The sequence below is a fragment of the Vidua macroura genome, chromosome 2, assembly GCF_024509145.1.
Source record: "Vidua macroura isolate BioBank_ID:100142 chromosome 2, ASM2450914v1, whole genome shotgun sequence".
In the NCBI taxonomy this organism is placed as follows: Eukaryota; Metazoa; Chordata; class Aves; order Passeriformes; family Viduidae; genus Vidua; species Vidua macroura.
In genome coordinates, this window is record NC_071572.1 from 31,299,494 (window position 1) to 31,419,786 (window position 120,293).

The 120,293-nt window shown below is 39.3% G+C and overlaps 1 protein-coding gene across 4 annotated transcripts; it reads left to right on the forward strand.

Moving 5' to 3' along the window:
* Positions 1-1,321: 1,321 nt before the first annotated feature.
* On the forward strand, positions 1,322-110,232 carry INPP4A (inositol polyphosphate-4-phosphatase type I A). Of its 4 annotated transcripts, none has more exons than XM_053969744.1 (28): positions 1,322-1,389; positions 41,303-41,347; positions 47,370-47,516; positions 62,742-62,804; positions 65,148-65,363; positions 66,178-66,222; positions 67,688-67,806; positions 67,935-68,051; positions 69,057-69,136; positions 69,452-69,605; positions 70,487-70,577; positions 71,253-71,400; positions 74,244-74,374; positions 74,735-74,839; positions 75,632-75,740; positions 77,368-77,385; positions 79,851-80,034; positions 81,536-81,754; positions 82,892-83,162; positions 85,923-85,955; positions 88,585-88,757; positions 90,539-90,662; positions 91,523-91,649; positions 92,020-92,160; positions 93,493-93,590; positions 96,739-96,851; positions 97,204-97,358; positions 107,199-110,232. In XM_053969744.1, exons 5-28 carry the CDS (start codon positions 65,258-65,260, stop codon positions 107,329-107,331), a joined length of 2,994 nt encoding a protein of 997 aa, XP_053825719.1. In that variant the 5' UTR covers positions 1,322-1,389; positions 41,303-41,347; positions 47,370-47,516; positions 62,742-62,804; positions 65,148-65,257; the 3' UTR covers positions 107,332-110,232. The 4 variants fall into 4 exon arrangements, with proteins under 4 accessions (XP_053825719.1, XP_053825721.1, XP_053825720.1 ...); XM_053969746.1 differs by having other exon boundaries at positions 69,494-69,605; positions 82,892-83,030; XM_053969745.1 differs by lacking the exon at positions 77,368-77,385 and having other exon boundaries at positions 69,494-69,605.
* The last annotated feature ends 10,061 nt before the right edge of the window (positions 110,233-120,293 follow it).

Here is a 120,293-nt window from a genome sequence, read left to right on the forward strand (position 1 = left end):
AAATTACGCATGTTTGACTATGCATTGAAAACACCTCTATAAGTTCTGTGTGATTTTGAAGCACAGAGTCCTTAATGGAATTTCACCAACAACATGCAAAAAGAAAAATGAAAAATTCGAGCTGCCTCTCCTGGCATCTCTATCCCAATTCAGATTATACTGGGGACTTCAGCTGGCAGCTTCCAGCATGGAGGAACTGCAACAGGCAAATTAAAATTCTTACACTAGAGGGGTGTTGGGACTGACTCAGCTGGTTCTTGGCAGCAGTCCTCTGCAGGTCATGCCCAGTTGGCTGGAGGCATCCAGACGAGTGTGTCTGTGTCTCACTGATTCCCCACTTCAGAGTCTTTTCTCCATGCTGGAGCCCCTCACCTCCCTCTTGGGAGTTCCCACAAGGTAACTTGTTAGTAACCTGTGTTCTCCTTGGCTTTTGTGCACCATGTAAAAATTACAGAATGAGCCAGAGCTGGACTGTGACCTCTTCCTACATTCTTTCAAATGACTCTTAACATTGCTTGAGCATGATAAATCCCTCATTGATAGCAGCAGGGTACAGAAATCGGTTAAGAAATGGAGCTCAGCCTCCAGCTACACAGCAATTTCACCACTTGCATGTGAGTGAGACAGCTATCAAACAACTTCAAGTGTGGAGGATGGATGGACGGACAGATGGATGGACGGATGGAGGAAACATGCTAAAATGTATTTGTGTGAGCAGCAAGACTAGGGAAGTAATTCTCCCCTTGTACTCCACATAGGTGAGGCCACACCTTGAGTGCTGTGTCCAGTTTTGGGCCCCTGAATTCAAGAAAACCAATGGGGTGCTGGAGCATGTCCAGAGAAGGGCAATGGAGCTGGAGAAGGGTCTGGAGCACAAGTCCTATGAGGAGTAGTTCAGGGAGCTGGAGCTGTTTAGCCTGGAGAAAAGGGGACTCAGGGGGGACTTTAGTGCTCTCTACAACCACATGAAAGGAGGCTGTAGCTGCGTGGGGGTCTGCCTCTACCCCCAGCCAACCAGCGACAGGAGAAAAGGACGTAGTGATAATCTGGGCTAGGGGAAATTTAGTTTGGACATTAGGAAGAATTTCTTCTACCTCCGATGCTTAACTGCAGATGAAGAGAATCCTAGTTTCTATATTCTTGAATCCTCCGGAGCCGGAGATGATACCCTGGCTCGGGCGACCGGCGGGGGCAGCCCGAAGCGGTCCCGTCCCAGCGCCGGCGGACGGGCGGGCGATGCCGGCCCGGCTGAGGCCGCAGGGGGCCGGGCCAGGGCAGGGGCGGGGCCGCCGCTCCCGGCGCCGTCAGAGCGGGCGGGCGCCGGAGCCGCTGGGGGCGCGGGGCCGGTGGCTGCCGCGGGGCGGTGCCCGGCGAGCCGCGGCTGCGGAGGTGAGCGATGGGCGCCGGCCGGGCGGCCGGGGAGCGGGGGGCAGCGGCAGAAGGTGCGGGGCGGGCGCCGAGCGCGGCGGGGTCGCGCGGCTGCGGCGGGAGGCGGCTCCGCGCCGGGCGCGCACGGCCGAGCCCCCATCTTGGGGAGGCCCTGCCCGCCCGGTTCGGTCGCCGGCGCTGTCACCGGCAGCGCTGCCGGCTCTGCCCGTGCGCGCTCGGCGCTCGCTGTGGCTCGTCCCGAGCCGTGCCGGGCTGCGGCGGTGCGCGTAAACAGCGTGCAAGGAAGGTACAGCGCGTAAACAGCCGCCTCCGGGGGGGACGCGGGAGCGAGACAGCGAACACAGGGATGATGTTTAACCTCCCCTAATTTATTACAGGCCCGGGGTTCATGATTCCTTTCCCATGTTGAGAAGCCTTAAAAGGAAGCAGACTGAGTGTTTAGTTTGGTGCATATTTCAGATTTTTGCCCGTTTATTGAGCTGGAATATGGTGGAAATGCCTTTGCAGTACTGATGCACCATCATCCGTCTTATGTGGGTTTGGCCAGCAGCGTTGGAGTAGGGTTAAGAATGAACTTGAAGCTTTATCCCAGTGACATACATTTCCCCCATACCATGAGTAAAGTCAAAATATGCTGATCAGAGCCCAGCTTGGATTGCAGAGACACTAGAAGGGCTTTTACCTGGGTAATCCAGCATGGTGTTGACAGAAGCTCTCCATCCGCAGGCCGATATCATCCTTCTGCAGAAGCCTCTGCTGTTGAGCTTGTCTAGGCTGGCAGTAGAGACCCAGCTGGGAGGATCTTGCTGGGTTACTTCTTAAGCAACAGAGGCAGAGACTCATTTTTGTCTCTGCCCTCAAACTCTAGAAAACCCTCTTGTGCTGAAAACAAGATTACTTTGCAGTTTCCCACTGCAGAACAACTGTTTGCTAATGCTTTTCACAAAAGCTCTTAATTAAAAACTTATTAAATTTTTCTTCCTGCTTCTCAAGATCTTAATTCAGTGGACTGCCTTGCTTCTAGGAACTCAGAGAACGCAGTATCTTGCCAATTTTTTCACAAGTATCTCTGACTCTATATGCAAATGTTAGGTGGGAGCAAATGGCGGGGGGTGCATATGTATTTTTGGCAGGAACTTGACATTCAGTGTTCTTAAATTTAGAAGTTCTGGCACTTTCAAACCTTGAGGTGGATGCGACCTCTTTTACTCACTGTTCCCTGCTGCAGTACTAAGTTGATAGCAAATCATTATTTCAGGGCTGTTTTCAAGTATCTGTATCTAGGCTGTATGTATTTTGCTAGATACATGACAACTTTGCCTCTGATTTAATTTATTTTTAATAAGCTAATTTTAACTTAATCTATAGTGGGTGGTAGCTTGCAGGGAGCCATGGAGAAACAAAGAACCCTGCCAAAGTGTGGCAAAAGAACCATGTGATCTTCAGAGGGTGTTGGGCTCCCTTACTGAAGACAGTGATGACACCTCTGCAGAAACGTGCTTATTTTACATCTGTCTAATTTGCTGTCAGTTGAGACTGAAGGCTGTACCCCTTTTCAGGTAGAAGAATTTTCAGTCTTAAGGTCTCAGATATATTGAGGGTTGGATGTCATTAATAATTTCTTAGACCTGTTCAAGTCCAGTCTTGATTGTACAGATGCTGCATTAAATGGAGGCTCTCTATGTGAACTGACTGATAGGAGAACTGACTGCTTTGTTTCCTATATGTTCTGGTTCCTTAGTCTCTGTATTATTTTACTAGAATTAGGAAGGAAAATGAGAAGGCCAAGGATCCCCTTTCGGTTCTTGTTTCCTTGTTAAGATTTAATTCATTCTTCTGGGCTGTGCTCTGCTACAGCAAATTTTAATTGCCCGATTGCTAATGTGTAAGATGCACCGTTAGAATATAATACCTTTAGGACCCTCTTTGTAGATATTTCTGTTGGAAAAACTATGAAGGGCAATTGCCTTGCTTGGAGATGAAGTTTGAAACCTCTACTTGTTGTATTTGAAGAGAGATGGGAGATCAAATAATACAGGCAGCACATCTCAGAGCTCTTACACATTCTTTGCTTCTGCTTGCCACTTCCCTTCCTGTTTCTTGTCTGATAAAGTGAATTTCCTCTCCATTGTTGGATTATCTACCTAAATCTCAAACAGACATCCTTTGCAGAAACATTGTTGGAAAATGTTGTTGATCTTGAAAGAAGAAAGCTTTAGGGTGTATCTTCTTCATGCACATCTGTCAGACAGATGGGCATAGCCTCAAAAGTATTTAAATCACACCTATTGCTGCTTTATCTAATACAATAATCTCTTTCCTACAGATGAAGTTGATTCTTCTGGCTCTCAGATAGAAGGAGGCATTTCCCTTTTCTGCTTCACAGGCACCTCCTGCTACCACTGCCTTCCTTCCTTTGCTTCCCGTGTTCTGTTCTCTGTAGTGCTTTGCTTACTGTGGGAAGTTTCACCATGGACTGGCAGCACGTGAGGCAAAACCAAGTGACAATTAAGACAGCAGGTTGACAATGAAGAGCAAATCAAGTGAAGTACAGAAAATGACAGAAACATTGTAAATTCAGGATGTGACTGAGAGGAGGTCGTGTGTCTTGACTGCACAGGGGAGTGATAGGGTCATAGTCTTTGTGGTTTGTGTTGTACACGGTAAGGGAGTGTACAGGAGATAAGGCAAGCACTCCAGGCTTTCCTGGCAATTACTGCTCTGTTTTCCCTGTACCATAAACGGGTTAATGAAGTTGCATGAGCCAACACAGGTGGACATTGTGCTTCTGTCAGCCCATTGATCCAGCTGCTTCTGTCTCTCACAGAGGAAAGGCAGGTGCCAGTACTACAGAAGCATGTTAGCACTTCCTGAAAACAGCGTTTGAAGCTTTCAGTTAAGTATATTCACTCATCAAGAGGGCTGTTTCTGGACTTCCACTGAGTGTGAAATTCTTGAATTTATTATGATTTTACCAAATATGCAATAAATAGTGAATTGGGAAATTGAAGTACCAAGGTACACCCTAACTTAGTTAAAACCATCTTGATTATATATAAGAGAGTAATGTAGTTTTTCCCTGAATTTCCAGGCAAGTTGAGATCTTGACCTTAGGCAAGGGAGACTTTCTGTCCAGCTTGTAGTATGTGACCAAGGATTTCTCTGCAACAGAGGTTTGTAAATATGCATCAGTATTCACTGAAAGTACTCATTATGTACAGCAGTGAGATACTGCTAAGACCTTGTATGAAACCAGCAGGATATTTTCAAAAAGACATCGACATTCTTGAGCTGTTACGTTTAGACCTGGCCCACTGGTGCCCTTCGATGTTCTTGTATATCTCACGAATGCCTGCATCTTGTTTGTGCATCTGCTGCTGTGGTGTGCTGACAGAGAAGCCTGTTGTGTGTAAGTTGCTTCTCTCTAAATACAGCTGTGTTCTTCCAGTTGTTCAGAAAGAGCAGATCTTGTGTAGGAGGTAACCAAGTGAGGTGAAAGGGAATAGCATAGGAGAAAAGGAGTGTGGATATAGAGGAGGGGGATGTGAAGAGAAATGAGTGTAGAGGATAAGACAGTACAGGAAGGAGGACAGATAGTGATAGGAAAAATTCATCTGGTATGTTTCTTATCAAGGTTTTGTAGCATTTTCCAGTGGAGCACTTTGGAGCTGTAATTTCTGAAAAAAATCTGGAAGTATCCCAAACCTATAGCTCTAGCTGGGGTGTGCTTGGGAGGGATGCAAAAGCAGGGGCTGGGCTTTATAGCTGGGCTTCCATGGCAAATGCATGCCAAATCTGAGCATATGGGAAGCAGGTGGGGCTGTGTCACTCTGAGTGAGAACCTGCAGACAGAAGCCTGCTACAAGGCTTGTGTGCTGCGAACTTCCATTGCTAGGTAAGATGTTTTAGAGCTGTTGGGGTCATTAGCTTTCACAAGCACGGGTATTTTAGTCTTCCTTAACAAAATTATATGTGTTACCATGCATCTAAACTTTTAGAAGAATAATTATTCTTCCCACAGGATGACTAATTATAGGAAGTGTGTACGTACACATGTTGCAAATCTTTGGAAACAGCACACTTCAATTCCTTGGGGCACTTTATAGTTAAGGTACCTTACTGCAATGTTGCAAACTGTGCAGAATCCTGCAACTATAACCAGTTCCTGTGAATGCCTCTGCACATGCTCAGTTCCCACCTTTTATGCAAGGCTAAGAAGCCCAGATTAACTCTGTCCTTGAAAAACTGTTTTTACCTGGCTCTACCCTGTTGTGTCACCGAGTTTTCTCTAACTTCCTTCTAGCAAAATGAAATGTGATTAGAAAGAATTTGATACCTGGATTTTCTCCTTGCCATGAGTAGAACAAGTCTCTAAGGTGGAAATTACAGCTAGGAGTGGAGACACAGAGATTTGCTGAGACTTTGTTCTTCCACTCATTCTCTGTTGTTAAATCTATTGTGTTGAAATGCAGTGCTGGGTTTACAGCTAAGGTTAGGTATTGGATCTTTATAATTCCTGTTTGTGTTTGCTTCAAGTCTTAACCCTTGGCAGTGTGAAGCTTGGATTCAGACTTAAGAAGAATTTTTAAACAATTGTCCAGTCTTCAAGAGTTATAATAAGACTTCAGAATGAAATGGCTTTGTATCAGATATTTTAAAAATAGAATCTCTTCTGTTATTTTTCCAGCTCTTTCTCTACATTTTCTCTGTGGTGACCAATGTTAAGAGAATATTTTTTTTCATAGTTTGCTAAGCCTCTAATTTTTCACAGTGTTCTTTCAAAAACCAAACTGGGGAGTGGGGGTGGTGTTTGTGTTGCGCTGAATAGAGTAGGTATTGGTCTCTAAAAATGTCTAAAGATTTAAATTTTTTTTAGTTTTACCCCTTACCCACCTACATTTTGTCTTGCCAGTAACAAGTCTTTCAGTCATGTACCTACTTTTTACATTCATTAGGCTGGAAACTACTGCCTCCCACAGCAGGACAGGTGGAACGAAATGTGTCCCTACGCTTCAGCAGCTTTAGTGCAAAGTTCAGTGGCTTAATTTAAACTGTTGGCTTGACATTTCTGAAGAGTGTTCACTAGATCTGGTCCATTGACTTTGCTTGGGAGGCTGTAAACTTGAACAGCAGGGTGGTAGTATCTTCAGTCACCAGAGCTACTTGCCGAACTCTTAGTGCCATTTTTCTGTTATAGTTTTTACCATAAAATGCTAAGTACTAGTGCACTGTTAATTCTGCTAACAGTTCTGTAAATATTAAAACTTACTGTACATTGCATAATTTCTTTTTTAAAAGATTCTCACATGTTGTCTTGTAGAAGATGCTACACATAAAATGTAAAATCTGGGATAAGTCTTCCTGTCCAAGTCCAGAAGTCTATAGAACATTTTTCAGCATTTCCATTTTTGAGAATGGACATTATCTGCACAAGGGAATTTTCTCATGGCTGTCTTATCCCTTCCAGGTTTTATGTGTCACTTTTTAAAGTTCAAAATTGTACGGTATCACACAGACAGTTACAGCAACAATTAATATGATAACAGTAGATGATAATTTCAGTATAAAAGCCTTATATATATATATATATATATATATATATATATGCATGTTTAAAAGTTGATGTCACAGCTAGAGCTGGAAGCTTTTGGCCTGTGACACTTAACTCTCTGTGGACTCACAAACTTGCTTTGTTGTCCAGTCGCATATTTCTATGAACATGGATGAACATGGTCCTTGAGGTTTTCCAGTGATCATAACTTCTACTCCCAAAGTGTGGGTGGGCCACCCATCATTATTTCTGAGACTGGGAGAGGTGTTTGGTTCCCTGCCAAATGGAAAGCAATGCTGCTCCATATAAACGTGACAGTTCAGAGGCATGAATACAACATTTTAAACTGCAAATGACCCACACTGCTGTCAAAATAGCTGTCTTAAAAGAGCAATCTGTGTAGCCACAGTTTGGCCTCGTGGCTTCCAATTATGCTAAATCTTTAGTTAGATTATCTACTTTTCTCTTGATGTATTTAGTGCACAGGAGGGGTCTAATCTGGGGATGAACTGTTCAGTGACTATCAGTGAGTGTAACAGCTTTGTTTGTTGCAGAAATTGGAAGTAGTACAGCCATCAAAGCAGGAGATTAAAGGAAGAGGAGGACAAAATTGTTTTTTTAATTGAGAGCTGCATCCTTCCAGAGCCTGTGACCCAACCCTACCACTCCTCAGAGTTTCTGTATGGTGCAAGGCAAGTCTTTGAAAATTTTCCTTTTGCCATTGGTCAGTACAATATTTCTCAGATTTTATGTGCCTGATTTAAGATCTGGTTTCAGTTTCATAGAACATCTAAGCCCTCCCATCTATTACTACATATATTATGTGCATCCACTGTTGAATCATGGGTGTCTTGAATTGGACACCCAAGCTAGTTGATACTTTGTTCTTTCTGCAGAAGCTGGCTGGTTCTCCCTTGAAATCTGTGTCCAGTATCTCTCCCATTCCCAGAGATGGTTCCCAGCCTCCTTGCACTAGTTTAGACTGCTCCCTTTGGTTTTCCTCCTTATGCTACTTGTCCCATCTCTTTGGTCTGCCCATTTTTGGCAATTTCCCAGCTCTTTATTGTAAAGATTCCTCTCAGCCAAGTTGTTTCTGACCTTATTTCTGGCTCCCAACATCAGTCCTGGTCTTCTGACTACTTACCCGTATTGCTCTTCAGGTACTTTTTCTGCTCCAAAAATGGCCTTTGGTATGACCATTTTTACTTGTGTTTTTGAATTTGATATTTCCTTCTTAGCCCTGAAGACTTGTTGTAGAAATACAGGTTCTGTTGGCCAAGTTCAATATTTAGCCAAACTGCTGAATGATAATTATAAGGAACTGTCATCTGAACCTCTTGGGGTGCCTGTAAGGCAGTGCATGTGCAGCTATGATACCTGTGGAAATCAAGAGTGCTCATTCTTTTGGCATCTTTGGAGATTTTAGTTGTGAATTAACCTCTACTGGATCTGTGTTTACTGTGACTTTTTAAAGGATTTCAGTAGAAAGGAAAGACTTAGAGTTGGTTGTTTTTGGGTTTTTTCATATTATGCAAAATGTTTTTTCTTTAGACCTTACTCTTGGTAGCAACTGAACTATTTGAGCTGAAACTGATGAATTTGCTCTTTAAAAACCAGTCTGAGACAAACACTCAGCATGAAAAATTCCTGGGCACACACTGTGGAAAAATGTAAGCAAGCAAAAAGAATAGTCTTTTAAGAAGTGGTGTTGAGCAGGTGTAGTTACAGGCACAGATGCTACTGGTCCCACCTTCTGATTGCTCCTCTTGTGCTGAACAATTAGAAAGTGCTTTACAAACTGTTCATTCACTTCATGGGAGCCTGTGTATCGCAGCTGTTGTTCAGTGGCATGGCAGTGTAATGTTTGACATGCAATTGCATATAAGAGGTTTTTAAAATAGTGTGGGACTAGTGATGGCATTTAAGTGACTTGACCATTAGAAAAATAGGGGAAATCTTGTGTTAAGGAGGAACTGCTTTCACTGTAAACAAAGATTTTCCTTCTCTTCCCCTTTAGGTAACAATAGTGGAAATATTGAAGTGCACCTTTGCTTTGATGTCTAGCAAAACCCTTTCTCTTCCCAAGCAATGTACCTTTTCTCAAACAACCACGAGGAAACATTTGTTGAGCAATAACCCAAAATGTATGGTTGCTGCCATCCAAGTTGTCAGTATTACTTAGAGTGTTTTATTTCAAGTAATAGACAGACTTCATCTTACAAAGTTTGTAAGACTTGAGAAAACTACATATGCTCTGATTGAATCTTTTCTACAAGATGTTTCTTTTGGCAAGAACAGATTACCCAAGAATACGTGTTCCTGTTGGTTTGACCCAGTCTATATTTTAGTGAAATTACCCTTTCCAAGCAGTATCAGTAAGAACTGTATTTCTGCTAGAAATACTAGTGTCTGTGGTAGCAGTGCTAGAGACACAGACATCCAGCATGAGCTATGGATTTACAGCTTCACTTGATCTAGAGATAGATATGGAAAAAAGCCTTGTCAATTCTATATCAAGTTCTCACTTTGTTATTGCTGTGTCATGGTGTTTTGAAATGTTCTGTACTTAATATATGAATGGCAAATTACAGTTCTGTGTTCCCAAGAGGCTTTCAAGCTGGAAGCAAGCAATCTTTTATGACCAGAAGATTGGATACTCTATAAAAAGAAAACACAGCAAAGTACAGTCAGTCAAGAGGAGAATGGAATAGCAGGACTTCAGGTGACACACAGCATGCTATTTTACTATTTTTAATGGAGAGCTCCACTTGGCATGCCTTTTGTAATTCCACTATTCCTGGAGCTGTAGGCTTTGTGGTTTTCTCAACCATAATCCTAAGGGTAAGCCTAACCCTAAGTGGAGCTGTAAATGCAGCCTTTTTGCTGAGGCTAAGGTTCCCAGCACATGGCTAGTGCCAAGGAAAATGGTGTAGATGGAGCCATGTTGTGGCAGTGCCGTGCTTGGTCTGATACTTCCCATCTGAGACCTGCTGCTGAGATTTATATATTAGAGCTTGTGAACAGTTGGTATAATTAAAACTGTGAGATCTGAGGATTGGAGAAACCAAGAAGTGCTAAAAATCCATCTATTTTTCTGGCCTTTTTTGTTTGGTTGGTTTTTTTTAGCATCCAGTTAGAGACCCCTTGAAGATACCTTCCTCTAGGGAGGGTAATGTTGTATGGCTCTGGAAGGAGGAGAGCTTCAATTTACCTAAAATGTTGCAAGAGCTTGGGAATAAAGAAAAGAAAATATAAGTGTTACTGCTGTAAGTAGAAGTAAAAAGTGTTACTTCTATAAGTAGAAGGAAAAGCAGATTTTTCAATGACCCTTTTTTCGTCATTGCTACAGTTATGATTCCACATTAGGATTAGACTAGAATTTGGATCAGTTGAAACAGGGAAGCTGTGAAGGTGGCAAGACATATATACCTGAACAGAAAGGGTACTTACAGAGCACAAGTTGAGGGGCATGGTCTGCCTGTGAAAGTTTGGCAGGATTATATATGAATTCTAGGCACACAGACTTTAAAAGACCTCTACGTTAGTTTATGGATAATATAGGGAAAATATATTTTATCTATAATTTTGATGATATTGCTGGGAAGGAGGTAATGGAAGACAGTCTAGAATTGTGATTGAAGATCAGGAGAACATAAAGAACTGCAAGACGAAAGACTTGAAAAAGAAAAAAAAAAAAAAAAAAAAAAAAAAAAAAAAAAAAAATCACCAAAACAACCCTCTAAAGATATTTTAAAAAGAAAGGGAGAAGAACTATGAACTCTGAGAGAATTTTGGTACTAGTGAATTACCAGAATTAGCAGTCAGAAAGTGAAAGTATGCAGAAGTTTAGAAGTTGGGAGATTGGCATTTCTCAGAAAGAAAATGGAAGGAGAAGCAGCCCTCTGCACAATAAATTTTAAAAATACTGAAATAATGCTTTAAAGGAATACCTTCAAGGTACTGTGCAAATTAGAAAGTCCGGTACAGAGGCTGTGTAGAATTTTTAAGTGATAAGAATTTGCTCTACTTTCAAAACCAGCATGCTAAAGCATAAAAGGAAGAAAGAAAACTTAGAAGTGAAGCATGAGCTTCCCATGCTGACTACTATAGATACCTAAATCAAAGAAAACCATTGATTTTAGCTGATGCTTATAAAAATAATATTTCAGCTTACATGGTTATCCAAAAATATTCTCAGCTACTTTGATTTTAGTGACGATGATTACTAATATGAAAACTTCTTTAATGGCTACCCTGTGGGTTGAAAGAACTATGCAAATGTAATTAATTTCCAGAGGGGAAGAAAGATGACTTAAAAATAAAACTATGGTTGATAGTTGACTATGTCTTCAACAAGACATTGACATCAAGGAAATTATTTGTTATATTGTCAGTAACTCTGCATTCTGTATCTCCGTATCTCATCTTTGCTGTTTCCATCAGCTGCAAGATACATGCCACTTTCTACTCTTTTGGTCTAAATGAACAGCTTTTTGCTTCTGACAGGGTGCTTTGTAAGGCTGTTTGTCAAGGTGAAACACTTGTGGCTGGAAGTTTGTGTTGAAGCTGGAAGTTTCATGCATTACTAAAACGTTGGCTTGTAATCCTTCCTGTCAGGTAGCTCTGAGAACTGTGGCATATGGAATATGAAGGAGGTTTTTGTTTCCTACTGAACCAAAGTTGAGTAACATCCCACAGGAAATAAACAATTCTACCCTCCTGGAGGCTGGGCAGAATGAGAGGTGGTTCTAGTCAGCCTCTGTCTCCGAAGAGCTGCTTGCTGACCTTCCCAAAGGCTAAGCCTTCCCAAGCTGGCAAATGGAAGTCAGTCCCCTTCCCCATCCCATCACCTGCCTCCTTGTTTGCCTTTGAACAGCTCTTGTACTCTTTTGCAAGGTTAATGGGTGTGTGTGTGTAGGAAGGGTTTGGTTAACAGTGTTTAAATGCATTGTGCAGGTGGGTAACTTAGAGAAAAGCTTTTTTTTTTTTTTAGTTTGCTTTGTTTAGTGGAGGTACTTTCTAAAAGAGTCTAAAACAATCTGAGGTTGTTTGCTGATGAGAGTGGAATGATAAAACAGTGCAGGATATATTTATGCTCTCTTGTTGTGCTGTGTGTGGCTGGAAGTAATCTGGGTGTAGACCTGGTTTTCTCCTAAATGATGTATTGAACATGGCTGAGAGCAGGCACTGTGAGTAAGGTAATGGGGGGGTAGGTTGAAAGGAAGGTTGAAAAGGAAGATGAAGCTACATGTTTCCTTGTTATCATTGCAGAGTTTTGTTGGGTTGTTTTACATGTTTTGGGAATTAATTTGAATATTCTTCAATAAGATTTAGTCAAGTTTTCTGGGAGAAAAAGCAACTGCACTTCTATGTGTGTATAGAATGTGCTTATATTTACCAATATACCAGCACAGTTGATAACTCTCGTCTTTTCTGGCACCCCAGCTAAAGCCATTTTCCATGTTACCTTTTAGGCATGTTCTGCTCTTTTCTATCTGATTTTTACACAAAGAAGCTTTACCATATGCTGTTTAGACCTGTTACTCTGTGTCTGTGTGGTTGAAATGCTAAAAAAAGTCCCTTCCCAGAGACCTCCTGTCACATTCACGTTTGAAAGTGATATTTTTGTACCGATGAGTGTGTATGACATTGCATTTATCAGATACTGAATTCCTCTTCAACACTCAGCATTGGGTGGTAGCAGGGGTGGAAATGAAGGCAGAGTTTAGGCTCAAGAAGGGTGTTCCTGGCAGTAATGATCAGTGTGGAAATCCTTGAAATGACAGACATAATGAGTAAACGTGTCAAGATGAGTAGTCAGGAAGCAGTCTTCTCTCTGAACAGGAGGGGCATTAAGCTGGAGTGGGAGCTCTGTGATGTCCCCATGAAGATGATTTTTACTGGAAAACATGGTGGTGGGTGATGAGATGGACATGCAACACATTGGAAGGCTTTGGAAATAAAATACTGTCATTTGTTTGCACTGTCAGGCTAACTAGCCTATTGTTCCTCTGGAAAGGATTTGCTAACAACTGTGTGAAAATCTTACAAATGAAGGCATAGCCCCATGTAGCAGCAGTAGCCTATCTGTTGGAGCTGGAACTTCTCTTTTATAACTGCTTGAATCTGAAATCTCTTGCTGTTTGACTTCCAGGCTTTAACTGAATTTCCATATTCTGAGCACTGGATGTTGACTTTCAGATGGAAGTGGAGACAAGTTCTCTCATAAAGAGTCACAGAAAATCTGCTGCTGTCTGCACCTTCACTTTGCTGATAACACAGCTTTTAATATCATGCTCCTAATTAACTTGATACCCTGCTTCCATTTCTTGGTGCCAGAAGAATGCCTGAAGCAAAGTGGATTTGTTCCTGTCATTGGAGAACTGATTTCAGGCAAAGTTAAAAGGAGAGAGGAGGGGTGGGGGAGAAACATTGTTGCAGTTTGATAACATACTTAAATAATTATTGTAAGAAGGTGTTCTGTATCAAAATCAGTTGTCTTCTATATTTTTATAGAAGTCTTAGTTTTAATTTGTTGTTAATGTAAAATGCAACACTTGAGATTTGAGATGGCATTGCACAGTGTCTGTTTTTAATGCTGGAGTTTTATCCTCTCAGGAACACAGTATTTGCTTAATCATACCCTCTTGGATCCTATCTTCTTCTTTTCCCACCCATAGTTTGAATGGCTGACTGAGTATCTGTTCTTTAGATGCATCAGCATGAAATTTTGCAGATAACCACCTGTCTTAATACATGTGAAGCTGTGATCACAGTTTTCTAAACAGTGCCCGAGATGCTGAATTATTGGCAGTATTGCCAAATCACTTTAATTAGTCTTGACTGAAAAAAAAAAAAGATGGCATAAATCCCACTTTACTAATGTGCTTCTGAGAGTCATTAGCAGTGGTTATCTAGATGTGATTGCAAAAGATAATTTTTACCAACACAAATGGGCCAGGGCAGGGCATGAAGGGAACTGCTGTGGTGTAGCTTAGGTAGAATAATTTTTATGTTTTTGGACATGTAGGAGAAGAAACTTCTCATGTATTTTGTTCCCCATAGTACTTTGTAGCTGGGATCTGGACTACCATGCTATGATATCTACTAATCAGACATGACAGTAATGTCTGTTGTATATGATGATTACTGCTGCATAAAGTAAACATACATCTTGTACTCTGACTTTGTGAAAGTTCTGTATTTCTGCGTGTTTTTGTTTTGGTGTTCTGTAAAACTCTTGGTTTTGTTTCAGAAGCTGAATTTGCTCAGATCTTTCTTTTCCCTAGACAGTTCTAAATGTAGTTAAATGTATTGCACTGTATGATGTGATTTTTCTTTTCTTTCTTTCAACCATAATCCCCTTTTAAGTAAAGAAAACAAATCCCACAAAACTAATTTCATATTTTTGGATTCCCACATCTATTTATGGCTACTTGCATCGTGGGGGAAAAATGCAACACGACTCACAGGAGGGTGACATAGAAGGCTAAATGTGGCTGTTGACTGCCAGTCCTTTTAGAATATCCCAAGAAACAGTATAAGCAAAAACCTCACAAATAGCTCTTCGGTTTTTGGGGTGGTTTAATTTATATTTTGCTACAAGTCATCACCTGGTTTAGAATCTTCAGGCTTTGCTTCCCTTTGTTGTCGCTGGTTACTCACTGGTAGAAGGGGTGAGAGTAGCCATGGGTGGACTGAACCCGGAGAGATGTGAAGTGCAATGCTGTTGCTGGTTATTGCAATCAATAATGATGTTGCTTTGGAAAAAAGTATGTGTTCTTTCCCAGGTAGGGTGAATATGGGCTTTGAGATGGAGAATTTTCTTAATGCTTGAAAAATTAAAATCAATGCTTACTTATTGCTCAAGGAAAACAAAGTCTAAAAACATAAACACCTCATGATGGTAAATTATTTTGCTGGACAGAGTTGTTGCTACCCTTGAAATTGGCTTTTAATTTCAGAGAAATACAATACAATTGGTAGCTGTCTCTTATTGTAAGAGCTGTGTGTTATTCAGGAGCTCTCTGAAAACAATGCAAAGGCAAATGAAAATATTGTGGGTTTTTTTTTGTTTTTGACATATTGGCCATTTTCCTCTTTCAGTTTGACCTAATAATAACAGATTTGCTTAAGATAAAATTATTTGAACATACTTTTTCTTTTTTTTTGGCTATGGGCCAAAAAAAAGAGAGAGAGATAATTGAGACATCTGTAGATGGTTTTCTGCTCAGAAGAAGGTGTTTGTCCACATATCTGTAGGTGAGAAATATCTGCAAAAATGTAAACTTACATATGCATGTCAGTTCCATATACACAGGAACTCTTAAATTTGTCTGTACAGGGTGTGTTTTCAGGTAACTACGGTCAACAGAAACTTTTGTAGGTAACGGAAGATAAGATGAAAAGATGTAATATTTTTCTGAGGTTTGGGGATTTTTTTCCCTTAAAAAAAAAAAAATTCAAGTTCTGTTCTTTTGCAGGAGAATAAATAGATTGCCGTGTGCAAATGGAGTTCATGATGATAAGTATGCTGAGAATGAAGACTACACGAACACATAATCTTTGCTTATGATACCTGCCAGGACTCCAGCTGAGGAGGTCTTTGTTCTTGGCACTTGGTGTCATTAAAAACTGTGAAAGCCAGACACTAAATTGATCAGAACAGACCTTTTACATTCTGGCTATTTTCCTCTCTTTATGGTCTGACTTGTCTCTTCCTCTAACATCCGTGGGTGTTGGATCAAACCTTTACTTCTGTGGAAGTCATGCAGAATCATAGAAAGAAAAAGAAAATGTCTGTACATTTTTGTAGCAGGAGAAATAGGACAAGTTGACATGAGGAAAGGTAAGGTAGTAAGCAATATACAGAAAACAGAAATACTACTAGAACTAGTAGCTCTAATAGCATCTAATAGTTTTAGATAAAAAAAGTAACTCCTTTTAAATTAATGGTGTCATGTTCTGGTTCATCAACAAATTGTGAAAGGTTTAGCTCTTACAGGTGTGAGTTCAGGTGGCTGTTTCTTCTTTGGGGAACAGAAAAGCACAGCTTTAACTGTTGTCTCCTTTCTACTTTGCAAACCTCTGGAACTGAGAAATGACTAATTATTGTAATTAAACATATTTTAAGCAAAGTTAAGAGTTTTCTAGGTAACTGTTGGAAATGAACTGAAACAGGATATGCTTGTTTGCATCAGCTCTGGTGTTTTTGTCAAGGGTTTTGTAAGTGCACTTACATTGTCTGGGCTTCAGCCCAGTTGTCTGCATGCTGAGAGACATGAGCCTGCTGTTGGAAGCAGAATGGGAGTGAAGGGCTGGCTCAGATTGTTTTTCCAATGGGTTTTACTGGTGTAACTAACACCAGTCTAGGTTGAACTGACTTGCTGGGGTCTCTACAGGTAGGCATGTTAGAATGTCTTCTAGCAAAGAGGTGAAAAATTATATGATCTATTAGTTCATTCTGCTGAAGGGTTATGGGGATAACAGTTGTGAGCCAGAGGCAAGATGAAGTATAAATCACCAAAAGATTTCATTTGAGACTTGGAGACTGCTATTTGAAGGCAACAGATTTAGTCAGAGGAACCTGAGGTCTCTGCAAAGTTAAATACTTCTGTTTTCTTAGTGCTTTTAATTGTAGCACTAGAATACTTAAAGTGGTTTTCTGTATTGAGCAAGAAAACAGTTGCTAAGAAGGGTTTCACAAGTAGTTTACATATTAGAGTAGATGTTTTGCTGTCACTTTTGCTTATACCTATCAAAACCCCCCAGAAACATGGATCACAGATGTGTTAGGTTTTGCTGATCTCTCCTTTGGATGTGCTTATGTCCTCACAGATTCCCTGACTTTTTTTTTATTCACAGCCAGATGGATTACTTCAGTCTTACGTGAAGTGAAGCAATTCAGAATTACATATAGTTATTGATCAGTGCTTCCTAGCAGTTTTATTTCTAAAGGGGACACGTTTGCACAAGACATCTGAGACACTCATGACTGATAATGTTTTGGCTTTCTGCTCTTCCTGTGCTCAGAGGCACAAAACTCACGCCTTGGGAAACTGACTTCTTCCTGTTGTCACCCAGTCCTACATATTGAAAACAGCTTGAAGTCGAGCCTTGGTGTCTTTCTTGTGCTGAGTAAGTTGTACTGGCATTGGTGAAGTTACTTGCAGAACAGGAAGTTAGTTATCTGATGAGTCGGTGTTTTAAATAACTTCTGTTAAAGAAATTACCTATAACCATAGGGAAAACTGCTTTGTCCTTGAGCATTTTTAAAATACAAATTGAAAGGAGTTACTAGAGGGAGAAGGGGAGGTGGCTTTGCTGCTTTGCTTGTGGATGTATGGCTACAGAGGCATAGGGCAGGCATAATTGAGTAGAAAGTACCCTGTAATGTAGCAATGGACAGAAGATGCCTTTGTCTTTTTAGAGGAAAGTCTCACATTGCTGCTGTTATTTTGAGAGAAAAGTACTGTCCATATGGAGGGAACCAACTTACTTTTTTTTTCTTTTGTGCCGACATGCATCCTTCTTTTTGCTACTTGAACCTGATCTAACTATTTCTGCAGTATTCCAGTCCAAGCAACTGTAATTGGGTGCAGCTACCTTGCTGCCAGTGGTCAAAACTCAATATGCAAGCTAGTTGTAAACATTGATGAGGTTTCAAATAGCCCTGAGGTGGAAGTCCTTCTAATAGTGTTCTTGCACTTGAACTTTTGTGGTTCAGGTTTTTAAAGTTCCCTCTGCTAAAACACAAAAGAGTAAAGATTTGCAGTGATGGCCACTTAATTTTAAGAGTCAGATTTGAGACTTTTGCCTAGTCTTGCAATGTTAGCAATTGGACATTTGAGGAAAACATTGAATATCACAGAGTTTATAATTCCTGATACACTATATACATCCATAGGTGCTTTAAAACTTCTGACTCTGCCCCAGCCTTAGGGCAACTTTATAACAGAAGGTGTATCTTGTCTACGTTATGCTTCTCGCAGTAGTTTAATCCTAAGGTGTTTTTCTGCCTTTCTTTTCTTTGCAAAAGATGCCTTTCCTTGTTTTAATCTTCAGTCTCTCCATGCAGCATTGAGCCAGATGTGCAGTAAGATGGGTAGGCCTGTACCTCTGTACTGTCCTCTTAAAGTATTTGCTGAACTTATCCTAAAGAGATTCAGGTTTTATTATCTATGTAGCTTCATGTTCTAAGTGACATTTTTTGAGAAATATATTAAAGGATTTCTTGTTAATACAAGAGTTACTTCTTTTATGTTGTTTAGATACAACAGTTACAAGAGTTACAAATTTTATGTTGCTTAAAAGAATGCCAGGACAAAACTGTTCCTACTTTAAAAATTGCCCCTGTCTATAGGGATATTTTTCAAGCAGATAATTTGCTCTGAGTGATTTTGTGGCAGCACTGTTTTAATAATTTGAAGGGTAACAAAGCAGATAGACTTGAGGAAATAGAGCAAAATTACTACAAAAACTAGCTGACTAATTTTGTGTTTTCACCTGCAAAGAAAGGTAAGTGCTTGATTATAATGTATGTGTTGTTCAATAGTATAAGTGTTGTTCAATTAGCCCCAAGTGTACAAGTTTCATCCTTTAGTACCCATGACGATTGTATGGTACAAAAATAGATTATATTGTGTTTGTTCAAACAGGCAATGGGATAAAAAAATACCTAGGAGATGGAAATCTTTTTGATGTTTAATTGGGTAATCTCTGTCTAAAATAAGACCTACCAGCCTAATTACTTATATGAAAAATTATTTTGGTTTTTTTTGTTTGTTTGGTTTTTTTTCTTTCTTTCTTATTAGAATTGTTAGCTCTCAGACTTGAAAGACTGAGGACAGAGAAAAAAGACTAACAGTAATTTCCTGAATTGTCTCATTTTTATGCTTGCAGATGATAGTAGGAGCACTCTGGGACTTGATAATAGTTTAGAGATTAGCTTGGAGACGTGCTGCTCTGCACCAGCTGCTCTTAGTTGCTCTCCCAAACTGAATACTCAGGATGCTATACCCCCCATGTCTTGCTGGGATTAATTTTATGCTATTTTGAAAAACTAGGGTTGGTCTGCTTTGGAACACAAATTGGGGTTTGTTGAGTGTTATGTGAGCTAAAGACAGTAATTCATTCTGCTAGTGCTGTTATTCTCCACCGTGCTGCATTTAAGCCAGGTTTGTCCTGTAGTTCAGCTGTTAATGTCTTTAGTTTCTAGAAACTAGGCTGAGACTGGAGTACCATAGTACTGCCTATATTACTGTGTATCTACCTTTTTCACACCTTCCTTCAGCGTTCTTTGTACTTAGAGAAAACTGATGAGTAGCAGAGGTAATGATGAAAACTGATGAGAGCTCTTTTTGGAGGAAAAAAGATGAGCAGCCCCCACAACTTCCAAGAGGTAAAAAAGCAATCCTGTTAGTTACCCTTTCCTCCTGTGTTTGACATCCAGCTCTTCAAGAAGACCCTGCACTAACCAGCTGCTCAAAGTACAAAAACTAGTGTGTTGACTTAAAGAGGACAATAAAAGGTAACTGCTACAGGCAGCTTTGTTATAGATTTCAGAGTGTTGATAACAGAGTATCATAAAAAGGTTAAACTTGCAGTACCATTTTTTCCTTTTTCTATGTGGCTTCTGCAGTATTAGAGGCCACACCTGCCACAGTACCTTTCCAGGCCTGAAGTCCACACAGTAGAATATCATGTGGAGGCTCTGCACAGCAGTTCTTCTAGAGTTACTGATATTTTTCTTCTTGTTGGCTTTTTTGTTGGTACCACACAGTTCTGAAAAATGGCACCAGTGCCAATCTGGAAAGCAACACTTGGAGAAAGCTGTGCTGATAATAAAGGAGTATTTCTGTCATGAGCCAAAAGACCAGGAGTTCCAGGGATGGGTGGTCCAAAACACCATCCAAGCTCAGCCTGTTATGTGGTTTATGTAACTGTGCTCCAGCACGCTCAGAAATCCTGGGGGACTTGCATAACTCCATATTGCAGCTTCAGGAGCCAGACCTTTGAGGATTGCTTAATGCCCAGCCAGGAGTTTCTGATTGAAGCACTGCAAACTTGCATGGTATTGCTTTCCCTTTATTCAGTATTATTGCCTTTATTGCATTAAAGAGGCTAAGCAGACCTTAAATACTTCATGTGAAGTGGCACTGCTTTGATGTAAGAACTTGTTGCCTCATGGTAAATGGTTAGTCCCCTTGAACAAGGAAGGGAGTTGCTTTTGAAACCTCTGACTAAATAAAACTTTATTGGTTTGGTGTCTCACTTGGTTTCCTGACAGTCAGACTCAAACTTTCAGGGAGTGTTATGTTCATCTGAAAATGTAATTGGACCTTTTTCCAGACTGAAGCCTACCGAGCTCTTCATGGTGAGAAGTTCTCTACAGCTTCTATACAGCTGTGTCAGTAGAAGAGGCCTTGATGCTGTCAAGGAGCATACTTAACTACAGCAAAGTTTTATGTACAGCCTTAAAACTCTTCTGCCTAAACTTGTTCTGTTCTAAACAGAACAAGAGACAGACCTGAAAAAGTTTGGGTCTTTTTCCACAGAGAATTAGCAAACATTTTTTTTGTTGCCAAATAAGACTTCCGTGAAGCTTTCCTGATGATCTTTTCCCAGGTCCTTTTGTCTCCTCTCTCTCCCTTTACTGTCATAGCTTCCCCAAGCAGCTCTCTTTATTCTGAGCAGCCTGTCAGTCAGTTTACTCTTGCCTGGGGAAATGTGTGCCTGTCTCTGCCTGAGTTCCTCCTGTCCTGAATCCACCTCTTTGCATCTTTCTCCATCAGAGTTAACTGTGCTGTTTTTCCTGCCCTCTTTCACTTTCCCCTAAGATGACTTGCTGTGCACTTTTGCCATCATTTCTCCATTTCCTGCTCTCTAAACCAGTTTGGCCAATTAATGAGCCACCACAGTGCTATTGACTTCTCTCCTTTCAAGACCATATGCTAAAGAACTGCTGTCAAATTGGTGTGTATCCTGTTGATGGTAACATTGATCTTTGCCTTGCTGAGAGTCTTGATTCCCCTGCTCTGATTTCCTCGGTTTCTTATATTATCTTGTACAAAATCTCATCAGAGATTCTTCCCAACTATGTTCTATTTTGAGCTCTGATTCTACTGGATAGCTATTTGACTTAATTCCCTGCAGCATTTCTGTAGATCTTGTGGGGAATTTATTTGTTGGTAGGCCTGATTGGGATGTATTAGCACCAGCAGACTTCGTTCCCTCTGTGGTTTTAGAGGGAAGCAATTGCCTTTGTAAGGAAGCGGTGATTCCTGACAGAATCTGAGTTAGCAGCATAGCTCCTGCCTAGCTTAGGTGCTCTGAATTGCACTCTGCCTGTCTTCTTGCTGAGAAAGTAGAGAATACAGTGATTTTCTGACTCTCCTGGACATTCTTGTTAATGTAGTCTATTCATCCTCCACATTGCATATAAGGGGTAGCATGAATTGTAATTTTCAACCTATTGAGGTGATGAAAGGCAGTGCAGAATTTTAAAGCATGACTTTTTAGCTTCTGTGCTGAAATATTCCTTTATTCCTGTTTAGCAGGCTGCATCTGTAGGAGGAGTAAATAGGAGGAATAAATAGATTTGTTTCTTTAATGAAGTATTTTGAGTTCCCACTTTTTCTTTTCCTTTTTTTTTTTCCTTAATGGGACATTTTTGAATGAAAAACTTTAACTATTTCATCTTTTTAGTATCTGAATTACAGGAGTTTGCACATTGGAGTAATAGACCTGAAAAGGCTTCTCTTAAAAGAAAACAAACTAAAAGATCAGAAGTAAGATACCAAAAATATATTGCTTTCCTGTGTGGATTTCTTTTCTATGCAAGTAAAAAATTATTATTTCCTTTTCACTTTCTTATATTGGTGCTGATTGCTACCAGTTTCATGCTGGTTGCTTCAGTTTTTCTCTTGGGGGGAGAGAGCAGGTTGAAGAAATATGCTCTATTTTTGTAGAAGAAAAAGACTTGTGTTGACTACCTATTATAGTCTATAAAAATAAATGTTTAGCTTATTTATATGAAACTGACAAAGCGTCAAGTTCTTTTGAAATAGTGTTTAGCCAGTATTTGTGTGGTTTCAGTCTATTATATGGATTCCTAAAACAGGCAGATTATTTAGAAACTCTGCCCAAAACATGTGCTGCTTAAATCTTACCCTATTTTAGACCCACTGTAAAAAGAAAAGAGACACCCATACTTTTGAAACTGGTTTAATGTGAGGATAGCTTTTACTTGTCTTTCATTTTAGTGTTTCTGTTTCCTTTTCCATCTTAACTAGAGCTGTAACATCGAATTACTGCCTGTGTATTTTAAGAGTCCTTCCGCAGTTGTGGGTGGGGATCAGGTAGTTTCTATGCTCTGTGTTCTTCCCTTTGCTCAGCTTGCTGTCTCTGTTTACTGTTCATATAATCAGCAAATGTTAATGTACTGTAGTCTGTTTCAGAAGGCCTTGCATGAAGGGTTATTAGAATTGTTTTTCCCAAGAGAAATTAACAGAGAATTAATGCTATTTTGGAATATAGCAATTGATGAAGAGTTTTCACACTACCTGTCTTTGTGGCTCTTGCTGACTTGTACTGGTGGTTTTGTGTTTATAGCCAGGTTTTTTCTGTTAGTCTTCTTTGTCTCTAAAATGATTTAATGAGTTTTTGAAATCCTCAACTTGCAAAAGTGAATGTAGTTTGGAACGCACCTTTCTAGGAATGTGACTGTCATTTATTAAATAGTTCTTTGAAGTGTTCTGCATTGACTAGAGTCAACTTCACAAGATTTGGATGGGAGATAAATGGATATCTTCCTTCCAAAACTAAGCATTATCCCAGAATTACTTAGTAATACCCTAAAGAATGCTTGTCCAATATTAAATGCACTAATTAGAGCTTAAGATTCAGTTGCAAAATGATTCTTTGCAAAATGTCAGACAAGTAATGAATAAAATCATTACCAGCTCAGTGAGGTGGGCCCTAGAAACTTGTGCCTCTGAGCCTCAGACTCAATCTGCTTCATTCTTCCATTTGAAAAAAACCAAAACAAGAAGACACAGCCATCCAGTCCCACACCTTGTCCCCCAGAAAAACCTAAAATGAGCTGGGGGAAGGAAAACCAGCCTTCCTCTGGTTTGAGTTAAAAGCTGTGAGGTAATCTAGAGAACAAGTAATGAGAATAATGTGACCTCATCTGCAGGTGCATGCTTTTTCTGTATCCTCTGTTGTCTCAGATGCAAAATGCATGCCAACAGACCTGTCCTTTTCACCAAACGAATCTCTGTGTGAAGGAAACCTTGGTTCTGTGGCCCAGCCAGGCTGGAAAAGGACAGCTGCAGCTCCCAGGGGTGCAGAGTGGTAGGATCTGTGGGCTGTGACCATCATCAGGCAGGTGCAGGAGTAGCCATCAATTCCAAGGAGCTGAAGTATGCCACAGAATTAGAAGAAGGTGGAAATGGGCGCGAGCAGGTTGATAGAAAATATGTGTTTTATTGTCTTTGTAATACAAAGAGATGATGCCAGTAATCTTACCAGTGCAGTTTAACTATAAGCAAGAGGTTGTATGTTAAAATAAAATTCAAGGATTTGGTCTTTTCCCAAAACACTGTATGATGCAAACATTTGTATTCTCTGGTCTCACTTTAGTCACCAAGCCATCCCATGCTAGAGACCTTTTACTCTACTAGAAAGTGAAAATATTTTAAACATATAGCAATATATTAATGCATGCTTATGGATTATACATGAACAAGTGAAACTCATTGAAAAGAAAAGCAGAAACCCACACAGAGCACAGCACCTGCTCTTCCAACAGATACATGGAAAAAGATGTCATAACTGGTGGGTCTCTTTGGGACCTGTATTTTTATGTACCTGTCAGAAAAGAAAATGGTTCATTTAATAAGGAGATTCTGAATTGATTCTTTTTAAAGTCATTATTACTTGCCTACTTTTATCATCTCTGTAGGTTTGCTGGTTTGGAATTGACTGTTCTTAGAATAAGACATGTAGTCTTTGACATAAAGATTTTTTGAAATCCCATTAGGAACACCGCAGTGCCACTTTTAGTGAGCTTTTTCTGTGACCTAATTTTAGGAAAAATCCCAAATTATCTCAAATCAATTAAGTTCTGAATGTCAAAATTTAAATTAATCATGAAAGAAACATTTCCATTATCAACACTTTTAATAAGCTTTTCCACCTTGGGCTCCCCGCTGGATGCACAACTCAACATGTACAGTACCTTAGTCTTTGAGTGGTCCCATTGATTATTTGGTGGCATTAATCTGGAGAATAATTTCCTGTGTAACACAAATACATAATGACTTCAAAGTTGTGAGCTTGCAGATAACTCTTTATGATTGTATTGTTTTCTAATATTTCTAATAATTTCTTCTTTTGAAAGGAGAAATAAGGAATTTTGAGAAGAAAGAAAAATGGTTTAACCCCGTGGCCTTTAATTTAATCTTTTTTTTACTGATCAACTTACATTTGAGGACCCTCTTAGCATTTTGTGAAGTGCTGTATTACACTGTACTAAGAGCAGGAGTTTTTTTTGGTTTTGTTTTTTTTTCCACAATGGAGGCAAGGAATGACAAAAATAGGAATAAGAGAATGAGGCCTGTAAGCATGCCTAGATAGGCAGTTACTTTTCTTGGCCTTACTAATTAGGAACCTATCGAAAGATGATTTCCCTGCTGAAAATAGGGGCTGGTTTACTTGAAAAAGACTACAGATGAGTTGGGAAGACATCACAAAGCATTAGAAATCTGTTGTGCAACCACAGAAATCTCACATTAGAGCTACTCTGTGCAATGAGGAGTAAATTTTATAACAAATACTGCAGGAATAGTAATAAAAAATGTCCAGATTTGCATTCAGTCTTCCAGGGTTTTGATTTGTTTTCCCCAGTGCAGCAGATGGTACTGGGAAAGCAGTAAGTCTTTGCATCCACTTTCTCCAGCACTGACGATTGTTCTTTCTGAGGCATTTGAAGAATCTACCGTCACAGGTCACCAGCATAAAATCTGCAAGTCCTGCATTGTGGAGAAAACAAGAAAAACTTCAGTTTGAAAATGTTTGGAGTATATTGAATGAGCAAAATGAGTGGATTTAGAGAATGTCCATCAGAGTATAGAATTTTGTTAGACAAGGTGAAGAACTGTGATGTTTTAAGTCAGACAGGCTTGCCTCAAAATAAGTTTATGCCTGGGTTTGTTTGGATGTCTCTTTTCTTAGGATTCACAGGTCAATATTCAATTGAAGTGATTGTATGAGTGCAGAAAATGAGCATGCTGGTTTGCAACAGAGGGGTAGTTGTGCTTTATATAGAAAAATAAAGATTGTTTGGAATAAGAAATTTGTGGCTGTATTGATAGAACAAATTTTAATGTTCTTGGAAGCCTGGGGAGGCTGGGTGTGTTCTGACATACTTTCTCTGTTATCCAGACTGAATTTATGGCACGTATAGAAGATTTGAGATTATGGATTCTTCTGCACTTCCCTTATGCTGGGATTTTTTTAGGAAAAAACTGAGTTCTGAATATCAGGGGAATGAGAGTGGGCACACAGTAATTGCAAATGGGGCATTTCTTGATTATCAGGTTTAATGTGTCATTAGGGTCTTGCTGACCTTTTCTGTCGATGCAAAACATGAGCAGATGTTAGCATTTGAGAGAAAAAGAGAGCAGAAGTGGATAGATGTGAGCAGGCCGGCTGCCAAAAGATCAGCTGACACTGCTGACATCAAGAGCAATCTGGAGAGTCCTCCTTACCCAAGCAAGCCTTAGCAATGTATCATTGTCTGTATATGCAGGAGCCACAGCAGTGTCTGTAAACCAGTCTCTCATCTGGTCAGTACATCTTTGTTGCTATGAGATATATTGTCCTTGTCTTGTTTTGGCTGATTTCTCTGATCTTAGTCTCTGCACTTTGTTGTTTCATCTGGTGAGAAAAGACAATTAAGAGGAAATGGGCATTTAGGTTGTCTTTTGCATTTTCACTGGATTTGCAGAAGTACTTCCCTCCGAGATCTGCATGCAGTGTTACTGACAGCTTGTAACTTTGTTGTCTCTTCCTATTGTAGTCTATGTAGCTTTGGATTGTTAGGGAGTAATAAAAAATATATTTTACGTGGGTCACAGCTATAGCAGTAGCTTGAGGAGGTGGTCTCAGTGAAGAGATGTACTTGTGTGGAGAAAATGATTTCCCACAGCCTCTTGTGGGTTGCTTTGCTAACTGCTTTTTAGAGAGGACTGCATGATGCTACTGAGTGGTGGATGATGTAGTGAAGGTAAAAAGTTCAACTGCTACAGTGTGTCCTGTTATTTATCTTCAGAAACCTTGAGATAATTGTGGTAAGTGCATCATCCTCTTCCCTGCCCCCCGTACCCAATCACTAAAGATCTGCTTTCATGTGTGGCTTCCTCTGTTCATTGTCTGTGCAGGGTAAAGATTCTGGTTCTGACACTTTTCCCAGCAGGAATTTTAATTTTCCTGAGAAGCAAACAGTGCTTTTGTCATGGCATATCAAAATACCCATGAAAGGTAATTAGATGGAAGAAAGGAACCTGCTAGTGAGATGCATCGAAAGGGAAGTCTGATAGTCTAATGAGCAAGACACTCAGATCTAGTTTCTGCATTTTTCTTTTCTATGGACATGTGTCAAGTCAGTTAGCTGGTTTGTAAGATAATGCAAAAAATATTTCTCTTTCCAACTTTTTGCCTGTATGAATTTTCAAAATACATGCTCTTTTTGCAGTGGGTGTCTTCTACTGTGTGTGTGCATGATGCTCACTTCCATGTATGGCTGCTCACTGGTACTTTGGAAAGTATTTTAATGCCCATATCAATGATAAAATGAGTGTAAGCCTGTTCAGAAAATTAGCTCTGCTTTTCCTCTTGAAAATGTGTGTCAGTGCTCCTCAAAAATTAGTGTCTCTGAACTCTTAACCTTTACACAGGGCTCAGAAAAACAAGATTACAAAACATTAGGATGCAGCAGAGAGTGTAGCTGTTGGAAAGATGACTGGAAAGCTGGGAGGGTGAGGGTGGAAGGAGGCACTGTGGATATTGGCAGTGGTCCTCAATCTGCTTCGGTTGCCCTACTGCATCAGGAGCCAGGTCTGTCCTTGAAGAAAATGAATGCTTTTTTTGTTTTGTTTTGGTTTGGTTTTTTCCCATTCCCTCTTCACCTCCAGACAGTATAACCTGAGAAGTATAAGGCTCAGAAAGAGGATTAGAGGTTCGTGTTCTCGGTAAGGACAATCTGAACTTTCATGAGAAAGCAAGTTAATAAGAAATCTGACAATCTGGAATAGGCTGTGGGAAACCATTTCCACCATCACTGGCTTAATGATGACTTTTAAAATAATTCCAAACAAATTCCTAGAGACAGGGAGGTGATAAGGAAGAACAAGATTCTTGAGCCTGGTACCATGTTGAATAGGTATTATAGAAAAGCCTTTGCTTGCTTGTTACCTAAAGGTGAAGAAGGAAAAAAACATTATATGTAGACTGTAAAGAATATATAATAGTCTACACTGCCTCTTAATGCAGAATCTCTTGTAGCAGTGTTTAGTTCAGGATGCTGTACTAAATTTCTGGTCAAGATTTCATCCACATCTGTGTACAACCACAGGGTAACAACTGGGGTAAGAAGCTTCAGGTTTTCCCACTTTTCAATCCCTGACCAAACCCCTTTCTACTGCAGAAGGTCCAGCAAAAAAAGACTGATTAATTAAACAACAGGAAACTGCTGCCTACAGCAGCTAAATCACGTCTGATTTGTAGGTGAGGTCATTTGCAGCTGAGGCAAGTACATGCATTTTATACAGTGGATGCTCACTCTTGGTGTGCTTTATCTCTTTGAGGCCTTTAACAGCTCTTTCCTTTGCGTCAGCTTTGATCCAAATCTTCGCTCTTAGCTGGACAGCAGCACAAAATTGAATGTAGATATACAATTTCATGACATATATTTTAAAGGAGACAAAACCCACAACTCCCTACCTCCCAAGAGAAAACAAATTACCATCCTCCAAATCCCCAGACATGTGAAGTATCATGCAGTTTTGTCTTCTTCTCTGCCTGTGTCATAGATACCATGTTAGTTTTCCTGATTAAAATCCCAGGGATCTTGGTTTGTTTTTTTGCTGCTGCTGTTGTGTTTTTTGTGGTTTTTTTTTTTCCTTGATATGCTGTGGTTCTTAGCATTCTCTTGCCTATTCAAGCATTTAAAACATGAAAATAAAGCCTTGGAAGCTTAACAGGAGCTGTCAGTAAATTGCGGGAAAGGATGGGATTCAACAGAAGATTTTCCAAGTGATTGAATACTAATGGTTTTAGGGGAAAGAATTTAATTCAGTGTATTTTCATAGATACCAGCTATTCTATATCCCCCTTGTTTATGCTGTCTCCATGACCATGCTTCAAGAATTGTTTTGCTCAGCTTGATTCCTTCTCATCTCTTGATCCCTGCCAAGGCAGTGTTCTTGGCTGCTTTGAGATACATGGAGTAAACATTTGCCGTCAGTAGTACAAAGTTTGTTCACCAGTTTTAACAGCCAGATACAGTCCTGAAGACTGCTGCACACATACTTGGTTTGAATGGGCCTTTCATTTTACTGGGCTTTGAAAAAGAAGGAATTCTTTAAGATGACAAAATACACAGACCCATGAAAGTCATGCTTTGATATTAGCCTTTCCATTAGAAATCTCAACACAAATCTGTTTAGCTGGGTGATAGCCAACTGGACATTTGCTAAGTATGAGGAAAAATGTTCAGCTGTAAATGCTTTGACATAAACCAAGTGTTTTTTCCCCAGACTATCTGGGATGTTTATATGAGTGGCTGTTTAGCAGGTCTATGCATTTTAATGGCATTATTCCTTCAACCAGCATCTTTTTTTGGCAATACTTGCTTGATTCATCCCACTATAACGTTTTTCCATGTACTTAACCTGATGGCTTAGTACTAGATGGCTTCATCTCTCTTGAAGGCTGAATCTGTTAAATACTGCAACTGCTTAGTACAATGTGCCTTTCAGAAATAAATGGGATCAGTACAGCAATGCATATGAAGTGTCCAACATTAAGTGCCTAACTTTGGCTTCATGGTGCCTGTTCTTGCTTGTTCATGGTGGGGAGTCTGGCAGGCCTGGGAAATAAATATGTGTTCAAAATGCTTCTTTGACTAGGTTATCAGTGCCTGGTGAGATTGATACCTGTGGGGGTGGCTGCCAGAACTCAACCCTGCTAGAACTCAACCCTAAACCCAAATGCACTGTTCCAGTTTATAATGCAGCTATTCTCTTTACCTATAAGCTCTTTTCCCTGCTAAACTGGTGTCAGGCACACAGCATTTCTGTTCATGTGCATCCCTTCTTACAGTCCTTCCTGTGGCTCTCTCATCTCACTGCATTTGAGACCAAATTTGCCATGCCCAGAGTACTTAATGAAATCAGACACTTTGCTCTGAAGTTGTCATGAAGAAATGGATATTGCCCAGACTCGGTACTTTCATTTTACAGTCTTTCCTGGGTTTTTTGAGTTCTGCCCCTATTCTTGACGAGATATGTGAGCCCATATGTATCTTGTACTAGTGCATCACCTGCCATGCCATGGTATTGACTTGGTCTGCTGAGCAAGCTTTTGCATTCCCAATAAATATATTTGCAGTGAAGAAGCAGAATTGCTATTCTGGGGGGAAAAACCCAAACCCTTAAACAAACAAACAAACTGAAACTGCTCAACTCTCCAAGATTATGCAGAGGATAAAATCCAACTTCTGCTGCAAGAACAAGCTGGGGCAGTCTGCAGGCACACACAGAGACACAAGCAGGCAGTTAGTGCCTGTGTGACCGGGAGCTGGAGTGAGAGGAAGCCTTGAAACTTAAACTCCTCCTGCAGCTCTGCATCTGCTCTGAGTCACTGGTATGACTCACACTGACAGTGTTCACGTTAGCTAGCGTTCAGATGGAGCAGCTCTGGCAACAGAAGAAGCAGGTTTTATTACTGATTACCTGCTGCAGCAGACAGTTGCACCAAGATTCATTTTTACGAGCACAGATGAAACAGAGGAGGCTCTACTGAGCATCACCATAATTATTAGTATTGCTTTCTTAAGGTAAGAATGCCTGTTTATTTAAATATGTACCAAAGGGAATTTGGAGCTTGTGAAGTCTGAATTACTGTTGCTGTTATTCTCAGAGGATGCTGATCTTTGGAGCTGCGTTACTGCAAAGCTTTATCTGGACTGTTTGCTGTGCCATATGGAGAATCATATGGCTAATGGGCAGTGCGTGTCCTAGGAAACAAAATAACTACTTTCTCATTCATTGATGTTATGTAAGGCATGGCAGCCATGTTAAGGACAGAAGACCTCTTTTGAAGAAACAGTGCTGCTAGACAGTAGGGCAAGGAAAACAAGTTGTTTTTAAGCAGGTCTCTGTTCTTTGGAGAGTGCTGCAGTTCTCTAGTTCTTGCTTATTGAATTTCTGTGTCAATAGAATAAAAAATGCAGTTGCATTAGAAGTAGCAAAATAATTGTTTACCTTTAGAGCCACTGTGTTGTTTTGCCTTCAGCATTCAGGCTGGGACTGTGCATGTGATCCATGCAGTGCCTGGATGTAAACAGTTTCTTCAAATACTGTAAGTGGTACTTCAAGATACTGGGGTGATTTTCATCGTGCCACTAAAAGCACGTATGTCATGTTCTGACAATTAGTAATATGCAAAAAATGGGATATATTCCAGTTAGTGTTGACATATGCAGAGTAGGCATAACATTTGTTTGTAGTGGCTTTACTGCTATTTTATTCACTTTAGTGCTATAATTTTAATGTAGGTTAGACTGGTATCATTTATTATGCTCATGTAGAATCCTCTGAGTCTTGAGCATTTGCTATATTCCCCACAAGAGATTTTGTAGGCTAGGGATTCTGGTTTTGAACTGCAGTAGTGGATTTATCTTAATTTTTTTTTATTTTCTCCTCTTTTTTTTTTCCCCCATTTATTTTGTGTTTGCAAAGCAGTATCCTTTTAAAGTACAGTGAGGTTGGCAGGTGCTTTCAGTAATAAGGGAGCCAGATCACTTGTGTTTGTTTTCAGAATGAGGGAATGAGGGTATTTTCAAAACCTGATCATTTCCTAGATTGCTTTCAGGTACCTGAAATTACCACTCATTTCCATGTAGAATTTACATAAAAGTAACGACTGTCATCTTCTCTGTAAGCAATACAGTGCCGTAGTAACAGCATTTAAAAATGACAGCATACTTTAGGTTCTTCTTCTGTTTGCTAGTTTATAGCATTTACTGATGTACAGTGTTCTCATTGCTATGAATTAACCAGATGTAGTGTTACTCTAGCTTTTAAAATAGATTAGTTTTCTTAATAAAATGGAAAGTACGGTCTGTTAGTGCATTTGTAGTATCTTTATACTTCTGGTGACATCCAACTTGGAGAACTACAGTGTGAGAGGAGCATTTAAAACAATGTCACGGATGCCCAACTCCCAGAGGAAAAATTTTGTTGACTAATTTTAATGACTTGTGTTTATGATATTAAATATTTCTCATGTTACAGCAATATAAATGCAAACTAGCTTAAACAGTGTTAGGGTTGGTTTTGAGACTGTTCAGTAACAAAGTTCTGGCACATGACAGACTCCTTCTCCTCCCAGATCTAAACAAGTAGAAATAAAACATTCTTTACAGTCTGAATTCTTCCACTGATTTGTATCTTAATTACTATTATTTAAGATTGTGTCAGAACTGTGCTTAAACAATTGCCTTTAAGTATGCATTTATTTAAGATTGTGTCAGAACTGTGCTTAAACAATTGCCTTTAAGTATGCATTTAGGTACATTATATCTGTGTTAAGTGCAAAGGAACCAGCTGCATTTGATCCTTCTATGGAGGGATTTTGCAGTTAGTATAACAGGGCTTGTCAAAGTCTGCTGTCTAGGCACCATGAAAGCTGGGTTTTGTTACCTTAAGATAGCTTTGTATTAGGCTGCAGAGGTAACAAGTGGCAGAGGCTATTTGGATTATTTCACTGGTACTTTTGGCAGGACTTGAGTTGTGAGAGTTCATTATATCCTTGGCCTTTCTTTTCTGTAAACCCAAACAGAAGATCCCAGCTCTCTGTTCTCCCCTCCTGTTCCTAACAGACAGGATGTCACAGCTGTTTTTCTCATCTCTGCATTACTACAGAGCCATGCTTTGTTATTTTTGCCTTCTCTAAAGCTTTTGTGAGCTTCCTGCTGAAATTTAATCCCCCTTTTTGATTCTCACTTCAGCTGCTCAGGTGTGGATTCTCTCCCCTTGGTAGGTTTTCCACCTAGGAAAGCCTTGAATGCCACAAAGCTCATGTAGTTCAGCACTTCCCTTTTGCTCCTTGTGCTACTTGTGTTCAAACAACAGGTGGGGTGTTAGGGCTGTCCTTCATTTGTTTCTTCCTTTGTAAAACCTTCTGCTTTTTTTTGGTGGCTTCTTTTGTGGCCATGTTCTAACTGTGTTACTCTGAGCCCTTTGTCAGCCTTCCTGGCAGCTGCTGGATTAACTCTGATCTCTTACGTGTTCTGCTCTCTCAGTCCTTGAGCAGAAGTTTCAAAACAGACAGTGGCATCATCCTTGGGCATGTTGTTCTACCTCTCCCTGTCATGACAGAGGGAAATGGCTGCAGGAAACAGAGCTGTTGCTGTGGGTAGTACATAGAGAAATTAGGACCCTGGAGAAAATAAAGCATTTCTCCAAAATTCTTTAGTGAGAGGAAGCACTTACTCTCCTATTTTACACAAAAGCTGCATTAGCAATGATTTATAACTAGCCTTGACTGATGAAGAACTTAGGAGAAATCCAATCCTGTCATTGCAATTAATTTAATTTATGTGAGTCATCTTTAATATGAGTGATATTTTTTTTTTATTGTATTACAGTTTTAGCTAATAATCAACCCAAACTCGACCACTGCTATATCAGAAGCTGAATTTTACACAGAGTTAAAGATAGCTCATGCACTGAATAAGGATTTATATTTTTTACCCAGAAAAAATTGGAAAAGTGACTATATTTTCTATGGTGATATGCTGTTTGACATTAGACTTCCTGAGAAAGGACTCTGCAGTATATGAAAAAGCAGCTTCTTGGTGTTTGTGTAGTACATCCTTGTCGGAAAACAGCACAGCATTTCTGTTTTCAAATAGGAATTTGAAATGGAGGGAGGGAAAAAATTGTATGAGTTGGGTTTTTTTTACAAGTTTTTGTTTCTTATTTTTTCACATTTGAAATAAGCCCATGTAAACTGGAGTTGTATTGAAATAAAATCCTTGCATGTGAGCAGTATGAATAGCACCATTTGCAGTACTGGACCATCTTGTTTGCTGGAGAACTTCTCATTTTATTTGTGTAACTTTTAGAGATGACAATTTTTACATGAGTGATTTTTGGGGTCTTGTATAAGTGTAAGCGTCTAGAGAGCATCTCCTTGGCCCCTTTGGCTGTTTTCTGGAGATGTCTTCTTATGGGGATTAGATTTGTTGCCTGGTTTTAAAGAGGAGGGGGAAAGAGTTGTTAAATCTTTGTAGTGTGTCCTGAAAAGCTCTTCACTTAATCCTGGAGCAGTTCAAGCAGGGGAATGCAGAGGGAGGTGGTGAACACCTCCTGGTTGCCCTGGAAGGCTTGAACTGTTAGAGGGGCTCCCACCTCATTGTGTTGCACCAGCTTTTGCATCAGGCAGAAAAAGTCAGTCTCATTTTTTGTCTATTTAAACCTTTGTGTATTTTGAAGCTTGTGCTGGTTTAAATAAAGAGTGAATGGTACAGCCTATACTCTGAGGATAACAATGATGGTCCTTTCATTTGCCTTCAGGGTTGGGGTTTTCACTTGACTTCATGACTATAGTCCACCTGTCGTGCTCCGGAGTCAGAGCCAGTGTAAGGATGAGGATAGTTCATTTTGCTCTGGTTAAATGAGGTTATGGCCTGGATTATGGTGGGATGTTATTTCTGTGCAGAATTGTCCTTGTATTTTATAGGGATGCAGAAATCTGGGATTAGCTCAGTTTTCATTTCAAATTGATGCTTTGCCTTTAAAGCAGCAGAGTACCTCTCACTCGTCTGTGTGAGCTTAAATAAACAGCACCTAATTGGTAGGCTTGATGTCTCACATAACTGTGAATTGACCTTCTATGTTCAGGTGAAACACAGTTTAAAGGGAGTGGGTTCATGATCCTTAATTCAAATTTTCTTTTTAGATAAATACTTGATAGTGTCAGCCGACAAAGCAACTACAGACAGAAGTAACAGAGCATGGAGGTTATTTGGACAGCAAGTCTGCTGTTAAAAAAAAATAAAGACAGCACTGCAATATTCTGGATTAGCCTAAGTGCCAATAACTCCATCCAGTTTCCTGTGTGTGATAGGTGAATGTATTATAAGTCACAGATTCCCGAAATACAAACTATAGAAGATTTTAAAATACTGCTATAAAAGATTTCTTCAGTCTCTTTTCAGAAATAGACACAAGGATCTGACTTTACAGGATAAGATTAATTTTTTTTCCAGGCGTCAGTGTTATTTCTGTCAAGCAGTTGGAAGGGCTTCTCCTGAGGATATATGGAGCAAAATGGTGAAATATTGATTTGTATAATGCACATACGAGGACATGAAATAAATAATGCCATGTTGACAGGGTCCTCTATTGTTTCAGGAAAACTTGGAAGAAGAGCTCTTTTGAGCTCTGTATGATACGTGGATTTGTATGAAAAGGATTGTGTCACAAGTATTGCTATCATTAAATATTTGCATCATGACTCTAAATACTTGACATAAAAATGCGTGCAACTGAGCTGGCTAGAGTGAGCTCTTTCTGTCATAAACATTCTCTCAAATGTGGGTGTCTGGGAAAAGTTACTCAAATTATTCTCTGTTTCTGAGAGAAATAGATGTCTTTCAATTGTGTTTTGGTAAACAGGAGGTAGTGAGTAATAGGAAGAATGTGGCCTTTGTGGTTTTGCCTGCATAAGGAAGATTTCTCATCATTGTCCCATAGCTTTGTAGATTCTGATGAGAACATGATATTATAATGCTGACACTTCTACAGAAAACTGATTTTACACAGGAAAGTTGCTTGGAAAAGTGACTACTCTTTTGCTGGTGCATAGTAAGAAAGGCAGATTTTGCTGGCATGTAGTAAGAGAGACAGAGTGCATGGGCATAGTGGAAAGAGATGAGCACCTTCAGGGTACAGAGAGCAGTGAGTGGGGGCCTGTTTGGGCACATGGAAGGATAAACCTCCATTTGCACAGAGGGAGTGTGAGGGAAACAGCTCCTTTTATGTGTGGAAGTGAGGCAAGGCTGCCAGTGTCTATGTGTGTGTGTGATCTGAGGAAGAGAGGGCTTTGGCTTCATGGACTTCAACATGGGCTTCAGACCCATGTTGTCTCCATTCTGACTTCCTTGTAAGTGCTTTGCCTTTGTTGGGGGGGATGCAAATATTTCCTAATAACTCAAGAAGGAGTGCATGTTATTTTCTGTGTTTGTTAGTGGGATTTGTATTTCAGATACCTAAACATCACCATAGTCTTTAATTTCGTGGAAAATCAAAATTTCACAAGGGGCCATCAGTAAGATTTTATTGTGGGCTAGAGAAAATTTGGCATAGGTAAGAAGTGTCTCTTTAAAAACCAGGAGTGTCTTTAAATAGCAATTTTATGTAAAATTTAGCAGAAAGACAAATGGAGGACAGAACACTTACCAGAGAAGATCTGCTTAGCTGGTGGTATATTTATGATAAGTAGGAGACAAGAACTCTCATAATTTGACTCAATTTGTATGAAGATTTGATCCCCCTTCCAGTCATGAGCAAGGTATCCAGGATAAATGAGAAGAGCTTTTTCTTCCTAGCATAGTGCTTTATTGTCACTAGCAGCATTTGCAGACATCTAAAAGATTGTTAAGAAGGTATGTGTCAAATAGGCATTTGGGAGGACTGTGGTAACTGATGAAGGGAGAATGTTACAGTGTGAAGCATATATTTTTTGAAAGTATGACATTTTTCCCAGCTTCCCTAGAACTTGCATTTTTTCCCCTGTTCCTTTGTGATTTACGTTTCTGGAAAACAGCCTTCACAGTAAACATGACTATTTACATGAAAAGTAATAATGCAGCCTAGATTTTTCCATATTGTACTGTATGTTTCATGGCTGGAGTACCCAATATGCCCATTTACATGAGCTTTCAAGCTGCATTTGGGGGCTCATAAAATGAACATTACAAGGTCAGTGCAGTAAGGAAAACCCATCTTAATGTCTCAGCATCTTGGGAATTTGTGTAAAACTGAACATCTTCAGAAAATTATCGATTACACTGCATGAAGATAATTTCTGGCCATTGTTCCTTGGATGTTTAGTTTTACAGTGAAATATTATCTAGCTTGAAAACATTGCCTCCCATGATAAAAAAAGGGAGAGGCATTATGGGCACTTGGTAGCTAAGTAAAATGTGTCTTACTGTGACAATGATAGAATAGATGGAAGAAGAGAATAAGAATTTTAGATCCTGGACACCATTCATTTACTATCAACACTATTACAAAATTGTTCACAGTTGGTGCACAGTGGTCCTGAGTGTCACCTCATCTTTTTGCATAAACACACAGCAGATGGTTGGGTCAGTAATGCTTGTGAAATCAAACCATGTCTTCTCTTTAGTATGTAAAATAGAATATGAAATAGAGGATCTACTTGTGCAAACCCCTTTGACCTTGAGACTGTCTTTTGTAATCTTCTCTTCCTGGCTTCCCATTTTGTGGAACTGCACTCTTCATCTAGACTGACTTTGTGGAGGTGTGGATTTCACAGTGTTGAGGAATGGACCTAATGTTGGGTCATGCTCTGGGTTCTGACTCTTTGTGTTCAACCTGGGGAGGTATTGCTGTGTTCTATGATTTTCTTTTCATAAAAATCAGGTGCAGAGCAAAAGTAAATTGTACCTGTGTTTCTGCCTGACAAGAAGTTGTGATTCCAGAAAAACAGCCTAGCAAAGTGATAGAGTTGCAGACATGTGTTTTATTTCTTCACAACAAGGAGCTAAGAATAGATAAAATTTTAATGTTGTGTACATAATATGCACAGTACAGGTTGCATACATAATGCAAACGAAGCTGAAATAATTTTGGGGAAGTGACATGAAGACAAGGCACGTTTACTCTTTTTCTGGAGGGTATATTTTGGTATAATGGTGATAGCATCTTGTGTAAGTACTCCAAAAAGAGGTGCCATATTGATCACAATAATGATTTGCTCAGAATGAAGTGAATTTATCTTCTTTATGTTGTTCTGTTCTCTGTAAACTGGTATTTCAAAATGGGGAATGAAGAAAGAGTCCAAGAAATAATGTATTGCAAGAGTTGCAAGAGAGGTTAGACAATGCAGTATTTTATTTGCCCCAAAGCAAAGGAGATCAGACAGCACAGCAGGACACAGAGTATTTTCTACCTTTTATCTGCTAACATGCTGCCTGTGTTTGTAGGTTGATTATTGGAAACTTGAGCCTCTAAAATATGTTTACAGGAAATATCTTCTGAGCTGCACTGGGTCTAACAACTTGCTTTGAATAAGCATTAGTTTGCAGCTCTGCTGTCATGTGGTTCATCCTCAGCTTCTTGTCCACTGCAGAGGTTCTTGCTCCTCAAATTTGCCAGTATTATCAGCAAACAGTCCTTCCCCATCCTGAGCTTATTAGAGAGCTCTGGTTTTGCATTGTACCTTTTGCAAAGTGTTCTGTTTTGCTCTTTTTTTCCTGTCCAGGTATTCTGGAGAGACGTTGGGTGGGGTGGTGGAGTTGTTGGGTTTTTTTGTTTGTTTGTTTTTGTTTGCTTTTAATGTGGTGTGTTTGGATTTTTTTTAAGATGTTTAGGTTATACTAACATGTGCCATTTTGCTGACAGACAGAAGGAGGGGAAAAGTGAGGAGGGGAAAAGCAATGGGAGACAGTAGTTTAGATAGGCACAGCTCTTGAGGGAATAGCACATCTGTTGGACTGAACCTGGACAAAAGCTATCAAGGCTAACCTCCAGTCAAAGCAGCTCTGTTCTTCCCTAATTAACTAATAGACAAAATCATACCTGGTGTCATGGGTTGCAGGGTACCCTTCAGAGGTGTTGACACCACATTGAATTGCAAAGGAAAAGTTGTGCCTTCCTTCCTGGAATGATTTAGCTGCTATCCAGTGAGTCAGAAAGAAGGAAGAAGGGAACATGAAGGAGAAAGTGAGGGATTTCCACTGAGAGAGTGTATACTCCCTGTTATTTTTATGTTTGGTTTTTCTCACACTGATGTTTTTCTGCAGAAAATACTGTCACACACTTCACTTTCTGCAGTACTTTGGAATAATGGTGTGGCAGATTTAATGGAGAAATTAGGTTCTCCTTACTTTATGTAGTAACCCTGGATGCAAGTATAAGTGATTGGGGAGAGAAAAAGCCTCACTATATATAAATTCTGTACAGTGAAGGATCTGAATGGCTTTTAAAATCTGGCAGCAAGCTCTAAGGTATGAACTGCCATCATCAGTCTATTGCAAAACAATTTCTGAATTAAGTTTTAATTAGGTTTTAATTAAGCAAAGCCATGCTGCAGTCTTTAATAGAATAGAATATTTTTGTTTGTTTGTTTGTTTGTTTGTTTGTTTTTTTCTGTAAGGAAGCTGTCTTAATGCAAAAGGCCAGAGAAAGAAGGCAGAACATGTAAAGAAGATGGTCCTTTGGTGCAGTCTACAGTAGTACATTACCACACTGCTATGGTTTTACTGCTATTACAGGGCAATATAATTTAAAAAAAAAAGGTGGCTTGAATTGGTGCCCAGTTAGAACTGTTCATCTGCAAATGCCACTGGCATCTCAGAATGTAATACCTGGGCATATGCTGCTGGTCTTTGGTTTAGTTGTTGTAGCTAAAGCTGCACTTCGACAGTTCTTAATCAGGTACCAAAGTACAACAGAACTGGAGTGCGGTTAAAAACTGTGGTTGTGCCAAAGAGGAGGACTTAAAGACAGCCTCTAGAAATGTAGCTGAAAACCCAAAATTGCTTTTGTGTAGAGCAGGGGGTGTAGAGCAGGAGGGCATCTGCAGGAGGTCAGAAGTTGCAGAGAGATTGGTATGGGTAGGTCTTGCCTTCTCTGCAGAAGTTGAAATGTTTTTTAAAAAAATCTCACTGATGGGCTGATTTTAAAACACATCACCAATCTCAGTGTTGCTTTGCAAGGTGGGTGTGACTTGCTGAAGGTAGTGAACAAGTTAGGAATATGACTTGGCAGCAAAGAAGCTCGATGTAGTTACTAGGTCGCATTGTCTCTATTTTACAGATATGTGAGCTAAGCCACAAAGTTGTAAAGGATTTGCCTGTCTCTGTAGAACTAATATGTTTTTTGTCACAGTGTTGTAAATAGAATTTTTAAATTCCTTTATCATCTCTGCCATTTTAGTTTCTTGCTTTAAATTAAATAAATAATAACTGACCAGGTTTAAGTTTAATTAGATGTCCTGAAGGTGAGTGGTATTACAGTATATTACAGGATATTAATGTAGTAGGTCCACAGTATCAGTCCTTGATCTTGTGACAGTGACTGGCAATGACTTGCCTTGACAGTAGCCTTCATGGTATCTAGGAGCTTTCACAGCACTTGCCCTGCTTTTAGAGTGGAAAATGAAAAAAATAACCATACCAAATAAATACGGTTGAAGTTATAAAGAATATTAAATTGGAACTTTGGAACTGAATTTGCCGATATAAAAATGATTTTAAATAGTATATTACTTTTTTTTCTGGTAACTTGCATATCACACTTACCCTGAAAAGAGCTCCATATAATGTTAATATCTCCTCATGGAGGACAAAAAGCCAGGGTTAATTAAATGCTTTGTAACTTCTCATCTGAACTGACAGTCATAGATGTGAACCTCGAGGTTGTTCTGCCTTCACCTTGGACAATGAAAAGAGAACAAAACCTAAGTTGCTTTGCAGGCCACTTCTATGAAGAGGTATAATTTTGCAAGAAATTTTAGATTCTTTGCTTATGAGTCCATGAAAGCACAGGGCTGCATGCAGTTTCCTGAGTTGTTAAATCTGGTTTTAACATTGGTGTGGCATTCCTATTATGTGGAAAACAAGGTTACCCTTGGCTAAACAGTCTTTCTTCGTTGCTATTATTCAGCTTATATTTGTTACTTTGCTAACATTCTGTTTATCTTAACACTTTTTTCACCTCAGTGGTGAAGGCCCTTGTCATGTATCTCTGAAGGGCAAATTGTAACTCATCTCAGCTTCCACTTTGCTGAGTTTAACAGCGTCTTTGCAGACTTTCCTTGTCTGCACAAGCCTTTCTCTACATGTTGCAGACTGAGCTGGATGATGTTCAGCATATTGTAGCAAGTGTTCCTGACTTCGTTTCATTGCTGCTTCTTGTAGCAACAGGAGCACACTGGCTGGTATACCCCAGTGAAGTACCTCCCTTTTTGTGGCTGTGTTATCTGACTCCAAGGACTTCTTTCTTGTTTTTTTTTTTTTCAACTGATAAGCTCCCAATTGGTAGCAGGAGTTCTTGTTAGTCTGTAGTGTGCTGTTTTATCTTAGTACTTTATAACTTCTTTCTTTTACTTCAGTTCTGGTTCTCCTTTCTTAGTTTTGCTATAAGCTGATGAATTGCATCTTCATTACTGCATCACGCATTTGAACACTGCTTTATGTATGAATCTTTCCTGAATTTAATGTTTTGAGAAGTGCTTTTCTTATGACTACATTTTTCTGTGAATTAAGGATTTACCTTTCTTAATCTAACTGTGTATATATATATATATATATATATAGTTGCTCCTTGTGTACATTTTAATAGAGAAGCATTTTCTCCACATAGGAAGCTGTTGACTTGCCACTGTTTTGTGGTACCACCCTCAAAGATTTCTAACATGGTCTGTTGAAGCAAAATGGTAGATATTTCAAGTTACAAATTATACTGGAAGGCATACTACTTGATAAGTTCTTGTTTTGACCTTAAGATAAAAAGTTTGATCCATAGAGTTATTTCCTACCTCCCAGTTATACAGACTTTGCTCTCTGAGTGTCAATAAAGAGATGAAGGTGTGAAACTGAATGAATGATTTTGTTTCAAATGATAGAGAAGCTATGTTATAAAATGTTAACACTCAGCATTTTTCACATGTTTTTAGTTGGGTTTAGTTCCTGTAATCATTACTTACTGCCCTGCTCCCCCCCCACCCACCAAAAAAAAAAAAAAAGCCATACTACTAGCTTGTTTATATGGATTGATTCAGTCAGAAATAATCTGTGCTTTTTGTGTCTTTCAGAACTGGATACACATGCTGAATTTCATTTGTGAAAGGTGGAGTAAGGTAAGATAATTTTAGTGATTACTACTGTAATGTGTGATGATCTGTTGACACTGAAGGCAAGGGTTGAAAGATTCATCATAAATTAAGAGGCAGAGAAATCTAAATGGAACTTTCAGCCTTGGAAATAATGAAGCACTGACAAGATCCAAGATTCTAGTACCAGTGGCATGCTTTTACCCTATGGTCTGTAGTGTGAGTAGTTCATTATGTTGGCCAGGGGTTTTCTCTTCTTATTTGGATGCATTGCCCACAGAAGGTGAGGAAGTTCAATAGCTAGTGACAGTATGATATGTTTGTATTTGGACAAATTATGTATTTCTGGAAGTCTGTGAGAGTTAAAGTACAGCCTATGCTGAAAGGCCAATGTTTTTTGCCTGTTTCTACCATAGGAACAACCAGTCTTTCTTTACTTTTTCTCCTTAAACATCCAGAGATGTTGATGAAGAAGGCAGGTCTGCCTGTCATTGAGCATTGCTGTAGCATAGGGCAGTATCCTTCAGGATGGGAAGTGAACCCTGCTGGGCTCTTCACAAAACATTTGTCAAGTATTTACTTCTCCACAGTGAAAGAGCTGCTTTATGTCTTGTGGTGTGGCAGGGTGCAGAGGCTGATGGTCACATTACTAGGCCCTGAGAGAGAAATCTCTGTCCTGGTGGGGCTCCTGTTAGCAGACGGGAGAAGACTCTTGGCCACTGGTTTCCAAGCAAAGTTCAGTCACAGGACTCCTCTTGCTTCCTGTGTGCAGAGCAGCTGTGTTTTGAGCTAAGCCGCTGCTTCTGGTATTCTAGAGAGTAAGAGAAGTTGGGCCACATATGCTGATGAGATGAGGGGATGTGGCCTGAACTGCAAGGCAGTATAAAGCAGTCTAATAAAATGAGTCTTCTGGTAGAGGCAGGAAGTTTTGCTGGTGTGGGAGTAGGAAGTAGTGAGAGGTGTAACAGGATGCTCTTGGTCAAATGTGATGCTTATGGTTGCATGCAGAAATTGAGGGTGGACCTCAGTATCCTTGTCCCTGATGCAGTGCCCATAGTGCCCTTTTACAGAGTTCAGCAAATAATTAATGGTGGAGTAGAGTCAATGGTGAACAGTATTGACTTCTCAGAGATGTTATTCCCCTGCTTCTGCTAAGGGAGATCAGTTTGTAAGGTCAAGCAGACAAAGTCATCAGATGCACTTTCTCCTGCAGCATTGCTTTTCTTGTGTTAAATGTGTGTCTTAATGCAGACTGAGAATCAATTACTGAAAAGTCTAGAGAAGTGTGCTGCCATAAATGTGCCTACATCTGAAATTAAAGCAAATGGTCGATACCATGGACTCAGTTATTTAATTGGGGCAGAATGGAATAGAGTGCACAACAGGATGCTCTAGGGGCTTATGTATAATTTTTTTCTTTTGACCATCTTGAACTGCTCAGTGAAGAACAACTTGGGAAGCAGGCATGCACTTACAGATCTTTCTCCATGCCAAGAAGGCCGGGATAAAGTTGCCAGCAGCTAATTAGCATTGCCAGATCCTGCAGCTATATTGTGACTTAAAAGGAATTGCAGTAATACTAGTCATTCATACCATCTTTCTTTCTTTTATTAATCATTGTCTGCATTGGAAAAGAAATGCCTGAGGCCATCCTTCATCTCTATCCAATGCAGTTCTGTTTCTTGCTGAAGAAATTAAAAAAGAATTGTCATTCTATCCCAAGACATCTATGACTTCTCCCCTGTGGGGTCTGTCTCCACACTTGCAAAGAAATCCATAATAATAGAGCTAAAAGCCAGCATTTGGGGCTCCTCTATAGGGACAGCATATCATCCTAATTAAGTGTTTCTCAAATACAGCCCTGGCTGTGCAACCCACTCCATTTTTTGTCAGATTGCACTACCTGCTTGAAACTTTGTGTTAGAGTAGATTGGGAGAGAAGATAGGAGAGAAGGAAAAGAGAATGCCACCACTTCTGTTTGCCTGTTTGCTTGGTACTTTGGTAAATACTTTTTTTCCACTGATGTAGTGGCTTCTTTATTAGGAGTCAAACTCTATGTTGCATAGGTAAAGCTCCACATAGTTTTTTTTTTTTTATTACAGTTTCTTAATTGTGTATAAAACAGGTTATGGCATTCTTTTTTAGTAAAAGTCACAGCTTTCTCTTCAGTCAGTTCTCTGGGTGACATCTCTAGAAAATGTGCCCTGCTGAAGTCTATACTGGTGTAGATGATGAGTGGGCAAACAGCACAGGTGACTGACCAAGGAGAGGTGATCATTAATATAAGCACAGCAATTATGGTTATTGTTGTTAGCTTTTACTATAAATTTACTATCTGCTTTTACACTTCGGGGGCTTTTTAGCAAAACCACCAGCATTTGCTAGTTTGTTCCTTTTTCCAGTTTGTTCCTTTTCTTGCCAGTTTGTAAAGTATAAATGCAGAGCAGGCCATGTGTGACTGCGTGGCTGTGTTAAACGTGCAGTGATCTTGTTTCTTAGAGCATAATGATCATCATCCTCTTGTTAATGCTAGATTGATTCATGCCCCATGCCAATGTTGCATGAATGATTGCAATAACTACACGTGCAGTCATTGCATAATGTGTGGCACTTGGCCTTTCTGTAATATTCTGTATTCCATTAGAGGGTTTTCTGACTGCTGGCTTTAGTATACGGAGCTAACCATGGCTTTTAGCAGTGAAGAGAGAGATGAAGAACTGAGTTTGAATAATACGTTACATGAAGCCGTAATGGTATTGAAATAGAGCCTGAATCCAGGGAGAGGGAAAGAAAGAAGGGTAAGAGGACATAATGTCACATAGCTAATGAGAACAGCTGAAGAGGGCACACAGGGAGAAGGTAGAGGCAGAATTTCAAATGTTTAAAGTGTCTGGAAACGAGAACGATCTGTGGGCTATTACTTTGGTTCTTTCTTATGACTGCTGTCTATTTTTACAAATATTTTGTCTATATTATGTTCTGTGCAAGCACAAAAATCAAGCTTTTTCTGGAATTAAATGCTACTCTTACATCAAGCCCTTTAAAGTCTTTGGAACTTAATCCAGTCCAAGCTTGCATTCAATTCAATAACATTAATTTTACTCCTGTGTTTGCATTTTAATTATAAAGCTGTTACAATGTTTAAATTACAAAATGTCCAGTACCTAATTGTTAATAATCTCAGTGTTATCCTTGGGAGATACATAGATGAACTACCACAGAATAATAATTAGGGTCTCAGCAATAATTGTTTCACTAAAACATACTAAGATAATTAACACTTAATCTGAACCATCTAAACCAACCTTCAAAACCTGCTGCCTACCACGCTACTTTCATTCTTGGAAACTCTGCATATGGATAATTTCCTACTTCCATTAGTTTTTTCCTTTTAGCTGGGAAGATAGAAAGTGACTATGTGGGTCATCAGGTACTGACTTCCCCACATCGAAAGGTCTGGACTGTGCAGTACAAAACACTTGTGGACACTCTGTATGGTCTCCATATGTATGGCCTGCAATAGCTTGAAGCACTGCAATAAAAGACAAAAAATCTGCAGTTTGCTTCAGACTGAGGCATTGCTAGCATGCTACTCTCTGAAGAATAAATAGCAGAATAGACTCATAGTTATTTTTAGCTTTAGTGTAGGATTTTTCATAACCTTGGGGGGGCAGGGAAAATTTTCAAATTCATATCTTTAATCAGTAGTCAGACATCTCAATAAAAGTCCTCTGTAGACACTGAGGATCTGCAGCCCTTGGTGAAGTCAGGAGCAATTGTCAGTGATCTGGGGTCTCCCAAAAAGTCAGGTCAGTCTTAAAATCTACACCAGGAGAAATCCTAACTTTTCTGCTTGCTACAGTGGAACTGAAGCTTATAGTTATGCGTCTGCTCATGTGCTGCCCCTAAGCTGAATCGCCTTGCTGAACTAGAATTTATTTGATCATAGAATTTCCTGAGTTGGAAGGAACCCATGAGGATCATCAAGTCCAACTCTTGATCCTGCATAGGACAGCCCCAAGAATCCCACCTTGTGCCTGAGGGTGTTGTCCAAGTGCTTCTTGAGCTCTGTCAGGCTTGGTGCTGTAACCACACTGGGGAGCTGTTCCAGTGCCTGACCACCTGGGTGAAGAACCTTTTCCTAGTATCTAACCTAACCTTACCAACACAGCTTCATGCCATTCCCTTGGAATTCTGTCACTGGTCACCAAAGAGTGCCTGCCCTCCCACTTCTACCCCTCCTATTGGATGCCCCATAGCTATTAATTTAGCACAATTAGATATTTTTAGCCATGATATTCAGAAGAAATCTTAGCTGCTTGCCTGTTTTGACTATTGTGTGACATAGTTTGTGGAGGCAGCTACAAACCTACTTCTAAAGCACCAAGATGCACAACTCACACTTTTGCTGTTTGAAGAATGAATCAGTAAGCGAGTATATTAAAATTAAGGCCAAATTTGTCTGAAGGAGGCAACATATACAAATATTACCTTTTAACAAGATGATTACTGCAGCTCAAGGCAGAGAATTGCAAATGTGGGTCAGAAAAAGAGTTTAAAATTGCAAACTAAGGAAATATTTTGTTCTTTTATGGAGGTTTTTTTTGCATTTTTATGTCAAGCCAGTAGAGATACCAAAATGGAAGAAGAAGAAAAACAAATAAACAAAAAAATCTCACAGCATGTTAACAGTTTTCTTGTAATGATTAGTGTATTTATTATTTTAAAAAGCTTTTGAATATTATCAAGAAAATCATCATGCCTTAAAACAGAAACTTTTCCAGATGTTGCATGCTTGAGTGACCCAAGTAACTGAAAAGCCTACATGAACATATTCAACAGTTTGTGGATATAAGAAATTGTAATGAATAATGAGAATTTAAGGTACTGTGTGACTCCAAGAGGCTTGTGTAACAGAATAATTTGTAACACAAACATTTCAGATTTGCACTGGGATTTCCGATAGAATCATTAAGACTGGAAAAGACCCCCAAGATAGTCCAACACATAAAAAGTTATACAAGGGCTTTAACTATATCCTGTTTTTTGTGGTCTCAGGAGGTTTCAGGAAGTCTTGGGTGTTTTACTCATGATTTTACATTTCTGAGGTGAAGCATCCAGTTTTTGCATCTCTCATATTTTAAAATCAATCAGACTTTGGTTGTCAGAATGGCTTTTTAAGTTGCTCCATTGGGAGTTTCCAATTTGTGAATTCTTCAAGGTACTTTTTATATGTGTGATTGAAATATAGATCCTTTGCTAAGATTTTTTTGAGGATTGTTATTACTCATACTATTGAATTTTACATATATAGAAAATATGATCTAGGCAACTTCAGGCTTGTTAATTTGACCCTAATAGCCTTAGAATTTTTTTAAAAGAATAAATAATTAAAGACATGGGAATTGAGTGGAGGGAGGATGAAACACAATCTATTTTTCTAAGATAGGTCATGTCAAACTGGCCTAGTATCTTTTTTTAATAAGAAAGTAGGTTTTCTAGAAATATAAATGGGCTAGATCTGGTCTCTCTGGATTCTACTGAGCCATTTAACATGGTATTGCATCGAAAATACTGTTCAAGGTGGAGGAAGATTTGGTTAGTAAGAGCTGTAAATGCATACAAAAGAACTGACACAGGAGAGACAGAAGGAGGTAGATATATATGACAAATTATTCTCTGGGAGTTGGCTTGTTTAGTTTTCTTGAGGCTTTTTTGTTTGGTTGGTTTTGTTTTTTTCTGGAGTTGATATTGTTGGCATGCTGTACTGAAAGCAGGCTGTTGAAATTTGCGGACTGGAGGAAGATGTTAATTTCTAGTGCACAGTTGGACTGACCATGCAATTAATTGGACAACTAGATAATACTAAAGGGATGGAATTCAACCCAGCAACGTGTCAGGCCACACATTGTCATGAATTCTCTTACCCAGTTTAACCTTGGTGTCAAAATTAGCAGTATGACAGTCTGAGCTCTTATGTAATCAGTGGAAAGAGGCAGATTTTTAATTAGGCACCCAACTCCTGCTTTCTGTCTTGACTGTTAACAGAGCCTGGGCACCTGACTCTGGCATCAGTGCTGAATGCCTGAAACTGGATGGTGCTACAGCCTCAGCTTAGGAAGTAATGCAACAACTTTTCCTATGAAGAGAGAGTTCAGCAATGGAAGATTTTGAAGGAGAAAGGCCTATATGAGGGTAAGTGAGTTTAAGTTTGTGTTTAGTCTGTCAGTTTGACACCATCATGAAAATGATGTATGGGGTACAGGCAAGTGTCAAAAAGAGGTATTTCCAGTTGAGGGAGGGAATCTCAGCTGGGTACATCTGGGCTGGGACCTGATACAGCATAAGTGTGCAACACCTCTTGCAGTGTCTGAGAGACCTCACTTCAGTATGTGATAGAGGCAGAGAAAACTGAAAGAAAGTGAATTTAGATGAGATATGAAGAAGTAATTTTTTATGGTGTGAGTGGCGAGACATTGGAACAGGTTGCCCAAAGAAGCTGTGGATGCCCCATCCCTGGGAGTGTTCAAAGCCAGATTGGATGAGGCTCTGAACAACCTGGTCTAGTAGGAAGTGTCCCTGCCCATGGCAGGTCTAGCTGGTCTTCAAGGTCTGTTCCAACCCAAACCACTCTTGGAAAAACTACAGGGATGATCAAAGTGCTTATGTTACAAGATGAGTCTGAGACAGCTGTGTTGGGTATGTCAGGAAGACTGGTAAAATGGGAAATGTAATTGCCGCAGCTCTGCTGCTGGAGTTACGGGGAGCCTTGAAATGTGACTGATATCAGCTAGGTTATAGCCAGCAAGCAGGATGTCTGCAGACCATCAGGGGACTAATGCAGGTTGATGTGCAACATTATGGTATTGTAGGAAGATTATGATGCCAAACCAGAAGTGTCTACTGGGTGATTTAGAGGTGATGTGAACTGAATATATGGCATCTCTTACTAATTGAGTTAGTCTGTTCACCTAGCATATGGATAAAGTATTTAACCAACATAGAATGCATAGTGATAATTGCATAATACATTACAGTAGTCAGTAGGACAATGCTTTATGTACAGTTAGGGGCAAGCTTAAAGATTTATAAAGGTCAGTGATTGCTTGGATTCTTAGGCTGTTAGGCAGCTTGTGCTTTTTGATAACTCCTACAGAGTGTGATGCTTACTGTCTGCTGTATTGCCCTGCAGTTCCCCTGCACAGCACATGGGAAGCTGTGTGATAAATCATGATTTCAGTGAATTTGTAGGGCTGGACAAAGGCGTGTTAAATTTAGCCTGTGACAAATATACATTTAGAAGCTGACTGCTGATAGCAAACTCATGACCACTGAGAGAAAAGCTTGCTCTGAAGAGAAAACTGTGGTTGTAAATCCCTGATGTGCCTGTAATGACAAGTGATGGGTGCAGCACTTACAGTCAGTGACAGCCCTTGTCCCAGAAACCTCCTTAGTTTGACAAACACTGAAACTTAAAATTGTGTGTTAGTGAAGAGCTGTCCTTTCCCTGGATGCTGGTTTGTCCCAACACTGGGCTCAAAAAGGAGTTGAATCTTTTGAGCAAGGGTGAGTAACGTACTTTTTGTTCTGTTGCAAATCCTGGGTTGCTCTAATTGGCTTTGTCAGCTATTAAGAGATTGATATGGTTGCTCTTTACCAGAAATCTTCATAAAATAACAGGAGGAAAATACCACAGCAGTAGACATTTTTAATGTACTTCTGGTAGCACTAAGTTTAGTTCTCTAGTTATTTGTTCATTAATAAGGGCTCAGCCTGAGATTCTGAGGTTTTTAAGTGCTGAGAAGAATATCAGGAGAGAATAGTATGCTTCTTTTTTTTTTTTTTTTTTTTCCTTCTGCTTTGTAATTAATTATTGTATAATGGTACTATGTTCTTATTGTTCTGTGGTAAAAACAATTGTATGATGATCTCATAGTCCTTACTTGGAAAGTTGCCACAGTGAAGAAATACTCTGTTTATGCACTGGATTGTCAGTAGTTTGGAAGGGGGTTGTTCTGTTGGAAACAGAATGCTTTGAATGACAGTGCAAGAGGATGGATGACAAGGAGGGGAGGATTGAGAAGATAAGTGTGAAAATGTGTCAGGGCTCTTTCAGGTTTATTTTTTATTAGAGTCATGGTCAACTAACTTAGATTTAGAATCTGTCCCAGTTTATATGTGGCTTTTTTTTCCCCTGTATTCTAGGTTTTATTTAGCTCCAAGTCATGTTTTTCTGGCTAGTAAACTGGGGGTTTATTTTGAAAATCAGTCTAAGCCTCTTCCTGAGAGACAACACTTGGAGCATCTCAGGCCTGCATGGCTGTCACTTAAAAAGATGCCCAGAAAAACTGGAAGAACATCACTTCCAGAAGATGTTTCTAGAAAAGAAAAGATTATAAGGTCTGAGGGAACCCACCTCTAAATTTCAGGAAAAAGTTATCTCATAGTCATATTGGGGAAGAAGAAGAAACAAAAGAATTTCCAGCAAATCCAGATTCTTTGTGTGTGGGAATGGGCAGTGAGGAGGACGATGGTGGATCAAATAAGCACCATCTACTGCTGTAGATCATTACTAAACATGAGATGCTGGAATGCAAATTTAATCTTGTTTCATAGTCTCTTAAAATAGCTGTTTTAAAGTTAGAGAAAATGACCTTTTGAAGATTCCTATCCTTCCCTACTCAATTCTATCATCTAGTTGCCTCTTTTGCTTAACTTCAGTTCAGTTCATGAAGTGAATCCCATCCAAAGACTGTACCCCTTGCTTAACCTTTTCATAGCATGGTGTTTAATCTAGGTAAACACTGTCCTTGTTCTTTGTTCACACAGATTCTTAAACAGTAATAAAAACCTAAATATTTTTCTACAACAAAACCATGTGAACCAGTGAACTGTGTCTCTGCTGAGCTGTGCACAGTACAAGAGAGAAGGTTGTTCCAACTTATTTGGGTATTCTCTCATGATATTTTTAATAGTATGTTTGCTGTTAGGATAGAATATATGCTATAAAAACTAAAAATAAATTTTGCTAAGGTATTTTGGGTGTTTGTAGTCAAACATGATAGAGATAATTTATTCCTGAAATGTGTTTATGTTGATTTTGTTTTGAAACAAGAATATATACCTTGCGGAATATTTATGTTCAAGATTATTCTGTAATTTTCATATTTAGAACCCCCTACATTTAATGCAGTTCCTGCTAAATTTTAACTCCAGAAATATCTAGAATGTGAAGATAAAATAATCAGAAAGATTATTTTTTAATTATTTATTTTAATAATAATAATATCTTTTCTCCATTTTAAGATGAGCAAAGCAAGAGTTTTAAAAGTGCTGCTCGGCTATTAACACTGAGCTATTTTTACTGGGACTTTTGAACATTAATCTGGTGTTTCTAAGTGGAGGCATTTTTCACTTGTGGTTGTGCATGTTCATTTTGGAGACTTTCCTTCAGTCAAATCTACTGTGTTCTGAGACAAGGTGGTTTTTGGAATTGTCCCAGGCAGCTGCCAAATACTGTCAAAAATTCAAAGTGGAGGTGTAGAGAAAAACAGTGATGTGGAGGAAACTCCAGTTGTATATAGGTTTGGTTTAGTGTCCTGGAAGCATCTTGGGATAGTGGGATTGATGGGCCAAGAAACTTCACATAGAATTGTAATTATTTATCAACATGGTGATTATGACTTTTCTGTAGTTACTGAAAAAAAAAAAAAAAGAAAGCCATCACTGCTCTATTTTGCTATTGTTTTGTAGTTCATAGACTGAAAAAATATGAACTAGGTAAAAATAGAAATTAGAGTTTAAGGGTATTTTACATATTTTTAACAATAAGTTAATACAAAGTTTTCAAAGTCAGCAATGACGCACTGTCAAACAGATGAGCTCTTTGTTCATCCTTGCTAGTTCAAGGATGAGTTCTTTAACTGTGTACTTAAATGACTGTTGAAGATAAATTCTGAAAGAAGGTATTTTGTGAATATTTAAGACATGTGGCACATGTCAATAGTTTGAACGTAGCATTTAGTTTCTTTGAATTACTTTATAATAATGAAAAATGTTAATAATTTCCTGATATTTCTCCATGAATCAACTTTGAAAAACATATACTAGCAGAAGAAAAGCTTTTTCTATTTTGGGTTCAAAGTAGGACAAATCAGCATTGTTTTGTGTGGTGCCTGTTGGTGCATCCTAAACAATGGGTTATATGTGTTAACCCATTTGCTTTCATGGGTTAAGTAATAGTTATCAAGTCAACTCAGCCACACAGGGTCTTTTTTTTCTTTGAGAAGGAAGGCTAGGAAATAAATGCTTTAAGATAGTATTTGATATGGAGGGAGGAAAAAATTGAAAGAAAAAGGTTTTGAGGTCTGTTTTTTTAAGGAAGCTCTGCTGGGAGCAAAAGTCAAGCTGAGGGGCAGTAGTTATGGGTACGAAGGAAAAAACAGATGCCCAGAGCGCTGGGAATAAGTGGCTTCAGTTGGTTGTGTTTTGCTATGTGTTTGTTGGTATTTATTCTACTTTAGGAGTTGGAGAAATGCACTTGGTTGTACTCCAGCTTGTCTGTAATTGAGAGTTTGGATGTCTTGCTGTGCAGTGAAGGTAAGAGGCAAATGCAGACAAAAAATGTCTCATGATTTTAGTTCAAGTCTTAAAGCAGCTTGTAACTGTCCCAGGACAGCTCCAGTCATCTGGTGCCACTTTTGTGGGTCTTGTTTAAAAACTGTGCTTCTTCCCCTTCCCCAGGAGCACCAATGAGTACCAATGAGTACTTGGCATCCATTACAAAACATCTTTCATTAGACTAGACTAAATCAGTTTGCTAAATAGGAGCCTCACAGAATAGGAAAGATCTCTTCTATGTCCAGCTGCATCGATCGCTAGAGAGATGACACTGGCATATTGTAACTTAAATGTTTTGGCTTTGAAGTCATTTAGCACAAAAGGAGTAAGATAGCTCTTGTCCAGGGGTCAGTTTCCATATTACTGATCAAAAAGGAAAATCTGAACACAAGAACTGAAAGGATTTTAGTTTGTAAAAGTGCCTGGAAAACAGGGCAATTACCACATAGTCACTGGTTTCCTAGAACTGAGGAGGCATTCACAGTATATTTTGCCCTGTTGAGTCCTGTATTCTGAGTTGTGATCTTGGCACATTAAGGAGTCCTTATATAATATTAGAGAATGCATTAGGAAAATCCATTTGGGTAAGTGTTTCTAAATTCTATTCTTACTTATGCAGGATGGGCCTGGGACTGTAACTAGGGAGAAAAATTGAATATGTTTGAACTCTAATTATTTGGATGCTGCTGTTGTCCACTCCCAGGCGATCTAATTTTATCTGCAGTTGTAAAAGGCAGATATAGCTGCAGTTTCATGACATATGCTTTTATGCAAATGTTAATAAATATGTTAACTTTTGCATCTTCTACCTGACTGTACAGTCACACTTCTATACCTTCTCACCCCCTCTGGATCTCTGAAAACACTCATCCATTTGCAAGACTGTAATTTATGGTACCAGTAATTTAATTAGCTAAATATTTTATGGGGCTTAGGTCATATAATAACTTGTAGAGTATAAATGAAAGACTGAGGACATTTTTTGGTGACTTTTGAAGACTTTATTGTGAACTGAAGCTGCATACCTGATGTTCTCTAGCAGTTAGATAATTTCATAGCCAAAATAAGGATGCAATTTAGTAGCTCATTGTCTGTAGAGTGCTCCTTAAACATCTTGTCTGTATTACCGCAGAGCCATCCCTCTTAAGGTACTTAGCCACAGAGATATTCAGAATGGAAGAATTAACAAAGTTCTTGTTGGATGCACACTAATAACACTTTTTCTGCATCATCCTTTAGTAGCTGGGTTTTCACAGGGCTATGACACTGTTGTTGCTTCAGTATTAAAAGGTCAAGGCTATTCTCCATCATTTCAACCAGTGGTTCCTGACTTCTTCCAAATAGGAAATGCCAGACTGATTTTTTTTTCTTACTCACTTTGTTTTGGATTAGCAAATGTGCTAATTATTTGTAACTGTATACTTTATGAAGAACTATTTGCCCTGTAGGGTTTCAGTTACACTCTGTTTTTGTTTTCTTTGTTTAAAAAAGATGGCATTCTTGAAAAAAGATTGCTTTCTTTTTTTCTTTTTTAATTGCATAAAGAAAGTTATTAATAGACTTTCCCTTTTCAGAACTGGAAAATACCCAGAAAGACATTTGCTCACACTTTCCAAATACATATTTGCTTCTAAATTGAGACCAAACATGGAAAAATTTAGAATGTTAGGTGAATATTTTGTATAGTTCTGAGCAGATGGAAACAGCTGTTTAGTTCTTAGAATGTTTAAGTTGATGGTTTTAAATAGTCCATGAACTATGCAAATAAAATTGGTGGGAAGTGACTGAGGAATACAACCCACAATCAGTAGCTCTAAATTAGCGTGTTCTTCCACTGGAAAATTTTCAGGGCGTTTTCAAATCAGAAAAGATTGAAAGCTATTGATAACTGAGTTTAATAATGTCTCATTTAGTTTTGTCATGCAGCTCTAGCTTATTTCACTTCTAAAAGTTAAAAAGTTGAGTTTTGTGACATTTGCTTTTTTAAAAAATTATTTGACAAATATGTATAACAGTGATGTCCATGATTCACAGTGATATCTCTGTGTGCAGACAATCATATTATGTTTTCAGTGGAAGTAGATATATTGTGCTTGTAATGTGGAAATCATCCAAATGATGACAAACTGTCTTGACTAGCCTCTTATGGCTAGCTCTCATTCTTGCATCTTTAGTCTATAAAATCTCTGTCAGTGAACTCTGTAGAGCAGAGGGGAGATCTGCAGGATCTGAAAAGGCTGGAAACAGTAAAATTAGTGCTCCTAACTGTTGAATAAATTATCTCATGAAGCATGGGACCACAGCATCTCCTGGTACATGTAAAGAGTGAAGAATGGCACAAAATTCCACATACATGTTGTTACACTCACAATCTTTTTATATAAGTGCAAAGATGAAACTCATGTTATATTTAAAGACAAGTAGTTGTTATTATAATTAAAACTCATTACAGCCTGATCCAGGAATCATTAATTGGCTGGATCCAATAATTACTGGAAAATAAATAATGCTTCTGTATAGGGCAAAGTCTCAATAAGTAACTGTACAGTTCAATTCATTGAACACATAAAGTGTCTACCTCTATCATGCTGTAATGCTCACCTTTTGTCTCCCCCTTTGGACTGTAAGGTGGCTTCATTCTGGTCATGGGTATGTGGAGGCATTTCAGCGGTTGTCAGCATCCAAAGGACTTCGGATACTGAAGGATCTGAATATCTGAGGAATATGATGCTCATGTTGGTAGTTTCTTCTTCTCCATTCCAGGATCCACTTAGGGTCATTTTTATATTTGCTGACAAGCTTTTAAACTTGGCTCTTTTTTCATTGGTCTGCAGCTCTGAGTTACATCCAGATTTACTGTATGTGATAACATACATACAACTGATCACTCTAGAACTAATTTTGTCCAGCCTTAAGTCTGCTGTTCTTTAAGTGACCATGGGTGAGCTATAGCTACAGTCCACGTGCCAGCTCTGTGTCCACTTTTTATCCCATGCTTCTACTCCATCCTATGTCTCCAAGTCTGAAGGCCTCTGCTGTCATGCCAGGCCTTTATTTTTCTACACTAAATCATTGTGTTGAGTTGTAAAATTATAATAGTACCATGCAAATATAAACAAAAATTAAAACAAATCAGCCGCAGACATTTGTGCAGTTGGAAAAAAAATGTTGTCACAGCTGAACCAAATTTAATTGCAGGCTAAAACAAAGTTGCAGGCAGGTCAATAGAAATTCAAACAAAGCATGTCTGAAAAACCTAAATGCTCAATTTTTGCAAGCCCTGCAAGCCCTGCACTAGTCACTGGTGATGGCAGTGTGGTGTCTACAGGGCTACAGGGTAACAGCTGCAAGGGCCAGTGATGGACACTGGTAAAGACCTTAAATACGATGTCTGGGTGTGATGCCCAGCTCAGAAGTTCTCAGGGTGCTTGTCAGCTGAATATGGGAGTACAAACATGGAGATGCCGCACAGAATACCAATGCTGCTCATTATACTGTTTTTCTCAGTCTCTAGCATTGCCTGCTCTCAGAGAAGACTTCAGGCTTGATTAAGCTTTTGTTCTGACCCAGTCTTTATGACCCAGCTTTTGGTCCCACCCTTTGGCCAGAAGGTACTGCCTCTCCAGCAGAAACAGTGGGTGTAGGAACATGTGCCCACTCTGTGATGCAATTCAGTAGCTTAGTTTAACCTGTTGCTGAAAGTGGCTTTGAGGTGATGGACTGTAAATGCAGTGTGGCTGAAATGTAGCTACCTGCTCTCATCTGGGCCTGAAGATCAAGATAGGTAGCTATGGGCAAAATGATCATTTCTGCTGCCTTGCTGTGGAGGTTTGACTGCTGAGGTAGGCAGCATGCTTAAGAATTTCTGATAAAGTGTGGTGGGAGGCAACAGAAGTTAGCAAAAGTTGGCGTCACTGTGGCTTGCCTTAACATGCAAAAATTGGGAGCCAAATAGTCATGAGAATGAGTTAGTCATGAACTTAAGAAAGGAAAGTAATTTGGGATACATCATTCACATTTTTAGGCTTTTTTTGTATTCATGCAAAATTTACTTCTAAAAAAAGTGAAATTCAGGTAAACTTGGCCTGTAGTAACATACCAGTTTTAGAAGTCATGTAAGTGCTTGGAGAATTGACAAAACTCTGACATTTAAGTTCATATTTTTGAGCACTGAGTGCTGCAAGGTAGCATTAATATACACCCTTTGTCTTTGCATGCCATTTATAACTTTTTTTGTGATTGTTGCTATCATCTCTACAGAAGTCGTTATTTTTTAAAATTAATTTTTGAAGGCCACTAAACTGTGTCAGTACTGAAGATTGATCAGTATTAGCTGCTGAAAACAAACCAGTAGATGGTGGTTACAGTTACTTGAAAATTGTTTTTAAAAGCCCTGTACTCCAGAAATCCATGGCCATACCCTATAGGAGTCTTAATATTCTTTGAATTCTTGGAAATTTGGACTGAATTGTTTATTACATCTGATCTGTTAGTAGCTGAAAGAAAAGAATGTTATCGTGGAATAAAGTGTTGCACAACACATACTGCAGCTACACTTGTTACTTTCTCTGTCTGAATGGAGCATTCTAACCTGTAATATGCTGGCATGAGGAGACATGAACCTTTGAAATAAGTACCTGCAACATTTTTATTTATCCTCAGCTGTTTGCTCCTCTTACACATGAAAACCGTCAGAGCAGCTGAAATACCTTCTGTTATTCTTACCAAACTTTACTTTTTGTTGTTTCTGTCTCAGAGATAACATCATAATATCTACTACATGACATTTATTTTCTCTAATAGCTTTTTTGCTCAATTACACCTCAACAAAGAACATAGTATTTTGGTAAGGCTGATAGTCAAAACTGGGGAAACTCACAGGAATTTTCACAAATAAGGAACAATTGTTTAAATATGGTATTCTAATAGAAAGCTATTGATCTTAGATACTGATTTGTAATGAAACTCACAGAAATATGTCAGTGACATTTGGTCTGGTTTCCTCTTATGACACTTCAGAGACAGTCAAGCCACTTACCTATTTTCTTTGTACCTCGTGTTCTTTATTTATTCCAGGTTTGTGCTACTGATTTGGGCTTTTTTAATTTAGCAGCCAAATACCAGCCAGTTTCAATATATTCCAAATATAATTCCAGTATATTTTAAAGTGATTGATGATCATCAGTTCATATCACGATTCCTACATGATTGGGTTTCATTTGCTCTGCTACAAGTTAATCACAGAATCGCAGAGTGGGTCAGGTTGGAAGGGACCACAGTGGGACATCTGGTCCAACCTCCTGCTCAAGCAGGGTCATCCCAGAGCACTTGGCAAAGAATTGTGTCCAGACAGTTCTTGAATATCCCCAATGAGGGAGACTCCACACCCTCTCTGGACAATCTGTTCCAGTGCTCAGTCACCTGCACAGTAAATAAGTTCTTCCTCATTTTCAGATGGACTTTCCTAGGCATCAGTTTCTACCCATTGTGTCTTGTATTGCTTGGCACCAACAAGAAGGCCCTGGCTCCATCCTCTTCACACCCTTCCTTCAGATATTTGTGTACACTGATGAGGTCCCTCTCAGTCTCTTCTCAAGGCTGAACAGGCCCAGCCTTCTCAGCCTTCCCTCATAAGAGAGATGCTCCAGTCTCTTAATCATGTTTATTGCCCTCCCTAGGCTTGCTCCACGAGCTCCATGTCTCTCTGGCACTGAGGAGCCCAGAACTGGGCACAGCACTCCAGATGTGACCTCGCCAGGGCTGAACAGAGCGGCAGGATCACCTCCCTCGACCTGCTGCCAGTGCTCTTCCTGATGGTCCCCAGGACACCATTGACCTTCTTGGCCCCAAAAGCACACTGCTTTCTCCTGGACAGCTTGTTGTCCACCAGGACCCCCTGGTCCTTCCCTGCAGAGCTGCTTTCCAGCAGGTCAGCCCCCAACCTGTGCTAGTGCCCAGGTTTGTTCCTCACAAAGGGCAGGATTCTACATTTGCTTTCATTGAATTTCAAATGGTTCTTCTCTGCCCATCCCTCCAACCTGTCGAGGTCTTTCCAAAGGGCTGCGCAGCACTCTGTGGTATCAGCCACTTCTCCCAGTTTTGTGTCACTAGAACTTGCTGAGGAGGCATCTGCCCCTTCATCCAAGTCCTTGATGACTAAGTTACACAGTAGTGGGCCCAGAATTGAACCTTGGGGGACACCACTAGTGACAAGCCTCCTGTAACTTGTCAAGGAAACTATTTTGAGAAATTGGCAGGAGACCAAAGCAGCACACCCCCTCCTTTGTATGTTACAGGGTGATCTTACTGTTTACCCACAGGGTAGTGCTGGCATTCGAAAGGATTCCTTTCACTGGGACAGCTGTTCCACTGAGGCGTTGAAATGGGAACAGTGGTGGGAAGCATAGACTGTTGTTGGCCTCTGAGGAGTCAGAGGCTTATGCTTCCAAACTGCCAGCATCCCACCACTTGTTCACATGACTCCAGAAAGAAATGCAGGGAAGAGCCATGCAGTCAGGATCTTGGCCTGCAGCAACCCTCTCTCCCATTGATTTAAAAAGGTCAGTGTAAGCATACAAACAATTTTATTTTCCGGGAAGAAGAAATGAAAGCAGCACAAAGAAATCAGATACTGGAACAACAGAAAAAAAAATATTTTAAAAGATCTCTAGTATTGTGACCATTAGGCATAAGCGTAGGCATGTACTCTGTAAAAAGAAAAAAAGTTACATGATCAGAAATACATGAACAAAACACAGTTCAGGAGTACAAAAGTGTTGATGGAGAAATATGCACCAGGAGATTTGCATCAGTAGCATAAGACCGCAGTTTTGCTATGCTGCCTAAATCTTAGTAATAAACTTTGTGGAATATTACTCCTACACTAACATTTATTTTTAATTTTCTAAATACTTGACACTGTTTCAAATCCTGAGTCAATTAGTTATATCTTATTTAAAACACATATGTTAGAGAAAGAATTTGTGCATTGCTGGTTTGTCTTTAGGTGCTGTTGTGTATTTTTCATTTATATAAACATTTAAAATAGTAAGTGTAAGAATGACAGTGAGTCAGAACAATGCCGTGTGGAAATGAAGAGCGCTTGAGAGATTTTTTTGCTGTGCCTGTGCCCTAATGGGCCATTCCTTCCATGTGGGAAAATGTAGTGTCAGGAAAATAGAGTTTCCACTGTGACTCTGAGGTGCAGTCCTGTTGCCCAGGTGAAGCTCAGTGATTTCAGAGCAGGATGTCACATCCCATCACACACACACAGGACAGTGCTATCAGTGCACTGGGATTCCTGGGTTGTTTTGCCCAGTATACAATAACTTTGATTAGTGCTAGTGATTACTACACTCTGCAGAGTGGATGAATATTATAGGCAGGTAGATCAGATAGTTCCCTAGACATTTTGTTGTAATCCAAACTTGACCAAAACTTTTTATTACAGATCTTGTTTCAGTGCTTTTGTCCCTCTGTCTTTTCTGTGGTCCCCTTCTCATTGCCTGCATGAAGGAGGATATGTTAATGCCATTGATCTGTAAACAACAGCAGTATGAAATCTTTAGCAAATGTTATGTGTGTCTGGTTCATCTCCATTTCATGTCATAAAGTGTTGGGGTTTGGATTTGTTTGTGGTTTTTGTTTTGTTGGGATGTTTTGGTTTGGTTTTTCTGGGTTTTGTTTGTTTGTTTGAGGTTTTTGGGGTTGTTATTTGGTTTTGGGGTTTTTTTCCTTCTTTTTGTTTTGGGGGGGTGCTTGGGGTTTTTTGTGGGCTTGTTTGGTTGGTTGGTTTATTTTGTTTCATTGGGTTTTTTCCCTGCCTCACTCTTTATTGCAGCAAGAGGAGCTCAGAGAGGGAGTTTATTTTTTCCAGCTAGAGCAGTGTGTTTCAGCATTGTTAGCTTCATGGTTATGATGAAAGATTGCTCTAGGAGAGGCAGGTGTTGGGAGGGTGTTGAAAGGACCATCAAACTCAAGAGAAGTGTATCCAGTCCAGACTCCTCAACAGAAAATATTCTGTTCTCATGGGCTTCTCCATGTCTGTGTAGGCAGTGTGAGAACCCCAGGTCATGAGGAGAGAACTCATCACATGCACAGGAAACTTTACCACAAAGTGCCTAGCACATTTCTTGTGAAGAGAGTAAAGGTTAATTTGGGACAAAGACCACTTGTAAGCTGTTTCAGTTTCTGCTGGTAAAGTGATGGAGGAGGCTGAGAGGATTGGACTTCAAACTTCCCTGTAGCAAAACTTAGCATTTTCCATGGCATTGGACTATGTTCAGCTTGATAAAAACTGCTCTGCAAAGTGAAACAGAGCTCTGCTTTTTCCTTTTTAGCTAACGGACGTGTGTGTTACAAATGCTCACTTCCACCTCTGGATGTGTGTATTTTTGTGCTCCTAGAAGCACTAAAGGAATAAAAGTAATGTAATGACAAGTGAAATTAAAACAGTATCTCATTAAGAAGAATGCTGATTGTATTTCTGTTGTGAATATAGACAGTTTTAATTTGCACAGAGAACTAAATTACCTAAATTGCAATTTCCTGTTAAAAGTACTCAAATATATTAAAGAGGTAAAACTGGGGTTTTAGATTATTTGAGTTTATAGTGGGGAAGTTCATAGTGGGGAAGGATCAAGAATAAATTTTGTGACTTACAAACTTATCTGTAACTAAGTGGGATCTGTGGACAGGAAAGCAAAAAGAAAACAAGTCACTTGCTGGTGCTGAAATGCCCTTTTATCTAAATACCACTGAAAGGTTGCATTCAGGGATTTCTACATTGCACAAATACATTTGTTACATCTTGCGTTAGATGATTTCATTTTCTTGTGGAAGACTTTTCCCTGTTCTCACTCAGAATCCTCAGGGGAGCTTTAGAGAGTGACAAGAAGATTCTTCAGGCCAAACTTAATATTTTTGTCTTTGTTAATCAAGGTTCTGGAAGAAGGGGACATTTAACCAGGTTATGAGGGGAACCTCTTAAGAAGCAGACTGAACGGGGAGATACAGCCTCTTTGTGGAGCTGACAAATTGACACCTGCTGATGATGTCTGTGGGAAAATAATCTCAGTGGGAGGCAAAGGTTCAAATTGGATGCTGGCATCACTTGCATTCATTTGCCCTCCCAAGGCCTAGATCATGGAATGAATGGACTGAAACTGTTGTTAGCCTAGGGATCTGCAGTAGACATAGTCTGTGTTGCTGCCTCTGTGAGTTTGGAAGGATCTGACTCAAGGTGACATAAATATTCACATAACTGAAGGGAGGCTTGTTCAGAGGCCTTTTCTGAACTGTGGATGTGGCCTTTACTGATACTGGAGGTCAACAACAGCCTCTCATGTTTCTGTTGAAAACTGGGCTTGCAGCAAAGCTTCATGGAGTGCAAAGCTGCACAACTTGCCAACATCCACTGTCTGCTGTCTTAGTAAGAGCAAAGCCAAAGGCTATGTATAGATAAATCATGCCATCTTCAGGAGAGGTTGCCTCAACATGAATTACATCAGCCTTGGCATTGCTGTCTGCTTGAGTGGTACCAGTCTTTGGAGAATACCCATTTAAGGATAGATACCATCTAAGGAAACTATGTGATCTCTTAATGCTACCTTTAATTTGTTAAGAATGCTACTTCCTTTGATTCTTATCAGAAACACGATCGTAAAGTTGTAATTGTTGAAACAATTGTCATTCAGGAGAGGATCAGAGCACCTGTTGTTTGGCTATGCATTGAGTAAAGGGAACTCATCCCTGCCTGAGCTAGCACAACTGTAGGAGGGATCCAGTTTGCCCAGCTGCAGCATCAGGACTAAGTGAGTCATCTAAATAATTTTTATAATTAGAGGGAGGTATCTCCAGGAAGTGACTCATCCCACCTGCCTTGGAAAATAGTGACTTGTTCTCTGGAAGTGCCTGTGTCTCACCACTGGCTGCACAGAGAACCTGAGTGGTGAGTTGAGATCAGACACCTGCCTCCTATGTTCTTTAGGTGAGATAATATCTTTCTGTAAGTGATAAGAGCTCATGTTAAATTCTTAAGCAGTCTTGGGTAATTGGTAGGGCTGGTGATTAAAGCAAGAAACTGAGACTGGAATTCCCAATTTCTTTTACTGCAATATGGTATAAATGGGGGGTCTTAAAAGACATAGTCTTTTAATGTAAATGTACTTGAATAAGATAGTGGCATTATCAAATATAAACCTTCATTTAACCTGTGGTAAGCTTAAAAATAATTTGCTTTTACTGTATGCTCATTGCCAGCTGTTTGTAGAAGCCTCCATCACAGAGTATTTTCACCCAATGGAGTAAGAGACCTACATCCTGATCTTTTGAACTTCCGTGTTTTGACACAGGATCTTCTCTCATGACAGTAACAGTTATAACTCTTCCAAACAACGTTTTGAAAGTTTAGCTGTAGAAAAGCAAACATAGTAACAAACACTGTCTTAAACTCAACATATGATATACGTTCCTTTTTCATAAGAGCATCAAGCCTTTTAGTAAACATGTTTATGTATGTTTCTTACAGCAGTTCTACCCAAATGCAGAACTGAAGTCAGTCCTTTTCAGCATAAGTTTATTTCTTTGTGCTCCTACTCTGACTGGGTATTGCCATCACTAATGATTGGTGAGGTCCAGTAGAAGATCAGTTTTTCTGTTTTCAGTAAACTTTATTGTGAGCACTGGTAATCAGAAGTTACATGTACAGTTAATCCGAGAATGGTACCTGCCCACTGGTTGTGACTTATGCAGTACAAAAAGACTGTGGATTTATGATGATTATTTTGTTAATTTTTTTAGATGTGGATTTAACTGATATTATGATATACGAAATCCCTCCCCACATAAGGAAAAGAGCCCTCTGTAAGTATGATCCTTGTAAGTAATGTAAAGATGTATCATTAGATGATAAATTAATATTGCAATTTAAAGGACTAGTTGAGGTCTTTGAGAGCCTTGGAAAATTACTACACTCAGTAATTTTTAAATAGAAATAGCTTTGAAACAAATTAGATACCTGACTCTCTTTTAACTTATCAAGGATTGATCCTTTGTAAGGATGTCAGGTATTGCAGAGATTTTAGCTGAAAAGCAGCCAGGCTCTTGAACCTAATTGCTGTCTGACCTGTACCTTTGTGAACATGTTAGTTATTCTATAATATGCTATTTGTAGATTTTGGGGAAGGGCCTATGGCATCCTGTCTAAATCTCTGCAAGTACATTTTGTGGGTCTTTTCATTAGGCACTTAGGTTTAATAGACTTACAGACTGTTAAACAACACTTTATATAAAGAACAAACCAAGGAAAGCCTATGGCTGAAAGAAGGGGAAAATATAAGAGAGTGGAAAGCCTTGGAAACTGTTAAAGAATTTTGATGAAAGTTTTATTTGAATAAATACTAGGACATTCAGTACTATTTGAGAGAGGTTGGTTATTCACTAGCCACTTAAACATTAATAAATACAATTAAGCTTTTTTACTGTGTGTGATCAAACCTTGGAACAACCAGGTTGGCTAAAGAGGTGCATTCTTGTCCAAAACTAACTGGACACAGTCCTGAGAAGCTTCCTTTGAGCAAGGGGGTTGGATTAGATAAACTCCAGAATTTATCTAACCTCAACTATTCAATGTAATTGAAAATCTGCCTGCTTTAATATTTGGCTATCAGAAATTATATATATATAGGCACAGTGCTGTTTTGTATGCTGTCACTGAGTTTCAGAGCTTTGGGGATAGGGTGTTCAGAGATCTCAATTTCTTCTCCTTCCATTCAAGAATTTTTTTTTTCCTATTTGGAATTGACTTATGACGTATTATATAAACCTGACTTGAATCAAATTCTTAGTTCTGAGTGGTAACAGACTGGCTTATTTTGTAGGCAAAGTCCAAATTCCTTCCTCCCTAGAATGAGCTCCTCATTTAAAGTCTGGTTTCTATGCTGATGTAGATGGCCAGGGCTGTGTTCAGTTCAGTTGTCTTACATGCTTACATGCATTTGAATTTTTGATGTCCAGTGAAGCAGTGGTAGTTAAGAAGCTTGAGTATCCTGTGGAGAGAAGAAGATTCTTTTGAAAACTATCAGAGAGATATGCTGACTAATTAAATTCAGAGACTTAAGTTAAGCAGGTTGAATGTTCTTTTGGAGGCCTTCTGACAGATTTAGAGTGGTGTTTTAGAACAAAATGGAAGCTACGTGCTTTATTTAATTAAAATACATCTTGCTCATTGTTAGGTCCATCAACCTAAAAGGAAAAGAAATATTCTCCCATTTTGCAGTGTGGTTCAAATGTTTTGTAGAATGAATGAGAGACTGCTGGGAAGGTATTAGTTACTCTATTAGTACTTTTCAGGTTTATCTCATTTTACTCCTCACTTGCTAAATTAATGGAGTTTGTCATAAGAGTGTGAAACAAATACAAAAGTTCCATAACTGCAGCGCTAGCACGGTTGATTGAAGGAATATTCACATTTAAAATTATAACCAATTTTTCTGTAGGCTTTCTTTCCTACTGTAATTTTTCACTTCATAGGCATTGTGAGGGGAAGAACTGTCATGGATGTCTGTAGTTCAAAAAAGTGTAGAGTGGAGGAAAAGTACAGATGCTGCCATCTGCCACATCAGCAAGCATCCTCCCTTTCTGCTTTTTCTTTCCACCACCATCCCAGAATTTCAACCTCTCTCTGGCCCAGTATTTATAGTTTTCATTATCCCTTTCTCATTGCAGTAGAGCCTAGAACAACACAGTGTGCTGACACTGACAACGTTTCCTGCCCTTTTGTTCTGCGCTCCACCAACCTGTTGTCCCTTTGTCCTTATCCCTAGCGATTCCTCTGCAGACAGAGGCCCCATCTGACAAATTTACTTGTGCTCCCCAGGGATTAGAAACCACGAAACTTCATTAAGGATGGTTTAATAACTTAGACAAAGGAGAAGAGCAGCTGGTCTGTTAACTTGTCTCTCTCAAACCCCATTCTCTGACAGAAAAGCTTTCTTGCATGTGGTCCAGTTTTCAACAATTTGCTGTAAAATGCTGCAGATGTAGAGTTCATCCAAATGGGATTACTATGCATTGGATCTGCCTTGAACATTTTATTTGAATGACCTGAGATGATTTTATGGCAGTAGGTTTGCTGCTGTTGAAAATAACAGTAGCTGATAGTGGCCTAAAATGTTGGCGTATGTTTTTGCTTTCTCTGTTGCTTAGCATGGTAATGTTAGAGGAATAGCAGCTGGAGACAACCTGCTGCACTCTGCTACTCTGTGAGACAACCATCAGTAAAGCCAAGCAGCAAAAGAAGGGCTCTTCATGAGAAAATGACAGCAAGAGAACACAGCCCCCGCCATGGTGCCAAATCCCGCACTGTGCAGAGGGCCTCCACCATTGATGTCACCTCTGACATGGTTGGCCTTTCTCTAACAGGTTTGTACCTTCCTGTCAGCTACTGCTCTGTTGCTGCTCCTTCCACAATCTGCCTTGTACTAATGTTGGTTTTTTTCTTTTAATTGCTGGAAGATTTAAATCTGTCTGGTTATCTGGAGGTGATGAGATAAAGGAATTATGCTAAAAAATTCTAAAAAGCTTGAATTTGCTGCTTTTAAAATAGAAAAAAACATTGAAATCAGAGGGGGATTTTAAAAAATTAAGTTACATTTTGTGTAGTTATGTTTGTCACTCAAAAATAAGCAATGGGGAGAAAATAACAAAATAATGTCATGGTCTAAGAAGAGTCTTGGCAACACCCTTGTTTGACATAAAATTTTCAAGAGAGTTCAGGAAGCTGAGGCTTGTCTCCCTTATCTTTTATGGTTATTAAATTAGGGTTCTAACCCTCAGAGGTTTGCTTTCACTAGTGACTGGGACAGGTACTTTTAAATGTCCTATTAACTACCACAGATTTAATAATTTGGAGTTAATAGTGGCTCAGGCTTTAATCCTGTTGTTTTCTATTGATATTAAGCATTTGCTATTCCCATATTGCATATAATCTCATATAGCTTTATATATTTTAATATGTTTTATAAACTGAGATCATCCCAGATTTTCCAAATAATTATTAGATACCAAGGATTACCAGATAAGTGTTTTAGATATCTGTCATGACTCACTGAATTAAAGAAAAGTATTTTTTGTATAAAATGTAATTTCTTTCTTTATGTGATTGCAACTTCAGGAAAGAATTCACATAGCAGTGATGTGAATTGGCTAATCTTGTGTTAATTTTTCTGTTTTACAGGAAACATTCAGGATCCAGATGAGCCGATTTTAGAGTTCAGTTTAGGTAGGCTTAGTGATTTTTATGCTAGTTTTGATAATGCATGCTGTTGAATATGTGTGGGGTTTTGTATGTGTTGATTTTGAAGTGTATATCATATAGTAAGGTTTGCAACTTTGCTCTGCTTTTTATGGAGATGTGGTACAGTTTTCATGCTGCCTGTTCAGTATCTTTTCATAAGCAGCCAGCAGCTTCATTTTGTGAAGTTTCTAAAAGACTGTAACTAAAACATCGATCTTAAAAAATTTAGAATTTTACTATGTGAATATTTTTATTATTATTAAATGTTTACTTCTTTTATGTGAAGATGCAGTGAAACTGCCTTCACTGTCAGTTAATCAGCAGTTCAGGTCTTCAAGCAAACTGAAGATTTGCTGGAAACACCATTTTAGGGCAGAATGTTCTCTAAGAATTGCAAATTACATATAACTTCCTTCCTGGGGTCTTTGCTGTCTAGTGATAATGCGAGATGCAGAAGTGACTTGAATTGTGAGATGGTTGAATTTGGACAAGAAGCTTGTGCATTGACTCACCTCACTTGAAGAATAAGTGAAAAATATTTTCTTCATGAAAATTCAGTCCACATTTTCAACTGCAGGATTTTTTCTTGGCTTAATAGTGGACTCATATTTGGAAGGTTCTGCTCTTAACAGTGTGCTAATGAAAAATTACAAAATTTTCTCAGTTGTGTGTAATTGTGTTATGAATAATAATCTTAACCAGCATTCTCAGAACTGAATGGGATATTTCAATTATTTTCAGATAAATTAAAAATACCTAGAATTACAAAGCTGTTTAGCTAAATTTCAGAATTAACTTCCTGCATGTAGCTGAAGCTGAGTTGGACCACACCGTAGCTACTTGTATCTACTTGTATAGAATTTGGCTCTGCAGTTTAGTGTAATTGTGTAGAGTCACTCGCTGAAATTTTTGGAAGTTTTTTCCTACTTGCCATAGTCCTTTCCCAGCAGTTAAACTCACAGTAGCATTTTAGAGGAAATAAATTGCTGTCATCTTACAATTACAAGCTGGTTTTCCTCAGTAGTGCTGCTTGATCAATGTTCAGGTGCTTCTGTTGGTTGTCCCTGGGCAAATGCCATTTGATAATGGGCTTAATGGAGCGTGACTTCAAATCAAATGCAGCCATGGTCATGAGATTCCCAGGGGAAAACTCGTGCATGTGGGCTGTTAGGATGAGCTTGCCAAGGGGTGGACAGGCATGTATTAGAAGAGAAAAAGTTCAAATCGCAGCTCTAGAGCTTGGAGCCAGACTGAGCTGATTGCATGTTTACTGTTTGCGTGCACAAAGGTGGGTGATGTCTGCTTTTATAGTGTGGTGATAGAATGAATATTAAGCCCTTTGTGGTTTGATTGGTCAGGGTATATAACGTGGTTTTATAAAAATGTAGAGTCTTACAGCAATATGAAAAGATCCTGAATCTAAATTTCTGTATCTGTTGCATACTTAAAGCTTGCAGTGAGCTGCTAACTCCATCGCTAGATCGAAAACCAAATAGTTTTGTAGCAGTGAGTGTAACTACGCCTCCTCAGGCATTCTGGACGAAGCATGCACAGACAGAAATTATTGAGGTGAGTGCTGAGGTTTAGATTTAAAATCAAAATATTCTAGATTTAAAATCAAAGCTAACACAGGAATCATTTCTTCCCTAACAAATATCACCTTACATTAACTTTTGGCTTTTTGTTTATGATTACAGGGAACAAGTAATCCTATCTTTTTAAGCAGCATTGCCTTTTTCCAAGACTCTCTTATCAATCAAATGACACAAATCAAACTCTCCGTGTATGATGTTAAAGACAGATCTCAGGGAACAGTAAGTTTTCTTTATTCTGTTGCCTGCCCAGTCAGTGTGAAGCAAGGAAATGAGAGGCAAAGAGATAAAATTAGTAACTTCTGTGGAAGAAAACAAAGGGATAGCAGCACTGATCATACAGAAAGCAAGATGGGTCGGGAAAGGAGAAACAAATGAGATTGGCTTGGCAGAGTGTGAAACATTGCTGGTTTTCTCAAATAAGGCTTGTCTGTAGCAAGTTTGGAAACCATGGATTTAAATAAAAAAGGTCCTGTCACTTGTGCTCTTACATTGTGGGCATCTTTAGCAAACTAGATAATGAATAGGATCCAACATCCCTAATCGAGTCTTCTAGCCTGTGCCAAAATGCCAGAATGAAACTGTCCTTTGGAACAGAGCACCTGAATTCTGGGAATCACCCTGTCCTAATACATTAGATTTTGTTCAGGGGTAAGGTTTGTTCCTTTACTGAAAAAAACTTTAAGTGTCAGTGCTCCCATGTTGCTACTTGGATTTGTGGGCAATACAGGCCATTTATTCTCAAACTGCTGTTCAGAGTACTGGTTCTGGCCCCATGTGTCTGCTCTTCCATGGCTTCCTCAGGGGCAGCAGAGCTGTCCCTCTCTGTTCAGTGCTTCATGGGGAAGCTCTAGGGAAAAAATTAATACCTCCAGAGGAAGCAAATTCTTCAGGAGGAGACAAATTTGGGTCAAGAATGCATCCTGAGCTCTCCCTGTTCAGTCATTGCTTTCAATGTTCCTGTATTGCTTGGCCTAAGCTCATATGTATTAGGTGCCTCCTTAAGACATAAAAATGCATATTATCCTCCAGTAGAAGCAAAACTTGTATAAATTATCAAATATATTAAATTTTAAGATATTTTAATTAGTTATATGTGGCATATTTAGTTATGGTTTTGCTCTTGGACTTCTATGCATAATAATAGTATTTTGCACTTCACTGCTGTGGTCAAAGCCTTTGCTCACTGTAAAGGTAAATAAAATTCTGGAACTTATCTTCTTTCAGATGTATTTGTTGGGTTCTGGGACGTTCACTGTAAAGGATCTTCTTCAGGAGAAGTACCACAGGTTGCACATAACACTAAGGTTTGTAATATTTTCCTTCTTTTAAGTGTTAATTCTTCAAAATATGCTTAAGATGAGGTGAAAACCTGTTATGTCATGACTAAATTGAAATGGACTTAATTAAACTCCCTTGTTTTGATATCAAGTATATATAAAGTACTACCTAGGCTGCCTTCAATTCCGTACAGCATCCTTGCAGAATAAGGGGAATGTTCTCCTGTTGGAATAACCCATTATAAAATTATTCCAAATGAAGTTGAAAAGCTTCCTGTTTAAAATGTTCTTTAAGTTTGAAGATTAATAGCCTTTTATAAGTGTTTCCTTGTTGATGAACAGGTCCTCCTCCAAAAAAATCTCAACGCAGAGTATTTGTTGCAGGTCGGCTGAAAGTGACCGTGTTGGTAACATCACAGTTATTGGATGGCAGATGGAGGAAAAATCTGACCAAAGGCCTCCAGTGACAAGGTCACCTGATACAATTAATGGAAGGGTGAGTATGAGCATTGGACCAAATTCAGAAGAATGCAGATTTATTACCAGCATTGAAATAAGCTAGATTGACATCTGCCATCAACTTTCCTGTCCATCTTGATATTTAGTAGTGCTTTACATTTTCAAAATACTGTAAGGAGCAGCCTAATGGTGATGAAGCCATTTTGAGTTTTGCAGAGCTCTTGGTGCTCACATGTGGGGTTAAAAGTATTGGGAAAAAAATTTAATTTAAAATAATTAAGCATGAGTATCAAATACTCATGTTGTTCATTGGAAGAGGCTTCTGGTACTGTTCATTGGTGCACTTGGTGCATGGATAACCAGTTTCAAAGACATGTGGTATTTTATTTCACATTGTGGATTGGAAGGTACCATTAAGCAAAACTGTAATGAGGATGCTAGGGAATTCCCAGAATTGTTTGAGAGCAGATGTTTGCAGCACTTTCTCAGCCTAGACATATTTAATTCTGTAAAGCTTGTGCTTTGAGTATCTTGGTGATCATTGCACTCTTGCATATGTATTATATTCACAGTGTGCATTAGAATCCCTTTTTATCCTCCAGATCTGTTCATGCCTATTCATACAGTATCTGTAAGGACTCTGGAGCTGTGCTAGCATGAATAATAGAAAGGCTGGATGAAAATTTTTGTGGCATTTTGAACTGTACAGTAGAAGTAAATAGGAATGCTTAGGATTTATTATTCCAGCCTGTGATATTTTTTATCCACAGTAAAAATATTTGAAATACTTATTTAAAGCATGTGTGGAGTTGAATATTTCTTTGAAATCTTTCTGATAGGTCATCACTGCATATTGTTTGGGCACTGAGGTTTCATTCTTTACTATTTCTGATTTTTCTTGGTTTTGTTTTTGTTCAGACTGTGTTGCCAGTTGATGAAAGTTTAACAGAATCCTTAGGAATCAGATCCAAATATGCTTCATTGAGGAAGGATGCACTACTGAAATCTGGTAAGCTGCCCTGGGCTGTAACAAGTAAGCTTTAGGTATCAATAGAAGTTAATCTCTCCCTGTGTGCCTGTGGCCCCAGGGCATTTCAGCAGATGTTTCATTTGAATAGGAACAGGCTGCTGATTGAGCAGTCCTTTGGGGGTCATACCAGAATAAATAATTTTATCATATGCACTATTCTGTATTGTAAAAACAGCAGAAGCAAACTCTTGCCATTAGATTGACTGTCATATAACATTTTCCATGCAATTTCATAGTCTATTCCTAAACAATTGTTGCAGGGTGAGGAGAGGGACAGAGGAAAGCAAGTTGCTTTAAAAAAAGAATCTTGCAGAAGGGTTAGTTTTCCAGCAAATGATTGCATGAGAAGAAAATGCATAGTACATAGACAAAAAAATAAAAGCATTTAAAAAGGTGAATATGTATTTCATTTAATTTCTTCAGCAGTGTAGTAAGTCATTTGGAGTGGAGGCTTTTCCTGCAAACGCTTGAAGAATGGCCATTGCAGAATGACCATGCTTGCAAAAGGTAGACTGGTGCCTGGTTAAACCAGATCTTTACAGCAGGGTGTTTCAGCATGTTAGTGAACTGAAGCCATTTATTTTAAGAAAGAAGAGACTTTGTATACTTTTAAGTCAAACCCTAGGCTTAAATAATATGGTTTTAATTCTTTAGTGTTTGGTGGTGCCATTTGCCGAATGTATCGCTTCCCAACCACTGATGGAAACCACTTGAGAATCTTGGAGCAGATGGCAGAGAGCATCCTGTCACTGCACATCCCTAGACAATTTGTGAAACTGCTTCTAGAGGAAGATGCAGCAAGGTGAGTTTTGGGATGGTTTACATGTGCAGTAATACAGCAGTGATGTGGCTGTTACTGAGTTACAAAGGCATAAATATATCTGGGTTAATGCACTGACTACTCAGTGAGATAAGAAATGGCTTTGAGAGTCAGAAGAATAGTTTTGAATGGAAAGTAAAACAGAATAAAAGCAAGTAACAGGAAATGCTGTGGTACAGTAATGACATTGCCTCATTTTAGGAGGTGGAAGGGAGAAGGAAATCTGTTAAGCATTTTGTAGGTTTAGTCTGAATTTGCTTCTTTTTGAAGAAATTAACTCTCTTCCAGGCAACATACTCCTTTATGAATGTTTCTTCCCTACATTTGTAGGCTGTGTGTTTTATGTATTCTTTATAAAGGCCAAGATTGGAATGTTGAAGAATCTTAGCTGTGTTTTTGAGTATTGGGTTTTTATTTTGAATGTGTTTGAATCCAATCCTATAGGCCTTAACTAAGTCTGACCTTAATTAAAACTAACTAGTGCTCTTGTTATTGTATATTAGGACATTTCAGTGCCTTTGGGATATTGTGAAATAAAATCATGGGGTAATCTATTCATTGTAGGTATTTTCATATTTTGAAAATGACAAACTCTCACAGGAAGATGGCAGAGACTTTTTGTAATGCCTGGGAAAACTGAGTTTCTGAACTTCACATTGATTCTTTTTTCTGATGTAATGTTTTTACCGATGTGTGCTTAGATTCTAGAAATTGAATGCTGTACCTTGTTCAGCTGTCCTGCTACAACCTTGGTGGAGCAGGCTGGGGATATGCCATTGCACATTTAGTCATAGGTTATTTGTTTTTTATTTTGTATCTTTGTTTCTCTACAGCTTTCCTCATAGTAGGTTTGAAAGCACCTATTCATTATGAGGTACAACCATAATAATAAAGAGTTGGGAAGCTTATCCATAAGGTGCCATGTATGATGGATATAGGTTAAGGACTTGAAGATAAGGAGAATTTAGGGTGAATGAGCAAAAAGATGTGTCTTTCTGTAAGACAGTAGACAGTGAAGTTTGAGGCCTTGACCATGAAATGTGACTGTTCAGAGGCTCTTGGTAAAATCATGCAGAGATCAGTGGATGCCTATTGTAAACAGGTACAGGTTGATAACAGCCCAGGTGATTGTTAATATGACCTTGTGTATATCCACTGGGTGGTGTGGCTCAAAGGTAAATAGGCCTTTATGTAATTACTGAGAAAGGCTCCCTTGTCTCTGTTCAGTTGAGGTGACCCTCAATAATGTGCACAATCACATTTTGTATTCATAGAGTCACTCAGATTTGACCAAACACGTTGTTCTCCATTCTCAGTGCTGCAGCCCAGAGGAATGGGAGACAGCTACACAAGCACAGCTGTTTTTGTCTTCACATCCTGATGACTTTTAAAATGTCCTTGTATAATCACAACTGCTGTCTCTTAGATAAAACTCTTCTGGGCCAGAGCCCTTTGAAAGGAAACATCTCCTGAGGGGTGTGATATTTTGACTGCCTCATTATATATGGCATCCATATTCCTTGCTGTCTTGGCTCTATGGGACAAACAAGTAAACTTGGAGTGGTAAGCTGTGAATTTACTTCAGGAAGACCAGGGCTCATTTGCATGGCTGGTTTTGAGCAGGGAGTTTGATGAGGTAATCATAATAACATCTTACACAGAAAACAAGTTTTATGATGAAACTGGAAGTGTCTTTATCTAGGGCACTGATAAATATACTTTACACTGCCTGTTGGCAAATCAATCTGATGTTTTTCTTGGAAATTTAGCTCTTTTTGATAATATCCTAAATAGTGTGGTGTGGAGTTTCTCTGTGAAATGCTGTCTTAAAATACACACAGACAATTGGTTAAAACTATGGAATTAGAGGTATTGAGATAACTGCAAAAAGAACTGCTGGATCCTTTTGACAGATGGTTGTTCTACCTTTTCTGGGGTAATATACTGTTGAATTGTGTCTGGTGTTGACTTGTTTATCTTTTCCCCTTCTTCCTTTATTCCAAATAATACACTAGTCCAAGAAGAGAGTAATACAAACGTGACATGAAATACACTGAGTATTTTCTCAGCAGTGCTGCTGGGGAACAGTATGCAACAAAGGATTGCCATGTGTGACTGGAAACCTGGCAGTCGGGGTACAAGGGGTTTTCCTGCTTATATCTGTGGATGTCCAGTCCTCCTTTATTCTACCCTGAGTGCCCAAAATCCTGGACCTCAGATGAAGGTTTTGTTGGCTCATCTTCAGTCTCTCCAAACCCTTAATGCTTACACTTCTCAGGCTTTCCCTGGCCTTGCAAACTGTTGTGTACCTACCTTACCAGTGAATATACTCCTTGTACCTAACATCAGATAGGTGCTCATATCCCACCTAACCTCTGTCAGAGGTTTTAATTAGTTTAAGAGCCACCACGGTTCAGTAAAATGTCCTTAAAAAGTCCTCATTTTCCCAAGTCACCTGACAAGATGACAGTTCCCATCATTTACCAATCCTCATATAGTTGGAGAGCTCCTGCAGAAAGGTGGGAAGCTCTGCTTATGACCAACACCTGAGGCTCCTGGAGGGAGTATAGTGTATTCTGCCTGTGAGGAAGCAATCTACCTCAGAGTAGTGCTCAACCTTTGCTCTGGGATGTGCTTGGGATGTGTGTTTGGAAGCTTTTCCAGCCTGGTGAGTAGCTCAGACACAGTAAATTGAGAGTGTGTCAGCTGATGATGGTGCTCTGTTGATACGATGTGAAAGTCATTCTTGGTCAAGTGGACTATGGACATAAACACCTCTCTTCCCCTCACCCCCTCTCCCTCCCCACTGTCTTTTTTTTCCCCAGGGTTTGTGAACTAGAAGAATTGGGAGAACTGTCTCCTTGTTGGGAAAGCCTTCGTCGACAAATAGTTACACAGTACCAAACAATTATTTTAACTTACCAGGAAAATCTGACTGACCTGCACCAGTATAAAGGTGATTTTTTTTGTTTATGAAAACGTGATTCTTCTCTACCAGGATTGTTAGTGCTTCTCTGAAACTGGGAACCTAGTATGTTTTATGATGAGTAAACAATGCTATTCTATTTTTTTTATTAATAATTATTGTGAGTTTGCTGATTACCTGGGAATATTTGTCTTCTGTTCATTCTCTTATCTTACTCTGAAAGTAGAGGACAAGGTGTGAACAATAACAAAAAAAAATGGTTTGTTTTTTCTTTTTAATTTTCTCTGCTTTGCTTTCAGCACATAGCAAATGATGAATGAAGCTTCTTGAATGTTTAGCATAGGCACAAGAAGAAGGGTTCTATACTTACTTTTGTCTTGCATTTCTCAGGTCCTTCATTTAAAGCCAGTAGCTTGAAAGCTGATAAAAAACTGGAGTTTGTTCCTACAAATTTACATATACAGAGGATGAGAGTCCAGGATGATGGAGGATCAGGTATTAGTTTCTCTTTCTTCACTTGTCTTGTTACTTTTCTCTCCACTATTTTTTATTTCTGTCATCAACCATACAGCCAAGTTTCTACAAACTGCTGTAGTAGTGCTACTTGGCATTTTTGTAGCACCTTCTATTCTCAGATTCCAAATCTCTTTACAAAAGAAGAGGCAGAAGTATAATTATTGCTGTTCTACAGGTGGCAAAACTAGGTTCTGCAGTTAACTGAACTCTAGGTGGCACAAGTTAGCCTTTGCACTAGGGTTGGGTTAAGCTGCTGTGTCCCTTCCAGACATTCTGAATTGCACTAGAATAAAAAAGGTTCTGACTGTTGTTTCTTGTTAAGCTTGTGTGCTTTTTCTCCAGAATCAACATGTATGGTTATGCAAAATCACATTTTTTCACATCAAGCTTGTTTCATCATAAATAACCTGGGCTTTCCCTTCTTTTAACAGTAATTCCCTGTGACCATGGACACACACTTGTCTCACGTGTCCATGTGAGGGATTCCAGTAATGGCAAGCTTTGTATACAGACCAGTGTTCAATACTTCTTTTTCACTGTCAGTCTTCTAGATTAAGAAACAAAGGACCTGCATTCATGTATGGGTCTTCCACCTGAAAAAGTGTGTGATGGATTTCCAGGGCCTCTAGAACAACTCAGTTTTCCATGTCTTTCAAACCATGGCAAAATTTTCCAGAAATTACTTTCAGAAAAGTTTCTGAACTTACACAATTGTTTGTCTACATTAAAGATGACAGGTTTTCATTTGTAAGTCCTTTTTGTCCATCCCAGATCAGAACTACGACATAGTCACCATAGGAGCACCAGCAGCTCATTGTCAAGGCTTTAAATCAGGTGGCTTGCGGAAAAAGCTACATAAATTTGAAGAGGCAAAGAAACAGTAAGTAGAAATACTATTGTGTCAGCTATTATTGTGCCTTTTCCTCCTGGTCCATGCTCAGTTATTTGGAAAATCATTCCATTCTATTTTTATTTCATTCAATAGTACTACTATACAATATTTTGTATTGAAGATTTTTCTGTGGGTTTTTTTTTCCCAAAGAAGGAGAGGGAAAACAGTTTCCTCCTTATTTTACTGTATTTATTTGTTTACTGATAGGCTCTTTCTAACAGTCTTTTTATGAAAACTTTAATTTTTCTGAATACTTGTTGATTGGTTTAATTTAGCTATTTTAGGTGTTGGGTTTGGGTTCTGCCTAATTGTGGGTCAGAACATTTGCTGAACATCCTCAGCTGCACTACATCATGCTTCAACCCATTATTTTCAGAGACTTTCACCCCTCTCATAGCTTCCAGGTCCTGTTGCTGAGCTCTCTTTAGTAGGAACCTGCTGTGCCTGATTCGTAAATTCCTTGCTGGCAAAATGAGTTTAGTTCTGAAACTATTGGTGGAGGCCTTCCTGCATTGCCTAAGGTTTATGCACAGATTGGGCTTCTGAATTTGGCCTCTGCCCTACAGGCAGGATACATGACCTCCATGATCCTGTCTGCAGGGACTGCCAAGTGACCTCTGTAGAAGTGTGGATGTATGAACTGTAGGAATTGCAGAAGCTGGCAAGGTCACATTTGCTAACATGGCACCCACTCCAGCTCCCAGAGAAGGGAGAGTGCTGCAGAGTCTGCATTGCTTCTGCTACTGTATGGAACATTTAAGACACAAAAGCAGCACAACAAGGAGTTGTAGTCAAGAGAAAAGGAGACCTTGATAATGCCCTTCCAAATAAAGGATTAGTAGGATTTAGAGCTGATAGGACGAGGGAATGACATGGGAATCAACTGCAGAATTAATTTTGGCAGTAGAGAAATGAATAGCAGCATCTTGTGAACGTCAGTCAGATATGTACTGATAAAAAGATTGGTGCAAAAACATCTAGTGTAATTATTCAGGCTGACAGAGTGCACTAGGAGAGGACTAGAGGAAACTGTAAACTTGGGAACACTGGTATGCCAGGCTCACCCTTTCTATTCTTTTGATACCACTATTGCTCTTTGAAATAACCTCCTTCTGTCAGTCTAGCCACTGAAGTGGGTCTTGCTCCTGCAATAGCTGATTTCCCATGTGGATTTGTTCTTTTTCCCCTCACCCAATAATTAAGTTGATTGGAGAGTTTAATTTCTATCCAGTACTTTTCCTCTAAGCTTTTCAGAACTGTTCCTTCTGGGTCCATTAAAACTGCAGGTTCAACATTTGAAGAGCAACTTTCATTTTAAGTACATCTATGTTATCAAAAAAGCCAGTATAGTAGAACTGAGATTCATCTCCTCAGTTTCATTGTTATATTCAGTTCCTTCTTTCATTGGCATAACTGTGCTTGGTGCATTCATAGCATTTCCCCAGATAACTCATGGTCATCTGGCAATCTGTGGTTTTTGCTTACAACTTCACATACCCACCTTATTGAAAAAATGACTCAAATAAGTTATTTCCCCAATCATACTTTGTTTTGTTTCTGCTTTTGGTATTTGCTAACAATCTGCTAATTTTATTTTGGTTTTTTGTTTTTGTAGCAGTTATGAGGAGTGTTGGTGAGTTTTCCGTTTCTGAGAGTTCTATTGAGGGTTTCTGTTCTCTGGGTTGTTTTATTTTCCTTTTGTTTGGCAAAGATCTGGTGTGTTTTAAAGTGTGCAGGGCTTTTTAATGTCATGCATCATGGCATCCCTAATTGTGCTCTAAGTAATTGTAGCTGCTTTGTAGAACATGATGTATGAGTGAATTTCATTTCATCTGCAATGTTTGTTTGCAATGAACAGCTACATTCCTGGATCTCTCTGATCATAAGAAGTTAAAAAACTGAAAATCGGAACATAAGAATTTTATATATTTTCCTTTATTATTTCCAATGAAAACTATCTGGAATGAGAAACTTTTCTGCCAGTGATGGAAGATAATTAAGATAATTTTATGTATTTTAAAACCTTAATAGTGGCAGATTTGGCATGGTGTATTTTTTTGTATTCCATGTCTTTATTTAAGCATTTTCACATAAAACTTTTCCTAATTTTGTAGTGTTCAGTGCTATCAAAAAGCTGACATTACTAGGTGGTTCAAAAATGCAGAAGTTCTGCTCTAAATTACTCTTATTAAGGTTGAACCCCTAATTCACTGAGAATTTCAGTCTGTGTTACAGTTTGCTGGTATAATACAGTAAGAGCTGTTCATTTGAAAAAGCAGTTGCAGGTTGGAAAGTAAGTATATGTGAACTTTACACCATATTTTTTCCCCAATCATCCTAGCAAATGTTTATGATTAAAAATATAATAATTCTAAATCCAATCTCAATATGCTGCATGGCCTTTTCTGCCAACTATGTCTTTATGCATGTTAACCACACTGTCGTGGAAAGAAATTGCTCAGAGGAATTGTCACTAAGATCACCAGTCACTAGAAAGCACAAATCAAGTACAGGGAAAGCCCTAAAAGCTAAGATTAATTTGCTGTATGGGATAGCAGTACTGGGGAGTGGTTGTTCTCTGCCCCTCGGGTGGGTGACCAGAGCACAAACAAGGAAACTATTCTAAGAATCACTTCTGAGTTACATCCTTTGAAAACAAATCCCTCATCTTTCTTTTGTAATGGAGCTCAGGCAGACACTGACATTAGGCTTCTCTTTTGCCTTAATATCCATTGAGGGACAAGAATTGGAATTGTGGCATGATTTTGAAGTGTGCCCCATGCAACCCTCGTGTCCTACCTCACAGATACACTGCAGAAATGAACAGCATTGTTCTAAGGGTAGCAGAGGAGTTCACACTCCTTGGAGGTCATGATCTGTGGTAACTGTTCCTGAAAAAGAAACTCCTCTCCACATAACCTCTCAGCGTGGCTGTCTCCATTTAACAGTGCTGAGATGGGTGCAGACAGTAGGTTCTTCTGTTCTGTTACTCTGCTGAAGCCATTCATGACTGGAAAAAAGAATTAAGATAATACACAATTGGTGTTCTGTCATGCTTGATGCCTTGTTGAGAATGGACATCACACTTGGCACAGCTGGAGCTGATGTAAAGGCCTGGTATTTGGGTACCTTTCCTACTGGGAAGGAAGAACCCAGCATTTTGCTTGACAAAGGGAGTAGTGGTCAGTTGGTTCCAAATAATTAATTAAGAGCACAACTTCAGCTTTGAGTTCTTTCCTAAGTTAAAAGGCAGCTTTTGTGAATGACTCTTTCAGGTGGGATCAAATTACCCTTTGGAAGTGCTATTCTTTCTCCAGCAGTTGTAGAGCATCTGTCTTGGATCGGATACGCAACTTCTGTAGACACCTAAACTTAAAAGGGCATAATCTGTTCTCCACTGTCAAATAAGCAGTCTGTGTAGCTGCATTTTCCCCATATGAAGATATGTTTGTCCCTAGTTTAGTATATTGTGTGTGCTAACAGAAACTACACAAAGAACAGTTTTGAATGAAGATGCATGTTGATTTTTTACTTATCATAAAACTGCTTTTGCTGGTGTAGCTTGATTTTGATCTGCAGTAGAGGAAATTATATACTCGCAGAAGGACTTTTTTGTTAATACAACAATGTTTGCATTATTGATCTGGGTGGCATTTCTGTGTTAGAAGAAGCACAGATTTTCTTTTCATAATGTTAGTAGATATATGATAAAACATGTTTGTAAGCAAGGCCTCAGTGAAGTATCTGTGTTGTAAGGAGAGGGAGAATGGAGCAAGATGTCTCTGCAAAAGGTGGTTCTGTATCTGATGGCAAAATCTGTCACCCACATTCTCCTCAGCAAAACTGTCCCTCTGGTGTACAAACTCTACCCACAGCCCCTTGGTATTAGGGATTAGTAAATCTGCATCTGAATACTTTTAGTAAAGGCAGAGAAGTCTCTAGGATCATGTTCCTGCTGTGCAATTGCCCATTGGACTTTCGCTGTTGATCACTAGTTTAGGTACATTCTTGTTGTCTGCCATTAATTCCCCAGCATGCCACTGTAACGTGTGTACTTCTAGATCAATTTCCCCCCTAAAATCAGTCTTTCTTTTTCAGCACTTCAACAGGTTCCCAGTCTATAATATACATCCCACAGGACATTGTTAGAGCAAAGGAAATTATTGCACAAATCAACACCCTGAAAACGCAAGTCAGTTACTATGCAGAAAGGCTCTCAAGAGCTGCCAAGGATAGATCAGCTAATGGCCTTGAAAGAACACTTGCCATCCTAGCAGATAAGGTAGGAGAATAATTCATTTCCCTGCTGAAGCACAGTGTATTGTTTGTCCTGTCTGTACTTTTAGTAGGTTTTCTTGAAACATCTGTCTTACCTTTTTCTGTAGTGTGTTGTAGCATGCACAGACCTAAACAAAGATTATATCAGCCTTTAAAAGTTCCTGTTTGTGTTTATGTTATCTCCTACTTTGGACACTCTTGCCTTCACCTCCTCTTGAAAGTGCAGTGTCCTCGGATTCCCTCTATTCATTCATCACATTGCAGTAATATGCATTCTTCACTTTCTTTTATATCCTTTTCTCCATAACCACCTGGGATTTTTTAATGTTCTGAGTCATCTGTCAAGCAGCAGCAACTGTGTGAAAGTTAATGAAACAATTCTGTATTTTTCCACTGGTGAAATAAGGAATAATGGTGACATAGCCTTTGCTTGAATTATAGTGATGTAAACCAGTTATTTTGTGATGTCTGCTAACAAAAAACAGACTGGACACAATCTTACAGGGAGAAAAAACCCAAATACAGTTTTACTGACCTCTTCTGTCCTTGAAGCAGATCTGAAGGCTCTAAACAGCAGTAGTGGCCAATCAACTTACCATAAATTGTCCCAGTGGAAGGGATACACAAACAACTTTGTATAATAGGAGCTCATGTAAATGTATTCTTTATTATAATACTCTTTCTAAATGAATACAATTGTTCTTTGTGTAAATGTGTACAATTGTTCTTTGGGGTTATCTACAACTGGATTATGTATATATATATAACATATTAATGTCTTGTTTGTTGTTTTTTTAGTAGACACACAGACCACATAATTTTCATATTCATATGGCTTACAGAAATCCTTTAATACAACATGGCTAAACAAGACAGGGAACAAATTGCATTGATTAATGGGTTATACCTTCAGCCCTCCTCTTAAGCCTTGTTATGATTTCAGACAGGATAATTGGGGTGAAACCTGATCCTTCTGGTGTGGCAACTGTTGTGTAGGGTATAAAAATAATTTAATACAGAACATAGTGAGTTGGAAGGGACTAATCAGGATCATCCTGGTCCTGCACTCCCAGACTCACACCATGTGCCTGAGAGCATTGTCCAAACACTTGTTGAACTCTGTCAGGCTTGGTGCTGTGACCACTTCCCTGGGGAGCCTGTTCCAGTGCTCAAACACTGCACATGTCTGCACATTGTTCTAAGCTTTCGTCAAATGGAGACTGAAGTGCAAATAAAGATGAATTGCACATTCCTCAGTGAAATTTTCAATAATTACAAATCTAATATAATAGTACAGACTTTGGAAATGCATAATTGATGTTTTGTGATCCTATGCTATTTTTTAAGGTCATTCTGTAAGGGTATTCTAAAGGCACGTTCAAGCAATAGTTTCTTTAACATAATACTGCTTCTTTTTTTTTTTCTTTCTTGAAAAAAAAATGCAGTATAAATTGTGTATGGAATAATTAAAAGTTTTCAAAATGTGGGGCTTTTTTGCTTTTTAGACCCGGCAACTTGTCACAGTTTGTGACTGCAAGCTGTTGGCAAATTCAATACATGGACTGAATGCTGCAAGGCCAGATTATATAGCTTCAAAAGCATCTCCAACCTCTGGAGAAGGGGAACAAGTGATGCTAAGGAATGATCAAGATACACTTGTGGCCAGATGGACTGGAAGAAATAGCCGATCTTCTCTGCAGGTGGACTGGCATGAAGAGGAATGGGTATGTTTGCACAGTGGAGCGATGAATCCTTTGTTCTTTTTATTTCTTTTTTAATAAGATCTGTAGCTGCTCACCAGATATGCATAAGATGAGTATGTAGGAGGTATTGGTCAGCTGGCAAAGGTGTCTCTATCCTGCAGGCAGTTACTCTTTGGCATGGGAATACAAGCAGGCTTTAATAAGTATTTCTGGGTCTCCTAAACACTGGAAACTGTTAGAGTAGGTGCATAGCATTTTTAAGGTGAGGTCCAAGGGAAAGTAAATAGCTTTTCAAGTGAAAAACCGACCACACTACAATGGGCTTTTGCACTTTCCCAAATAAAGTGTATTTTGTGGGTGCTAGCTATGCAATTTAGCCTTCCTCTTACAGAAATACTCCCATAAACATTTAGAACTTGCAGTCAATCACTGTTTTGATTATGACCAGCATTTTAAAACTGTTTGCACTAAATATTTAAATGATTTTCTCTACCACACTGCCAATCAAAATGAGAATTGGACTGTAAATTCTGTAATTGTGTTAAATAAGCTGAAGGTAACTAAATCACGCAAATAGTCAAGATATAATTAAAGCCATTATTAATATTGGGAAATGCCCACTTTTAAAAGAGATTCAATTAATTTTGAAAATTAATCCTTGCTAGTTGTAATTATTTTGGCATACTTTGACTTACAGTCAAAGTCACAGTAATAAGATACAAATAAAGATAATTCAGTATTTAGACATGACTATAATACAGTAATTTTATCTGTTGTTCACTGAGTTACAGAGAAAAAAAATATGTGTGATTATGTACAATTATTATGTCAAATATGAATTTCAAGAGTAAACAATAGTGCCAGCTAGAAATTGGAATAATAGGGCAGGAAGAAGAACTTAAAATTGTTTGGCAAGCTTACACAGAAAATAACTTTGAAATTTACCACACAAGTCATGTCACTAGATATTGTTGACATCCTGGTATACGTTATTTATATACCCATAATTCGTGTGTGTGCGCATGCAACCACAATAGCCCAGAGGAAAGTTTGCAGAGGAATTGTGTCTAGAATCACAGGAGGAAATGCATCACCAAGGGATTTGTTACCCAGTGTCTCTTTTGGTTTTAAACTGAGAAAGAAATGTTTTCTTTTCAGGAGAAAGTTTGGTTGAATGTTGACAAAAGTCTGGAGTGTATCATACAGCGAGTGGACAAACTTCTCCAGAAGGAGCGCCTGCAAAGTGACAGCTGTGAAGACGTTTTCCAGTGTGACGTCAGCAGTACTAGTAAGAAAGGTAATCGGGACAGTCGTGCCTACTGGATAAATCCAGAAGATTTAAATGAGACCTCATCATCCTCACCACCTTCATCATCCTCACCACCATCTTCATCCACACCATCCTGTGCATGCCATTCTCTCGAGACAAGTGCGTATGCCAGACACTGCTTCTCACTGCTGCTCTCTCCCTGTGTGCTGGCATCATTCCTAAGCCTCCCCTCCATGTGTTTTGAGCTCAGTGGTGGTGTTAAGCCATGATGTCAGGCAGAAAGAGCTGTTGGTGTAGTGGGAGCTGCTAAGCCCATTACTTATTTTGAAATCCTGGTCCCACTGAAATCATTGTCAAATCCATTGATGGTAGTGGCACTTGGTTTTCACTCTGTGTGTTTTAAGCTGATAAAACAGTTGTATGGGTGACAACACCACCACATTGATAGACACCACCTCTGGTAGATTTCCTGTTGGCTTCAGCTTCTTTGCAGCAATCAAAGCTTATTACAGGTAAATAAAACATGAGAGAAGTGCAGGAACTACTGAAAAACTGATAGTCCCAGCTGGACTGCTAAAGCATGAGAGAGGACCCCAAGCAGTCCCATTAGATTGAGCTCAATGTAGATGAACCTAACAGAGTTCAAAGCAAATTTTGACCCAAATTTTGGTGCTGAGGCACTCAATTATTTAGACTTCTTGTAGCTGGAATGTAGGAATTGGCAGTGCAAGTTCTTAGTTGAATAATCCATTCAAAAATTAAACTCAAGTGAGTGCTGTATTGAACTCAGTGTAAAGTTGTGAGCATGTGAATGAAATAAACCCTTATCAGTTTAGACTGACAGTTTGGCAGCTGTGAATTTCAGAATTATTTCATTTACTTATGTACTTGATTTATTCTCGCATTCTTTGCCTGTGGTCCCTCTGATTTGGCCACTTAATAGTGCAGGTGGGCAAAGTGAAGCTCTAAAAAGCCTGGTCTGTTTTCTCATTTCCTTTGTCCTGTTCTGTCTTCTTGTTTGATGGCCCTTTGTCCCTTATGTGTGTCTGTGACTTCATGTCCATTGCATTGTTAGTGTTGCAGTGGAAGGCAGTGCCTTAAGAAAAAAAGGCAAAAAGGAAGTGAAAATAAATGTTAATATATTTTTTGTGTAGCTTTGCATGTTACCTATAGTTTATTTAGTGTCTTAGAGAACCATGTTTTTCTGGATTAGACTGACATTTTTCTGTATTATTAAAAAACAGGCTCTTGTAGGTTCTTGTTTCATTAATCTCTGACTAAATTTCTTCTACTGGTTTGATACCTATAAATGTTTTTGTTTGCTAGCTAGTTTACACAAAGTTTTATATGTATTTACATGTAAGTTTAATCAGTAACCTTCAATGCACATTCACATAAATGATTAAATGTTGAGGATTTTTAATATTAAAAATTCACAGGAAAAATCTGTGTTGAGTGTTATCAGAAACTTTTCCCAAGACAACTGGATGCTGAAAGCACCTTAGAACAATATTTTTCTACCATTTTCAGTGGATCTTTTAAACTGCTTTGGATCTTGACACTTAGAACACATAAAAGTGGAATTGGCTGTGGGACCCTACCAACGATTTTTTTTTAGTACAAAGAATTTATGCAACTTTTCCCAGTTGTCCCTCCAAAATAGGAAAAAAAAATCCTTCTGTTTAACCGACAGAATCTGGGGCAGAAGTGAAGGGCAAGGAAGGTCCTTTCTCTAAGTTCAGAATCATAACATTTTTGGTTTTGTGTATTGAAAGAATTAAATTTTTCCTGTTAGTAATTCTGAGTTTTGAATAAATGAGCAGAGAGCAGGCAAAAATTATTTTGAAAGCAATGTAAAACCAAGCCAAGCAAGATAGTTCCAGAATTGGTAAGAGAGGGACTGTAAAATTTTATTGAAGGATCTCTCTAGGAATGAATGTTTGTGGAAGAAAATACTGCCTGAAGTAGTAGAAGGGAAACTTCAAAAAAGTATTTTCAAACATACTTAGGTTATTGGCTTAGATATTCATTACTAAAATCACATGGGGACATATAGTTTCTTTAGTGAACATGACTGATTTTAATTTACTGAGAGGTTTTTTTCTGATTATCTAGCTGAGATGATTGTCCTGATGCACACTATTGAATTTTATATTTTATGTTGTTATGTTCAGATTTATAATTCATTGACTAGTGAATCTAGATATAAACAACAGAAGCTTAAATCCTGTTAGCTTCGCAAACTACTTTTCATGAATGCAGGATTTGCTATAACAGGGCTTATGTTATTTTTTTATTGTTAGCATTGACCTGTAGTATGTTTTCATCTGACAGCTTGATCCTCCCACTGAAGTGAGTATGGAATACTCACAGACTACTCTAGTGGGGTTTCAGCCCTTAATATGTGTTCTAATGTTTCTGTTAATTATCTCAGAAATTGCATAATGGAATTTTGACTAAAGTAGCAAAGTACTGGTTTTTTATTACTCTTACATTGTGGGTGCCTTAATGTCATTTTCTGTTAAGTGCATTGAACTTACTGCTGATCTTTTGCTCTTCTGTTTAGCAGCCTTACTGCCGGCTTAATCTGTAATTGCAGTGAACCAGTGGTTCTCAAATTGTGCCCTGTGGATCACTGGGGTTTGACAGTGCACTTGCTGGTGATCCACAGCGAGCCTCTGAGCTAGCAGCTACTGGCTTTCCTGCAAGTCCCCATCCAGGTGTTCCTCTGATCAGAACAATGGAGTGGAGGAGACAGCCCATGCCCTCGATGCCTGTGGGCATCAGAGTATTTCTGCCTAGCTCCTCTTCACTCAGTGAAAATGTTTGAGAACCCTGGCACTGAGCATTTGAGTTGCTTGTATTTAGACTGTGTTGCTGCTCCTTAATCATGCATGTTGCCCCTCCATTTCTGTGCAGATTGCAGCCCTACTCCGGAAGAATCTGCCCCAGGTATGTGCATTCATGGCTTCTGCTTCTTGAAAACTGCAGGGGTTTGTTCATAGTTAACAAGTGCCTTGCTTTAAGATGGACCATTTTGAAATGGCCGTGCTTTACAACACCACGTGAGTTATCTAAGCTGTTGAACAGTTATTTCCTAAGAGTGCTGGGGGTATCTGATGCTTTCACGTGTCCAGATACGGGAGACCAGTTGTTCAGGTCCTCTGATTTCTGCAGTTGATGTATTTTAGCAAACTGATGTAGGTGACAATGGTTTGAGGCCTCTTCCAGATGTCATTGAAGTCTGTGGGAGTCTAACATTTTAGACATGACCTTTCACATGGGCTGTTGAGCTGGTCTTTCTGAATGAGAAGTCAAGCAGAACATGGAGGAGTCAGCAAGGCTGATGGAAAATCTCTGTTATGGGTGTGTGGGTGCACACCAAGTAGTATTGGGGATTGCAAGTCTCATGTTTCAGGATACAGAATTTAAGAGTCTCATCCCAGTGTTAACCTTCTTTCTTCTGTCCTTGTCCCTCTGTACTTAATATGAAAAGACTAAAATATCTTTTCAAGGCCTTGGAGGACAGTTGTTTTAATAATATTTTTATTGCTGTGGAGAAGAGAGACCCTTAGGGCAAAAAAAGCAAGAACATTTCCCACCGGACGTTACATCCTACAAGCTTTATGTATTTGGTTCTCTTAATAAGACATTAATTTTTTATGATCAGTAGTATATAGTCAGCAAAAGTGTGAACTTATTGGTCTTCCCAACACCCCTACCTTTTTTCAACCTAATTTGAGAAAGGGAGTGCAAATTGTTTTATTCCTGTTATTTTACTGTTAATAACAACTGCCATTGGCTAAAAAAAAAAAAAAAAAAGAACACAAGTGACACCTCTGTGAAGTAAGTAAAGTTCAAAAATCATTTAGAACTTTGCAGACTGACAAGGGTCTGTTTTTTCATGGCCAGAATTTTAAACCAAGAGAATACACAGAACAGAGGATTTTTGCTCACTACCCCAGTTGAGTCCCTGCCTTCTATGTGAATGTTGGAAGAAAAAACCCATCTAATAATTTCATTATCTTCACCAGTATACTTTATGATTACCAATGATAAACATACCTTTAAAATAAAGTGCTGTCAGACACACTACAGTTTTAAATCTTTGCTGAGTTAGTAACTATGTACATGTATGTACATACAGTCAATGAGATGATGATGTGCTAGAAGATATTTTCAGTTCTTTTTATTCTCATTTGCTTAAGAAAAGCTCCTAAATGCAGTAAGAGAAACACTGTTAGTTTCATCTGTATTTTGCTTTCTAAGTGTTCACATGGCCATGTTATGGCATCTGACTAATTTTGAGATAAAATATTTAATAGAATTTAAAAGACAAGCTGTGATTCCTTGCCTGTTCTTTCGATGTTTTGTGCTTTTATTAAGGCAATGAAACAGAGTCAAACAACTTCCCCTTTGTGTAGTTTGTTAGGTTATCTATCTACCACATAGAACAAAAGCCAAAAGGATAGTTCTGTTGATCTTGCCAGATATGTTTCTGTTAGCAGACTTCCAGAGTTCCCCTCTTTGGCTGGTTATCAAAGGAACATTTATTATTACCGACTCTTAGTTCTGCCTCTGAGTCAAAATTTACTTTCAGGGGCTTAAATTGTCTCATTCATGCAGGTTCTGGTCTGTATGTTGCCTTGTTCCTACAGCCAGCTGGGGTGGGAGTTGTGTGTATGGTGTTAGTGAGCTCTGATGCTTTTAAAAAATAAAATATATTGTCCTGTCATTTAAAAAGAGAAGGACTTGGACAACTCAGTTTCACTTGCGTGCTTCCTGTGCAGGACCTTGAACAGAATCCCTCTGGGTCATATCTTGTGTATTTCAGTGGAAGAAAAGCTCCAAAGTACTTGCAACAATCTGTATGATTCCTATCTAATTCACTATGTTTAATATTTCTTGTTATCTAACTTAAAGCCTTTAAAACTGCTCAGGAGACAGGAAACACTTAAAAGAGTACCTACATTAATTTCTCACCTCACACCTTATTATTCTTAGCTGCAAATAGATGAGATGAGCATCATCTTGCCTACTGAGGTGCAATAAGGATCAGTAAGGTGGTGAAGTAATTGAATGATACACCTATGAACCTAGAGATTCAAAAGGCAGGATGTTTGGGAGGAATCTCATTGACAGAAATGGCTAAGCACATGGTCCCTATTTCTGTAATACAGTGGACTCTTTACTGTCTGTCCATGTGTGTGCAGTGAAAGGGTTTGTTTGAACATGAACATGCAGTTATATACACTTCTGTATATAGTTGTTCATGTTTCTGTTATGATTTCCAAATCAGCTATTGTACAGCCTGCTTTGTGGGCACAAATTCTGGTAATTTTTACATGGACTGGAAAATCTGAACAGCTTTACAGAGTAAAATTCTCCATATTTTCCTCATGCAATATCCCCACTGTAAGATTACTTAATTATTACAGAGCAGGGAATAACCATCCAGCCAAAATAAAGTGAGTTCTAAATTATCAACAATTTTGTCTTGCAACAGGAAGTTTCTTCTTAATGTGTGTTTGTTTCAAATAAAGTGCTTCCACTGCTGCTAATTTTTTTTTTTTTCAACCAGGTGAATGGAGTGAAGCTCTTTATCCCTTGCTGACCACACTCACTGACTGCGTAGCCATGATGAGCGACAAGGCCAAGAAAGCCATGGTGTTTTTATTAATGCAGGACAGTGCCCCGACAATAGGGCTCTGCCTGAGCCTTCAGTATCGCAGGGATGTTGTCTTCTGCCAGACTGTAAGCAAGCAAATATGCATGATTTGATTTCACTTCCACATTTGGTGGGGTTTCTATGAAATACAGAAGATTACACTTTCTAGAATTTTTCAGATCTCTTCCCAGACACTTGACACTGATTTCCCCTCACAAGCTGTGCTATCCTGTCCTTACTGGTTACTTACATGCATTTGACAATTCATAAATTAGGTGTCCCCTTGGATATACAGTCATTCACTATTGAAAACAAAAATTATTCCAGAACTAGTAAAAATAATAGTATACTAAATACTAAAATAATAGTATACTAAAATACACTGCTGTATTCAGAAACAGCCTTTGCCTTCCAATGCCACCAAACCAAAGCAGAAGTAAGATGTGAGAGAGGGGGGCAGAAAGGTCTGTGAGTAGCAGATGCACTTCCTCAGTTACACTTTATTGTTTTCTGCATTGAGAAACCCAGCAGGACATGTGGTACCTAAGGACAGAAGTCCAGCTACAGGAAGAGAAATTACTTTTGGGTTTTTTTCCCCAGAAGTTCTGTTTCTGGACCTGCTGGCATCTCTTGTGTCAGACACTGAGTAGCAGACAGCTGCACTAAAAAAATTTCCACTGCCCACAGAAAAAAAATTCTTCTGCCCACTATACTTCTGTAATGTATCTGCTTTCCTGTGAAGTCACTATCTCGTTCATTTATTTCAAACAGTTTATTTATTGGACATCATTGGCAGGGCTTTTGTCCCATAATGTAATATCAAAAATGTAAAGCAAGTGACAGGATGAGAGGAAATGTCCTCAAGTTGTGCCAGGGGAGATTTAGAGTAGATACTAGGAAAAATTTCTTCATGAAAGGGGTTGTTAAGACCTGGAGTGGGCTGCCTAGGAAAGTGGGGGAGTCATCATCCCTGAAGTGTTCAAAAAAATGTGTGGATATGGCAGTTGAGGGAATGGTTTAGTGGTGTACATGGTGGTGCTGCTGGGTTGGACTTTGTGATCTTGGAGGTGTTTTCCAACCTTAATGATTCTTTGATTCTGTGACCTCATAGAGATAAAATCAGGGAATTTTCCTATATAAAACCCACTTTATAATGCAGATAATTTTTCAATTCAATCCTTTGAATATGTTTACCCATCAAGATCAGAGCTTTATTCTCTTCTGTTTAATTCTATAACAAAGTCATACACACCTGTATACATAGTATATGGCCATCACCTGGAAAATTCCTTTGTGGACAGTGAATTAAGACTAGTATTAATCTTAGGTAATAGTACTGACCTTAGTACTAGATCTTCAGGATCTTGTTCTGAATATCTTGAAACACCAGAGTTTAAATCTGCATAATGCGAACAGATACTTCATTTTTAAGCTTTCTCAAATGTCATTTTTGAAAAACAGTAATTTATTCATACTATCAAAATTCTTGGCCTGGAACTAGCTGTGTTGCTTTTCTGTCTAAAACTAAACCAATTTTCTAAGGAGCAACTTGTGTAATTCATAAGTTGTAGACCCTACCACAAGTGATCGTGTTCAGAAAACAAGAAGGTGTGAGATCTACAGCAGCCCCATTTTGAGGCAGCTTGTGAGATGAAGGCAGCATGCCCTGAATCTGATTTTATGAATGTTTTGGGTTTTCATTAGTTGGTTGTCTTCAGCTGCAAGGAAAAAAAGATGTTTAAAGGAAAAGAGTATCTGTGTGACAGATTTTATTGCACCTCTTATACATGCTATCATTTTTGTTTGGGGCTGAAGAATCTTTTTTTATTTTGAATCATTTCATTCTTGTCTGTTTCCTCTCTCACAGCTGACAGCTCTCATTTGTGGTTTCATTATCAAGCTGAGGAACTGCCTGCATGATGATGGATTTCTAAGACAACTCTACACCATTGGCTTGCTGGCACAGTTTGAGAGCCTGCTGAGCACTTATGGTAAAGGCACAGGGCCAGGGGGTGGGATTAGCTGTTGAGTCAGCAAATTCTGCATTAAATTTGCTACAGCACGATCTGAGTGTTTCGGATAATCTGCAGCTCAGCTACACAATTATTTCGAAAACTAGAATGCAAAACTAGATTATAGCTGAAGTACTTAATTATCTAACGACTCTGAATTTCTTCGCACTTACTTGAATTGCTTCCAAAAGATAATGTGTGACATTCTATTCTTTTATAATATAATGTCAAAGATTTAAGAAAGACTAAAATGTATCACAGTGGTCTTTGGGTTTTTTTTTCAGAAAATAATTGGATAAAAGTTCTGGTAAGCTGGGAGAAACTGTGCCCAAAATACACTTTTTGAATTTTCTTGAAACTTCTGTAGTTTTGCAGCACAAGAGACTGAATGTGAGACTGAAGAGAGAATATAAAAAGGGAAAGTACTTCACTCAGAAATGCTTCACTCTTGTGTCTCAAAAGCTGCCTGCATACTGGTTAGCAAATGTTTTATTGGACAAATCCAGAATACCTTGTGCAAAGGATATCTTGGCTCTGACAATGCTGAGAAGTACTTATTAGCATCACCTAACTTGGAAAATCAGCATATAAAATACTTAAAGAACAGTAGTCTGGACTGTTCTAGATAAGTGGTGTTTTCTAAACTTGCTGAAAAATCAGAAAAAATAAAAAAAATCAGCCATGACATTGTCTGTATGTCAAGGGGGAGGCCGGGGCTGCAGCACTGCTTCATCTGTGGAACTTCTGTATGGAGTGATGGCCTCCTGTTGTCATCAAATTGACAAAGTGAAGTTGTGCATAGCAAGTAATTACAATTCACTTTTTCCTCTTGGATTTAGGTGAGGAGCTGGCAATGCTGGAGGACATGAGTTTGGGAATCATGGACTTGAGGAATGTAACCTTTAAAGTAACGCAGGCTACATCAAATACATCTACTGACATGCTGCCAGTCATTACTGGAAATCGGTAAAAACCAATAAATATACTTTATTCTTGATGAGTGGGAAGTTTGGGTTTTTCTACCTAAGTTGTAGAAGAGCTGCAGTATTAATGAGCAGAGCAAAATCAGCCATTGTCAGGAGATTGGTAGATCTGATGTGAATGTCCGTGAGGATATGAATGCAAGGTTACAGGTTGCTGCAGGTTTGTTTTTGAACTAGAATAGACTTTCTGACTAGAAGCAAGTTGTGGCAGTTCCTCAGAGTCACTTTTGACTGATGGTTGCTTTTTAATGGTTATATTATGTTCTAGGTGTTATCCCTCTTTAGACAAATAACATATTCTTGGAATGCAGCTTTTTGATCCTTATGTCTAACAGCTGTTTATTTCTTTTCAGTGATGGATTTAATGTGAGGATCCCTCTGCCAAGCGCCTTGTTCGATTTGTTGCCACGTGAGATTCAAAGTGGAATGTTACTGAGGGTTCAGCCTGTTCTTTTCAACGTGGGAATCAATGAGCAGCAAACCCTAGCAGAGAAGTAGGTGTCCAGTCAGGCAAGCTCAGCCTTGCTGGCAGTTCTGCAATGGAGCTGCATTGATGTGGAATTGCATTCTTGCATAAGTAACAGCAATTTAGTTTCTCCAATACACGAACATGGGAACACTGTTCTAAGGGAATCTGCCAAATGCCAGACAAAAGGAGGTCCTTCTTTATATGCCACATAGCTGTGAAGCTCCTTACCTCATAGGTTTGAGACTGGTGCAAGTTTATGTGGTTCAGATGTGATTTATAATGGGAGATTTATCAAGGGCTATTTAACACACAGGTGCTCCTTGTGACTTAAGACCTCTGTGGGTGACAGATCCCTAGAGGCTGAGGTCATTCTGGGTATTGCTGTGTTTTTGCTGTCTTGGTTTTGCACTCTCCCTGAGACTCCCTCTCCTGGTCACTGTCAAAATCCTGGATAATGGGCAAGGTGCACCTCTGTTTTTACATACCCTTGCAGTATTTATGAAATGCAACAGTGCTGTTGTAAAACTGAAAAATATAATTTTGTAATTATATTTGCTAGGGAAACTGCTCAGTTCTGGAAGAGCCAGCAGATTCTCTCTGTTATGGCCACATCCTGTAAAGAGTGCATTGGCAGAGCACTGCTCCAGCAGAGCACTCCAGTGAAGTCAGGCACATGCATGTTGTGACAGCAGCCTCAGTACCAGGCTGGAGTGAGCACCATGGTGGTGGACAATGAGAAAAAGTCTAACAAAAGCATTCCAGCAATTACTGTTGTCCTCTGTTGCCTACAAAGGAAGCCCAAGATGGCTAGCACAGTCACAGGTGTCAGCACTCTGTGTGTACATCTGTGTGTGCGGATATATTTAGATAAGATGAATTGGGGCATTGTTGACAATATTTATTACATTAATGGTTTATTAATCTTAGATCCATATTTCTCATTTACATACCTCAAGTCAGCATTCTCATCCTATCTACTGATATGGTTGTTATTATTAGTTTATGAACTAAACTAATAACTCCATTATTAAAAGTTGAAATTTATGTAAAACAATTTTCCAGGTAGGAGTTTAATATTGAAAGAGAGACATGAAAGCCAAAGAATTTTAAATACTATTTTCTACAAGATTTTTTCTTATACCTTCCTTCCCTTTTTACCCTCATACTCATATATTTTCTTTCCCTGTAATGAGTCATCATAACAGTTCTCTGTTACACTTCACCTGGCATTTGAATGGTTAGGGAACTCCTGGGATGAATCTTTAAACTGGTTTTTGGTAGACATTGCCAAGTGCAGTTGTTTCAAAGAAAAACATTTTACCTTGGGCTTAATTGTGCCTTTTTTCTCATTTTAAAGGTTTGGAGACACCTCACTGCAAGAAATAATTAACATGGAAAGCTTAGTGAGGTTGAATTCATATTTTGAGCAGTTCAAGGAAGTTTTGCCTGATGATTGTAAGTATTTTGTAATTAATGACAAATTTGCTTGAACAGAACAATTCAGGCTGATTTTTTCATTTGTTTGCTTTATGTTGGTTTTTTAAATGTTGGTGGTACACCAGCCTTATTAACCTCCAAGAAATGATACAACTTTAATTCTTTAGTACTAAAGTAGAGTGAACTCAAGAGGTTTAAAGCTCAGACTGATTAACTTTCCTTTTTAATGTTACTTTAGCATCTTTTTCTAAGTGGCTCTTTGTACTGTATAATCATCCAGTTAGGCAGTGAGATTGTTGTAAGGTAAAAGTGTAAAAGTGACAGGTTCTAGCAGCAGCACTTTTATGTGCAGTTTTTTGTGATGCTCCCTGCACTTATGATAAAACCTGCACAGAAGAAACTCAGTCACTTCCCTCTGCTTTTCCTTTGGCACTTCCCTGTAATTGTTGCATCTGCAGCCAACAACAGAGAACCTGGAAGAGTGACAAAAGCTACATTAATTTTTTCTGGTTTTTTTACTTGCTTGTTACTGCTTGGGGTTTTTTTTCAGAAGACAGTGGCATAAGTGGTATTTACAAAAATGGTGAAAATTAATCAATTCATTATTATTACAATCAAACCTCTTCTAAGGTTATTTCATGTGCCCTACAGTTGCAATTTTATTCCAGAAATACAAATGCAACAGCATGAAACAAGATTGTAAGAATTCTGTCTGTTAAAGTGTGTTATTGCAAGTTCAGTTACTCTGAATTTTTTTTTTTGATACAGCTGAGAGCACAACCTGCTTCCCTCCATCCAAGCATTCATAATGCTGCATAATAAATTCTCTGGAATTTTAGCTGCAAAGTTTAATTCTTTATTTTATAGTAGTCTAGCATCAGATTTTCTTGTTCGATTCAAAAATTAACCAGTTTAAATTGAATTTTGTTCATGTCTCTGTCTAGTCTTTTATAATAATAACTCCCATTCAGTTCCTTCCTCTCCTTTCCACTGTCCATGTCCCTGTGTTATTAATTCTAAATTCTGCAGAATTTCTAATAAATTAGTCTCAGTTCCTTGTCCTTGTTCTGTTAGCTCACCTTGTCTTTAGAAAGAGGAGATGGCTTGTGCCCTCTTTTTGTTTACAGGTATTACTTTCTTTCTAGGTGTAGAGTTCAAGCAGGCCAGACCAGGACAGGCACAGTATCGTTAATTATAGAATAGAAATGTAGAATTGTTTAGGTTGGAAAAGATCTTTAAGATCATCAAGTCCAACTCTGTCCCCAGCATTGCTTAAAGCACTCCTAAACCATCTCTCCAAGTGCCACATCTTCATGTTTTTTAAATACCTCCAGGGATGCTGAGTCAACTACTTCCCTGAGCAGCTTGTTCCAGTGCTTGACAACCCTTTCAGTGAATAAAATTTTCCAACATCCAATCTAAATCTCCCCTGGTGCAGCTTGAGGCCATTTTCTCTTGTCCTGTAGTGCTGGTTGCCTGGGAGAAGAGCCCTCCTGGCTTTCAGATGGTTGTAGAGAGCAATAAGGTCCCTGCTGAGCCTCCTTTTCTCCTGCCTGAACAAACCCAGCTCCCTCAGCTGCTTCTCGTAAGACTTGTGCTCCACACCCTTCACCAGCTCTGTTGCCCTTCTCTGGACACCACTGAGGTTTCAGCACCTCGATGTCCTTCTTACAGTGAGGGGGCCCAGAACTGAACACAGGATTTGAGGTCCAGCCTCACCAGTGCCCAGTACAGGGGGACAATCCCTGCCCTGGTCCTGCTGGCCACACTATTGCTGATACAGACCAGGATGCCATTGGCCTTCTTGGCCACCTGGACACTGCTGGCTCATGTTCAACAGCTGTGGACCAGCAGCCCCAGGTCTTTTTCTACCAGAAGCTTCCCAGCCACTCTGCCCCCAGTCTGTAGCACTGCCTGGGGTTGTTGTGACCCAAGGGCAGGACCTGGCACTTGGTTGTGCTGAACCCCACAAAAGTGGCCTTGGCTTATTGATCCAGCCTGTCCAGATCCCTCTGTAGAGCTTTCCTGCCCTCCAGTAGATCAGAACTGCTACCCAGCTTGGTGCCATCTGCCCCTGACTGAGGGTGCACTTGATCCCCTCCTCCTGATCATTGATAAGGATTTCAAACAGGACTGGCTGCAGAACTGAGCCCTGGGGAACCACACTAGTGACCAGCCACCAGCTGGATGTAGCACCATTCACCAGCACTCTGTGGGCCTGGCCATCCAGCTGGGTTGTTTTACCCAGTGAACAGTGTGTCCCACCAAGCCATGAGCAGTTAGTCCAGGAGGATGCTGTGGGAAGCAGTGTTAAAGGCTTTGCCAAGGTCCAGGTAAACATTGTCCACAGCCTTCCCTCATCTGCTCAGCAGGTCACCTTCCTGTAGGAGGAGATCAGGTTAGTCCAACATACCATTTGCTGTGAGAAATAGGCCTAAAATAAAGCCTTATGTGTTACTCAGGTAGGATTCTTTTTGTTACAATGTCATCTCTTAGAGTGCACACCTCTGTATTTATTCAGTCACAACTTTAGTTGGTGTTCTCTGTAGTTACTCCTTTAACAAAAATGAAACAACAAAAAAGAGAACTTGTTGAATACTTGTAATTGATTGGAGTATCTTGCTACATATGTAAGAATGATGTGCAACAGTTTGAACACAGAAGATGAGTACTGAAGGTACTCTGAAAAACTTCAACTGCTTTATTTCCACTTAGTGAAATATTAATAAACAGATCATGACGATGTGGTGTCCGGTGGGTGTTTCTTGTAACTGAAGGCTGACTAGCTTGCAAATTTAAAATCAAAAATGTGCACAGAATATAAACTATCTTCAGAGTTTCTCTGAAGACATGCATGTTCTCCTGTCACATCTGTGACACACAAACCAAAACACTGTACCAATCTTGCTCCCTTTATTCATTCTCTTATTCTACTGCTATTAAATTCTGAGTCCCTGAAGTTTTAAATAACTGGAATTTATATTTCCAATTGAGTTTAATTAAGCATGAATTTGTTTCGTTGATGGTACTAAGTAAATCAGAACTTGAATAATTGTTTTAGTTTCAAGAAAACACAAATGTGTTTGAAACAGGCATATAGAAACACTTTGTAAAAGATCTGTTGAATACAGATGAATAAGTGGAGTTGGTTTTGTTTGTTTTATAGGTCTACCTCGATCTCGTAGTCAGACGTGCCTGCCTGAACTGTTAAGATTTCTGGGACAAAATGTTCATGCAAGGAAAAACAAGAATGTTGATATCCTTTGGCAAGCTGCTGAGGTATTTATTCATCTAATCATCTCTGCATAGTTCAGCTGATTTTCTGTATTCATATGTATTTGCCCTTTTTTTATTACTGGTATGTTTGAATTTCTTCATTTTTTGCATGTAGCTTGCAAATGCTGCCAGGTTAGACCTCCTGTAGAATGAGACATGGGGAAATAAAATGTATTTTCTGTATCAGATTTTCTTCTCAACTCATACAATGAAATTCTAATCTCTCAAACGTGCCAAACTTTGACATCAAAGCCCTAGACAACATTTGTGTGTCTCTGACGAGAAGTACAGGTATTGTCTCTGACAGGAAGTTTTGCCTTTTGAAGGAGTGATGGGTTGTCTATCCCATTTCTAGATATGCCGCAGACTTAATGGTGTTCGATTTACGAGCTGTAAAAGTGCCAAGGATAGGACTGCCATGTCCATCACCCTGGAGCAGTGTTTGATCCTACAGCATGAACATGGAATGGCTCCACAGGTCTTCACTCAGGCTCTGGAGTGTATGAGGAGGTAAGAGTTTGACCATATCACTTATTCCTAAATAAGGAACCATGCAAACTGCAGTGGAGTGGTGGTCTCTGTTTCCATCAAAAGAAAAAAAAAAGTAAACTAAAGTCAGGAAACTAAAACTGACTGCTAGAATTCATCCCTCCTGTGCATGTGAGTTGCATATGCTAAAGCTGGTTCTTACCAGATTTATATCAGATGGGATTGAGTTTTCAGACAAGCATGTAAAAATATGTTTTCCGTTAATGCTGAGCTTACAGAACAGGAAACTGGTGCTTCTTTGAAAGTTATTTAATGATGACTTTACCTGAACTGTCATAGCACTAGGTTTCTTAGTTCTAGATCAGGGAGATTACTCAGGGATGACCTGTCTTTTGTTCTTTGAAACACAGACACCTGCAGTTTGCACTGGTTTTCCAGTGTATTCTTTAGCAGTGAAACACTGCTCACTGGGTGAAATGTCAGTATGAGTGTTTCACACTACAGCAACCAAATTTCATCACAACATGTCAGTGTGCTGTTGTCATATCAAAATAATGATGTTCTGTATTCTGAAGCAGCAGAGATGTTTGCAGAATTAAGTACTGTACTTAAAAAAAAAATCTGTTTACTGTTGTTCAATGCCTTGTTTCAAGCACTGCTGGAAAACTCCGTAAGTCACATACCAAAAGAAAGGATAAGAAATCTAGCTTTAGTCTATCAATGTAGTTCAACAATGCTGTTCAGTCCTGTTTTTCAACATTCACTCTTATCGAATGTACTGTACTGTGTGTCTTTTCACCAAATTCTCTAGAGTGTTCAATTCTCTTATCCTTTCTGTATGTTTTTGCTGTTTGACCCTTTCTTACTCTTCAGTTACCTAGAAGAAAAATGTCCCATATAATTACACTTGAAGCCTCTTACACTAGTAATTTGGGGGTTTATACCTACATCTAATTGGGTGGCACTGGACTTTTTTATTTTCAGTTTTTTGATGCACTTTTTGCTACATTGTCACAGAGTTAGTACAGTACATGAAAAGTGCACTCAGAAACTACTTAAACCTTGATATTAGAAACAAAACTTAAAACAGCTTTGTGAGGGAGAATTTACTAACTTAAAATGGACTAAGTGGTTTTCAAACATCTTTATTTAAATTGCGCAACTTGATGACGTAGACATCTGAAACTGTTATACAGTTTCATAGTTGTGTATTTAATAATAAAACTAAGTAGGGGAAATACTGGGAATCTTGTTACTTTCTTCAAATTCTTTACTGGGTCACTGGGTTTTTTAATGCAATCATGGACACAATAGAGAGAGAGAGGTTAATAATAACATTGTTTGGGTACATCAGTCTACCAATTTAATATAACACAGGATCAGATAAAGTACTGACCCAAGAAAAATACTGCTTTGTGTTGACTTACACAGGGATATTGAAAGAGGGCCAATTTAATCAAAACCTTTAGCTTGAGTGTTCTACCAACATCAAGGGCCTGCTCTGGCAGGTGAAGGATATGACTTTTTCTTTTGTTAAATGTTTGACTAAGAGAGATTGTGCAGGACAAATACTGACTAGTCCAGAAGGAAAACCATGATTAGACCATTCTTCAAGCTGATCACTCTTCCTCATATCTTATTGCTCTTTGGGATTACTGGTTGTGTTTTCAAAATGATTTGTCAGTTCTATTCAGGAACAATGGCACAGCATTAATAAAGCTTAATGAGAGAGATAGGATTATGGAACAAATATGTAGGAGTACAACTCCACCAAATCCCATTCCAGCCTGGACAGTTTGACCTGACCTAGATGACAGATACAGGATAAGAAAGGGTAGCAAATTGTATCCAAATTGCTTCCAGGGCATTCAGAAAACTTGGGTTTTGTTCTTTTAACTTGGATCTTTTATTTAACTGTACTGGAAAAGGAAGGTTTCGTTCATTCTTGAAGACTTTTGAAGTTTCTGAGGCATTTGGAAGGACAGAGAAGAAGTACTAGTAATTTGTGAGACTCAAAGTATTTAATCTCTTCTCTACTGACAACTTTCCAGAGAAGAAACATGTCCTTGCTTATACCATTCTTGAAAAAATTAAGAAAGCATCATCTTCTTCCATGTGATGTCGGTCTTCAGAGGTGTTTGTTCCCACTTACATATCCTCAGGGACTTCCCTTCTTGTGATAATTATGTATCTGTGATAATTGTGTTCAATGAGCAGGGACATCAGGGAGGGAACATGGAGTGTTCTTCTAGATTCTTGTAGAAATTTACAGATAAAAGTTTGTGGCTTTCACCTTAGAAACAAATACCCTATTACAATAAACTCATTTTCTGTAAATAAGTTACAGCTTTTCTGGTCCTAAATCAAATGCACAGTAACTCCCAGCTCACAAATAGTAAAATCATGATGATATGTCTGGAAGTCCAAGCTAAGAGGACATGGCTACCTGACCAGTAAAGGCAGAACAAGAGTCAAAGTCCAGCTGGTTCAGGTAGCCTCTTCCATCTGCAGCCCACCCTCCCCACTAGATCTTTGACTCCCTGCCCTCCCTCTTCCTACCAGGTTTCTGTCTTGTCAGAAATGCCAGTGGAGCTGTTTGTGGGAATATGCTCTGAGGCAGTTTCAGTCAAGATCATCCTGGGTTGCAGAATCCTTTACATGTTTTGGGCAGCCCATCTCATTTTCATTAAATGAAATCAATTAGGAAGGTGCAACACAAGCAATTTAGCCAACAGAGAAGAGCCATCTCTGATAGGGGCTCTTGAAAAGCAGCTGGAAATGAGGTGAGGAAAATCACCATGGTGCTGACTAAAAGGATTACATAATAAAGTCCTAGGAGTCATGTCTGAGTATGACCATTCATTGCAATAAAACAGCTATGATAAAAAGCTTGGTTGGATTTCTTCACTGATTGACCTGCTTTAAGAATAAAATCATATTGAGTTGAGCTAGACCACTTGGCAGATGCTCACCCAGCTGCTCACTACCTTCTCCCAACAGGACAGGGGGAAAAATATGTGAAAAAGCTTATGGGTTGAGATAAAGACAGGGAGATCCCTTGCCAGTTACTGGTACAGAACTGGCAAAACAGAGAATTTTTTTTTTAATTTATTGCCAATGGATTGGAGATGTTAAGAAATAATGATGAAAATTAAAAAACCTTGCCCTCCACCTCCCTTCTTATCCCAGGCCAAAGTATTCCACTGCTTCTTTCTCATCTCCTCTACCTCCTCCCCATGCTGAGCAATGCACAGTGGATGTGGAACAGGGATTTGCAGCCAGTCCATAAGTCCTCTGCTCCTTCCTCCTTGCACTCTTCCTCCACTCCAGTGTGCGTCCTTCCCATGGGCTGCAGTCCTTCAGGATGAACCTGCTCCTGCATGGGCTCTCCATGGTCTCCAGTTTCCTTCAGTAAATATTCATCTGCTGCACTATGGCTCCTCCATGGGCTGCAGTGTGGATAGTTCCCCTCCATGACTGCAGGGGAACTGCTTCACCTCTTTCTCCTCTCTTTCACTGACTTTGGTGCTCACAGGGCTCTTTCTCAGATCTTTTCCCATCACTCTTCACTGCCATGCAGTGCTTTGCCCTTTCTTACACACTCCTTCCTCGAGGCACCAGCATGGCTGAGGGCTCAGTTGTTCCTGCAGTGGGTCTCTGAAGCTGGCTGGAAGCAGCAGTGTCCAGCATGGGGCAGCCCTGGCCTCTCCTCACAGAGAGAATTCCCATATGCAAGCTAAATTAGAAGGGAATTTGCTGTGTCTCCTAACCCTCATCCTCTCCTAGAGGTAGTCTGCTGATGAATGTTTTGATTTAAGACCCTGTACAATTTGGAATATTTGATATTTCCAAAAGATGACTTTTCACCCTTCAGGGGGAAGCATCTACATGGGCCAACAGTGACAAGGAAAGCACTTTCCAGCTCTTGCCTCCATTCCCACCATATGTGTCTGTGTGTACATCTTTGTGTAAAATTGAGTAGCATTGATGCTAATTTTTGATAGCGGAGATGTGGCATGTGATGTTCATAATGCCAACTTAACATTTTTAGCCTTCCTTCTTTACCTCTCCCATTGTTTTACATGTTATCTATATTCTAAAGCACTTCCTCCAGGCCATTTCATTGAGCCTTTATCCACCACTTTTCAGTAAACACTAGGTTTCCACTGTCTGATTCTGGTGATCACACACACACTCTCCCCACTGCTACGAAGGTAATTGGGATTTGTAGGCATCACAGATTCAATCTGCCCTTATCCACTGTACATACCAGGAGTGAAATCATGTCTTAATCACCAATTTGGATCAAATCCAGATCAGAAATACAGTTGGTTTAGTTCCTTGCCCACCTAATTCCATTTGACTTGATGTGTCACCAGCATCTGAATGCTTTTTCACCACCTTCAGGGTGTGTCTGATTTCTTGCACGACACTGATGCTTACATAACCCTGCTACTCAACCATCAAGGTTATGGATGGTTTGTTATGGATGGAGCAAGTGCACAAGCTCAAACAGCATCAGGCTTACAGAATGCATTTAGAATGACAGAACCATACAATTCTTTGAGTTGAAGGGGACCTTGAAGATGATCTAGTTCCAACACCCTGCCATGGACAGGGACACATTCAATTAGACCAGGTTGCTCAAAGCTCCATCCAGCCTGGCCTTGAACACACCCAGGGATAAGCATCCCTGGCTGCCTCACCACCCTCAGAGTAAAAAATTTTTTCCTTATATCTAATCTAAACCTGTTCTCTTTCCCTTCAAACCTATTCCCCCTTGTCCTGTCACTACATGCTCTTGTAAATAGTCTCTCTCCCTCTTTCTTGTATGCTCCCTTCTAGTACTGGAAGGCTGCAATACGGTCACCCTTAAGCCATCTCTTTTCCAGGCTGAACAAAACTAGTTCTCTCAGCCTTTCCTTGTAGGAGAGGTGCTCCATCCCTCTCTTCATCTTGGTCATTTAGTTGTTGTTTTGTGAACTAAAAATAGAGTTGTAGTGCTCAGGATATAAGAGCGATCTAAAATTAAAGACCACACTCCAAAGCCTACCAGGCTACCTGAGGAGCTGTTCTTCACTGTAGCCTTTGGTGCTCAGTGTAAGGATTGGGTGCACAGTAAGATGGGCTTTGCAGCATGTCTTCAGAAATAAGCCTATTGATATACCCTTGAATTCATGTCCAAGCAGAAAAATAGGTGGGTAGTTTTTTGGGTGTTTTTTTTTTTTTAATTAATGTGTTGGACAGGTAGTTAAGAGGTTAAATTAAATCACTGCAGCCCACATGGAAAGACGTTTGAAAGGGTCAAATACTACAATGGTTATTCATGTTCAGCTTGCTTGTCAGAGCTCCACTTCTTTAAGGCATGGCAGAGCAGCATGGGGTATTATTGCTGGGTAATCTGAAAGAATGAACATGGAAAACCATTAATGTTCAACCTACATGTGTTTATTTTCACTAGACTACAGTACTTCTTTCTTATTTTTCTCTTTTATTCTCTTTCCCTCTCCTTATTTTTATAATTGCACTGATACATATTTTTGAGATGTTTTTCCACTCTTTCTTTACTTCATCTTCTGGTTTTGTTTGTGTTCTTCCATGTTTTTTCATTTTCTTGACCACCTTGTGTTGCCATCTCTTTTTATCCATCCATTTGCATGTCTGTCTTCCTTTCTGTTTTATTTTCCCTCTTCCCAAACTTCTTCCTTTTCACAGCATTGGAACACGGGAGATAGTCACCCAGAAGAACTTGAGTGGCCTGGTGCCCATCCGAGATTTCAGACTAGATCCCAGCCTCCTCTACTCTATTCCTTTACTAGCTCTCAGCCCCAATTTACTGATTGTGTGGCTGTTTCTGAGCATAGCGTACCTGGTGGCCAGATTACGTTGCAAGTGAAGATAGAGTTCAAAAACAAAAAAAAAAAAAAAAAAAGAAAAAAAGAAAAAAAAAGAAAAACAACAAAAACCACAAAAACAAAAAAGTGCTTGAATGTGTATTGCCACTTGGTACCTGCTGGACAAAGGAATGTGTCATAGCATTGTCTGCCAAGAATTATTATTATGCCTTACAATTTTACGTTTCTATTGTACTAAACTGTAAATAGACATCAAATTATTTTATCAAAAAGAATTGTATCGAAACTTTAAATTATTGTTCGCTTTCAGTGCTTGTAACATAGTCTGACATTGGCCTGTTAACTCGTTATTTTAGCCGGCCTGAAGATCTCTTATCTCTTACCAAATACAGTTTTGTGTTACTTGTTTCATGTATTCCAGAGAAAGGAACTCTGTCTGAAAAAAATTTGTATCTTTTTGTATATTTAAGGTGTATGCTAATATTGCCTTTCATTTTTACGAGGTATGAAGAGAAAAATAAAAACATGGGTGGGGTTTGTAAGAAATTTATTTAAAGAAGTAACAAATTTATACTTTCATTTCAAAGCATAATATCCAAATTACATTATTGAACAGTTTGTAGAACCATAGTCTTGTTCCTTTCTCATGGTTAAATATATTCTAATAGACTAGAAAACACTCAGAAAACAACTTGCAGTGTGCTGCATGCAGAATTATTTCATTCTATTTGTAGATCTGCATTTTGCAATGTATTAAATACATGAGGAAAGTGAACTTTGTGGTTAGGAAGGGGATGTGACTGGCATTAGCCTGCTAATGATCCATTATCTATTTTAGGTGCCCTGTTATAGAACTTAACTGTGAAATAGGGTCATCGTAGAAGTTAAAGATAATGGTCTTTAATTTTCAGGCAAGAAGAGGGAGGTATCAGTTAACTCCTTTAGTAGGTGGGTTTCAGGTTTTCCACTGGGCTTTATTTTAATTACATTAGACTAAATATTACTGTTACTTCCATTTTTAAGCGTTGCACAGCTTTAATAAATTATGATGCTGATAGTGACTTAGTGATAAGCGAGTGATGGTAAGTTAACTTTTATTTAAGTGGTGAGACTGAAGTGGCTTCCTAGTTTAGTGATGCAGATTAATTGCAGATGAAATTTGATCACCATTTATATATAACATCAAACTAGGGGAGGCCTATTTAAATGGAAAGATTTTGTTGATGCTGTGGTTTGGCAGAGCTTGTCAATAGCAATAGCTGATAAAAAAACTAACCTCATTTACTGTAGTTTGATAAATTCATAAAGAGTTTTACTTCGCTTGGTGCCTGAGATGACATTGGGCTTCTGAGGAGAACTAGTACTGTGATTTGTATTTTCTACTATTAACTTGCTCAAAAAATATGGATAGCTTTAGCTTTTATTATAAATTTTAATGGAATTGAGAGCTGCTGAGATAAGTATGCTGAAATAAAACAACCAAAAAAAACCAAAAAAGCATAGTTAGAATAAAAATCAGAATTAAATCCTAAATTTGGATTTAATTACTCTAACTAAAAAAAAAAAAAAAAAAAAGCGCCTGGTTATATTTGTGTCTTCATTAAATCAGACTGTACAGTACACTATCTCTTAATATTTTTCCTCACTATTCTTCCAATTTTGTTTTTAAAAGAAAAAAAAAAGGCAAAAAAAAACCACCACAAAGACATATATGTTTATTTATATATATAAAGCACATATCATATTTATTCTTAGTTGCAACGGGTTTCGGTACATCCTCACTACTGTTGAGGGTTATCATGGTGTGGTGGTTTGGGACACATCCCTGTGCTGTGCTGATACCTGCTGCTGCTGTGTCTCCATGGAAATCATCTGTTCTTTATGGTTAGCACTGGCTTGTTTGCTGGGGGTGCCCCAGTCTACCTTTTTACAAGGTGAGCAGTTGTCAGGTTGGACTGTGGCCTTGGTCTTGCAATGTGGGGAGTGTCCTGGGTTCAGTCTAACCAAATGTGAAAGTAAGTTTAGAATCACAGAATATCCTGAGTTGGAAGGGTCAAGGATCAGTTCCTGGCTTGGCACAGGACAGCCACAGGCTGTGCCTGAGAGTGCTGTCCAAACACTTCCTGCACTCTGGCAGACTCGGGGCCATAAACACTTCCCTGGGCAGCCTGTTCAGTGTCCAGCCACACTCTGGTGGCAGGCACATTCACTGAGCTCCCTCAGATTATTAATCTCTTTAAAGTATGAAGGTGTTGCTCATGATTGCCACTGGGGTTGCACCTTAAAACTGTTTGGAATGAAAGCCCAGGCTTTTTGGATACAATGTAGGTTTTTTTCTTTTCTTCTTAATTTTGATGGGGACAAGTTTGGGTTTTTTTTTCCTTTTGGAGCCTGGTCTGTGCTTTTGTTAAGGCATTCAGATTTAAGATGCAGTAGTGCATCCTACTTATGTGCTTCCAAGAGAAGGAAGGTGGCTTGTGAAATGTGGGAAATAAATCCTTGTCACCGTATCTGTGCCATGAGGGACACATGCAATAACCAGATACAGTGAAATGTGATATGAAGAGAATGATTCACTTTGCAGTTAAAATGCTTACCTAGCATCACATATTTGCTAGTTAAACTTACTGCTTTTATTAGTTCTCTGAAGTATGATTTGTGCAAACTTTTGATGTATCTATTTGGCTGCATGAGCTGTCGGGGGAGTTTTGTGAAACACAAACCAATGCCAGAAAAACAGTGTCATCACAGATGATCCATTCTATAAAAGGAAAGCACAGAATGTACTCCGGAGACAAATTTCAAACTTAGTTATACTATTCCTTAAAGCAAAAAAAAATTACTGTATTTTATGAAGTTAAACTAGGTGTTACATACAGAACACAGTTACAGCCAGTTTCATGAACCAAAATTAGAAGAATGGTGAGGTCTGTAAGAGCATGAGAGCTTTCAAACAGAACCAGAATCCAAACCCTCCTTTGGAATCAGCTGATCCCAGCTTACCTGGTAGATGCTGCAGCGTCTCCAAGGCAGGACTAATCTGACATTTCCACCGTAAGATGCTGTACTGTACACTTTGCCATGAAGGTCTAGTAGTCATTGTTTAAGTTCCAGTCCTCAATCAGGGAAAATAATTCTCCTGCAAGCCTAAATTGATTTATAATATATATATTTAAAAGATAGTGCTTCCTCTTTGTATGTCTGTTTTTTGGATATAATCAAAGGAACTCTGGATTAGATTTACAAGTGTAAAGAAGCCTTATAACTGGAGTAGTTTTCTATTGTAGCACAGAACCTCTTTGTAATGTGGGGCAGTTGCACCAAAATATTGGGTGAAAATTAAATTCTGCACAGCTTTGTTTCTTTGGGGTGATGACTGTCAATGCAGCCAGTCTTTTTTGCACTGCTATTTCATGATTAGGACTTTTTTTTTTTTTTAGATTGCTTTGTTTTCATGTCCATTTATGCATGCAGAGATAACTAGAAAGGCATACATTATTTTTGTATAAGCTCTAATCTTTAAATAAGTACTTATAATACTGACATACAGGGAACAATAAAATTACTTTAAATCTCTTATAGAGAGATCAGCAGGTTTTGGTTTTCAGCTTTATGTGTTAATAAATTAGCAGAACTGCTTTTAAGCAATCCCTTGGGATCCCTTGTGCAGTGAATGGCATGTGAACTCCACAACAGTGTACCTTGAAATACATGAAACTGTGAAATACAGTGAAAGAACCTTTTCAGTAGATGTGCTGCTGCTTTCTAGAAATGCAAAACTAGCAATCAGACATAGCTTGTGTCCATTCTGTGTGCTTCTTACTGGCATTGTATGATGAATCATCTCTTTTAATATTTGCAGTGGCAAATTAATTAAACGCTCATTAAATATAACCAACTTTATTTTAATGCTATAAAATAACCAGTTCATTTCATCTTAGTTTAAGTCTTTTTTTTTTTTTTCCCTTTTACTGCTGTCATTTTTTGTGCTTGTTTTTTTCCCCAGTGAGGGTTGTCGCCGAGAAAATACAATGAAGAATGTTGGATGTCGCAAGTATGCGTTTAATTCCCTGCAACTGAAGGCTTTCCCAAAGTATTACAGGCCTCCAGAAGGAACTTATGGAAAAGTTGAAACATAAGCATACTATGTCCTTTAATTGCTGTTCCATTAAAACATGTGGATACACTCTAGATTGACACATGATTTCATCATCCAGAAGAGATAAATAACCTTTTTGTATGTTTCGTTAGGTCATACAGAGCATGTTACTGAATTGGAATCTATAGTAACAATTATTCTGACACCTTAGCTTGAGAATAGTGTGATGACTCTCTGCCCGTTTCAATAGCCTTCAGTGTATGTAAGATGAGCAGATATTGTGCTACTTAATAATTACCTATATGCAAATAGCTAGGTACCCCCTGGATGGGCAAGGACTCTCGGAACGGCATTTAGGCAGCTGTTTCCATAACATCTTTTTATACTGAGTTGATTTCAGATTGAGCTTTTCCTAAACTTTTTAAAACTGAGAGTAAAACTCAAAAGTTGTAAATAAAAAGGATCCTAGACAGTTTAGTAACTGTAGAGCGCATTGTTACAATCAATAAAAGGGGGTTTGATTTTAAAAAATCAGCACAATAAGAGCCAGGAGAAAGAATTGTTTTACTGTATATAGGATGCCACCTTCATGTATGAAATTAACAATATAAAAAAGGCCAGACGTGAGGTCTAGTTTATAATTCTGTTAAAATAAAACAAATTCCTGTCATCTTTGGCAGATAAGGCCTTGGGCACACAACTGATTTTTAAAAGTATTTCAGAAACATCATGATGCTTAACTGTTAATGCCAGCAACAGTTCCCTGTGCCCTTCCCCACTCTAAGGCAAGTGCAACAAGCAAGTTGCTGATGTTGCACATAATGTGTTCAGTATATTCCATGGTGTTGTACATTAACTAACACATTTTTACCCATGGTTTTTCTATATCACTTCTGGATTGTAAGCATCAGTATCTCGGGGTGCTATGTTATTTTGGTCAGCGTACGATTTTTCTGTATCAGTTTTGTATGTCATTATCAAAATGCTCAAAGTGCCCAATGCATCCCCCTTGCTTCAAAATCAAAAATCATCCCCCCTTGCTTCAAAATTGGTTTCTGTTTACCTTTGCATTTCACCTGTTGAGCGTCCTGGTGGGGGTTGTGGCCGGTGTCAGGGTATTTCTGAGGAAGGTAGCAATGCCCTGTGTTGATAGAGAGGAACTGCTTAGTGCTAGTGCTTGTGCCTGAGAACCACAGGTGGGTTCTAGCTTATGACAAAGGTGGTCAGTTGGATAGCATTTGATAAAAAATGTTCAACAGATCTCCTCTGAAATAATCTCCCAAAGAATGCCTTTGAAGCTAAGATAGCATTTTAAAAAGCAGCTAAACGTTCATTTCCAGATTTTAACAGGATCCAGTAATCTCTATCTAGTTTCATTCAGCACATGTCCTTTCCTTCTTGGTTTCTAAGAATCTGAGATTTAGAATAGAAAAAATCTGCCCATTTATTCTTGTGGGAGTAGCAACAGCCAGGTAAGTATATGGCTGTTTTCTGATTTCTTTCTCCCTCTCACTGATGTTTGTCTGTGCTGTCACTGCTCTATCAATCAGCCATGTTCATTCTGCTCCCATGTAGGTTTGGGGGTTACAGGTCCAGCAGTTTTTGCATTTTGCTTTTTGCAGTTTAACACTGAGCAGCATGTCAGGTCAGAGAGTTCTGCTGAACTAGGCTGTTACCATTATTTTAGGCTCTTTAGGATAACAAAACATGGAATTCTGTGCAAAAGCAATGTATTGTAGTACCTACCCCAGGTCTGAACAAATCATCTACAGTAGAACAGTCCCTCAGAAATGTTACAAACCCTGTTTTCCAATTAATAAATGTTTATTTTGTTTTACTTTTTGCTAATAAGTAAACAAATATATGATGAAAAAATTTTCAATGGGATCTCTTTAGACATGCTACTCCATTAGTTCTGCTCAGCCTTCAGTACCTGGCCCATTTTTAAATGCTACTTTATTTTTGTATAAACTATGCTCTTTATATCCCTTAGTTTTTATAAGTTGATAATTTTATTTTGTCTGTTTCAAATGTGGTTTATTTCAAGTCCTGTATTGTTACACTAAAAATCTCCCGATGTTCAGCTTCAGAAGGAAATAACAAATGTCTCTTGTAACAATTAGCAGCACCACTCTCTTAGACGGTGGCCAACAATCATTAGACCTGCTATAGAGCTTAGCAATCCTTTATTTATTTTGTATAGCAGTGTAATCTGAAAAAGTTGCTGAATTTTGCCTGCGCGCGGTGGAGCTGCAGCCCCGGGTGCCGCGCAATTGTGCCGGGTGCTGAGCTGCTGAGCGCCGTGTCCCCGCGGCGCGCCCTGGACACGGCACTGGGATGGGCACGGCACTGCCAGGATGGACACGGCACTGCCAGGATGGACACGGCACTGCCAGGATGGGCACGGCACTGCCAGGATGGACACGGCTCGGGCTCCTCCCGAGGGCAGCGCCAACAGCGAGGGCTCGAGCGGTGCCTCCAGAGAAAACTGTGACACGTGAAATCCACATGGGACCTTCACAAGGGGGAAGGGAGCTTTTCTGTTGCACAGGAGAGGCAAATCTAAGGATTACTGTAAAATGAAGTTCTGTCTAATGTTCCTTTTTTGAGTACATTTTTTAAATTATAAAACATACAAAGGTAAAAGAAGAAAACTTGCCAAGTATGTTCTGTGTATGTTCTGTGAAAGTACCTACAGCACAGTTGCCTTTTTTTCATTTATACGTGTAAAATTATTGTATTATATGACACAGTTTTGTCCCAACACGACTGTATTTGCTAAGCTTTGTGCATTGAAATATTTTTATTTATTTGGTTTTGGGCAGTATTACTATATCATAAACATATGGCTACTGTTTTATATATTCTAGTTCATCCAATCCATGTATGCTGTAAATGTGCTAGTCTTTAGGATGAAAACCAATAAAGAACTGACAAGAATGGTGGCTTACTTTTTATGTGTCTGTGGTAAGTGAAAATAAACACTTTCAGGCTCCTTGACTTGATACACTTTTATCTGTTGGAGAGCATATAAAGCCAAGTTGTGTAGGGAGTAATTTTACACAGATGTGCAAGTCAGGAAGTAGTAACTTCTAACCCCTGCTAAAGAACAGCTGATACCAATTTTCTGTAGTTATAAGTGAGGCACCAGCTTGTCCCACATGCTGCACATTGTGCAGCAGCAGTTAAGTAAAGAAGTGATATGAGGTATTTTTCTTCCTTAATTTTATCTACTTCCTCTGTGAATATTCCATAAGAGCTTCCTGAGCTTTGTTCTCTGTTCTTTCTCTTTCCCTTCCCTTAGCAGAATTTTTTTCTACTGCTGCTTCCCATTGAGCCAACTCATCCCTCCAAGCAGCTTTAGCAGTTGGGCTGCTTTTCAACAGGGACAGGTTGTCCTTGTTGATGGTCATTTTGATTACAAATTAAATAAAGTTTATGTAGTATTGTAACAGACAGTAATTCAGAGCATTCTGATTTCTGTAAAATATGAAGAATAGAGCACAAAAATCTAATTCTGTTTCTGCTGGGAGTTTGAGAACTGCCAAATAGAAATTTCTTTGTGTGAAAGAGAGCTGAAGAGCATTGGTGGAGCTCAGTGAATTCGTTTTTTTAGTTACATAAAAGGAAAAACAATAGAAGATAAAAATCTACACTGCTTTCATTCAAAATGTAGACATAGAAGATGCTTGACGGGTAGGAATTCCTGAACTGCAAATGCAAAATCAGATTCATATATGTGCATATATATATACAGACTTCAAAAGTTCTAATTAGTGTTAAAAAGGTATCTACCAGTATTATTCCTAATGTTAAAAGATGGGGTGGTTAAAGAATGGTTGAAAATCTGACATCTTTAAAAGGCATTCTGAGCTCTCAGGAAGTGTCACGTGTTTGAAGCTGGTGAATGTGTCTCCATAAAGATTGCTCCATTTGGAGCCCGCAGTGACCATGACTCTGGGTTCCCTGTGCACCTGTGGCCATGTGAAGGGCATTTGTGTGCCTGTGGGCTGTAAATGATCCCATGGGGAGCTGCTGGGAGCAGCAATGACCACATGCTCTGCTGTGGAGCAAAACTCCATCTCTCCCCCATGACTTCTGCTGCCCTTCAGGCAGGGCTTGAAATGCTGGTACAGGCATCTGTGTACGGGCACCAACAGCAACAGCACTTCTGAAAGGATTACCTGATGCCACAAATGTGCCTAAAGTCTGAAACATGTACTGTGACAAAAGAGAGGAAATATTCATAGACGAAACACAAAAAAAATGCATGAGAGAATAGAAAACCAAGAAGGGTACAACAAAAAATAGCAAACCCGTTGTTTAAACCACAGAAAGAGTCATCAGAAGAAACTGTATGTAATTTTGGTGATCAAGGTTGAGCTTTTTCAACCTTTTTCAGTTTGTGAATTCCTAAATATATCTAAGACTTGTATCTTAGAAACTTTATATATTGTTGCTGACTGCATGTGCGTTTGTTTAAAATATCTCTTCCCAATGAACTACAAGACTTCTAGGCAATGAAGGGGAAAACATAACAGCAACATCTTTTTCTCATATTGCTTTAAATGTTAGGAAAACTTTCCCAATTCATGAAATATTTTGCCCTTCATAATTGGTGATGGATGCAGTTTATCCATTTATTCACAATGTGATTTGAAGAGGGGCAAGCAGGAAATGGGTAAGTAACAAGAGTGACTGATGTGGACACAGGGGTCACCTGGGACCTTTCAGCTTGGACACCAGGAATGCCATAACCCTGCTCACCATGGGGAACTGGTGGGAGTGTGGTGTAAATAACACCAAGGCTGGGGGTTTGATCCCTGTATGGGCCTGTCACTTAAGGGTTGGACTTGATGGTCCTGGTGGGTCCTTCTGACTCAGAATACTCTGTGATCCTGCGTGACTGACACACCAGGGAGGTTTGGGAGCAACATGACCCAGCCAGGGGTTCCTACTTGCCCACTTCCACCCACAGCCACCTGCATATTCCCACCTACACTGGGTGTCCTGGCCAGCCAGAGAGGCCCCAGAGCAGTGGCCACTGCCTTCCTCTGGGCAGAGACAAGGGTGGGAGGGAGGGAGGGAGGCCGCTGTGGAAGCAAGGTTGGCCTGGTGGCATGGTGCTCACACACGCCACCTCAAACATCACTCCTCGTGGGCAAGCGCTGCTTGGCAGCACAGACCATCCCCTCTCCCACTGTGCAGCATCTCTTGTGGAAATGTGCTGGGAATGTAGTATCATTTCATCTGGCAGGATTGAGAATCCTGTTGTAGTGTTTGTTAGATCCTGCACTTAAGTGAAACATCCTGAAGATCACCTTCTGGTTGCTGCCTATCATTTAGTTTTCCATTGGCTCAGCGCATTGGTGGCACCTGAAGTTTCCATTTTGAAACAGAGGCAAGTTGATTTTTGGAGTTCCTAAAATAAAAGCAGTAAAACAGTTTTACCTGAAGGAAAGATAGCTTTTAAGTGCTCTTAGTATTTGTCTACAAATTGCTTTATTGCATGTCTCAAAATCCTGCTGTTAGCCTACGGTACAGATTTGAGAAGTTCTGAAATGCAGTATTGAAATAACTCACTTTTTTTTAGGTATCAGGCAAATGATGTTGGTATCAGGCAAATGATGGCACTAGAACCAAACACTGAAATCATTAAGAGTGCCTGCTGCTCTGAAATTGTTGATAAATGTTGATAAAATGCCTTTCGTGTTTTAGGTTTGTAACAAACATGAGGTGAACCTGCCTAGGTGTTTGAGAGACATCTGTTAGGTCTGGAATAGCATTTGTTAACTACAACAGGATAACGTCCTTCTGATGGGTTTTTCTGTATTTTTTTCTGACAGCAGAACTCTCTCATTTGGGGATATTCCTGCCCCCTTTTGTTCCTCCAACCATGGTGTTTCATTCCGTATTCTTTGTGCTGTGTTTTGACCAAATTTCCCATGAGTGTGTCAGGACTTTCTTTCACAGCACATAAACTTCTATTTTCAATCAGCTTTAGTTTCAAGTATGAGCAAGTGGGTGTTTGAGTGGGTGTTCCCTTGAAATGCTGGGGCCCTATCCACAACTTCAAGGTCTGTAGGCAAATGGCTGAAGAGGAGTCTCTTTGACTTTTCTCACTTCCTTGTTAGACTTAGAATTTCTCTCATGAAACTTCTAGTTCTTAAAAACATAAAGTGAACAAACTTTCTGTGTGGAAAACATGGCTTTACAATACCTACATGGGATTAGTCTCTGGAAGTGGATAACTTTGGAACACCTACTTATGTGACATGGCAGGAGCTAGAATAAAGCTTATTAAGAAATATCAGCCAGCAGAGTGCTTATTTACTGAGGAAACAGCCAATGTTTGTGTTTACTATGTGTATCTAGGTTGGTCCTGTGTGGTACCATGGGCTGACTCAGCACACAAAATCCACCTGTCATCCTTGGCTGTGTGGCTGGATCTGCAGTGAGCTGCACACTCCAGATTCTGGCTCCCCACTGCTGCCATCAGCAAAGCTTTGCAAGAACCACTTGGACTAAATCTACAAATGACACAACCTATAGCTTGCTCAGCTTGTAGATGTCTTAGTTGCCTGATGAGTTTCCTAAGGCTTTCTATATTAGGAATTGCTAACGAGAAGTTGGTCAGTGAGATTCACCTCAGCCCAGGCTTCCTTCGCTCACTGCCCGGTGCTGGGAAAAGAGACAGGGATTTGTACCTTTGGCCTTGCTGGCACAGCCACAGCCTTACCCCAGCCACATTTGTAACACCTGGTTGAGTGTGGACAAGGTCCTCCAGAGCTGCCTGTTCCCTGTTCTCTGTCTGCATTGCAATCCTCAGAAATCCATCACCAGCAGGCACCATCCTTCCCCTCCAAACGCTTGCTGCAGCTTCACTGCATCAGCTGTTGCACAGGATGCTGGAAACTGGGCTCTTCTTTTTCTGTTCTTTGCTTCTCTCCCTTTCCCCCAGTCATCCTCAGAAAGCAACTCCAAAAGCACCAGGTGGCTTTTTCAGTAAGGCAGTGAAGTGCTGCTGATTTAGGCTCTGAGAAATCAGTGGGAATTTTACTGAGTGGAGAGATGGGAAAGTGACTTCTCATTTTGCCAGGGGGGATTGTCAGTGAGGCAGGCAGGATGAGTGCCATGGGGCTTTTCCAGGGACAAGCAGTTTCTTGGGGTGAATTTATCCTAGGTTAGCTATCTGTTTCTCACAGTTTGGGGTGAAGGCAAGAAGCAGCCTCTTGTTTGTAATTCTGTGGCCCAAATGTTCCCTCCATGAAGAGGATTCCTGCAGTGGGGCTTGCATTTCATGAGCAGTGCTGTTCTGCTGGTGAGGCTACCCAGGGGCCAGAGAAAGTCTGATTTTCTGAGTCCTGCTTGGGCAGGCACAGAAGTGAGAATTACTTAATTAAACAAGCAGTTAGTGGGTAAGATTCAGCAAGCAAATAGATTCAAGACTTACCAACCTGAATTACAAACCTCAAAATATCTGTACTTTGTGATAGGAAACCCCATCCCTATCTCATGTCCTGTCTTGACAGTGGCTTTTTACTTTGTATCTGTGGAAGAGCAGAGTAAACATAGCATGGGATTTCCACATGTATTTGCACAGATTTTTTTTTTTTAAATGATTTGCATTTTTGGAAGTAGGTTTGTCAGAAGTGCTAGCTCTGATTTGATTTATTTAGTGCCATTATGGTGTTTTCCATTATGTCACTTTGTGTCCACTTCCCCTTCTCTGAGTATTCACTTCTTTATTTCTTCTTGGGCTCTCATCATTTGAATCCTCAGAGGATGAAGATTATGATGTTTATGCAGATTGTGCATAGAATACTTGAACAAACTTCTGAGTTTGTGTCTATGGCAGAAGTAGTTAACCAGAAAAATGATGGCCAGTCTATAGACTGTAGCTGTTTTATTTGTTTTTATTATTATTATTATTGGTTTTATTTTATTGATACATTCCTGTTTACTCTCAGGCTATGGACATAGATAGCAATATGATCACTGTTCTTGTTTTCATATTATAAATCAAGAGTGATTGTTATTTAGAGAATGCAAAACTGGTGAATAATGTTAATAAAGAGGTGGGGAAATAATTTTGTGTGGTGAGCAGATATAGAAAAGAGATACTGAACACACCTATGCAGAAGAGGAAAGAGAAGTTGTTCCTTTTAGATAGTTTGATGAAAGAAATATCAGAATAAATACAGGAAGTAAATAGTTTGATTGCATTGGGCTTGTCTGGCATGTTGTGATAGTAGGCTTGAAGAGAAGTAAAAGCCTGGTGTGACTGGTCTTCACCCTGGTTTGTGGACTTTCCCTACTGAACTGCAAGAACTTTCCAGTTCCTCTTGCTGTAGGACTTGTGGCACCATCACTGTTGAGAAATGGCAGCTGTGTAGCCTGGCAGTGGGGAAAGGAGTGTTAATTTTCCCAATGCACTGCTAATTAAAGCAAAATGCTACTACTAAATCTGACATGTTTTTTTCCAACAAGAAAAAAGCCTTAGAGGAAATCCTAAAGCTACTGGCACTGCTGTGGTGGCCAGATTGCTCTTTGCAGCCACAGAGGGGGGCTGTTGATCCAACAGTGGAACTCATTCTTCACTCTGCAAAGGGAGGAAACGGCATTACTCACTTTTATTGAGTATGGGGAAGTGTTTTCCAGTGTGCCAATTTAATCAGAGTTCCTAAAAGCCTTTTTTGCCCCCATGAGTTATTATTGCTGTATAGACCAAATCAGTCTTTTCACAAGGAGGCTCCGTTAAATTACAAAGTCAGGACAAATACTGTCCATTTTCTGAAGTGCTCTGGTGTTGAACCCGCTGACTTGAGCAATATTCAGTTTTTATTGTTCTAATAACTGCACCATATGGATTTTTGCATGCAGTTGATCAATGCAAGGGCACTAAGTCAGCTCACAATGCACTTCATTCTCATTCCACATACCTGGAACTGTGGATTCAACTCACAGCTGGTGCCCAGCTCCCACATTTTCACATCTGAAATTATTTCCACATAACCATGAGATATTCTGTATGCTGATAGTCGTAGCATGGATGTTTACTTTCTGTTTGAGCTGAGACGAGTTTTCTGTTTTGAGCATTTCTTTAAAATATTGAGTTCAGCTTCTTCAAAGAGAGGACCATCTTTAACAGGAACAGGACCATAGAACCATTTAGGTTGGAAAAGACCTCTCAGATCATCAGGTCCAACTGTTGACCTAACACTGCCAAGTCCATCACTAAACTATATCCCCAAATGCAACACGTATTTTAAATACCTCCAAGGATGGTGACTCCACCAGTTCCCTGAGTAGCCTGTTCCAATACTTCACAACTCTTCACGAAGAAGTTTTTTCTAATAGCCAATCTAAACCTCTTTATTTCCACGCTCCCTTCCTCACATGCACGTGAAATCTGAATTTCTCACTAACTTGATAAATTCAGCTGAACTATTTTATTCCTTGTGTGCCTCCCTGTTATTTCAAAGCATTAATATAATATTTTCTGCCATGGCCTTTGCACAGCTTAACTGAAGAGTTAAGATACTATCGATGCATTCTTAACATCTGCTGATTTTTACCTCCTTGAACTGGAGATCCAGTCTTCAGCCACAGAATGGAATTTGGCAGGTGGCAAAGTTTGGCAGCTACACCTGCATTGGAAGCTCACAGGAATAAACTTGTGGTTTGGGATAAGACATAAATGAATATTGCTTAAAATTACTATTGTCCCAAAAGATTTCTAGCACATCAGGGATTCCCCCGTGAGCTGTAAGCTGAGTCATACCCATTTAATGAAGAATGTTGCGTCGTTTTTAGGGACCTGCTTCATTCTTTGTTGTGAGACTCTTCACCGTTGACAGGATTTTGCTGCTAATTAAATGACAGATAAGGACAGGCTAGAGCAAGAAGAGGGGGATGGAAAGCCAAGGGGGCTAAAAGTCCTTCCGCCTTCCAGGAAGCCAACAATAGCCACTGAAGGAGCATTTCAGTCTCTCCTCTGAGTCCAGTTTCTGCATATTTCCCTCTTGACAGGCAGTGGGCCATCCTCACTGGCTTCTCTTGTGTCCTACATTGCCATAAAGCAGGTTAATGTCCTCTCTCTGGTGAGCAGTGTCTTCCCTGACAGTAACTCCAGAGTGGGCCAGGAATTGATACTGGATGAGGCAGAAGCTTCTCCAGGTGCTGCTTTCCTGGTACACTTGTTTCCCAGCAAGATTCTTTTAACTAAGCTGAAACACAACTGATTTCATCCTGCCATGGACTCATACTAAAAACACTTAGGAAGCTTTCCAGAATAGCTGATTTATTTTGGTTTGGAGCTTTGTGTTGTTTTTTTTTTTTTTTTTTTTCTTTTCTTTTGCGAATATTTTCTTAGTCCCTTAACTATAAAATGGTCAGCCTGTATCCATTTAATTCTCTCTCCATCCACCCCCACCCCCTTGGTGCCCTGCCCAGCCAATACCTTTTTTCTCTCTTATGGATGCTACACTCCAGATGCTCTGGCTTGTTTAGGGCAAGTAATTGAGCTGTGATTTTTCACAGCTTGCAAGAGAGTACCATGTGAAGCTTGTTACTGCAGTGTGAGAACATCCCACTCACTTCCTGCTGCCACTCAAGGACTACTTGAGTGTTATCTGGTAAAAACTTCAGGAGAGTGAGTGTACCTCCTGAAGATCCCACTTTATCCAGTGCTAATGACACTCTGACTCAAACATTTGCTTCACAATAGGCAAATAGAGAGTGAATTTTCAGATTTTCAATTTTCAGATATAGGGTCCTTTCCGGAGGATTACTATTTGAGATCCCAGCTTGACAGAAACACCTCAAGGGGATTTTCTTAGAAAGTGGACATAAAATCTGTATTAACACTTCCTTTTCCTTTCTGCATTTCTTTTGGTACAATGTAATCTGCTGTTTAAGATCAGCTGATCCAATTGATATCCTTGGATCTGACCAGCTACCTTTACACAGTTCTGCTCAAAAAACAGAAAAAAGAAAAAAAAAAGGACTGTCCTCATGTTCCATATATGTGTGTGTATCTATATCTATATCTATATCTATATCTATATCTATATCTATATCTATCTATATCATCTATCTATATCTATATATATATACACACATTAAAAAGACAATGCCCTGCTTGCTGCTGGATTGATTACACAGCACGAAGCAGCACACTGGTAGCAGCAAGCATGATTAGAAGTTGTGTTCAGAGGGCTGCTGAAGAGCGTGCTGATCCAGTCATCTTGAAGGCTGCTTTAGTGTGTATGTGACTAAAGCACCAGATGAACATGAACTCCATCAGCGAATGGCATTAGACAAAAACAGGTATTGGGCAAAAGACTCCGTTTTGAAGCAGAACCTGTTTAACACAAGGTGACTGAATGCTCTTCCAATTGCACCAGCCATACAGTAGAAGCTGGGTTATTTTCAATCCCTCTTCTAACAAACCAACACATTGAGAGCTGCAGTTGTCATTATTTCATAAGGCCAAAACACTGGAGCTCAGAAAACTTGTTCATAATTAAAGGTTGGGAAAACAAAGCCCAGTTAAAGCTGTACTTAGTGTTAAAACATCTGGGTGAAACAGTGTCAGTGGAAGACAGCTTCTTACTTTGTGTACTCCTCTTTTTACCTCTCATTCAGTCAGGCACAGCTCATCGTCAGCCGAAGTGCAGAGCACAACTTCTGTACTATTTCACCACTGTGCTCCAATGTTGGGAATCTGCCATTCACTCACATTCTCATGCTACCTTGCCTGGAGGTAGGTACCCCCCCAATTCCATGTTTCCCTCCCAGGCCAGTGGCCCAGGCACATCCTGCACTGCTGCTGACAGAGCTGTGGCCAGGGCTGGACCCAGCGCGTCTGCATCTGTGAAAGAACCACTCGCTGTCCCGGACTGGAATGGTACATCCTGTTCTGATAAGGCCTTACTCTTTAATAAAGTATCTAACACCTTTCAAGGGCTTTTGGAAATAGAGCTCATGATAATGAAACTGATTTCACATGTTATACTTCATACTTCCTACCTCAGACTTCCTGATTTTAGTAACAGGCCAGGAACCGTTTAGGCCTTTAGTCTATTTCTTAGCATTGGCAGAACAGAACTGCCCTTTAGGAGTATGGAACTAATTGCCAAAATTAACAGTAATTGCTACTCTTGTTTCTTTTCCTTGCTGGGAACTTTGCACTCCTGGTAGTTTCCAGATCTAGAAGAGTAGAGCTGACTCAGGGCAGTTTGGCCCTGATTCTACTCCAAAGAAATGTTTTAAATTATCCAAAGGGCTGTGAGCTCCACGGTTTCCAGGACAGCCTGTCTTCTGAGCACTTTAAGATGTTTTTTCCTCTGGTCTTTTTACTCCAGACAGAACTTCCTTCGTGTCTGAGCTTCAGTCTTTTTCACGCTGCCTTTGCAGTCACCTTTGCTGCCCAGCTTTTGACGTTTCCCCATACTCAGCTTGTCCTCCCAGCACGCTGCAATATTTTCAACCCCATCTAGATTTTTATGCAAGACTGCATGTGCTTTATCAAAATCTCATTCCTTTTTATTTTTACCTCATCATAACATCATAAGAGGTCTGTCCTCTCCACGATTCTCTGATGGTGGATGCTTCTGCCTCATTACCACCTCACCCTCTGCTTAAGAGATTTTTCAGTGCATGCCAAGAGTGACTATACCACAGAAGCTGGAGAGTAGGTACCTTGGGAAGAGGCAGCAAAAACCATCTTGTACATGTACTTACCATACACAGAAATTTCTTTGGTTGTACCAAACTTTTGTCTAGATTTTATTTCACCCAAATTCTTGTCAACTGCAATCATGACTTCTCTTTAAGGCAGCCCTTTTGCTTTCTTTAAGTAGGCAAAACAAATTGAAGGTGCTCTCCAAAATTACCCTGGAGAAACAAGATAATACGCTCAGGGAGTGTTTAGGCTTTGGACAAAGACATGATTTTTCCCCTCTTAGCAAACTGAAAACTGCGTGTCAAAGATCTTCA

Bases quoted from the DNA above. Each gene is read 5' to 3' on its own strand.
- INPP4A (XM_053969744.1), top strand. From the start codon at position 65,258: ATGACAGCAAGAGAACACAGCCCCCGCCATGGTGCCAAATCCCGCACT. The intron at 69,606-70,486 runs GTGAGTATGAGC...GTTTTTGTTCAG, and splicing joins CTGATACAATTAATGGAAGG to ACTGTGTTGCCAGTTGATGA. The intron at 71,401-74,243 runs GTGAGTTTTGGG...TTTTTTCCCCAG, and splicing joins CTAGAGGAAGATGCAGCAAG to GGTTTGTGAACTAGAAGAAT.